Here is a 144,179-nt window from a genome sequence, read left to right as displayed (position 1 = left end):
CACGCGTTTGCAGAATGATTGAGTCTCACTTGCTTTTTAACATTACAGAATTCCAAAAAAAAAAAGAGTATTTATATTAATATTTCAAAGTACATATCACTATCATGTCAAACTTTTTTTTTATCAGTCCTTTGATTCTGCAGACCCTGCAAGCTATTTTGGGTCAAGAGAAGTCAATTAAAAAAAAAGTAAGCTCATAATCTAAAAAGCCCTGAGGAATCCTGTTGTTTAAAGCATTAGGATGATTTGTTTTAACCATACAGGTATGCCAAGCCATGAATGTAGATATATTACATCCTAATTAATTAAAGAGCTGGCTCCAAAATTGCATATCCGCAGTGCTGACCCTGCTCCATCTGATACAGCTGCATACAGATTCTTTTCACAGACTAAACACTTATTGAAGACTTTTTGCCCAGCCTTACAGAATAAGTCTGATATGTTTTTAAGTCGTTCATTTGACCCTTTCCTTCTTAGTATCATATTAAAGTCAGGCTCCCTATGGTTTCGTCTGATATATGTCACTTCTGTATAACTACATTTGGGGAAAATTCCATAAGGAGACACATTTCATTGTTATGCACATCTGGTTCCTGTTTCCTCCTATGGGGTAAGGCTGGTAACTCTGACCCAATGTAATGGAGGACTTGTGTACCTTAAATGGAAACACTAGTATACCTTCCCAACTGTCTACTTCAAACTCTTCGCACCAATGCGGCCACCAGAATTTGTCAGAGTCCAAACAAACCACTCATACAATTTTTGACCATTTCTAGCAGAGATGACAAAAAGCATCTAGATGACATACAGACAGATCAATTAAAAGGCTTGTTCATGCCACTGTTGTTTTAGAATTCTTTAATAACAGGAGAAGTGTTATCTTCTACACATGTGATTGACAACAGCAAAAGTCATGACAACTAACATTCCAAATGAAATTCATGACACTTTCCAACAAGATTAGAAGTTAACCAATTATTCTTTTATTTACTCATTTACTAAACCAGATAGATAGATAAATAGATAGATCGATAGATATGAAAGGCACTATATGATAGATAGATAGATAGATAGATAGATAGATAGATAGATAGATAGATAGATAGATAGATAGATAGATAGATAGGAAAGGCACTATATGATAGATAGATAGATAGATAGATACATTTTTGCTCAGCTCCACAGTTTAAAATTATAAATCAAACAATTCAGATGTGATTAAACTGCACATTGCAGACTTAAATTAAAGGGTACCTGTGTACATTTTGGTCTCACGATGTAAAAATGACAAGATAATATATATATATATACACACACACATACACACACATATATACATATACACATATATATATAATCCTAAGCCTAAAAGTGCTACAATTTCATGTGATGTTTTTATGTCATGCTTTAAATCGGGCTAATTTTGAAACCTACATATATATGTTTGGCAACACTCTTTCCAGAATTTATTGAACTTTAACGTGATGTTGTTAGATTTTCAGATTCTTATTCCGTTTTTAAATTATAAACTAAAAAATATCAAGAACACGCATCCCACAAGACGAGACTCTGTGCCAAATGATTTGACCATGCCCGGGGCTTGAATTAAAAGACAAAGTGTAGGACAGCTGCTGTACAGGCTTTTAAATGTTCAAAGCACTGGGCGAGATGCAGATCACGTGGCATGGCAGCTGATTGAGCCATTTTAAGAGGGGGTTTCAGAGGAGCGACCGTGTCTCCTTGGTGTGCGTTCAGGCCCCTCTTCACAACGCGAGCGGCAGAGAAGTGAAGTGGCTGGCGTGTAGTGCAGGCCTGGGGGGGGTTGCAAGCAGGGGGCAAACCCCCTATAAATAATACATTTTCTTTTGTACATTTACAGATTTTATATTCTGGCCCAATATATATATATTGTCGCAGATGCCTGGGGGGACGACCCGGCCGGGATGCCTTGGAGAGCCCTGGACCTCAGAACTTCTGCCACACCAGGAAGTGTTGGGGGGATGAGGAGCAGGGACACCTGGAGTGCTTCTGGGGATACAGCCGACACTTCCGCCACACAGGGGCGTGTCGGTGGGAGATTGCCGGGAAACACCTGGAGCACATCCGGGTGTGGATAAAGGGGGCCAACTCCCTTCATTCGAGGCTGGAGTCGGGAGGAGAAGAAGACAAGGTCTGGAAGGAGACGTGGAGGCAGCCTGAAGAGTCAAGGCATTGTGTGGTGTTGGCCAGGACTTTGGGGACTCTAGGGGTTTGTGAGCACTGAACTGTGTAAATATTAGGGAAAATAAACATGTGTTGGGTGACAACATGAGGTCTGCCTGTCTGTGTCCGGGCCATAGTCCACAATATATATATATATATATATATATATATATATATATATATATATATATATATATAACAAACCCCCAAACACACATAAAAAAAAGACTTAAGGTTCATGATGTGAACATGGTGTTTGTATGTTTTAGTGCACCACTCCTGCTACTAGTGGCCCATGCTTTCATTTATTATTGGTGTCACGCATGCAGGTCAGAGGCTAAGAGGCACTAGGTCCAAAGGTAGACCCTTTAATAAAGCCACACATGCACTCTCAGTTGGTTCACTTTAGACATTTTGGCAGTCAGAGGCTTCTAAAAGCCATTACATCACCTTCTATAACCTTGTAGGCTTTTTAAACAGATATTCAGTTTGGAATATGTAAACTTTTGACCTTCTGAAAATCTGACATAGTAAAAAAAATAGTGTCTAATTTTGACGTTACATCCTATAGAAATATAGTACATACCCAAAGTGACTTGACACAGGGAATATACCTGTATTGCAAAATGACATGCTTGGAGCTGTGATGTAAACATTTGGCATCAACTGTAATGATGTTATTATATTGAATGTACATGAATCATTTTTACAACAATTTGTATACAGTGCCCCCTTCATGCTAGTACAACAAACTATTCATTTTAACTCAGGCTTTAACTCGATGAAATAGTCATTTCTACCCTAGATTGTATAGAAGCAGATTACCTCTTTAACAATGTAGACTCCAAAAATGCATTTAACTTGTTTCATAAACTGCTGTCCATTGGATTGAATACTCAGCACTTTTGGTTAATATATTAAGCTTCCCTCAGTAACTGAACATTGCTCCATCTGTTTTATATTTCCCTTTTAGTCCAATCTGAAGAAAGTTGTGGTAAAAACAAGTGTAAACCTTTGCAGCATTACAAGTATGGTCATTTGAAGGTGTACCTATACTGTCACCTACCTGGGTCAAGTCACATCAGAAACTGAGTTGAGTCAGGCAATGCTATTGTGGACCTAACATGCAAATCTTTGCGTCTCAGTGGTTAGCACTGCTGTCTAATAACTTCACAGTCCAGGATTCAAATGTTGGCTTGAGTACTGAATGCCCCTTAAAACATTTTCTTATAAATTCAGCCTGAAAAATACACCAAATAGAACAAAATTGAAGAAAGTAAACCACAAATGAAAACAATCATTAAATTCAAAGAATAAATTGAGTTAAAATACTTCTGCTAATTACTTTGACAATAGTCTCTTACCCACTCAAATTTTCATTTTTTCCCTACATGTCCACTACGCATTAGCAGCGTTCTGAATTTCTACGCATTTTCTTTAGCTGTATTTTGGATTTTACACTATATATAAACGTCATTCTGCTGCTTATTTTGAAAGCCTTTTTTTATTTAATCTTCAATAGCTATGGGCACGGTCAGTTCATGATAGGCATGGCCTCAACTGACAGAAGTGGGACTCAAAGGACACAAGTCCATTGAAGGGCACTTCCACACTCACACTAACTCACAATATCACAATGTACCAGTCTGGAGGTGGCTAATAGCTCAACTAGTGTGTGTTTAGCATTTAAGAAATAATTGTGATGCCTGAAGAAAACCCCCCTGGGCACATTGCAGGACATGCAGACAGTGACTGAGCTGCGCAATGAACCCTTGTATCTGGAGAACTGCCAAACAACAGGTCTTCATTAAATTTATTATTTTTCATTCTTAAAATAAACAACTCCTGTTCCTGAAGCTAGTGATGATACACAGACAGATTAAGAAACAAACTGAAAATTGACTTTGCGTGAACCTTTTAATTTATTATTTATGCAAAACTAGTGGACCAATATAAATGTGAATTAACATATGAATCTACAGATAAACCCCTTGATGGCTTCTTTTAACGGTCTCATGTAATCAAAACAGCTCAAAGCAGCTTGTGTGTCTGACAAATGCCAACCGAACCAAACCCTCCTACTGTCATTACCCTCCACAAAGTGATCCTTATCGATCTTGTAAAGCTTTTACAGCAAGTGGGCCTTCAATCCCCTCCAAATGTTTAGTTTATTTATAACAGCTGATATGTTCTGGTCTATTGATGGAAATAAGGATAAAAGATCCTCAGAATCCAGCACTAGGACATTATGGCAGAAATCCCATTCTTTACAGATTAAAATATATGGCCCGCCTGTTGAGATGAAGGGTAATCTGTTGCAATACATTAATAATTAATACATATCACTTTCCCAGAGAGAATAAAAATTATCATTAAGGGAGACATAAAAAATGTAAAACTCATGTGCATGACTGAAAAATGTTTTAAACGCAGTGCATCATCCATGCATTTTATAAAACAGTAACCCAGTTAATGGGTTACAGAAGGCTGGCATACAGAGCACAATGTGGAAACAACCCTGGATAAGCTGCTAGTCATTTACAGGGCACAGTCACGCTGGGCAGATTTTGAGTTTTTAATCTCCAGTGCATACCCTTTGAATATGGGAGTGTGGCCAGACTACACAGACACGAGGAGAACACAGATAGAGAATAAGTGCGTCTCCTGGAGCGCGGAGACAGCAGGATAAATTGTTGCACCACTGTGCCTTTTCTTTCCCTAGTCCTTCTACTAAAAACCCTCTCTTATAAATCGTTATATAATGGCTGAGTTTTTTAATATAAAAAAAGCAAAGGCTGTTTTAGTGGATACTCAATTCTGAAAGAAGGCAAAGCAATAATTCAATAGGCTTTGATTTAAGTTTGTCTGAATACAGCAGAAATGTGTGCGTTACTTTAGTGTTCAACTTTCAGTTCTAATATTTGCACACTTTCTAAAGAATGATTTCTCCAGTTTAAAAATATAGGAATATTTTGATGGTTTCTCAAGATCATAAAAAGCTAGTTTGCTCGCTTTGTTTCACGCAGCATTGTCTCTTGTATTGCTTTAAGGTCTCTCTATTAAACCCTTTCACAAACTACTTTACAGTTTATTCAGCAACAAGGATCGCAACAACAGCTGAGACCACTGGACACATAACTCCAGTTCTAAAATTACTCCTTAGATTCCAGTTAAGTTTAGATCCCACTTCAAAGTCCTCCTTAACACATACAGTACAAAGTGTTAAATAGCCTAGAGTGCTTATTTTTATACAACTACACTGCCATGGTACACTGTGATCTCAAGATGCAGGTCAGCTGAAAAACCCATGGATATTGTCACAAAAGCCACAAAGAGCCATAGCAAGGTTTGGGGCAGCCACCCGTATATTTGGTTTCCTGGCTGCAAATTGTAGTTTAAATGATAGCACTGCTGTGCACAAAACTGAGTCCAAAACAGAAGTGAGGGAAGAGGAAAAAGGTGGAGGCTTTTAAAGGGGAAGAAATGAAGTGAGATCAAAGGGGTCGGGCTCATGAAGGTCTTCAGCCATAGGTTCGAGCCCGCATGTAACATCACAGTGGCCAGAGCCGGCAAGGTCTTCTTCCATAGGCTCGGTCCCGGAAGTGATGTCAAGAGGGCCAGGTGGAATCTCCCATGAATGGTCTGCAGGAAAGGGAGAAAAAGAGTCAGCGCACACTGCCACATCCTGGTATGACTCGGAACTGCCCTTACTCAAGCCCTTTAGCTGCCTCCCATACACACGTGTGTGACAATATATAAAACAACAGTAGGTGGCACAGCTCCTAGCAATGGGGTAGCAAAAGTGTGGAACGATCTCTCTGCAAACATAAGAAAAAGCTCCTTTAGTCACCGTTTAAGCTGAGGTTGAAGATTCCTAATGTTGTCATAGCGGCTGTCTGTTAGAGCTGCTGTTGAGGCTGTTCCTTTTGCTCTGTAATAATTGTTCTATTTTGACAATCAGCGTTTTCCATTTTGTCTCTCACATTGCTATTCTGCAGTGGCATACCTAGAAGTGCATCACGGACCCTTGTCAGACCCCTTATGGTAATCTGCATTACTCATTGTCACTGTTGTCTACGCTGTCATCCACTGCAGAGTGCAGCTGACCTTTAACCTTGTATGTACAATATTTACAGTATGCATGTAATTGTGTTTTTTCCTGGTAACGTCTCAGCATTATGTGCTTTTTTATTTTAGGTGTTTGCTATTATTTTTGTAATTAGTGCTTGACATGCTCTGCTCTTTACTGATGGCATACTCAGTATGTGCGTCTCGGGAACTGCAGGTCTGACATTGTGGTCAGCAACACAGGAGCGCCGCAGGGGACTGTACTTTCTCCGGTCCTGTTCAGCCTATATACATCAGACTTCCAATACAACTCGGAGTCCTGCCACGTGCAAAAATTCGCTGATGACGCTGCTATTGTGGGCTGCATCAGGAATGGGCAGGTGGAGGAGTATAGGAAACTCATCAAGGACTTTGTTAAATGGTGTGACTCAAACCACTAATCCTGAACACCAGCAAAACCAAGGAGCTGGTGGTGGATTTTAGGAGGCCCAGGCCCCTCATGGACCCCGTGATCATCAAAAGGTGACTGTGTGCAGAGGGTGCTGACCTATAAATACCTGGGAGTGCAGCTGGATGATAAGTTGGACTGGACTGCCAATACTGATGCTCTGTGTAAGAAAGGTCAGAGCCGACTATACTTTCTTAGAAGGTTGGCGTCCTTCAACATCTGCAATTAGATGCTGCAGATGTTCTATCAGACGGTTGTGGCGAGCGCCTCTTCTATGCGGTGGTGTGCTGGGGAGGCAGCATAATGAAGAGGGACGCCTCACACCTGGACAAACTGGCGAGGAAGGCAGGCTCTATTGTAGGCATGGAGCTGGACAGTTTGACATCTGTGGCGGAGCGAAGGGTGCTGAGCAGGCTCCTGTCAATCATGGAGAATCCACTGCATCCACTGAACAGTATCATCGCCAGACAGAGGAACAGCTTCAGCGTCAGACTGCTGTCACCATCCTGCTCCACTGACAGACAGAGTAGATCGTTCCTCCCCCACACTATGCAACTCTTCAATTCCACCCAGGGGGTAAACGTTAACATTATACAAAGTTATTGTCTGTTTTACCTGCATTTTTATCACTCTTTAATTTAATATTGCTCTTTATCAGTATGCTGCTGCTGGAGTATGTGAATTTCCCCTTGGGATTAATAAAGTATCTATCTATCTGGTCTGCTTTCCAACAACAAAATGAAGCTGATCTGAAATGAATTGACATGAACATTTTTCTTATTTAAAATTAACCGTCTCACCAAATTATCTATATATATAATTCACTAAGGCAAGACACCCATGGAAAGCATGCCGGAAGGGGCGTGGATTCACTAAGCCGCCAACAAGTAAGACGCACGCAGGGAGGAGCCACACCCATCAACTCCAAGACCATTGGATACGACAACTCGCAGAGCCATGGCCACCAACTCGGACGCGACAACACAGAAAGAACATCATCATTCATATTCGTCTGTTGTAGAGGCCTCATATACCTCCGAGCCACCTTGACTGTTCATAGAGGCATGTTTCTCGCGGAGGTGAGTCACCATATGCAGCGTGTAAAACGGTTTGCGAGGGGTATCCCATGGGATCCTTAAAACAATCCTTTACAACTGAGGTTAAAACACAATGAAGTAAGCAGTCTTTAAAAACCAAGTTTTCGGTTACGACGCATGACCGCGTGCACCATAGCAAACTGTTTTACACCCTACATACAGCAATTCGCATTCGTGACAAACATGCGTCTTCTTCACTCACGAACAATTATATGTTGCTCTCTCCAGAGTTCCATCTTTTCATTCACTTACTGTTGTATTCTCACACCAACCCGTTTTAGACATCCGTGTCTTTCCAGAAGTGTTTAGCATTCAATAAGTAATTATGCATGAGATTGAGCGTGTGTCTACCTGGCGCAGAGAGGCGTGGGTAAGCCGTTGAACCCCATTCGGGCTCCAGACCGTGAAATTCCCACTAAGTGCGACTCATACGCTCCCACTGGTTGCATCCCTTCCCTTTGTGCACACCCCCCTCCCACCTTGCTACTACCGTGGTCGGGTGCCTTGGTGGATTATATATAGAAAAGCAGCCAAAACCGCACAGAGCAATGAGACGTCTACATGAGTCACAGGTGCATCTGGACTGTGTAAAGACGACAACGACTCAAGTGACGAGTTGAAGGTGGGCACATGAGCGGGCAGTGCATACTGAACGAGAAATCAGCAGACTAGCATGACAGAGGGAGCTGAATGGACGTCCTTCTCCTCTCCTCCCTTTCCACACTGAGCGCCGTACACCCCCATCCCTCCGTCTGGCAGGAGAAGGCGTGATGACGGTCCGCCAGTTTTCAATCACGGACGATTGTGTGTTGGTTCGTTCCGTGCATTGTTACAATGTTGCTTTTCTTGCTGATTTATTACATTACCGATTTTTCAAATGTTAATTTTCTCCCTGTGCTTAAAAATCATTAAAAAACCGGCCTGATTATGCAGCGTATGGTACGCCGTGGGTTGGCTAGTTTTATATGAATTGAAGCCTGTGCTCTATATTTATAAAGATTTAGATTACATAGCATATTAATATTTCCCATCTGTTTTAGTTTGTATTTACACTTATGACTTGGGTGGGACAAATGTGCTCCAATTCCCTTCCCAATTGTGCCTTCACTTCAGTCTACAAAGTCGCACAGCAAAAATCACACAAGTTTTCAGTTGTCTTTTCAAGGCTAAAGTAAAAACTGTTTACATATCCACTCTAAATATCTAAATGTTGACAGTTTAAGCTCCTCACCTTCTGACTGACCTCTAAGGATCATTTTAGTGTCAACTTTTTTTTAATCTTCCTCTTGCACCTCAATATTTTATATTTTACACATATGTTTTGGAATTTTTCATTGCCTTCTCATTGGTTTTATCCTTCTACTATCTATGCCATTTTTACAAACATTTTACAAATAATCTGAAAAACACTGAAAACAACTTAAAAAATGTTTTTGATAATAAACTGTAATAAACCTGAAAATGATGTTGGAATAAATGTTTCCAAATTAATTTGAGAAAATATAGAGAAATGAAGACATAGACCTAAAATTTAAAGGCAAAGGATTTAGTGAAGAGTGAAAACGAGCTGCGATGTGGTGATGTGAAGAACGAAAGCCAGATGTGTTCTCATCAAAGTAGCTGAAGGTGCTGGGTCTACGTTATAGTTTTGTAGCAGTTGTGCACACACATTCAATGACGTAACATCACCAAGTCAGCAGTCATGTGACCCAATAGTGGAAGGATGGTGGAAGAATAAAATGATCTGACTGACCTACAGCCAAATTATAGTGAAATGAACATATCCAATTGTTAGTATGGTATTAGTACTAGGATGTTGTACCGTGTTTGCCATTATGAATGTAGAGAAAAGCCAAGCAAAATGACACCATTTATTGGCTAACTAAAAAGATTACAATATGCAAGCTTTTGAGGCAATTCAGTCCCCTTTTTCAGGCAAGATGTAATTAGTATGGTATTATAATTTTATGTTTTTTTTTTACTTCCTCCTTAACATGTTAAAACTCCGAATTAGTATGGTATTGTAATTTTATATTTTCATTTTTTACTTCCTCCTTAACATGTTAAAACTCTGAACCCTTTTTTGTGCCACCTCTGACTCTAAAGAACACTGTGATTGCATGACAGTATATAAGGTGAGCTGTTAGTTATCAAAGAGCTTTGCAAAGAGGATGTGATATGTTATGAGCCACTTACTGACTGGCTTATTTAATTGCGTAGGCTTTCTTTTCATTTCCCAGTTTGTCAAAATATACTTAATAGGCCCATTTTTTTCAGTTGTACCTGAATTAATCAATGGTCTCACACAGGCATAATTTGTTTAAAGTACAAAAAAGATTTTGATAAAAAAATACAAATAACAAATTACATAAATTGCTGTGGCCATGCCTTGCCTTTAATATCTTTTAGTGGATTAGAATAATATAGAAAATAATTCAACATGTTATTAGTTTAATTATGTAAATTATGACAAAAGGCTTATTCATCACACATGAATCATTTCCAAGCATAGGTAAAAAAAGGTAACATAAAATAAATCTGCTAAATCCTATTCAAAATCAGGAGGCCAGATGCATATGACTGCAGCATCCCAGAAGCCAGTATCTAAATCAGTAGAATAAGACAGAAGTCAGGAACCAGCCCTCAATGGTGCAATATTCACACACACACATCCATACACTGCTAAGTTAGAAAAACCCACAGAGACCTGCACAACTGACATAGACAGGAGCAGGTGTGGGGGAAACTAGGGATACCAGATCCTTGTGATAGCAGTGATAACCACTGCACTCCCATGAAGGAATTACAATGGATTACTTAAAATAAAATGAAACAGCAAATATTTTGTAGCTGCAATCAAAACACGTGCTTCTCTTTAGGTGGATCTATAAAAAAAATTAAAATCATAAGTTAATTAATTCATGTAGATATTAAGGTCTACATGAAATATTTCTTCTTTGTATCGTAGAGCTTTAATTAAATCACAAGAGCCACTACACCTCTCTGCCTCGCTCCTTCTTATTTCCTGTCAGCTCTCTAAAGTGCAGCTCAGGATAAATCTTTCTGGGACATAAAGCCCCCTTGTTACTATGGTAACATACTGGACTGCATAAATGTGTTCTCCACTGTGACATATTTCCCAAACTGATGCAAGCGAGAAGCATTTTGGCTTAGTGACCTTCTTTTGAAAGTACTCCCTATCGATTAGCCACTGGCAACCCTGAACAGGAAAGAATAGGTCATAAAAGGAATGGACAGATGGAATGAATTTAGCAAGAACCTCTTGAAACTCAGACTGGCCAGTATATATCACTTGTCATAAACAATCTTATTGTCATCTTTATCTCCACTGCCTGAGGCTCCAACAAAAGGAAACACTCACTTCTTGTGTGGGAATTGTTGGACTGAACTACAGGCCGAAACAATCCTGACATGGCAGTTATTTGTATTCTAAACCTTGGCTCAGTCCTGTAAACATGATGGATTATGAAAAGTCTGCTGCACAAATGGTCACTCTCTGGTCCCAAGATAGCTTTTCTGAGACCTTCCAGACAACACCTTTGGTGGTTATCCCAACTTCAAGACAAGGAAGCCAACTAAAGCCATTTAAGGTGAACCATAAATGTACAATAAAAAGCGAGTCATACTTCTAAAAATGTGGCCCAAAGTATTAGACACCTGGGGCCTCATTTATAAATGGTGCATACGCCAGTTTCCATGCTCACTTCGAGTTGTGTAAAAACTAAGAGAGTGGAGAGAGGTTAGGAGCATGCATGGATACAACATATTGCCGCACCCACCACATGACAAACCACCTCAGAATCTCAGATTAGGACCCAAGTGCAGCCATGCGACAGGTGACACCTCAGCACCACACTGGTTCAGATGAAATGGAACAGTGTCAGATTTTTTATGGTGGCTGGAGTGCCAATTCTGCCACAACCTCCAGGATTTTCTCTGTTGGAGCTGGAGGACTTGCATGCAGGGCTGGATGCAGATTAATGTCATACCCAAGACAGAGCAATTGCAGGTTAAGGGCCTTGCTCAAGGGCCCAACGAAACAGTCACTTTTGGCATTTACAGGATTTGAACCGGCAACCTTCCAATTGCCAGTGCAAATCCCTAGCCTCAGAGCCACCACTCCACCCTTTAGTAAGAACTAAACTTGCCATAAAGTCACGCCCATTCTCATGCCAGCCTTACCCTGTACGTACGCCCAGTGTCAAAACAATGCTACCGTTCCTGTGTGCTTTCTCATTCTTTTTTAGATGCACATCCCTGATGCGGCTTTATCAAATATTAGCAAAATACCCGCGCTTCGCAGCGGCGAAGTACTGCCTTAAAAGTTTTATTAAGAAGAAAATTAAACCTTTTTAAACTGAGGGAAAATATACCAAAAATTATTTGTTAAGGATCTCTTTGTATACCACATTGTCAGTTTGGCCTTCCGGTTGTAATAGGACCAAGCTGTGCGCTGAGCTTACTCTTGAGCATGCAACATACAGTTGGCCATGTGAAAAGTAATCTTGTCTCAAATCTCACAGCTTGGATTGCCGCTGTCATAATTTGTTTGAGTTTCATGGTTTGTTTCAATTACGACAGTATTTGCAGGACTTGTGTTGAAGTGACATTCAGAATCTGTTAAGCGTTGTAAGCATAAAACCGGTTTCATCAATAACTTCACATTCAGCTTTTGAGAGTTTAAACATTCATAAACATCAAAGTGTCCACTACTGAAATCGTCACCTGTGAATCTAAGATGTTTAAGAGGCATTGGCGGTTGTCAAAAGGTGTAAAATATTTGGCCATTTCGGTACACTTGAAAGCGACAACTCACATGCACAACCATAGGTGAAGGGCTTAAGCATTTCACTCTTACAGTGCTCCTGTGTAGTATAATTATCTCCTGTACTGTCATAAGTCCACACCTTGAACCTGTTCCAGTCATTCAATACATAAAATACAATCTTCCTCCGGATATCAAGAGTGAGCCTGATATGGCCGTGCAATATGTAACAAAGAGAATGGAAAAGGCAGGTGCCATCTCCGAGCATGGAAACCACTCGGTAAGTGACAGTTCTTTGATTGATGGTGATCACCTCGATAGACATGTTAATGGGGGTACGGTTGGAACGATAAAGGAAATGGGTACCTGAACAATGTAAAGTAAGTCTAAAATACCTACACAATAACTTGAATCGTAATAAACGAACAATAAAACAGCGGAGAAGCCGTGGATTAAATAAAAAGGCTGTAGTTATCAGCAGGGAGACATGAATCCCGTGGCGAAGCAAGGAAGGGAATGTAGAGACCGGAGCGACGGCCGGCCTTATATAGGCAGGCAGCCAACAACGTGGGAGGTGTTGGGATGGGGGACCCAACGCCGCCTCACATGGTGACCGAGCTGCAGGCTATGGACATACATATGTACGTAAGTAGGATTTAGTTAGCGTTGGGAACCCACGTACCAAATTTCTTAAAGATGGGCCCATAAGTAACAAATACCGTTGGAAATTTCAATATGGCGGCCAACAGTGGTGTCATACCACCGAAATAAGTACGTACATCGGTTTCGGTTAACGCAGGGAAGCCGCCTACCAAATTTTGTGAAGATGGGGCCATAAATAAGAAAGTTCAACATGGCGGATGTTGTCGACCGTTATGACCGTTACGTGTAGAATTTCGAAATGAAACCTGCTTAACTTTTGTAAGTAAGGTGTAAGGAATAAGCCTGCCAAATTTCAGCCTTCTGCCTACACGGGAATTTGGAGAATTACTGATGAGTGAGTGAGTGAGTGAGTGAGTGAGTGAGGGCTTTGCCTTTTATTAGTATAGATACTGAAATTAACTGCATATCGTTTATAAATTTAAGGCACCAGATTGTAATAAACCTGTAACAATATAATGGTGCATGGAATGTCCAAACTATTCAAAATACCATAGCTGCTTTAGCGTTGTTACTCTCAGTGCATCACTCAGAATATTTTAACCCTCCGTATCCGAGTGTGGAATCACAGCTGTACAGCAGCTGATCAGAATGCTCTACAACATGCTGTGTTGAGAGCATAGAAGATTATCGGGATACAGCATCTAGCACACACTGCCTCAGCCATGCGCACAGTCTGTTTGAACTTCTCCCATTCATCAAAAGCTTCAGAGACTTTCTTGCATGAACCTCAAAGTTCAGAAACAGCTTCATCCCAAGAGCGATAAACACTCTCAATCAGTCCATCAAGTGCTCCTGCTAGAACTGTTTGTACATAGAATTACAATTACCTACTCTAAACTTGCACTAAAGTTGTAATATTCAGAACCTAAGCCACTTTATGAACCATTTGCACTAACAGCACTATATGCTTTATGTACTTATGCATTCATATTGTATATTTTTCATTGCTTTTATATTGTATTATTATTGTTATTGTTATTTTAAGTTTATGGAGGATTTGCATATTGAATCTCATTGTGCCATATAATAATAATAAAGGAATTCAATTCAATTCAATAGAAGAGAGTGTGCATTTACAGATGATGATGACTGACTTCCAAGTCAATTTAGATTTCCAAGAGCTACTGCATGCTTGCTGACACTGGCACGACCCTGGATGAATAGATGGATGGAATAATTAAACATGTATTATGAAGATTTTTCAATGTTCTTTAAATGTTTTGAAGAATCAGCATTCTGAGCTTACAGCTGGTTGACAGTTTAGAGCTTAATATGGTGATTAGTTATGTAGAGAAAGAAAAGGAAGGACAGGAATTGGGGTTGGTATGTTTGACAGAGGCAGTACTGCTGCAATAAAGTACAGTATTTCATTGCGCAGCAAACATCTTGAGGAAGGCAAGAACAATCTCTGGATGGGGCACCAGCTCATCGCTACCACTGTGTCACCATGTCCACATGTTTAATACATGCTATTCATGTATACATTTCACCATGAAAATGATATCAAGTATACATCTTATTTTTCTAAAATGTTCAGAGAGCTGTAATATCATGAATGTAATGTATTATAAGTGGAGATCAGCGTTGTACGAGAAAACAAATTCAAAAAGCAGATAGTGATTCACACACATAGAACACAAAGCATTTTAATGTGCTACTTTAGTTACGATGGAATCTGAGAAACTCTATTAAAGTAAACATTAATTTTAAGATGAAGCTTACAACATTCTACTTTAATGACAAAATAAAGTACAAGATTAAAGTGGACATTTATAAATTAAAGTCTACATTTTGGCCTTTTTTTCTTCACTGTGTCCCTATTGTTTTTTCTTTTCTCTGTACCCTAATACATTTCTGCATGACACTAAGACGGTGGGCTACAAACAAAAAGGCCCTTCAATAGAAAGGGAAAACTGACACCTGTGGCATACAAAGATGAGGCTAATGAGGAATATTTATAAAATAAAGAATTTATTTTTATATGATAATGCATTTTATTTCATATTCATCAAAAAGAAAAAAACTAATTAAAAATGATGAAATAATGGCAAAAAATATTTGACTAAAAAGGGAATCCAAAGCAAACAATTCCAAATCCAAATTAGAAGAACAGTAGCAAAAATTCAAAAAAGAAGAAACTCCAATATAGCACTTCAAAATGAGAACTTCACCTTACCAACTTTAATGAACTTCTGAGAGACCGAGTTCCTAGTGGTCCCACACTAGTGACATAATGGTGGCTCCGAATCTTGGCAGTTCCACCCACAGAAAATAAGGAATGTATCCTTTAAACACTATGTCATAGAGGATGTATGGGCATCTCCACCAGGAAAGGGGATGGTACCTTACCTGGAAGGGAGGCTGCTGGAAAAACAGACAGAGTCGTCCCGGCCAAGGGAGAGAAAGACACAACACCCAAAAAGGACTTCTTGGGAGGAGGGACGGACATCCCGACCAGGAATACCATACCCAGGCTGTAATTGGAAAGGTGTCCCAACTGGACATATTTCCAGGACCTTCCCTGAGTGAGTCTCTTTATTTCTCCTAAAGGGTGATCAGAATGCGCAAGACGAATGTTCAAATCTCTGCAACAAATTGATGTCACCAAGGCAGACCAATCCTGTCCACAATCCTCTGGAGCCAACTCCCCTAGAGATCCCACCAAAAGCATTGATGGAGCCTCAGCCAGAAGCTGCCTTCACATCTGACTCACGGATTGTTGACGATGATGCATTAAGTCTTCACCGACAACCTTCAGAAAAGCCAGAGGAGCCAATTGATATGGGGAGGCTCGAGAGATTATTGGAGCCACTGTTAACACTGTGATCTGTGCTGGGCAACACAGAGGCTGCAGTCAGGGAGGTCGAGAGCCTGGCAAGAAATACCATAGAAGCCATGCACTAGTATCTTCAGCAGATAGGTATAAAAACAATAGATAGAGTTAATCTGGCTACACAGGTAAGTGACTCTTGTATAGTAGAGAGTAAGGAGGTGCAGTGTAAAATAATCCCTGATCCATGTCAAGGGAATTAAGTAACACTCACTCAAACAGCTATATCATGTGTTTTTGAAAAATTTACCCTGCCTGAACCACAAGTCTCAGAGGTGTTATTCAGACTATAAAGGTCAGGAAGCGGAAAGAGAAAGGGAATGCAGCACAATAGGGACCCCAATAAAACTGAGAAGAACCTCTATGCAGTTGTCCCAACAGTTGAATTTGAACAGTTAAAAACATTTCTCAGCATCAATAAAGGAAGGAAGACAGCCGAGCCTACAGTCTCAGAAGCATCTCCCTTGACAAATGATGTCCAACTGGGAAGAGAAAAACGGAGGCCATCTGAAGGGACCCGGGATAACGTGAGTGGGTGTCAATTAGGGAGTGCTTCTACAAAATACAAAAAAAGAAAAGAAAAATATGAATTTAGTATGGTCTAACTCAATTTTTCTTTTTGTAAAAATGTGATTGCTTTGTATGGATTGTAATAAAATTAATAAAAAAATAAATAAAAAAAAAAGAATTTAGTATGGTCAAGGTCATTCAAAATGTGAAGGGTACCTTTCTAATCGACAGAAGGTTCCAAACTGTCTGAAGGCCACGTAGGAAGATGGGCAGTTAGTTAATGGAAAATGATGCATCCAACAAATTGGAGAATTAGTTCATACCATGTGAGATTGTGTCCCTATCCATACTGCATACATCTGCAGACAAGCTGTCCAAGGGGACTCACGGGGGGGTTGAATGAGCTAGAAAATGTAGGGTTAAACTAGTTTCCAGGCTGTTTATGTAACTGCAAAGGATGGTGCTTGTTATGCTCTGGGAAGGGTCACCGATGGAGACATTGCCCCTCACGTTCCTCTTGGGCATTGGAGATGCTTCTCGGGTGACTGCAGACATCGAGTGCTCCCAATGGTTCTCTTTGTTCCTTTTGCAGAGGAAGCACTGTGTACATTGATTCTGAATGCCCACCTCTGTGCTGCACTTGCCCCCTTGTGGGACTGGACTGGTGGCAAGTGGAATGGACAGGCATCTTGATCAGGAGAGGAGTTGGTACCTTACCAGTATGGGTGGCTCCTGGAGGAGAGACAGACATACCGGCCAAGGGAGAAAAAGGCACCAGACCCAAAAGGACTTTTCGGGAAGAGAGACAGATACCCCAACCAGGATTTCCAGACCTTCCCTGGCCAAGATAAAAGTAGAATACAGGAAAGGACTGTCTCTGAGAGGAGTTTATTCCCCCTAGATGCTAGATGGCAGCAGCCCCCCCCCATATCGGTGCCCATTTGGGAACCAGCAAGTAATGCTGGGAGTTGTAGTCCAGCATCACAGCCCTGTTGGGGTCCATGGGTGCTGCAAGAAGGCACTGCAGGAAAATATACTCCCTATTATATGGAACTTCCATGTGAACCAGAAGTACTAGCAATGGACAGTAACTCTGGCACTGGAAATACTTCTGGGTCCTCAATTAATTGTACCGCACTCCCTTGTCCAGAAGAGTGGGAGCTGGGAAAAAGGAAGGTAACACTCGACTGGAGGACGGCAATGCAATGGAATGCTGTGGAGAGAGGAGAGGTGAATTGAAGGAGACATGACTTGTACTTTTGTTACATGTGGAGAGGTTTTGTGCAATAAATCAGTCTTTATTGGGACATGGGACTGTGATAGTGTATCCATGTTTAGGGTTCACTGGTGCCCCGGTTCTATGCACAATACATATGTTTTAAATGTTAAACAAACATATAGCAATATTAACAACATGAAAAATAATACTTCAAAATTAACAGAAAAACAGTAAAAAATGGAAAATAAACATAAGCCAGGGAACATAACCTAACAGTAATGAACTTTAGGATATCTTTCAGACCATCAATGGTGTTCCAGGGTGTCAGATCTCATTTACTTCACATGTTGCTTGCCTTCTGGAGCTTAACTCTTTCAAGGCTGATGTTGACTTTTGTCAAAAGGAGGAGTTGACGATGGTAATCAACTGTAAATTGTGACAACACCAACCGCTATGTTTTGGTTGGACTCTCGTTGGTAGAAGGAAAGTTAGCTTAATTGGTCTGATCGAGATTTCCTGCGCTCGTGTGAGTAGTAAGGCACAAACAAGAGCAAAAATGGCACTGACATAATGGCGCAAGATCAAAACAAATGCGTAAAGCAAACTACTCCGTTAAAGAAGTTTTGCCTGTTATCTCTGAACTGGACTATGACTTGCCGGACTCCGAATTTGATACAAGTGATCGAAAACAAATGTGAGGTTCCAGCTTCAGCTGACTGGTCCCCAGCTAATCATGGCGCCGACGGCAATGTTTGCCAGGAGGACTGCCACTTAACAATGATAAGAAGTAGAAACCAGATTGCAATGCACTGTAACTGTGACTGCTGCTGCCCCAGCCACGTGAAGACAGCCTGGCAGCAGGCCTGCCACCCATTCTTGGCGAACTGGCAGCTGCTGCATGCAGCAACAGATGTTTTATGTTGATTTCTGTGTGAAACCATTACTTTTCAGAAACTTTATTTTTAAAAAAAAAGAGTTAAAATAGAAGAGGGCGTCTTGTATGGTTTACGAAGATCTACATTTCCAGATTTTCTTTAATAACTCTTATCAATACACTATGATGCCTGCCACTGTGTGTAAAGGACAAATTTTTTGTACTTGTGAGGTTAAAATATCAGTGGTAATAATTTCTCATATTTTGAAAAAACATTAACTGTTTATGCCAAAGGCGGCACTGTGGTGTAGTGGGTAGCACTGCTGCCTCGCAGTGAGGAGACCCGTGCTCACTTCCCGGGCCCTCCTTGCGTGGAGTTTGCATGTTCTTCCCGTGTCTGCATGGGTTTTCTCCGACATTCCAAAGACATGCAGGTTTGGTGCATTGGCGATCCTAAATTGACCCTAGTGTGTGCTTGATGTGTGTGTGTGTGTGTGTGCGCACCCTGCTCCGGGTTTGTTTCCTGCCTTGCACCCTGTGTTGGCTGGGATTGGCTCCAGCAGAACCCCGTGACACTATAGTTAGGATATAGCAGGTTGGATAATAGATTGATGGATGTTTATGCTAAACATCTAAAACAGTGCAGTTTATTTATGAACTGAGTTTGAATCTTACTGCTTTGTTTTCCTCAGTTATTTTGTATACTTAGTAACAGTTTTCTGTGGTTGCTCTAGGAATAAACATCACTTTTGCGATTTATGGAAACTATGTAATCTTATTTTATTCCAATTTTGACAGCAGCATCTCACAACAATATCCAGCTTGGTCATCAATTCTTATCAGTTTTGCTCAAAGTACAAAATATAAACATATGAACGCGTTATTAGCTCCACAGAATGCTAGGACACTCAGAACAGAAAAAATGCAAACATGTGAAAGCAGTAAAGGACATCGCAGCTTCTCTCGTCTTCCCCCTCATCATGGGGCCCAGCTAGGACAGGTGCACATTTATAGATGGATGGATGGATGGTATGAGATATTCTAGGCTGCAGCAACGGCTCTCATAAGCGTAAGCTCGCCTGTCACTTGTCTTTCTACACCTTCATTAATTTTCACAGAAGGTAATGTGTTCACCACAAAGTACAACAGAAATAAATTAATGCAACCTAACACATGGAGGCCACTGTAGCTTTTAAAAAGGGGACAGATGGAAAGACTGCACAAAGGGTCAAAAGGTATTATCTTATCACCAGTTAATCCTACTTATATTGAGTAATAGAATCCAATGACCTTGTTAGAAGGTTTTGATATTTTATGAATGCTTTAATTTCTTCTGTTTATAATTAATTACAATGTGACACAGCCTTTACTGACCAGGCAAACTTGGGTCCTAAGATGTACGTTAGGCTGTAGTACCCAGTTTTCTTTTTAATTGTTCACAGATAAGCTTTTCAAAATTGTTTAATCAGTTTAATGGACGCTCTTAAGGAAAATGTATTTGGCCAAACTAAGATAAACATTAGGTCAGGGTGCATTGTGAAGAAGAGAAGGTTGGCTGTCTGCACTTTAATTTGTAGAGCTTTGCCGTGCTGTCATTTTAATTAGCAGGCTGCACAGGCAGGCAGTTAGCCCCACTGGTTAAGACAGTGGACAACAAAAAAAAATTGCAATTCTGCTGGCTTAAATTTCACAAATGATCCTATGCTTCAATAGTGAAAACATGAACACAACAGGGATTATACAATGGGTCTGCAAATATTACAACTCTGACCAACGTTGACTCAGTAGTTAAAACAAGATGCCTCCAAGGTGCTAAAGCCCTAACGTTAAGGCTAAGCTTTACAACCTTGTTGACAATATACAACTAAATAAAATGGTCCATCAGAAAACTTCAGAATGTAGTTGTAATTTTAGAAAGTTCATAAAATGTGTTTTTCTTATATAGGTAAGGATTTTGTATGGCAGTTCATGTTGCCCATTTTTTAAAAATTAAAAAGTCTTCAAAAACAGTGCACAAAGAATATTTCTGTTTCATCTACACCATTAACCTGGAAGTATTTGGAACAGGCCAGAGCTTAATACATTACTGTAAATATGAGTAAAGTTCATGTTTTACATGACCCTTTGAGACTTGGAGGTTCTACAACAGAAAATAAAGTTTTCAAATAATTGGCATCATTTACCCAATGAAAAATCTACAGTAGGTTTAGGGTTTTGCAATAAGGTTTCAAGGAATGGAAGCTTGGAAATAGGATTACGCTGATAAGTGTTTTCTTTTACATAGCTTCATCTTATGGCAATGTGTTGCATGCTAATTGGATGCGACTTTCACTGTACTTTGTACCATTATGACAATACTACTGCTGCTCTACCACCTAGTATCTTGTTTGAGTTGGACTAAGATTTCACTGTTACTTCTGTCTAACTGTTACATAGTGCTAATGATTTGACTTCTATATGTTTTCTATTATGTCAGATAACAGTTTGGTTCCTATTCATTGACCCTGTAAATAAATTCCTCATAAATGTGTATTGTCTACAAATACAAGTAATATAATACTCAGTTATTAACTTAGTACATTCATATAGTACCAGCAATATAAAAGCTTTGGCATAACTCAAGAAAGAAAGAATGAAAGAAAGAGCTGTGTCTGTCTGTCTTTTGTTATGCCAAAGACGAAAATAAGGAACTACTTTAATATAAAATAAATTTGTACAAAAATGATCATAACTGAAATTAATGACACCCATGACCATATCCTGAGTATATTGCTGTGATGATCCATCTGTTGTTAAGCTTACATTTATTTCTATTGGTGTTATGAATGCGTTTTGGAAACCTACCCCTTTTAACTTCCAGATATATGTTAGAGGAGAAATCAGGGTGAAATGACCCCTTTTATTGGCTAACTAAATAGATTACAAATGCAAGCTTTCGAGGCAGCTAAGGCCCCTTCATCAGGCAAGGTGTAACAAAGAAACTGAAAAATACTCTAGCTTATACTGGGAAGCAAAGTGATTTTTTTCTTTCATGTTAACAACCTTTTTGTTCAAATGTTAGCGAAATGAATACACCTGAGGTGAATTAACCCTGAAAGAAGAGAACAATGAACTAATAAAATGTATATATAAGATAACCATCACTAGAGAAAGTCCTGTAAGGTGTCATTTCACCCTACTTTCTCCTGTATCAATCTATGGCTAACACGGTACAACACTCTATTGCTCTATATAAATGTTTGCTCAGTGATTGAGTTAAGTTCAGATTCTACCATGTTCAAAATCTGTGGGAAATTGAAATTGATTTTTATATCTTAAAAATACAAACTTTCTTGAATTTTTTTTTGCATTGTGTAGAGCTCATAGATGACTACTGCCTGGCAAAGATGGAAAATTTCAGAACAAGTGGTTTTCACGATATCCACCCTGAACACCAAGATCTATGTGTAAATGATAACTTCTGGGGAAAAAAAAAATACGTCCTCCAAACAAGTCACATTATGCGTGTCTTGTTACAGGATCCAGACCTATTCTTTTCGTACTTATTCTCATATTCTTCAAAAACTGTTCTGGCTAATGTCCAACGACAACTGCTGTAGAAATTGCTTAATTTAAATAGGACTTTTGTAGTCTGCTCTCTTTAATCATGGAAAGAGGTGTATTCATTTGCAAAATGTTTGCACAAGTAGCTGTTCTGTTACATAATTTATTAAAATATACATGTACACACACACACACAAGCTATTTCTACCAGGCCAAAATAGTTGGAAATTCAGGCCTGGAATTTGTGCCCTAAAATGTGTTGGTTCATCTTTCACATGACATTTCCAGTAGTCCTGTATGATTTTTCATTTATGTTATAAACCTCTTTAGTTCAAGAATGCACTAAGCATCACCAGGTGCAGACATCCCAACTTGGGAAAAAATAGTCCAGCATGCACATCAGATACATGAAAAGTTACTTTATTGAACTGACAATAAGGTAACTCCTTCTTGTGGTGGTTCCTGTACAGCTCTAAAAGCTTGAATCTCCTCTCAATGAATACAGTCAAACAAGTTCATCAACCTCTACGACTAGACTTGATGTTGAACTGGACACAAAATGGAATTAGTACCAGTACCAGTAATGAAGAATGCATTCCATCACCCTCACCAGTTGCTAAATTCCTTTTTCCACCAAAGCACATAAGAAATTTGACAAAGAAGACACTACTCAGTCCATTAAGCTCAATTGTTTAGCTAAAAGCTAAGCTGTCCCAATATCTCATCCAGATACTTCCTAAAAGTTCTCAAAGTTTCTGCTTCGACTACACATCTTGGTAGTTTGTTCCAGAGTCCAACAACTTTTTACATAAAGAAGTGCTTCCTACGTTCAGTTCTAAATGCAATTCCCCTTCATCCCAGCTCCTGCTTTTATCTATTTAATAGCCTTCTATCATGGGAGAATCAATAGATTACAAGATGCTGCTTACTTCAACCAAATGCAGCAATGAGATTATTTCTCAGCTGTTTAATTCACACTGGCTTCTTCTCAGATGCATCCCTGCATTTTTGTACAAAGATCTTAACGCTAACATCCTACAGCAGAAGAGCCTTATGTATTAACCCATGAGGCTAATGAGCCCCGCCAAATAGCTGAATATGAACATTCATTTGAGTTTCGGTCTCCTCTGCTGTGGTGTTCTCTAGTTACGTTACATAAGGGGATGCACCATCAACTGCAACATTTAAATCAAAGCATAAGAGCAAATTCTTCTCGGTTGTGGTGTGGCAGTATCTCTCTGTAAACAGTGGATTCCAGTGGACATTACGGTGCTAGAGCTTCTAACAAAAGATGTTCAATTCAATTTATGTCGTTTTCCACAATGTATTATTGTCTGCTGTTCACCTCAGATATTGTAATCGCATGCTGCTGTCTTTTACTGTTGTTTTTACTTTAGTACTTCTCTTTTGCCAGCAGACCCCCATGACCCTGTGTTAGGATATAGCAGGTTGGAGAATGACTGACTGACTTCTCTTTTGTTTTCACTTTTGTAGTTCTATGCTAAATTTTATTCTACTAATACATTGGTCATCTGAATAATGCAATTCATTTTTTTCTGATTTAATGCAGCCTCCCTCCATGTCTAAATGCATTTTGTGTAGTCTTGGGTCTATTGTTTAATATGCACTGTCTTGTTTTGCACCATGTGTATACAGTCAGGGCCGAAATTATTAGCACCCCTGGAATTTTCCCAGAAAATGCACCATTTCTCCCAGAACATTGTTGCAATTACAGATGTTTTGGTATACACATGTTTATTTCCTTTATGTGCATTGGAACAACACAGAGAAAAAAGCCAAATCTGACATCATGTCACACAGAACTCCAAAAATGGGCCGGACAAAATTATTGGCACCCTCAACTTAATATTTGGTTACACACCCTTCAGAATAAATAACTGAAATCAAGAGCTTCCTATAACCATCAACAAGCTTGTTAGACAAGTGAGACAAAGAACCTGTTCAGCACGGACATCAGGATATCTTTACACTATATTATATAAAAATACATATAAAACATTCAGCTTTCAGATGCCCAAACAGGACTTTCTGTGATTGCTTTCTGACATTAAACCTGTTACACAAACAGCACACCAAGCTCAGGTTAGTGAGGTGCTTTGACTGGGATTTTAACTGACTAGAAGGGAGAAGTAGAGTGTGATCAGACAAAGACTGTCGTGGATCAAAATTGCTCAAGACAATAAAATTGTTAAAACAAAATAGAAAAACCAAACCAAAGAATATCAACCCCAAAAATACTCTTAAGACTGGCTTAATTTCAAAGACCCATACCCCAAACTACGCTAAAGATTAGTTTGTTTTTTTAAGTGTTTTTGATGCAGTGATAGGATAATAAAGCATGGGAGCCAACATCATAAAGAAAGTTGGATCTCTCTCTGTTAAATGCCATCAGTCACATAGTAATAATGAGTGTATTGCTGTCCAAATAAAATGTTGATAACCAATGAAAAAGTGCCAAAAAAGACACCAAAAAATGTTAATGAAAAAAAAAAAAGAATACCAACAGGGGGCGTCACTAAAAATAATTCAGTCTAGTCAGAAACCTAACACATGTCCCTTTCCAACAAGCATGGAAAATTTATTCATACTTGGTATAATCAATATACCTTTAATGAATGCAATTGTCTTTGATTGCTGGCCATGGTTACAACTTGAATAAACAAATCTAATTTAAATAGACAGATTGTCAAGGATTTTGGAATAATTTCAAATTTTCTGCATCTTTTGAATGTTTTAAAAGAATTATTATCTTACAGCTTAAATCTGTTAGTTGTTGGACTGCTAAGCTTTAATGACATCTCTCATGGGATAATTACTTTTGAATGTTCTTTAAGTTGATATGGCATATCGCCCATGGTATATATTTACCCACTCTGGCACTTGAAAGGGGCTCTCCAATTACCATTGTGGCCTCCTTATTTAAAGTATGGATCACACCAGGCCTGTACGTTGTTGTGTCTAAACCTTTATGAGAAATGTCACTATAGCTTTTGCTTCAGCCAAAGCACAATAACAGGAATAACTGAAGATATAAAGGATATTACAGCGCAAGAATGATGATATAGGAAATGCCACCATCATTATACTTTCAGTACTGTTGATTATGGCATTAAGCTATATGGGCTTAAGAAGTGCAGAAATCTAAATACTGTACTCCATCATTCTGGTTTTAAATCAGATTTGGTTTGCTTTAAGCAACCACTACTGGAAACAATTACATAATTCCTTTATTCATTAAAAGATGTAACTAAGAAATCTACTATTAAATTTAATTTCAAATGCAGACAACATTCTGCTATATGTTTAACTAAAACCCAATTAAACTTCTTCACGTACCTCAATTAACTACTTAAGTCAGGTGGCAATTATTTGACCTAAACTTTATTTTAAAAAAATTATTTAAATGGATTTGTATTTTACAAAAGGCTTAAATTTTGGATAAATACAAACAACGTAAGCATTGTCAGACACATACTCATTGGGGGCAGCTTAAATGCTCAGATAATGGTAATTTCCCACCAGAACACAACAGGGCGCTGTTAACGAATACCTTACCTCCTTCTCCCTCTGCATACCTGAAGATCGACAGCTTCACCACCTTTGACACCACTTCTGGTGTCCACCTGCCTGGACCTGCCACTTCCTTCCAGAAATCCTTATCAGCGGAAGCTCTGCCATCTTGAAGGCAATCTATTTGGAGACTTGCATCTGCAATGATGTTTTTCTTTTCTTTCAATGCGTTTATAACCCATTATTTCTATTATGCAGGGTTTGCCTACGAGTGCCCCAAGACTTCACAGTTGACAGTGTTCTTTCTTACAGCATATATACGTAATAGGTTTGAGACAGATTAATTATTTCATCATCTCACTCCATATGAGCAAACACCAATATTTTCCATTTTATAAATATTCCAAAACTAAGTGGGTGTATTAATATGCACAGTATTTAAAGGCCAGTTCATTTGTATCAAACTGAATTGTCCCTTCCATTTCTTTGCCTGGCTGTCTAACTACAGTAAAGTCAACTGAAAACATGGCAGCAAGAACTGTAACCATATCTAAGAAATAAGCATGTAAACATTCTATCCTTAAATCATTAGATTAATTTTAAAATTATAGCCAATTTTAAAATCCAGATTAGCATATAAAGCTGTAAAGAGGTTATTCTACCAACACTTACCTAACAGAAATTGCTAATACCTACAGTCCAAAGCAGACAATGTGACCACAAGAGGCAATTTGATTAAAATCTGCAGGAAAAAATAAAAGTAGCGCAGGAGACTTCTTTATCTATTGGGTTCTCTGTAACTCTGAGGTAATCTGCCTACTGATATGACGGGCCAGATCTCTCCGAACATTTAAATTAGGCCATAAACCACATTATTGTAGCGTACTATATTCTTCTTTTTCAATGCAGGTTAAGCTGTCCATACTGCTTTGAAAATACAGTCTAGTGACCGAGCCTTTGCAGTTGCTCCTCCACAGCTCTGGAATACCATACCAGAGAATCTCTGAGAACACAGCAGATTGTAAGCTGTTTTAAAAAACTGTTATAGATTTTTCTATTTAGGAAAGCATATTAACAAAACTGCCTCCAATTATTGTTTTATCTTAGTTTTTAGCTTGTTGTGTCTTTATTTTTTTTATACAAAAAATGTAAAGTGCCTTATAAATAAAATGAATTATTATTATTAAGTGCCAACTGACGGCTCCATTTGGCCATATGTCAAATTGGCTGTATGTTGGTCACAAAGTGTACACATCACTGCAACTGAGGCTCTGTGAGTCAGGTGTGGGTCACTGGTATGAAGACTTTAATTGCTAGTACAATGTTGCACAAACTGATCTTCAAGTCTCTGGCCTCCACATACAGGGTCCAGGCAAAAGCAGCTTTTCTGAACCACTGGTCATGCCGCTGATAGGTCACAGGTTTCTGTCTCAGATTGGCAAGTGGGTCGCCTAACCCATTGTTTCTCAATGAGTCACAACCTGAATTGCCACCGGTGGGTGGTGGGTTGCTGTGGTTGGTTCACAAGTGGGTCGCCAAAATAATAGAAAGCTCTGCGCAATACGTTTCCCTATTTCTAAGATTGCTTGTTTCACCAAGGAAGTGTTTTGCATTTGCAGCTAGTGCTTCATCAATGAATGTAAAAAAGCAACACTGGATTGCCGGACCATCAAGGTTAGAAACACTGGTGTGAGGAAGTAAGTGGAGGCCAAATGCATTAAGAATTAGGCACTTGGAGAGCTGCCAATCACAACAGAGTTTAAATGGCAGTCCAAGTATCAGAAACTTATTATTATTATTATATTCCTGGATCTCATAATAATAACAAAAGATGTATTACCGCACCTGGCTTTTGCAATTTCTAGAATATTACTATTACACTGTTGTTTTCCTATGGCACTTGTCAGTAAGTACAAATCGCTTCAACTCAGTTGGCCATAAACTGGTGCGTGACTAGAATTGTGTCAAACTTTGTCATTGGCAGTAATTAAGACTTTTCCATTACCTTTCCCTTATTGGTATTTGACCATTATGATATGGTAATCCTCCTGGGACCCATTTCATAATAGCTGTTCTATTATCACTATTGTCAGACAGAACATCATACCTTCACTGTATTCTAAAAATCAATATTTGTCAACCTGAATGTTTTATTCCCCCTCATTCTTTATTTTCATTCGAGTGATTGATCCTTGAATGTGCCCTAAGCCATGACCCTCTGGTCATGGGTGACTTCAATGCAACCACTGGCACTGACAGAGCTGGCTATGAGGATTGTCTCTGTCCCCATGGGTCTGGTGACCGTGGTGAAAGAGGCTCCATGTTCCTTGACTTTGCAAAAGGTCAGGGGCTGCGAATCACTGGACCCTGGTTCCAGCGCCCTGAAACGCATTGTTGGACTTGGTACTCCAATACTGGTGGTGCGGTGAATGAGATCGATCACATCCTTGTGGGCAGACGTTGGAGGCTCTTTCAAAACTGCAGGGTCTGCAGAAGTGCCCAGTTTGTGAATTCTGACCATAGACACATTGTTGCTACTCTTATGATCCAGCTTAGGTGCACTAGGTTACCACCTACTAGGAAAATGAGCGTGGACTTGGCCAGACTCCAAGACCAGGCTGTTTCTAATGAGTTTGCACGCAGTTTGTGTGAGGAACTTTCCGATTTGGGTACGACAGCTGATCCTAATGTGATGTGGGAGACCTTCTGTGACAAGACCATGAAGGTTGCTGAGGGTTGTGTTGGTGTTACCTGTGTTCCCAGAAGGAGGTGTTTCATCTCGCAGGGCACCCTGGATATCATTGCGAGGAGTTGCAGCGCATGGCTCAATGGCAACTCTGGTCTGTATTGGGAACTGAGAAGGACGGCTGTGAGGGCTCTGAGAGCAGATAAAGAGGCGTTTGTTACTTTTGCCACTCACAAATATGTAATATTCGATCATTTTCCTTAATCAATAAATGACCAAGTATAATATTTTTGTCACATTTGTTTAACTGGTTTCTCTTTATCCACTTTTAGGACTTGAGTGAAAATCTCATGATGTTTTAGGTCATATTTATGCAGAAATATAGAAAATTCTAAAGGGTTCACAAACTTTCAAGCACAATTGTATATGGTTGCGAGACATGGATGCTATCCAGTGACCTAAGACGAAGACTGGACTCCTTTGGTATTGTGTCTCTCCGGAAAATCCTTGGGTACCATTGGTTTGACTTTGTGCAAAATGAGTGTTTGCTTATGGAGCCCCGAATGAGGCACATTACCTGCATTGTGAGGGAATGTCAGTTACGGCACTACAGCCATGTGGCGCGTTTCCCCGAGGGTGATCCGGCTCGTAAGATCCTCATTATTGGGGACCCTAGTGGCTGGACCAGGCCAAGGGGTTCGCCCACGTAACACCTGGATGCGGCAGATAGAGGGTCATTTCCTGAGGGGGGACTAGACCGCATGTCAGCCTGGGGGGTTGCAAACCGGGAACCCGAATTGTTTTGCCGTGTAGTGGGTGCGGCAACACACTGCACCAGTGCATGCTCCCCAACTTGACTTGATTCTTTATTTTCATTTGAGTGGTTGATCCTTGAGTGTGCCCTAAGATGGACCGACATACCATCCGAGATTGGATCTAGCACCCAGTGCTTCTGGGAGAGGCTCCTCTGCTCAATGATCCTGTAATAGAAAAATTGGATTAAGAAAATGGATGGGTAAGAACATCAAGGTTCAGATGTAGTAAAAGACTCAGGAGCCTAGCATGATTCAAAGCTTAAGTAATTTCAGATATATACTAAACCTGGCTGTAGTTTGCAATAATAAAATTGCTTAATAAAACTTTTGCCCCCCCCCTTCTATTTACAGAGTTTGTGGCAAAAGAATGAGCAAAAGGAGCAAGAAACACATTAAGTCAGATAATGGTACTGGGTAGAAGTTGTATTAGATCCAAAGAGCAGTTGGTGTGACTTAGTATTATTTCCCAAAATGAAAATAAGTTTTGTGTTAACTATACATTAAAGGGAAATTGCAGATTATAGCTATTTGGTTACCTTAATCATGTGTAAGTTAAAATACAACTGATACTATATTTTGTTTTAAATATAGAAATTACATAACACTGCATCTACATAAGAACATTAAACTAATGCACACAAATTAAAACTTGCCATGTTCTTTAAAAAGTAAAAATATTCAAAATTAGAAAATGCAGGTTTGATTCAAATACATACTTAATGTACAGTTTATCTAACCCACAATCTACAAATCCATACTATTTATATGTCAGGCAGAAAAAAGCCACACATCAGTAAGGGCTTACTGCCCACTTGCCACTGCCTGTCTTAGAGTGCGGTGATGCATTAACTCTCCTTAGAATAATGGCCAATTAACGGGCACTAGGAATGAACAATGAAATCTGACCGGAGTCCTCTGAGCCAGCATCTGTTAGTTGTTGTCTATGCAGATGAAGGCTATGCAACTATAAAGTTTTCCTGGGCCAAAGTATATCTAGTGCTGAGATTATGTACCAATTCTTATTCGTTTACAAGTGCTATAAATCTGTGATACATTAGCCTTGAGTATTTTAAGGTGTTGGCTACACAAAGCACACTAATATATAGACAAAAGGTCAGTAGTGATGGGCAAGGACAATTACTCTCTAAACTCTTTGAGGCCCAAGGGGAATATTTGTTCCAAAACATATAGTTGAAAGGTTTTTTTTTCCTTCTAAATGTAATATTCAAATTATAATCCAGATGCATGGAAAATATTTTAACAATGGTAACTGTGTTTCATAGTTTCAAGAAATTTAAAAACTGTAGGATGCTTAACAAAAAAAATACTAAAAAATAAATTTTAAATAAGTGTGCATTTACATCACACAATACAAAACAGATTTTTAATATGTATTTTTAGGAATGAGAAATATTTGTCCACACTTTGGGTCAGTATGCAAAAATTAGCAGTAATTAATGATTTTTTCCAGATCTATGAAAGTTTAAAACATATTACTTAATTCTAATGATTAATATATGCAATTTTCCGGGGTCAGTTGTGCATCCTTGTTCAGATTAAAGAAGCACAGTTTGCTTAACATTTTGGTTTTGTACTGCTCTCTTTCTTTGAGGACATGCCCGTCATGCCGTGTGTGTACCTCCTAACCTGGTATCAGTGTGCCAAAACAATCAGCTGAGAACGCAGACGAGAAAGACGACCATCTGAGGTTTTGCAAACAGGCTGCTTTTACTACTACCTTTTTATTTAATTATGCTTTTGTTGTAGTTTTACTGTTTGTTTTAAATTTTCTGTTTTACTTATGTTTTGATCATGTATCGGGGCAAACATCTGTGGGACCAGAAGCTTTTAGGCTTATACCATAGTTTAATATTTTTTCATGCCTCTTCTACATAACAACAACATGTGTGACAATCATAACTTTCATGTTTGCTATTTACAAAAAAAAAAAAAATTAATATTAATCACTGGGAAATTGCTGCAACATTTGATCTTGCAGTAGAGGGAATATATTCAGAAACAGATATTCAATATGGGATTAACCACTTGGTTGCAAAGACTTTCTGTAATACTGATACATCTTTGTATGCATGCATGTTATCTTGTTTTATTGATTATCAACCTATATTTTTCTGACTCATAAACCAGATTATTAAATTATGCATATCAAATACCTTAATGAATAAAATACTTTTTCCAGCTAGAAGTACAAAAATCACATATTCTTCATTTAAAGTTACTAACTCCTGTTAATTCAAAATATCAGCAAGTCTAGAAACCAAGTATTTCAGTTTGTTGAGAATCTACCCTGCTCATTGGTTCTCTTTTTTCAGGCAGATTCATATTAATCTTAAAACAGTATGGCTGTGCTTTTAAGGGTAAGTGTGTCCATTTACCTCAATTTGTGCTTCAGTTTCTGCCAAAGTAATCTGCACAATGATTTCAGATCTTAGTTTCATGGTTATCCCCTGCACTTACTTTCACATGCACCCGTTAAACCCATTCTCTACCTGGACACTTCAGACTATAAATATGGATGTGAGAAGAAGCTGTACCCATATCAGGATTTCAAATAGCAGGAGTTCAATTATCTGGCAAATTTTACACAAAAGTGCATATAGAATATTTATAGAAGCTAATTTTATCAGTTCTATACAAATTATATACAGTGCAACATTTCAAAGTTATCATTAAAACTACATAACTACTAATGGCAAACAATCAAATGTAAAAATTGTGCATTGTTTTTGCTCAGGATAAAATTTCTGCTTGTGATGCTAATCATACACTTTCAAATTTGCCCACTGACTACATCCATCTTAAGATGATGTCACATTTACACAAGTTGTACCTGGAGAATGTGTCAGGTTTGACGACTGCAGTTAATCTTTAATCTTTGCCTGAGCCTGTCAGATTACAGGAGTAGAAATTGACAAGAATGTCAAATTACACAATAATGTACTGCCTAATGGAGCTGGAGCCCGTGTGATGGCATCTACAGAGTGTTTAGTAGCAGTCTTGGCCCTTCTTGCTATGTGCCCTCTCCCACCAAAAACTATCGTCTATGTGGGAGGAAAGAAAGCTTTAGATTTGTCAAAAAGTTTATCTCCGGTTTTTGAAAAAGCTCTACGTTTTATGGTCCCTTGATACTGAAAACATTGATATCTTGATGAGGGGTGTGTGTTTGTGTGTCTCTCTCTGTGTTTATGTCTGTGTGTTAGTTTTTTGAGGACGGTATAGAGCTAAAATGGCTGGACAGAAAAATATCAAACTCGAAACTTAAGCCTTTTATGAGATGACGATGTGATGCTTAGTTTTTGAGCCAAATCGTGCAAGAGAAAAGAGGCACTCTAGAATATCCCTCAAATGAATTTTGATTATATCTCAAGAATTATGGCACTGTAATTCTGCAATTAATTATGAAATCTTCAGAAAGATCAGCATCAGAGCGGTAAATAATTGCTGTAATGTTATAGAACAGTTTGGTTAACTTGACTCCTAGGGTGCAAAGCCTACTGAAGCTCACATTTGAATTTTTTCCTTCTTTTTTTCATTCTGTCATGCTATGTAAAACACACACACCAAAAAATCAGACTGATGAGCCTTCTTTTGATTGGGAAGTCAAATACACCTGTCCTCCCTATTCCTCGTTGCTGCATTCTATACGTTGTACTTCAGGTTGAGTGCTCATCAGTTGTCAGCTCTCACATACACAGAAGCCCACCCCTATGAATTAAGATATAATCAAATTTTTTACAGGTGAGCCACAGACTGGTTGGACTAAATTCTTGGTTATTTCAAACCAAACAACTGAGGGAAATGGTAGCATACTGTGACTGCCTTGCTAAAATAATGTAATGTAATAAGGCCTTTAGGATATTTTTAAGCTTGAAGCATGTACTATATAGTCAACTAGTCTCGCTGGTGTTTGCCAAATGAGCCAAACCTTATATACTACAAAATATGATATTTAAAATTCTCTTGCACTTAATTAAATTAAGAACATATAATGAAGGGCTGATTGCTTAAACACAATTTACTATTATGGAACTGATCACTGTCATGCCTTAATTTGGTTAATTGACTTTGTACTGGCTACATTGGGTAGCAGCAGTTCTGAAAGAGAAATGGAATCAGGAGATGGTCGTGTTTATATAATACTAGTCAAGCTTAAAACCGGGAGAGCAAGAATCAAGTAAACAGAGCCCATAATGTGAAATAATAATCATAGTATTCAAGTTTTCATTTCAAATTCAAATTGCTTCAATATACAGCAAAAATGACTTTATTGCAAATATGTAAGGAGGGTATCCCATTTACTATGAGGCAACACAAAGGAAAATAGAAAGCAATGTAAACAATTAATTACAGTTATATATGTAATTTTTTTATATATATTTGTAATTAAAAAAATCATAAAAAATTCAAATTGCAGGTTCAGTGCTTTACAAAGAATGGCACGTCCTTAAATTCATAGATTTGAACGGGTCAACCAGTGAAAGTCCTGGAAACAAAACAAGAAAAAAAAATGAATACATGAATAGAAAAATGTCAGAAAGACTATTACATTTTTTTGTACTTGTTTTTTCTGTGTCCTTTTAAACATTTAAATAGTTTTACATAATTGTGAGAACTGTAAGAAATCAACACTTAAATTTTGACTGAAAACATTATAAATTTTATTTTTTAAAACTGCTATACAATTATTCTCATAATGTATAAAATGTTCCTGTGAAAAGGAAAACGCCATTTTTATTACTGTAACTGTGTCCACTACTCAAAATAGCTAATACATTATGGCTGGACATTGAGAGTGTGGTTGATAACTTTAGAATACTTATAAAATGTAACATGGCCACAGATGGGGGTGGGGAAGAGTCATATTACCAAGTTCACTATGTAGGTAAAAGAATCCCCTTAACATTCTTACAACAGTGCATTAAACTCTAAAATTAACTTTTTAGAGTAGTTTCTGGTAAAATCATGAACTGTTAATTCGTCTTACTAAAGTTCAGCTATACAGTAAATGTGAATCACAATGCCAGAGTGTAACTAAATAGTGTTGCATAGTGATAACAAAAACAAATACTAAACCCAATTTAACACTACTGCACACCGAGATGGAAAAGCCAGACTCATGTCATGTGGAAAAATGTCACTCAGAACACTTCAGCTGACAGCTGGCATGGCAGTTAAATATATTACCACCAATTTCTTTTCAGACAGGAGACTGTGCTTTGTGCTCAACAAATGCAGTCCTTTGGTTTACTGTAGCCTGCTGGCTTTTTGATGTAAGCCATTAGAACTGTCCTAAAGAATACTGTTATTTGTTTTATGACTGAAACTAAACATTGAAGTTTAGAAACAAATGATATTTTAAACACCATGAATACCTTTTGAATATTTTAAATGAAATCTAGCTTGCCTGACAGATTAACCTTTTTCCATACAAAAATAATATGAACATATTTTCTATACAATATATTTTCTGTAATGTAAATATGTTTTACAGTATCTTCTATTGAAGTTGTGCATAAATGTAAATATATTTATTAAAGAACAGGCAGTTAATTACAAACTTTACTTAAATTATTTATTTATTTTAATTCCAAGGAGGCCATTTTCATGGTTGGTTCAGGTCTCCAGCCTAATGCTGCTGTCACGCACAATAACTCTGAGCTACATCAAACTAAAAAAAATTTTTTTTTCTATTCATACGAGTAAATTATTCAGTGACTTTGAATGTGTGCACACACACAAACCCACACATCACCCACTAATAGTCAACACTGTCAATGTGGAGTAAAAAACAGGCATGAAAAAAAGGAATGATGCAAACTCTACACATCTAGTGCCATAATTTGAAAAATTCAAATTAACACTGTCTTTTCACATTCTTTCACAGTGAATATGCTTTTCTGGTGAACGTTTCTGGTGCTGCTTTAAGAGTTCAAGGAATAAGCTTTCACCATGAACAAGTTTATGTATATCGAGTTACCCGTCTTTGAACTGACTTTTCCAGTTCAATTTAAAATTGAAATGCAGATCTAAACTGTAAGGAGGTCTCTTGTTTTCAGGTCAAAAAGCTTTGTCACAGTTTTATTATGCTTTGATTTTTTAGCAGTAAGCACTTTTTTCAAGGTGAAAAATTGGCTTTGGTCATTAATTAGTGTAGTGGACACCTCTAATCATTTATAACACATGTTTTAACTTTCCATCCATCCATCCATCCATCCATCCATCCTCTTCCGCTTATCCGAGGTCGGGTCGCGGGGGCAGCAGCTTAAGCAGAGAGGCCCAGACTTCCCTCTCCCCGCCACTTCTTCCAGCTCTTCCGGAGAATCCCCATGCTCCCAGGCCAGCCGGAGACATAGTCCCTCCAGCGTGTCCTGGGTCTTCCCCGGGCCTCCTCCCGTTGGACGTGCCCGGAACACCACACCAGGGAGGCGCCCAGGAGGCATCCTGATCAGATGCCTGAGCCACCTCATCTGACTCCTCTCGATGCGGAGGAGCAGCGGCTCTACTCTGAGCCCCTCCCGGATGACTGAGCTTCTCACCTTATCTTTAAGGGAAAGCCCAGACACCCTGCGGAGGAAACTCATTTCAGCCGCTTGTATTCGCGATCTCGTTCTTTCGTCACTACTCATAGCTCATGACCATAGGTGAGGGTAGGAGCGTAGATCGACTGGTAAATTGAGAGCTTTGCCTTACGGCTCAGCTCCTCTTTCACCACGACAGACCGATGCAGAGCCCGCATCACTGCGGATGCCGCACCGATCCGCCTGTCGATCTCACGCCCATTCTTCCCTCACTCGTGAACAAGACCCGAGATACTTGAACTCCTCCACTTGGGGCAGGATCTCTCCCCAACCCTGAGAGGGCACTCCACCCTTTTCCGGCTGAGGACCATGCTCTCGGATTTGGAGGTGCTGATTCTCATCCCAGCCGCTTCACACTCAGCTGCGAACCGATCCAGAGAGAGCTGAAGATCACGGCCTGATGAAGCAAACAGGACAACATCATCTGCAAAAGCAGTGACCCAATCCTGAGTCCACCAAACCGACCCCTTCAACACCCTGGTTGCGCCTAGAAATTCTGTCCATAAAAGTTATGAACAGAATCGGTGACAAAGGGCAGCCCTGGCGGAGTCCAACTCTCACTGGAAACGGGCTCGACTTACTGCCGCAATGCGGACCAAGCTCTGACACCGTTGTACAGAGACCAACAGCTCTTATCAGGGGTCCGTACCCCATACTCCCGAGCACCCCCACAGGATTCCCCGAGGGACACGGTCGAATGCCTTTTCCAAGTCCACAAAACACATGTAGACCGGTCGGCAAACTCCCATGCACCCTCCAGGACTCTGCTAAGGGTGAAGAGCTGGTCCACTGTTCCCACCAGGACTAAAACCACACTGTTCCTCCTGAATCCGAGGTTCACTATCCGACGGACCCTCCTCTCCAGAACCCCGAATAGACTTTTCCAGGGAGGCTGAGGAGTGTGATCCCTCTATAGTTGGAACACACCCTCCGTCCCCTTTTAAAGAGGGGACCACCACCCCGGTCTGCCAATCCAGAGGCACTGTCCCGATGTCCATGCGATGTTGCAGAGACGGTCAACCAAGACAGTCCTACAACATCCAGAGCCTTAAGGAACTCCGGCGATCTCATCCACCCCGGGCCCTGCCACCAAGGAGTTTTTGACCACCTCGGTGACTTCAGTCCCAGAGATGGGAGAGCCCACCTCAGAGTCCCCAGGCTCTGCTTCCTCATTGGAAGGCATGTTAGTGGGATTGAGGAGGTCTTCAAGTACTCCTCCCACCACCCTAACGCCCGAAGTCGAGGTCAGCAGCGCACCATCCCCACCATATACGGTGTTGACACTGCACTGCTTCCCTCCTGAGACGCCGGACGGTGGACCAGAATCTCCTCGAAGCCGTCCAAAGTCGCTCTCCATGGCTCTCCAAACTCCTCCCATGCCCGAAGTTTTGCCTCAGCAACAACCAAGCCGCTCCGCTTGGCCTGCCGGTACCTATCAGCTGCCTCCAGAGACCCACAGGACAAAAAGTCCTATAGGACTCCTTCTTCAGCTTGACGGCATCCCTCACGCCGTGTCCACCAACGGGTTCGGGATTGCCGCCACGACAGGCACCACCACCTTGCGCCACAGCTCCGTCAGCCGCCTCAACAATAGAGGCACGGAACATGGCCCATTCGACTCAATGTCCCCACCTCCCTCGGGACGGGTTGAAGTTCTGCCGGAGGTGGGAGTTGAAGCTACTTCTGACAGGGGACTCTGCCAGCCGCTCCCAGCAGACCCTCACAACACGCTTGGGCCTACCAGGTCTGACCGCATCTTCCCCACCATCGGCCAACTCACCACCAGGTGGTGATCAGTTGACAGCTCCGCCCCTCTCTTCACCCGAAAGTGTCCAAGACATATGGCCGCAAGTCCACGACCACACCACAAAGTCGATCATCGACCTGAGGCCTAGGGTGTCCTGGTGCCAAGTGCACATATGAACACCCTTATGCTTGAACATGGTGTTCGTTATGGACAATCCGTGACGAGCACAGAAGTCCAATAACAAAACACCGCCGGGTTCAGATCGGGGCCATTCCTCCCAATCACGCCCTTCCAGGTCTCACTGTCATTGCCCACGTGAGCATTGAAGTCTCCCAGCAAAACGAGGGAATCCCCAGAAGGTATGCCCTCTAGCAACCCCTCCAGAGACTCCAAAAAGGGTGGATACTCCAAACTGCTGTTGGCATACGCACAAACAACAGTCAGGACCCTTCCCCACCCGGCGGAGGGAGGCCACCCTCTCGCCCACCGGGTAAACCCCAATGCACAGGCTCCAGTCGGGGCAATAAGTATGCCCACACCTGCTCGGCGCCTCTCACCGGGGGCAACTCCAGAGTGGTAGAGAGTCCAGCCCCTCTCAAGGAGATTGGTTCCAGAGTCCAAGCTGTGCCGAGGTGAGTCCACTATATCTAGCCGAACCTCTCGACCTCGCACTAGCTCAGGCTCCTTCCCCTTCAGAGAGGTGACATTCCACGTCCCAAGAGCCAGTTTCTGTAGCCGAGGATCAGACCGCCAAGGTCCCCGCCTTCGGCCACCACCCAACTCACACTGCACCCAACCTCCTTGGCCCCTCCCATAGGTGGTGAGCCCATGGGGAGGAGGACCCACGTTACCTCTTCGGGCTGTGCCCGGCCGAGCCCCATGGGTGCAGGCCCGGCCACCAGGCGCTCGCCATCGAGTTTTAACTTTCCACATGTGTAAAAGAGTGCATAAAGTTAAAAGCTGTATTTCATTATATAAAAATGTATACAATTTTTTTATCTCTTCCAGAATCAAACACATACATACACAACAATATAAAATGCATATATTTTAATCTAGGAACTTATTAATTTGGCAATACTTCCAAATAGACTAAAATGCCTGGACAACAGTTAAAAAAACTTCAGAAAGAAAAAAAAAATGAATGGTACTATGATAAACTAAACAACACACTATTTTATTTTATACTGATCAAATATAAAACCAAAATACAAAAAAAGTGTACCAAGTACTACATAATCAAAATTTAAAGCATTTTGGATGCAGTTCTCAAGAAAATTGGAGTTACTCTTCTGTTGCTACGTGGTCTCAAATGTAATGTAACTACAGTAATGTTCATAGAATGCACCATCAAAAGCTGCTTTATTGCACAAAGCAAGTAAGGTTTTGCTTTAAAATAAATAGCAAATACAACAATTTTAAATAACAAAGTTAAAAGTTGTAAAAAGCTAAATATCAAGATACTGTATATAATATAGCTGGTAAGAGTGCATTTTAGTTCATAAGGTCTCAATAATTTTAAATTTAGACCAACCGTTTATGGATTACCTGAAATTTAAAATACATGTAATTTAAGTAACACAAGCAATATTTTATATTTTCAGCAGCTGCACACTGTACAGCCCTCAATTATTCCTCATAAAAAATACAAGAATATACTCCAAGATGTTCTTTTCTGTGGCAAAGATTAATATTTTAATGCCTCCTTACATTAAATTTATGCTGCCTCCCCAAGATGCATGCGGAACAAGAATTACAAGGGCTGGCAAGAGACGGTGCAGTGTCACCTGTTGCATTACCCATAACCAATAACTTACTTATGTCAAGTAATTAAAACAAGTGGATTTGTGCTGCTTATGCAGTTCAGCACTTTTAGAATTTCACCCATGAATGTATTCACAATGACCTCAAGTGGCTTTGCAGAAGCATTACATCTACCAAATGACTATGTACACTAGTGGTGTCTAACTCAAATCCTTTAGGGCCATAGTGGAGAAAGGAAGGCAGGACATTTGGGTGAGCTGCATAGTTGAGAGAGTTCCTAGGTTTAAATTCCTTGGCACACATCTCCCAGGACCTTGCTTGGTCTGTTAACACAACTTCCCTGGTGAAGAAGGCACAGAAGCATCTTAAGGATGCTGAGGAAGGCTATCCTGCCTAAACAGCTATTGGAGTCCTTCTATCGCTGCTCTGTGAAAAGTATACATACCTGTAGCATCCTGGTATGGTATGCTGGCTGCTCCGACTGACAAGAAGGCTCTTCAGAGAGTCATCAAATCAGCACAAAAAATGACCAAACACCCAGTTATCTTCATTAGAGGACATATACAGAACTTGATGTTTATGAATGGCCAAAAAAAATCATTAGGGACCCACCTCACCAAGGCCACCACCTTTTTACTCAGCTCCCTTCTGGAAGGCATTATAGTTCTATTAAAATGCACGCTTTCAGACTACTGAAAAGCTTCTACCTGAGTGTTATTATAGTACTAAATTTTGTTAAATTGTTTACTGCATTTAAGTGTTTTTGATCTTATGTCTTTCACTGTCATCCATGGCATCAATGGGACAAAAGTGCAACCTCTTGGGGACTCACTACAATCACTATAAAATGGAACTAATTCACTATTTATGTATATTTTTCCACCTCCAATGTATTATTGGTTTTATTGTTTTATATTAATTCGTGTGTGTAGAAAAAAATGCAGAGCATATGTTAAATCTGTTGAAGGTTCTGTTGTTATTGTATTATATGCACTATTCAGGGGACAAAAATTTTGTTGTACATCTGTGCAATGACAATAAAACCCATTCTATTCTATTCATTCAGTCTGAAGAAACTATAGTCAATTTCTGCAGCATCTTGAGAAAGGCAGGAACCAACACTAGACAGGGCACAAAATCAAACCAGGCACAGCTACACATATCCACACTCTTTCATACAAAACTCAATTTAAGAGTTACCAATCAACCTACTAAAGAAAAAAAAAAAACCATATAGACATTGAGAAACAGTAGTTTCTCTGCTGATATTTAATGTTATAAGTGTGGATGACTGTTAATCATTGGCAACACACTGTTAAAATAAGAATATCAATTATAGCAACAAAATAATGGGTCCAGTGCAAGGTTATTATAGTTTTGCCTTTTTATTTCTATACTAGACATTAAGCCCGTTACGATAACGGGCGCTAGAACAGTAGTGCATAAACATTAGTAGGAAACGTCTATATTAAATGGCAAGGGACCTTGTATGTGGCTGTAATATGCGTCACTGTATTGTGTGCCTTTAATTTTCTCTCTCAGTAATACTGGTTTGTATATCTGTAAAATGCTTGTAATTTTGTGTGACAGTAATACAGTGGAACATTGGTTCACGACCATAATTCGTTCCAAAATTCTGGTCGTAACCCGATTTGGTTGTGAACCGAAGTAATTTCCCCCATAGGATTGTATGTAAATACAATTAATCCGTTCCAGACCGTATGAACTGTATGTAAATATATATATTTTTTAAGTTTTTAAGCACAAATATAGTTAATTAAACCATTGAATGAACAGCAGAATAGTAAACTAAATGTAAAAACATTGAATAACACTAAGAAAACCTTGAACAACAGAGAAAACTAACACTGCCAGAGTTTGCGCTATAGCCCGATGACCCACTCACTAAAAACACTTTTTTTTTTTTTTTTTTAAACGAGTTTTAAGCACAGAGAAATAATAAACATTTGAAAAATCCATAATTTAATAAACAACCAAGAAAAGTAACATTGCAACAATGCATGCTGTGCCTCTGTATGTGTGTGTGTGTTTCTCTCGTTGGCCTGCGTGCGTGTGTGTCTCTCTTAAGTGCGCGCCTCTGTCTGTCTGTCTGGCACACGCGCCTGTGTGTGTGTGTGTGTCTGTCTGTCACGCCTGTGTGTGTATGTGTCTGTCTGTCTCTCGCACGCACGCAACTGTGTGGTTTTCTCTCTCTCTGCACACACAGGGAATGCACAGGAACAGACGGAACACGTGCCGTGTGGCAAGACACACACACACGGACACCTGGACGCACACAAGGGTTTTATTGAAGAGGATTTTTTCTGACCTTACTGGAAATTCAGTTTAGTTTTAGTTTTCCTTCGTCGTGTATCTTTAGTTTTAATTTAGTTTTTATTTTACAAAGACATTTCTATTTTATTTTTATATATATATTAGTTTTGGTTTTAGTAATTATGGTATGGTTCAAGAGCTACTATGGAGTTTAGTTTTTGTGCCACAGTAAAGACAGAACTGTACACTTAACAGGTTTGGATATAATATGAGTTTAATGTTAGTGGAAGCTAACACTAACCAACACAGTTTACTATTTGGTTTTGTTTTTGACTGATAAAAACAAGCATAATCAAAACCAGGTACTGAATATGAATGGTTTTACACAATTTTATAATTTTTACAATATTTTTTGTCATTTGTGCTGAACAAATCTACGCTGTCTGTTGGCACTTTTTTACTTTTCCTTATACTGCCCAGAATGGTCCAATTTGTAATGAAATTTAGGTGAATTTTAAGGTGTGAGGGTTTTTTAAATGTCTACATACACATATATATATACACACACACACACACACACACACACACACACAAACAGTGGAACCTCGAGATACGAGTTTTAATTTGTTCCAGCACTGAGCTCATATAGCGAATTTCTCATATCTAAAACAAATTTCCCCATTGAAAATAATGGAAATCCAGTTAATCTGTTCCGCACCCTCAAAAATATCAACATAAAAATCAATTTTCCTAACAAATAACACTGATAAATAATATATACAAGTGGAACCTCGGTTTGCAAGTAACTTGGTTTACGAGCGTTTTGCAAGACGAGCTACATTTTTTAATTAATTTTGACTTGATAAAACGAGCGATGTCTTGCAATACAAGTAGTATGGATACACTTTGTCTGCTGAGTGTCATGTGATCATAACTGAGCTGATGGTTCTCTCTTGTGCGCGTGTCTCTCTCCTTATCTCTCTCGCTTGCTTGCCTCTCTTTCTCTCTCTCGCAATTGTCTCCTATTTTTCGTCTGCATGTCCGCGATATTTTTGGATACGCTTATACGGCGAACTGCTACAGCGAAACAATGAAATTACAAGCGCACAAACGTGTAGATCCTCACGCTACGGGAGAACAAGGAACACTGAGTGAGCTGATGGACTGGCAGCATCAGCTTGGGTGAATCCCCAAGTTGAGGCGGATCGGGAAATGAGCCACACATACCCACAGCCTGGCTCGTGGCTCTTTATGCGAGCCAATGCTCTTATTTGGATCCGAAATTTTTCGCTCATACTTTAATCTTGAATTTCTCGTATACAGAGGTGATCGTATCTCAAGGTTCCACTATATATAAGAGATTCTACTGTGTTCTGACAGGTGTGATTATGAAAATCATGGGGGCTTAGGAAGAATAGGGCTCTTAAGCTTGAATTAGTGTGCAGACCCCACCTAGTTGTATTGAGGGGAACAAAGAAAAACAAGCATGTAGTGTGAAGGTTAGGGGCAGTAAGACTTGAATAGCCCACCATAAGAACAGTAAACCCTTAATGAGCAGAATAAGAGCAAGTAAAAAGAGTGTGGAGGGGCAGAAAATGACAAGAGACAGCCTCTGAGATTAGGAACAATATACACATTATCTAAACCTGTTTATCCACAGCAGGATCGCAGGAACCTGGAGCCTACCCAAGCAGGTTTGGATGCAAGGCAAGAGAAATCCATGGTATGCAATATGTATGATATGGCTGATGTTAAGAAGAAAAAAAAAAAAAAAAAAGAATATGATATTTCAATTATCTATTTTGAGAGAGAGAGAGAAATTGAAAAAAATGGGGACAGATATTTTAAAACATAATTTTACTACTGGATTATTTTCACAATATCAGGTATTTTGAGCTGTAAATATGAACTAAAAAAGATAAATGAATATAGCATAAATACAAAAATACATCAGTATGTTTAGTTTTTCATCACTTGGAAGACTCTCTTCGCCTACCTACCGGTAGTTCAGTGAAGACATTGCAAACTCAGGAAAAAAAAAAGGTTTGTATCTCTTCGTTGTTAAACGACATTTTTAAAGCAAAAGTGATTGGTCAGCAACAATATGCTGACCTTGTATGATGACCGTTCGTCTCTTGATCAATGCTGTTTTATTTTCAAAAATTGGGAGTGGTCTCCCATAGACCTTCTCGTGTACTCCGATATGGGGATGGATATTTGAGGAATAGACCGCAAGACAACGATTATATTATGTACATTAAAGAACCATCAACAACAAATCAAATCAATAATATATTGAACAATTATGATAAAAGTATATTTGAATAAATCGAACACTGCAGCTGCATGAATACAAAAAATAATCGAGAATGTGTTCAGGTAATGTACCACTTCCGGCTCAAAAGTTAATACAGATCTACAATTCTGGTGTAACAACCACATGCCAAATTTCATCCATTTATCTAGTTGCGTTTTTGAGTTATCGTGTTTACACAAACACATACGCAAAATGGTATTTTCGGATTCAGGGAAGTCTACAACATCAAAATTCATAAAAATCTTGAGGTCAAACTTTTTTCATGATTACTATACTTTCTCTATACTTTGTATACTTTGAGGGCGAAGTGTCAGGTGAATTACTGACAACAAAATGCAGTTACCTGAGAAATACACTGAAACGCTACTTACTCATGATTTTCTGGCCATACGGTAAAGTTTTTGTTGACCAGCACATTCCTAGCATTTGAATTACATCTTGATATACAACAAGTGCAAAGAAAGGCGGCGCATAAATCTCTTTTTTTTCCCACAGGCTTTATGGGCACATTAAGCTTGCTTGGTCACAGCAAATGCTGTGAGAACACCCGGCCTCCTTCAGTAGCCACCGTTCACTGGATGAATATGTGCGGGTGGCTTGTGTTGGATGACTTTCTGTTTTACAGTTAAAACTTACAAGGGTTAAAAGACTGAACGGTAAGAATATTAATTCAAAAATGAAAACAAATTATTTTAGTAAATTATTATTTTATTTCAGTTAAGCCTTTCCAACTACTTTAATAGTTTCGTTTAGTTCTAGTTTTTCATTTCGGTTTTGTTAATTATTTTATTTCAGCTTGCGAAAATATTTTTTTAATAATAGTTTTAGTTTTGATGATTTTAGTTTTTGTTAACTATAATAACCTTGGTTCAGTGATTTGGTAATTAATAGCTTCAAGTGATTTTAAAATACATTGTGGATTTTGAAAAAATTACTTTTTAAAATTAAACATAGCAATTAATCAAGGACTAGTAAAATTCCATTGTTTGTATATAAAAAAAAGTAATAAAAACAAAATAACTAAGGCCAACATCTTTTTCTACTAGGATGCTTTTCTTAAATGTGATGTCTTTTCAAAAAGGCTCAGGATTAAGGCAAATTTTTAAGGTCTCATTCACACTGGTTTTAACAAAAATGCTCAGCAAAATATTCTGCAAGACTGAAAAATTATTTATGCATCATTTATTATTTCTCTGCTTGATTATAAAACTGACCTAACTCTTATTTCCAGGAGGGACGTGGTGCTTTCTTTTGTCTCTTCAAAAATAATTTTCCACTGAATGATTGTTTACCTTAATTATACAGTCTCCTCCACAAGAACTTGAGATGTTGTTAATTTGTAGATACACGCAACACAAAAATAATGGCTTCTAATACCTAGTATGTAGGGACAAGCATGATTTCTTTGTTGTTCAAATGTAATCTGACTGTCCTAAAGAAATAAGATGTACTTAACAAATATTAAAACAGGATGGAAGACAAGTTAATAGATGATCATTTTTGGTTTGAGAGACGTTAATAATAATAATAATAATAATACATTTTATTTGAAAGCGCCTTTCAGAACACTCAAGGACACTGTACACAGTAAAAATAATAATAAAAGTAAGAAAATAAAAAGCAGGCAAAAGAGCAAGTAATTTACAAGATCATAAAACATAAAACATAAAACAGTTCCAAGATAGGAAAATGGAGAAAGTTATGTGGGATAAGCTATTTTGCATAGGTGAGTTTTTAGACTAGACTTAAAAAGAGAGAAAGAGGTGATGTTTCTTATTTCAGGAGGTAGGGAATTCCAAAGTCGAGGAGCAGAGCAACTGAAAGCCCTGCTCTCCATAGTGGCAAGACGGGGGACAGGGACAGAGAGAGAAAGAGAAGAAGAGGATCTGAGACACCGAGATGGGATGATGATCTGAACCAAATCAGAGAGATATGGAGGAGAGAGATGATGAATAGCCTTAAATGTATACAGAAGTATTTTAAAATTAATGCGATATTTGATCGGAAGCCAATGGAGCTGCTGGAGAACAGGGGTGATGTGGTGAATAGAAGGGGTTATCCACGTTATCTGTTTATATGTATTTTCTAAATAGGTTTACCAAGTTACATTGTATTATAATTTACCAGGTTACATTATATATTATTTGTTATATCAAGTGTAACTAGAACCTGCCCTAGTCAAATGTGATACAAGGCAGAGGCCAGCTTGGTGTAGGACACCAGCCGATTACAGACAAACTAAGTATCTCTGTAGTAAAATGAAATTGACCATTTAATTGGAAAATATATTGCTTTGCAAGAAAAGATCAAAGTTTCAAATCAGTTCAGAAGCATGATTCAAGCAAGGCAAATCTGGATGCGTGTTTAAAAGTAGCAGTAAGAAATATAATTATTACCTGTGGTTTTCTATCTGATGACGGATTAATCATGATATTTATAAGAGAAGGCGTTTCACAATTCAGACTTTCTTCAAGAGCCCTGTGCAGCTCATCTGGTGTTCGAACAAAATACCCTTTTCCACCAAATGCAGACATCACTTGTTCATAATGAGCATTAGGTAGTAGGGAAACTGGTGGAGCTCTGAGGACCAGAGAAATATACTATTAATAAGCAGATTAGGGTAAAATGAACCAAAGGGTTAATGCAACAGGACCTGCAATACTTCTAAACATACAGCACCATGCTCTCTTGCTTTAAAGTCCTTTATTATTTCAAGTGTCCACTTAATACGGAAGTAAATGTATTTTGCAAATATATTTCAGATATTTCTGTGCATGTTAAACATCATGAAACAATAACACCACATTCCTTTCCCCTGGTGAACTGGTAAAACTATAGTTATAATTGGATACACCTAATTGGACAATGCTTGACTATTAAACACTGTAATTTTTTAATCTTCTCGTTGTGACTTAAACTACTTTATAAAAATAAAAAAACTCAATTTGCATACATGGTTTCAAGGTCTCCTATTTTTTCCATCTCTTTCCAACTGTCTTCATCTAATCCACTGTAGATTCCATTATTATTCACAATAATGATGATTATTGGTAGTTTATACCTATTAAAAAAAGTATAAAAATAATTAAGCCAAACTATGAATAATTTACATGCATTTTAGTCACAGCTTGAGAATAGTGGGTATCAACCCAATTGTCTTCTACTCATTTTAGCATGGTACTTAAGAACTAATTGAGTGATGTTCTCCTCTCTTTTTAGAAATATTGATTCTTCTCTGGTAGTCTTTATCCTGATCGATCTGTTTCACCTTTAAAGTATGCTCAATATTACCCCATCTCCGTTTTTCTTCTAGCTATCAGCTTTTTAGACCCAGCTAGTCGACTCTATACACTTTCTTCCATGTATGTTTTTTCCTTTATACAGTATATATAGTGGATACAGAAAGTATTCAGACCCTTTCACTTTTAACATTTTGCTGTGTTGCAGCCTTGTGCTAAAATGATTCAAAATTCATTATCTTCCCACATCAAGCAACTCTCAATGCCCCTAAATGAGAAAGAGAGAACAGAATTTATGAAATTTTTGCAAATGTACTAAAAATAGAAAACTGAAATCTCACATTTACACAAGTATTCAGGCACTTAACTCCACAGTATTTTCAAAATGCAATAATGGGTTAGATTAACTGCATTTAATGTAAAAAGCAATGTTATACAGTAATGCCATATCTTCTTTGTTTCATATTTGTATCACATACTGTTTGTAATTTTCTTTTTCAATTTCTCTTTCCTTTAACAGTTTTTCTTGTTCCTCCTTTTCCCTACAATTGTTTAGCACTTCCTTCATCTTTGTCATGGTTTTTTTTTCTATTTATTCTTTTGTCTTTAAGCTATTATTTTTTCTTTTATTTTGTTATAAAAAAACATGTTCAGCTTTTTTTTTTTTTTTTTTTTTAAGTAATTCTCTCACTTCTTTTCTTATAATTATAGAACCATGGTCTCCTCTCATTTCTGCTTTCCCACCCAACTATCCATCCTTCTTCTAAGCCAGCTTATCCAGATCAGGGTCCCAGGAAAGCTGAAGAGTATCCCAACAAGCATCAAGTGAAAACGAAAGAACAATCCCTCAAATAGGGCATCAGCCCATGGTAGGGTAAACACACACACACACACACACACAAACATATCAGGGGCTAATTTAGCACCATAAATCCACATGACCTGCACCTTTGGACTGTGGAATAAGACTGGACCACCTAGAGAAAAAGGGAACATTGGAAAAAATGCACACTCCAAGCAGGGAGCACTCAAAACCTGAACTTCAGTCATTTTTTAAGTGCTAGGACTGTTCAGCCATACCATCCCTCTCCCTCCTCAATTTTACCTATTGCTAAAGCTCATAAATTGTATCATGTTCAAAACATTGCAAATTTGTTTATCAAAGTTTATGCTGTCAGCAGCTGGTATGAATTCCTAAAACACCTGCACAATATGCACATCACTATATTTAGGTTTTTAAAACACAAGCCCATATACTGTAAATCCACATAAAAAGGCAATATTTATAAGAACAATCATTTTTTACAACTGACTGATTATAACAATTGATAAACTATTGACTAACATGAATGAGTGATCAACAAAACTATTGGATGGTTTCAGTCAATCTCTCGCTCTCTGACATTTGCAAGATGTAGTAAGGCAGCCATGTCAGACCTCACAAAAACTCTTTGCTCTCAATGTAAAACTTATGAATGTCTCTACATACACTATAGGTCTTTCAAGATGGCCAACATGAGAGCAAGAAAGATACCAAATTAATCAATAAATTAAGGCTAGATTCTAATCTGTGCAGATGTACATATTTCATTAATGTAATTAATTGAATGCAATTACAGGCTTTTCTAACTCACATGCAAGTTCTTTTGCCTACTCCACTGAAATGGTGATATTCCATTCTCCTACAGTCCATTCCCACCCCCAACATGTAATTCACTAAAATATAAGGTGATCGCCTGGCGCTAAACTTTACCTTGCAACAATTCACCTTGGTAACATTAAAACATAAACCCACACTGCAATTCTAGAGTAAATCAGTCAGTGAAACATGGACTGCATAGACAATTAACCAAAAATTACCAGATCATATAAACTTCTACCAAAAAGAGGACCACAACTTGGATCACAACTTTCTTATGATACAGCTACATTATGTGACTGGAAATTCTTCACGATTATTAAATAAAATAAACAAAGGTAAATGTCAAATCAGAAGTTTACCTGCATATTGTTTCTACTTCCATGCCAGAAAATCCAAAGGCACTGTCACCCTGGATACAAACTACACGCTCAGGTGTGTTTTGTTGTTTTGCAACGACTGCTGAAGCAATAGCAAATCCAAGACCCACACCCATTGTGCCAAAGGTACCAGCATCCAGCCTTCGGGGAAAAATAAATGAGTGTTTACTTAATAAACATTTGTAATTAAATAACCAAGTTATTTTCTCTGTTATAACTACATAAGGAAAAGAAATATCATGTACATGATTAAGCTTAATTAAAGAAATGTCATTGAAAATAAATTTTAAAATCCAGTATCTCCATCACACTAAATAAAAAAAATATGACGTTAGACAAATTTCTGTTGAACTGTTCTATAAACAAACATTTACTAGCCTTTTTAGCTACTTGTATTGTGTTCTCTCTAACTAATTCTTGAAATTAATTATACTTGTTAATCAATTTAAGTTATTTAAAAAAACAGGTGATAAAACAGAAATGTTTAAAATTAACACTAGAATTACCAGAGCCTACGAAAAAACTCGTAATTCCGTCCCACCTTAAATCGCTTCTTAAAATCGTTCACAGCTCTCCACCAGCGTCTTTTGTCATCTAAATGTGCTGATAAAAATCAGGCTGCAAGCAGCCGGCTATTCCATCCCCCCACCGACTTAGAACGTGCACAAACTTCTCCCAGCTCATGCCTTGATTGATTATCTAGGAGTGAAGTGAAGTTTTAGAGTGGAAAGAATAGATCATTATTTGGAATACACGCATTTCACGTGTGTTCCGTTTCTACAGTAATCCGTGTAAACACATTTTTAAAACAGAAACGTTTTTCATATTGTAGTAGTAAATGACAAAATGTAAGCATAAACTATATAATGTATGAGGCCTAAAGTCCAAATATCAAACACTTTCACAAAAGGTACACATATAACAGAACAAGTATGCTTTTATTCAAAAATATAACTGCAGAAGAAAGCCACCTTAGCATGCCATATTGACACGCACGTACTGCAGCTGCCACAGTAGCATAATGGTATCAGCCGCTTACTGGTATCCAAAAGCTTATGAGTTCGATCCCACATGGCTCAGTTTTGAGAAGTAAACTGCTCTTATTCTTACTATTTTAGAATAAAAACATGCATTTGATTTCAGTGTGTAACAGCCAGTAATTTATGATACTTGTAAAGGTTAGTTTTTTTTTTTTATTCACTTTTCATTCTCAGTCTCACAGTCGTGTTCAGGATCCTTCCCTACCCCCCATCTGAGAATGCTGTTTTCACATAAAGATGTGCTGTAGCTCTGCAGCGTACTTGTGACTGCATTCTCGCCAATGCTTGCGAACTGAAGTGCCTGCGTGCACTTTTCGTGGCATTACACGCCTATTTTTTAGCATGCCCGTGTCGCTCAAACACAGGAACATATGTTGGTGTACAAGAATAAAAAACAAGTGCACTTTTATTCTAGACTATAAGTGAAGAAAAATAAAGCAAGTTACAGTAGGCGGTTGATACGACAGCTTGCGTGGTGCAATGCTAAGAACTGCTGATTTCCGATCCGTGCTATATAAAATCATCACATTCAAATATTAACAATTTCCACACACCCTTCCTACATTCACGACATGTGTACTTGTTGCAGTGTACACATCTCTCTGGGCTATGGTTCCTATTACACTGAATGAGCACCTGACATTGTACTTTCTTCCCTATATAAATAACATTCGAGTATAGCGCCTCCAAATAAATCACATTTGAATTATAGCGCGTCTTTATGTGAAAACAGCATTGTCAGATTGGGGGTGGGATCGTGAACGCGACTGAGAGAATGGAACTGAATAAAAAAAAAGACTGAAATCAAATGTATGTTTTATTCTAAAATAGTTAAGTACATGCAATATTATTTGAAACGAACAGCGCCAGATCGGGCATATTCAAACCCGATCCGACGCTGTTCGCTTTCAAATAATATTGCATTAGTCGATGATGTTTTTACATATATTGTCTCTTTCATTCATCTTGCGGTTTGTAATCAGTGACCGCTGTTTTTCCCGATCTTGCCAGTTCGCACATGTTGCTGTATGGTGCTGTTTCTTTTGTACTCCAGGACATGCAGAGGACAGAATAGTACAGAGCAGTGAGTTCAGCGCTATATGCAATCAGACAGACAAACAGGCAGATAAGGCACTAGATATATAAATAAACAGGGAAGGCACTGTATAATAGATATATAAAAAACAGCTAAGGGGATAGATATATAGATAGGTAGAAAGGAAAGGCACTATATGATAGGCAGACAGGAAGCTCCTATATAATAATAAAATTACTGTTATTACTATGTAGATAGACAGGAGTTCAGCGTCGAGCGTGTATTCAAACCCGATCTGACACTGTTCGCTTTCAAATAATATTGCATGTACTTAACTATTTTAGAATAAAAACATACATTTGATTTCAGTCTTTTTTTTTTTATTCAGTTCCATTCTCTCAGTCGCGTTCACGATTCCCCCCGCCAACCCCAAACTGACAATGCTGTTTTCACATAAAGACACGCTATAACTCAAATGTGATTTATTTGGAGACGCGCTATACTCGAATGTGATTTATATTGGGAAGAAAGTACAATGTCAGGTGCTCATTCAGTGTAATAGGAACCATAGCCCAGAGAGATGTGTACACTGCAACAAGTACACATGTCGTGAATGTAGGAAGGGTGTGTGGAAATTGTTAATATTTGAATGTGATGATTTTATATAGCACGGATCGAAATCAGCAGTTCTTAGCATTGCACCACGCAAGCTGTCGATCAACCGCCTACTGTAACTTGCTTTATTTTTTCTTCACTTATAGTCTAGAATAAAAGTGCACTTGTTTTTTATTCTTGTACACCAACATATGTTCCTGTGTTTGAGCGACACGGGCATGCTAAAAAAAATAGACGTGTAATGCCACGAAAAGTGCACGCAGGCACTTCAGTTCGCAAGCATTGGAACGAGAATGCAGTCATAAGTACGCTGCAGAGCTACAGCGCATCTTTATGTGAAAACAGCATTCTCAGATGGGGGGTAGGGAAGGATCCTGAACACGACTGAGACTGAGAATGAAAAGTGAATAAAAAAAAACTAACCTTTACAAGTATCATAAATTACTGGCTGTTACACACTGAAATCAAATGCATGTTTTTATTCTAAAATAGTAAGAATAAGAGCAGTTTACTTCTCAAAACTGAGCCATGTGGGATCGAACTCATGAGCTTTTGGATACCAGTAAGCGGCTGATACCATTATGCTACTGTGGCAGCTGCAGTACGTACGTGTCAATATGGCATGCTAAGGTGGCTTTTTTCTGCAGTTATATTTTTGAATAACAGCATACTTGTTCTGTTATATGTGTACCTTTTGTGAAAGTGTTTGATATTTGGACTTCAGGCTTCATACATTATATAGTTTATGCTTACATTTTGTCATTTACTACTACAATATGAAAAACGTTTCTGTTTTAAAAATGTGTTTACACGGATTACTGTAGAAACGGAACACACGTGAAATGCGTGTATTCCAAATAATGATCTATTCTTTCCACTCTAAAACTCCACTTCACTCCTAGATAATCAATCAAGGCATGAGCTGGGAGAAGTTTGTGCACGTTCTAAGTTGGTGGGGGGATGGAATAGCCGGCTGCTTGCAGCCTGATTTTTATCAGCACATTTAGATGACAAAAGAGGCTGGTGGAGAGCTGTGAACGATTTTAAGAAGCGATTTAAGGTGGGACGGAATTACGAGTTTTTTCGTAGGCTCTGGTAATTCTAGTGTTAAGAAAACAATAAGTAAGGTGTATGCCAAATATGATTTTAAAATCTGTTATTCAACTAAGACAAGAGCACAAATGGAGATGGTTACGGGTGAATTTTGCACATGTGCTTGAAAATATGAGGGGTGTTCATAAGGTTTTCGCAATATTATATTTTCGTTGGAAATGGTGAAGCCGGGAGGAGTAGTAATTGGGCATTAAAAAATTGGCACAACGCTGGGTGACTATGTAGAAAAGTGATGTAATTTGTTTTTGAAATTCTCAATAAACAAACATTTTGAATATCCCTTGTATTTCTCCCACAAACAATGTAGACAACAACCTACATAATAGTTTAGTTTGAACTTAAATTAGAGTAAATGGCTTACTCTCATCACACTTTTTTATATTTTTAAATTATTTGGGACCAAGTTGAAGAGGAAGACAGGTATTAATTTAAATAAATGTTGGTTCCAAAATCATTATTGCCATTTTGTAATTTTACATGTCAACATAACATTCTTACACCTCCTTAATTCAGTTCAAAAGTTGTAGAGGAGGTGCACATCTTGTATGACAAGCAGCACTGGACAGGTGTCAACTATGGATAAGGACATGGACACATCCACATTAGCACAGGTTTTGAGGCACCAATTAACCTAATCAATAACATGTTTCTGGGTAGTAGGAGGAAACTCTAGTATGCAAAGAAGAGTTTTGACCAACATGGGGAAAGGGTGCATTCAGCTGCAAGGTTTGACCCCAAGACATTGGATCCATGAGGCAGCAATAGTAAACACTGCATCAGTGTGCTGTCTTTTTTTTAATCTTCATTTTCTATATTCACTTAGAAAAAAGCAAGAGTTTTAAACATTGTTTAAAATTAATCCATCAACGTTTAGGTTCATTACACAGTGCCATTTTGACCAAAGGATTACATTGATGTGCTCCACAAAATCAAGTGATTCTGCTTATGGTTGAAACATATTGTGCATGATGGAACTGATAATTACAAAACAGATGACTTTTGTAATCACAATTTCATTGTATAGGTAGATTTTGCTATATAATAGGAGATGTAAAACTTGCCTCAGACATAAGCATTCCAAAAGAAGGAAGCTTGAATGTCCTGCATACAGTTTTGAGTTACTGTTTTCCCCTTAACCACGTACAATAAAAGTAATACAAAATGTTTTGGTGAAAAGGGCACCTCACAACTTCAGAATATGCAAATACTACAGTTCAACAAATCAGGTCAGGTCAGGATGGGGAGCGTGCATTGGTACAGCGCGTTGCTGCACCCACCACACGACAAAACAGCTCGGGATCCTGGTTTTCAACCCACCAAGCAGACACGTGTTCTAATCCCACCCTCTGGAAATTACCATCTATGGGAGCCCCCTTGGCCTGTTAAAGCTGCTCAGGCCCTCAACAATGAGGATCCTGTGAGCCAGATCACCGTCAGGGAATCGAGCCACATGGTCACAGTGCCGTAACTGACACTGCCTCACAATGCTGATAACGTGACTCACATTCGGGACTCAAAGTCAAAGCAGCAGTACTTCAACAAATAAAAAAATAAAAATAAAATGAAATAAGCTAAAGAAATCTTAATTAATGCAAATTTACCCAATTTGGTACATGCTGGGTTTAAATTAAATACAAAGGAGTCCATCTCTAAACTACGTATCAGTAAAAGAAATAACAAAAGCTAACATTAAACCAAAAATTAATTGACCACCAAGAATCAGTGCAACAGTTTCTGTCACAAAAGAGAGTTTTTAATACAGCTAGTAATACATTAACCCTACTTTATCTTGCTTTAAACCACATAAAATCATTATTGTATTAATGTACCCTGCCTGGAATCTTTTCTTTCTAAAAGTAAGTTATTGTTGTAAAAGACAAGGAAGTCAGTTTCCTCACCTGATACTTTGTGATTAGCACAGTTTATTTATAGATGTACAACCCCAATTGCAAAAACTTTGGGATGTTGTTTAAAATGTAAATATTAAAAGAATGTAACAATTTGCAAATCTCACAAACCTATATTTTATTCATAACAGAACAAAGAAAACATATAAATGTTCAAACTGAGAAAATGTTCCATTTTAAGAAAAGAATAAGGTCATCTTGAATTAGATGGCAGCAAGACATCTCAAAAAAGCTTTACCACTGTGTAGCTTCCCCTCTTCTTTTAACAACAGCCTGTAAACATCTAGGAACTGAGACCAGTTGCTGGACTTTTGGGAGAGGAATGTTATCCTATTCTTGTCTGATATAGGATTCTGGTTGCTCAACAGTCCTGGGTCTTTGTTATATTTTTTATTTCATGATGTGCCACATGTTTTCAATCGGTGATAGGACTGGACTGCAGGCAAGCTAGTTCACACCCGGACTCTTCCACTATGAAGCCAGGCTGTTTTAACAGATGTAGAATGCAGTTTAACATTGTCTTGCTGAAATATGCAATGCATTCCCCGAAAAAGACATTGTCTGGATGGGAGCATGTATTGCTCTGAAACTTTCAACATTGATGGCGTCTTTCCAGACATGCAAGATGCCAAACCCATAGGCACTAATACACCCCCATACCATCAGAGATACAGGCTTTTGAACGGAGTGCTGATAAGCCAGATGGCCTCCTCTTTAGTTCGGAGGACGTGGTGTCCATTTTTTCCATAAAGAATTTCAAATTTCAATTTGTATAACCACTTTGTCTCAATCCATTTTAAATGAGCTTTGGCCCAAAGAAGACAGCGGGACTTTTGAATCATGTTCACATATGGCTTCTTCTTTGCATGATAGAGCTTTAACCTACATTTGTGGATTCACAGACAATGATTTTCCAGAGCTCATGCAGTAATTTCCATGACTGAGTCATGTTTGTTTCTAATGTAGTGCCACCTGAGGGCCCAAAGATCATGGGTATCCAATATTGATTTTTGGCTTTGTCCTTTACACATAAGAGATTTTTCCAGATTCTCTGAATCTTTTGATGATCTTATGTATGGTAGAGGATGAGATATTTCAAGTCTTCGCAATTTTACATTGAGGAACATTATACTAAAATTGTTCCACATTTTGTAGATATAATGTTTTGCAGATTGGTGAACCTTTGCCGTCTTTACTTCTGAGAGACTCTGCCTCTCTAAAATGCTCTTTTTATACCAAATCATGTTACTAACCTGTTGCCAAATAACCTAATTAGTTGCAAAATGTTGCTCCAGCGGTTTCTTTTTAGTACCACTTACTTTTCCAGCCTTTTGTTGCCCCGACCCAACTTTTTTGAGACACATTGCCATCAAAATGAGCTAATATTTTTCATGAAATAGTAAAATGCTTCACTTTCAACATTTCATATGTTTTCGATGTTCTACTGTGAATAAAATATGGGTTAATGAGATTTACAAATTATTGCATTCTGTTTTGATTTACATTTTACATAGCGTCCCAACTCTTTTGGAACTGGGGTTGTACTATTATGACTGACATACAGATGCTTTACATTTGTTTAAGCATTATCCTTAACAGTAAACTTTTACATCAATGTGCAGTTACTATGTTAGACAGAGAGTTATTAATGTACTAATTAGGTCTTCACTGTGATAATAAAGACACGTTAATAATAATCTGAGGATTAATTACTTATGAACCAACAACTCAGTATTACTTATAGATCCTGCTAACATTATAAATAAACTATACTCTGTTTTCTTCTCACTGAAACTAACTTACAGTTATTACAATACTGCAGAACACAATGACTATTGCAAACAATTCAATTCCAAGCCATTATAACACTTCTGAACAATGCAAGTATTTTTGGACATTTTTACATTTTACTCCAAATTCATGTTGGAGTAAGAATTATTAATCTTTAAAAGGGCATTTATGTAACCATATTCATCAACCAATTTTTTTAGACCTCCACTTCTAAATGTTTAATACCAATAGGTTACATAAAATTGACCAATACAAAAATTCTCTTGCCTGTGGCGTGGAAAGCTGTTGTTGAGAATGGTACGTCCAATGTCCATGGTATTAGCTCCCTCACTGACTATTATACAGTTCTTTGGCAACAACTCTCGGACACAGTAAAACACAGTGTAATAGTTCATTGGCACAGACTTTTCTAGAGCAAGTACCTACAACGAAAAATGTTTAAAAAACATCTTTAAACCAATATGTTAATAAATGAAATTGGCAATATACTATAGATTCACTATATAGCTGGTATGCAAATAATTTATATCCTAATAAATTTATTTTTCCAGGGAGTATAAAAACTGATTAATAAAAAGGATCATGACAACCAATAAAGTAATTTTGCAAAACAAACCTGTGCTTGTCGCACCAAATATCATGTACATTGCAAACCATAAAAAAATAGCAAGACTAAAAACGGTTTATAAGACAGTGAAAGAGCATATTGGAATTGGGGAAAGTCTGGTCTGACCAGCTTAGTCAGTCACAGTCCTCATCAGGATGAGTACATTTAGAAGTAACTCAATATAAGGAAACGTGATGCAGCACTGCCTTTAATATTGTCATTTAAAAAACAACACTCTCCCTTAGTTTTATGTCTGGCACAAGTCTGCTCTTATTCTCCCACTGGTAACTAGACTGTTAGAGCAGTGACCTTATTTTATCAGTGAATACTTTTCAGCATAAAACTTCTCCTACTTAGGCAGTTCTATAATTGTAAAGCCTTGCGACCAGTTTACACTTGTTTGCTACTATATTATATTCAGTTAATATAGAATTCAGTTACTGTCCTTAGAATTGGAAAATGTATCAATGTACTCCTGAAATGTTCTGTTGCGTACGGAAAACAAATCATTTTTGTTATAAAATAAATACATATTTTCACATCAATACATAGCATATCTAAATAAGATCTATTTACTAACTCTTCTTAGGTGTGGGGATACTAAGCCTGTTTTGGGAACTTAAGGTACAAAGCAAGAACTAAATCTGGAACAACTAACATGTATTTACTAAAGAGCAGATTACCTTAGAGGTGTTTTCGTTGCTTTTAATTTTCTCTTTTAACATTTTCCACCACTGTGTATTTAATGGATATGTCCACGTGTCATGTTTGAGATAACCTAAAAGCTTAAAAACACACATCAATTATTACAAAGATATTTGACATAAAACTAGGAATTTTAGAAAGACTTAACCAAATGGTAGTTATTGAACAGATCTGCATTTTATGGATTTATTGAGCAAGACATAGTATAAATGACCAAGATAATTATTTTGTAGTAGACACATTAGCAAGCGGACATTTACTAACAAGGTGCAAAACACAAACTTCAAAAGATAATACTACAAAAAAATATGGATTTTTTAAAAGGACAAATGCTGTTAGAGAAAGGAGTATTAAAATTCTCGAGAGGACAAAAGTAACTGACATACCTATGGGGGGGGAGGGAAAAAAAAAACCAAAATCAGATAAGCACTATTTGACAATATTGTACATAATAATTTTTAATAAAGCACTAAAAATAAGATACTTATTTCAGATTAAATATGTCTAATTATATACTCAGATATACAATTATTCTACAAATCTTTACTGCAGTTTAAAATAATGTTACTATATAATGGTTTAGAAGAACAGTATAAAAAATTTGAGTTACCAAAGTAATAAGTTTATGAAAAATTTATTCAAATGATAATACAAAAACCAAGTGTTGACTAATAATATTGATTTAAAGACTGAAACAATAGCATAGCTGATAAACTAATTACTTTCATTGCACAGAATTTGTACTGTATGATTTTCAAATTATTGAGAAACTAAATTATGATTCAGAAATATCATACCTGATCGACCACTGCATTTATATCACCAAGTAATGCAACAGCAGGCTTAACATTGTTTCCAAGCTCCTCAGCATAAATATCCACCTAGAAGCAAAATAATGATATGCAGAATTTTACCACTAGTATCAATTAGGATCAAGACTTGAAATAGCTTGTCATACATGTGTCTGGTGACTGCCTTATGGGGACTGACTTCATGCGACACATATAATTTCACTTTTTCCCTAGAATGAACCCTCCCAAACTGCAGTGATTCAACATTGGCTTTGCACTTGACTTCTCCCCATTTGGCAAGTGAATATAAATGCAGAACGAAATGTTCCTGAATTGCTCTTTTCCCACATGTTTGCTTTTTTTTTTCCTAGTAGGGACCACCAATTTTTTTTTTTTTTTATATTTTTGCCTTCATTTTTTCACAGTGGCAATACATTAAATGACAACATTGTCAGGCAATCAACAATATAATAGGATTATTGCCATGGGCTATAAAAAGTATGTTTGATACTTAAAATTAGGCAGATTTTTTTGTTATTAATTGTTTATACAAAAGAATAAATAAAAAAATAGGACATATGCAATAAGAAGATAAAAAAAACACCAAAAAGACAAAAGATATTACTTTAAGGCATCTGTATGGTAAACCAACAAGGGTACCAGTCCAGGAAAAGGAAATTAGGTGGTTGAGCTCCATAAATTACCAGCTACCAGACATTCAGCCACCAAAAAATCATTACTTCATATTGGAGTCAGTTTACAGGAAGAAGATTTGCAAGAGTCAGAGAGAATAAAAATGGAGATGGTCCATCAATCTGCCTTTACAGGATTGGCAACAACAGGCATTTATACTCAATATTTTTTATAAAGCCCTGTTATTGTCAAAATATGCCTTCAATTTTCTCCTTAAATCAGTAAGCCCATCAACTAAAAAAAAAAACAAAAAAAAAAACACAAGCATTCTAACAGATGCATTTGAAATGTATTAGTTAACCTGACTTAACATCTTTGTTTGCGAGAGGAATCTAATGAAAACATTGGCTACCAAAATAAAAAGTAAAGATGAAATTTTATTTGAAATGAAATGTGATGTTACCTGACCTGTATGATCTTCACATCTGGACTAAATCTTGGTGGAAGGCCAAAATGAAGAATCCAGTTTAACCTGGCACCAAGCAGAAGGACTACATCTGCATTCTGTAGGGCCCTAGTAAAAAGGGAGGTTATGAAAACTTTAAAATATGTGAGGAAACCTTAATGGAATCCTTCACAAAATTAATACTACAAAGATAATGAAACAATTTGTGTTATATTGTATACTGTATTTCATTTGTAAACAGAACAAAATATAATACTGTATAATAAAGGTTAGCTACCTTACACAAAAAGAGTTAAGCATCAATCTCACTTGAATTTTTCTTTATTTACAAATACAGTATATTAATATTTAAATGTTTTTTTATGGGATAATACAATTTCAAGAAAAAATAACAGCTCAGAACAGATCTCAAAGTCAGCATTTGTATTTGAGCTTACAGGTTTTGTTTGGATTTTTGTTTGTGTAACCTTATGTTTTTTAAAATTGTTTTAAATATATAGATAAAATCAAACAAATACAACCCATGTTGATATCTGGTGTTACCTTTAATTTATATAAAGCTAACATTGAAGGCAATTAAATTATACTAAAAAAATTAAAGCTGTCAATAAAGCTTAATTCATGCCGAGATGGCCATACCGTATTATTTATACTGAATATGTATTTGTTTTAAAACAGCAAGATTCTCTAAACAATCTCATTTTATAATGCCCTCAGAACAATTTCATTAATTTTTGTCCACTGTTCTAGGCACACTTAATTCCACTCAAAGGAGGTGTAAAGTAACTTTAATAAGTAGACGTTCACTATAACATAGTAAACAATATGTAAATCTTTAGGTAAAAGTGCAGTGAAACTTGTACTTTAGAGAATGTGAAATGCACCTCAGTTGTAGTCGACAAACTCTACTTCATATTTGACTGAAATTTACTGCAATGCTAAAATAGTCAGAAAGCTTAAATCAGTATACAGTAACTGGAATGTTAATCAAAACTTTTGCACTGGGATTCATTTTTAAGCATACTGAAATAATGAGGTTTTTCTAGGACTATGCTTTCATTTTAGCATCATGCTTCTTTTTGGTCCTCCCCCACACTATGCGACTCTTCAGTTCCACCCGGGGGAGTACTGTAAATGCTAACATAACTCAAAGTTATTGTCTGCTTTTTCATTTTTATTACTATTTAATTTAATATTGTTTCCTTGTATCAGAATACTGATGCTGGATTATGTGAATTTCCCCTTGGGATTAATAAAGTATCTATCTATCTATCTCTATCTCAGTGTGGCAGAAGCAGGTCCCGGTATGACTTGTGATGTGGGCGTTTCTTGCCTAAGTCCACAGGTGAGAAATTGTCCACATCCGTGATTGTGCTCGGTGCTGCTGATTTGCCACAGCTATCTCGCCCTCTTGATAAATTGAAGCGCGAGTTGGCTGGGGGGAAGGAAAAAAAAAGAGAGAAACAGAAATGGAGGTTGCAGGAGAAAGCAGGAAGCAGCATGGAGAGAGCCGGTGTGAGGGAGAAGGAGAGCGAGCACGCAAGAGCCTCGGTGGGGCTGAAGGAAGCGGTCGCTCCAGCTAAGCGATTAAGGAGCTGGAGTGACCAGTAATTGAAGGACAACAGGCCGCGTAAGGCTGCGAAGGCAGCGGGAGTTGGGAGGCTTGGTTGGTGAAGTCCTTGACGTGAGTGTCCTGGTTGTCAAGGGAATCAAACCTCAGTCTGGGTTGAGTGTGCGACCGAAGCCAGGGATCAGGAGGCCTCCAGACCAGTGGAGCAGAGAAAAGTTCAGCTGCTGAGAGGGCGACTCCCCTATTGAGGAGCTGCCAGGTAGAGACGTCACCGGGCTTGTTTTTAAAAGACTGTTTTTCCTGCATTGTGTTTTAACCTCGTTTTTAAAGGATTGCTTTTCTATTTATTGGTTTTTACCTCCATTTCACAACTGATTTTATGGATTATTTATTTAATGACTTTGAATCACTGCACTTTATTTAATTTGAACATTTTTTGTTGATAGTTTTAATAAAAGCACTTTAAACTTTTGCACCATCCCCTTGCTTTGTTGTGCCTCACTGCTAAGCTCAACGGTAACATTACCGACGGTGTAGGGTTCAAGGGCTCTTGGACAGATGATGGGAGCATGCAACCAACTCACATCGTCACAGGGGTGAACTGTATTACAAAAACAAAATGTCATTTGTAAATAATATTGCATCAATATGATCGTTTCCTGTTGTATAGTATTGCATACAGGGTTTTTTTTTAAATAAAATTTAAAAAATAACTTACAATAAGGCTTAAGGGTAAATGAGTTCACAGGTTATCGAGTATTGAGGTTATTGAAAAAATCCTTAAAACTTCCCAAATGTCAAGATTTCAACCCAAAAATGTTATTGAGTATTGATCTGCCACAGATATTACAAAAAGGTAAAAAAACAAAAAGCTAACCACTGCTGTGAGATTCTGCCATTTTAACAGGAGACTGGCTGTGCATTTTATGTTGCCAACTATCCTGTTGGTCTTACTCAGTGTAGATTTGCTTTGGATAGTCATTATTGAATGTTAATGTGTAAAGTTGTGCCTATAAAGCTGTCACAAAGATTGCCTACTGTTGCTAGATTGATAATCCACACCTATGCTTCAGTAAGAAGAAATATTGAGCAGACACTTAGTATGTAAATCAGGCATTAAGAACTGAAAAGGTGAGAATCCATTCATCAATCCATCCAGCTTCCTATCCTACGTATTGACAGCAGGAATATGGGAAAGCTGAAGCCTATACCAGCTGCCTATCTCAACTGACTTGAAAAATACTGAACTTACCCTTGAAAATGATATTTGTAAATGTTGCTGCCATTCTTTTAAAACATAATACAAATAATACCTGGACCGTGCTGCAGAGACACAATTTGGATGATCATCTGGCACAACTCCTTTGCCCATGGGAGTGGGCAAGAATGGAAATCCACATACATTAACCAACTCTCTGATATTCGCATCAGCTTTGGAATAAGCGGCTCCTACAAAAAAGGTTGATGTTTTCAGTCTTGTCCATGTTATAACAACATTAATGACTTGCAGAAAATAGGAATCTGAATGCAGATTTTTTTATATGAGAGAAGTAACAAGTGAATGAAAGACAGCGTTATTAGAGAGTTTAAAAATCATATGTCACTCTATTATAATAAAAACATACTGGGACAGGATGAGACTTTTTAACCTGGGACGAGACGTGACTTTTTCAGAGAGATACTTTCACGTCCCGCAAGGCGAGACTTTGTGCCAAGAGATTTAACCACGCCCGGGGCCGGAAATAAAAGACAAAGAGTAGGTGACAAAGTAGAACGTCGTAAAGAATTCAAAAATGTTGCAGAGCAGGTTAGAGATAATGCAAGTATTAAAATCTGAAAGTCACAAAAAATGATAGTAAAGATCTCATTAGCACAAACACGACCAACAGAAATTGTTACTCGGTGAAGTAACGGAACAGTGAAAAGAGATTGATTATATTGTTTGTATTTTAACTAAATCTGAGACTCGTAGATCGTCTAATTCGTTTTGCCATCAGGGAAAAGTGTTTCTTCCCAATGAAGAGGCGTATCTGCGAGAATTAAAAAAGATTTGTTGTTTGGTGAAAGTGAAATCCGCATACATGAGCGGCAGAGATGCAAAGTGGCTGGTGCTAAGCGCAAGCTGCGGGGGATGGCAAGCGAAGCAAGCAGGGGGCAAAGCCCCCTAGTTGACTTTAAAAAAAAAAATGAGCACAAGTTACATGATTTTACTTGTGCATGTTCATATTGTCAATTCCAATCTTTAAAAACTGGAAATTGAATTTCAGAATTAAATCTTAATGAAACAAACACAGATTAAAAACTTTGCTATAAACACTTCATTAAATAATGGAAGTGAAAAAGCTATATACTAAAAGACAAACTATGCAGTAAAATGGTAGCAGTAATTTTAATTTGAATAATTTGTATATTTACATTATATTGAATACAAGCCCCATGTTAATTGCCAAACCAGAGTACTGTTATGTTCTAATTAAATAAGTAAAATTAAATATTCAAAAATGCTTTTATAATATTTTTGGGAGTATTCTTATTTTGATATGCTGGTAGGTGCACAAAGATGTTTCACTCCTCTTGGACATTTTCACATTTTATTGTAACGCAACATGGAATCACAGTGGATTTCCTTTGGCTTTTTTGACACCAATCATGAACAAAATTATGACACTGATAATTTTATTGTTTTAGTTAAGTTATATGGGGAACATCTAGTGGTGCCACAAACCTTTATGCGTTCTTTGTGTCTTTTGTTACTACACACACACACATATATATAGGAAAAGACCTTATATGTGTTTCTGCAGTATATGTAGGGGTAGTAATAGTCGAACATTGCTATTGCAACATACCTAATTTGATTTTTGCCTTTCAGACCTGAAAATGCGACTATAAGAAAGTAATCCCTCCATACACGACGACACCAGTACTACGGAAAATAATACGTACAAAAATTAGAACTAAAGAATAAGTGGATTGATACTATTATTATTACCTGACAATTTACAAAATTGGGATGCAAATAGGAATGACATTTTAGGAATCCATAATGTAAGTCACATTAAACTTTAAACTATGGGGTGTTTTATTGCTAAAGCAAAATTCACAAATAAATACACACACAAAAACACACACGCACATCAGCTGGCTTCAGTTAGGCATCAGCTGGCTGGCAAAAAAATGTGACTTTTAAACAATGTTAATGAGTGAGAAAATCATGTTGTTATTTGGTCACATTATATTTGACTTTTTAAGGGTAAATACGCTACAACAGTTACTGTGTAACATATCTATGCCATCCATCCATCCTCTTCCGCTTATCTGAGGTCAGGTTGCGGGGGCAGCAGCTTGAGCAGAGATGCCCAGACTTCCCTCTCCCCGGCCACTTCTTCTAGTTCTTCTGGGGGAATCCCGAGGTGTTCCCAGGCCAGCCGGGAGACATATTTCCTCCAGCGTGTCCTGGGTCTTCCCAGGAACACCTCGACAGGGAGGCATCCAGGAGGCATCCTGATCAGATGCCTGAGCCACTTCATCCGACTCCTCTCGATGCGGAGGAGCAGCGGCTCTACTCTGAGCCCCTCCCGGATGACTGAGCTTCTCACCTTATCTTTAAGGGAAAGCCCAGACACCCTGCGGAGGAAACTCATTTCAGCCGCTTGTATTCGCGATCTCGTTCTTTCGGTCACTACCCATAGCTCATTACCATAGGGTGAAGGTAGGAACATAGATCGACTGGTAAATTGAGAGCTTTGCCTTACGGTTCAGCTCCTTTTTCACCACGACAGACCGATGCAGAGCCTGCATCACTACGGACGCTGCACCAATCTACCTGTCGATCTCACGCTCCATTCTTCCCTTACTCGTGAACAAGACCCCAAGATACTTGAACTCCTCCACTTGGGGCAGGATCTCGCTCCCAACCCTGAGAGGGCACTCAGATTTGGAGGTGCTGATTCCCATCCCAGCCACGTCATACTCAGCTGCAAACCGATTCAGAGAGAGCTGAAGATCATGGCCTGATGAAGCAAACAGGACAACATCATCTGCAAAAAGCAGTGACCCAATCCTGAGTCCACCAAACCGGACCCCCTCAACACCCTGGCTGCGCCTAGAAATTCTGTCCATAAAAGTTATGAACAGAATCGGTGACAAACGGCAGCCCTGGCGGAGTCCAATTCTCACTGGAAACGGGTTCGACTTACTGCTGGCAATGTAGACCAAGCTCTGACACCGGTTGTACAGGGACCAAACAGCCCTTATCAGGAGGTCCAGTACCCCATACTCCTGGAGCACCCCCCCCACAGGATTCCCAGAGGAACATGGTTCAACACCTTTTCCAAGTCCACAAAACACATGTAGACTGGTTGGGCAAACTCCCATGCACCCTCCAGGATTCTGCTAAGGGTGTAGAGCTGGTCCACTGTTCCGCGACCAGGACGAAAACCACACTGTTCCTCCTGAATCCGAGGTTCGACTATCCGACGGACCCTCCTCTCCAGAACCCCCAAATAGACTTTTCCAGGGAGGCTGAGAAGTGTGATCCCTCTGTAGTTGGAACACACCCTCCAGTCTCGCTTCTTAAAGACGGGGACCACCACCCCGCTCTTCCAATCCAGAGGCACTGTCCTCGATGTCCATGCGATGTTGCAGAGACGTGTCAACCAATACAGTCCTACAATATCCAGAGCTTTGAGGAACTCCGGGTGTATCTTATCCACCCCCGGGCCCCTGCCACCAAGGAGTTTTTTGACCGCCTCGGTGACCTCAGTCCCAGACATAGGGGAGCCCACCTCTGAGTCCCCAGGTAGTACAGTAGTCTCACTTCCTAATTGGTTTAGAGTCTAATAAATGTGTGGATGGGAATTCCATATAATCTGTGTTTTCCTGCCCACCTAAATAAACAGTTCTTGTACAATAATAATTCCTTACATTACAAAAGCTTTACTGAAATATTTCATTTTACAATATTACTGAAATTGTTTGATAATATTTGAGACAGTGGCAGTGGTTTCTTTCATTTGTATGACTAACAAATGTCTACCATTAAATTGGTCATTTCAACACTGCAAAGCTGTCATAGCCTCAGTATATGCAAGCAGCTCTACATCACAGTTTTAGAGTATGCAGTACATACCAGGAGAATATCTGCCTTAGTCACAAATAGGTTCTTTAGCCTGACCTTAATGTTCAGTAAAGTAATAACACCTTTATACATCATGATCTACATGCAGAGTAAGAATTTCCAGGCCCTGAACAGTTGCATCCTTAGTGGAACTATTTTTTTAAATCATCAACATGCCGAAGACTGTGGTACATCTGAATTCACATTATATTATGTAGCAGTATACAGAATAGGTGTAAATGAATGCCTACGTAGATTTATGCCATATGCAAAATTCTGAAAACTATAAATTCATGCTGGCCTGCGTCATGATTTTGTAAACCTGATTTATTATTTAATTTTTACCTAATCAAAAAAACCTATTAAATTATCTAAAGACATTCACTTTGTAACCTGGATAAGTGCTTATAGTAGCAGGCATTACATCTGCCAGCTTCAATGAAATTAACACTCCTTAAAAAAGCACAATGTGAAAATATTCCAAGTGCATTCAAATGGCAGCATGGAATCAAAACTAAAAGCAGACTTATTACTTAATGGTACACAAGAAACTTGGTGCTTGTTAACACTTAGGGTTTTTCATGTTGTGTTCCTTAAACTGCTAATGCAAGGTGAAGACACGATGGTGGAAGAATTTGTATATTTTATATAAATATTTTCCCTCTTAAGCAAAACGCTCTGCCACCTTGTCAGAATCGTTTCCTTTTCTGCAATGTGTAAATGTGATCTTTCACCTGAAACAGTCCTTAATAAACAAATAATAGTTTGATTTATGCGTGATGATTGTTTAAACATATTTGCTTTTGAAGATTAATGCAGAAATATTAGAAATTCATAACAAGAACATTAAGCAAAAACCATGGATTTAACAACATCATTGTTTGCCGTCTGCTGTTTTTTAAACTACAGCCCTACTAATGAAATGTATAAAACAGAAACAACAGAAAAAGTACCACTTATGTACAGTATCTAGGAATGTAGTCACAACAGCAAACCATTAAGACATCTAATCTTTTCAGAAATGTTTTTACTAATGTATTGCCATCATCATTAACTGTGTGGTGAGTCACATTAGACGTCAATAGAAAGGGGTTCATAAACAAACATATACAGTAGTACTACCTTTGCCAATGATGAGAAGAGGTCTTCTAGATTGTTTGAGAATTGATACTGCATTACACACAGCATGAGATTCAGCCAAACTTACAGGTGGTGGAAGGCAGCAAGATATTTTCCTTTAAAGAAAAAAAAAAAAACAATAATTTTAATGCTTATTTTCCATTTCTGAAAAGATTATTATAAAATAGCTGATCAAACTTACCGCACTTTTATTTTGTTTACTTTAGCATTTACCATGTTTCCGGGAATGTCAATGTAACATGCACCAGGCCTTCCATAAATGCTGGCTCTAACTGCCTGAAAATGAAGATGTATGTTAAGGTGAATACACATAATGGAGAGTGTGGAGATAAAAGGACTTCAGTAAAAGGAATAATCATAAATTATGGTCACCAGTCAGGTACACTAAAATTAATATATTGGGAAGTTAAAAACAGAAATTAAAATTAAATAATCCAATTAGGAGTGCAATACAGGGGGTCCTCGGGTTACTATACAGTTCCATTCCTACAAAAGTGATGTAACCCGAATTTTGGTGTAAGTCGAAACACACTCTAGCCTAAGTAACATACCTATCTTAACACATTTGCAAAATCATAATCTAGAACATAAAAACACAAAATCTAAGCTTCAGAAAAAGGACATAAGTATACTGTACTGTACACTGTGCTGTAGTAACAGAAAAAATGAGTGTAAAAAAAATCCTTACCCTTATTCCTTCTCATGTCTCAAGTTTTTATGGGAGTGAGCATTGTAAACTCGAAACGTTGTATGTCGAAACGTTGTAACCCGTGGACCCCCTGTATACAATACATTATTTATCTTTTTAAAAGAGATAATTTAATCATTGCCTTATAATTATCACTGGGTTCTTTATCAGACCATCACTGCATATGATGCTTCTTCATTAAAGGAAAGTTACTCAAACAACCCCAGTTGCAGCATGCAAACTTTGAATATGTCTCCTAGTGTCCTGCATTCAATATGGCCATAGCTCGCTTAGTCAACCTGAAGAGCACTACTATGCACCTTGCACCGTAAGCCCATCTTCAAGCCCATGTTACATAGTTGTGATGGTACAGATTTGAAATTTTCAAAGCATAAAAGAAACAAACATATTCTATAACCAAAGAAATGAAAGTAGTGAGTTCAGAATAAACCCACACAAACAAACAAACAGCAGATAATACTCATGAGGACTGTTTTACACAACTGGTGTTCTCAACACTCCCACTTTACACCATGGTGCATTCCTGCTCACTTTATGCGCAGACAGCAAAAAATAACCAACTATCTTACACTCCAGTTTCTGCGAAAATACATTGCAGAATTGGAAATGTCTTTTTCACCAATTAACGTTCTTCTTTGATTTTATTGTTTGTGCCTACCCCTTCTATTGTCACTGGTTTCTTTACCAGCTGTTTCTTAGAACTGTGTCTTGCAACATTACAATTACTAAACCTTTCTTAAATTTTCTATCCTGAGATCTAGGGTATGAGAACTCAGATCTATTTATGTGTCTTTCTTCAAGCACAAGATGAGACCAACATACTAAAGGAGTAATATCACCAGTGCATGTGGTGTGGGTGCACGTATGGGTGAGTATATTAGTGTGTTCACCCTGTGATGGACTTACTTCCTGATAGATAGATAGATAGATAGATAGATAGATAGATAGATAGATAGATAGATAGATAGATAGATAGATAGATAGATAGATAGATAGATTTAACGTATTTACGTGTGTACCACACGCACATTTTTTCCCGAAAATTAGCATTTGAAAATCAAGTGCGCGTCAATCACGAGGAAATGTAATTCTGTAATGTTTACTTCTTCTGCTTGGGCTCACGCGCTCTCTCTCTCTCTCTAAACGCTTCATATACAATCACAACGAGCGTCGTATACAGGGCAAAACTTTTTCGCGATTTTCTTTGTAAAAATTAGGCTGCGCGATAGATTTATATAACAACAAACTCCGAGGGACCTAAAAAATATTTCATTGTAACAAAAATTTTGTTGTAATAAGATTCTGTATTTATTACTATAGTGCTTTCTTTAACTTGCGCCCAGGCATTTGCAATAATTTCAATAGCTGCTTTGCGTTAATTTTAATCTCTTGCCTACAAGTTATGCTGATGGGAATTTTTCTCAGTATTTCCTTGCAATAATACACTTTCAGGGTGCAAATGATGCCCAAATCCAATGGCTGAAGCACTGCTGGGCAATTGGGTAGTAGAAGCACCCTTTTGAGCCAATACAGCCACGAGTCTTCTTGGGAAAGATGCAACAAGTTTTTCACACCTGGATTTGGGGATCCTCTGCCATTCCTCCATGCAGATCCTCTCCAGTTCTATCAGGTTGGATGGTAAACGTTGGTGGACAGCCATTATTAGGTCTCTCCAGAGATGCTCAATTGGGTTTAAGTCAGGGCTCTGGCTGGGCCATTCAAGAACAGTCACAGAGTTGTTGTGAAGCCACTCCTTCGTTATTTTAGCTGTGTGCTTAGGGTCATTGTCTTGTTGGAAGGTAAACCTTCGGCCCAGTCTGAGGTCCTTAGCACTCTGGAGAAGGTTTTTGTCCAGGATATCCCTGTACTTGGCCACATTCATCTTTCCCTTGATTGCAACCAGTTGTCTTGTCCCTGCAGCTGAAAAACACCCCCACAACATGATGCTGCCACCGCCATGCTTCACTGTGGAGACTGTATTGGACAAGTGTTGAGCAGTGCCTGGTTGTCTCCACACATACCGCTTAGAATTAAGGCCAAAAAGTTCTATCTTGGAGTTTGCTAAAAGACACCTGAAGGACTCTGAGATGGTGAGAAATAAGATCCTCTGGTCTGATGAGACCAAGAGAAAAGTAAAAAGTTAACCTCATAGAAGAACAAAAAGCATGCAGATGAAAGGGAGAATATTACAGGAGCTTAAGGGGCCAGAAAGGGCTGTAGCAGTTCTATAGTCTAATTTCTTTGGCTTAAATTTTTTAGTTTTACCATTTCAGATTAAATCATTTAATTTTAATTAAAAAAAAAAAAAAAGAAAGAAAAACTTAAGGTAGTTTTAGTAATCCTAAATCAAATTTCAATAATGAGGCCAGTGCAATGCAAGTCCTGTTGGATGTTGGATTTTTTTAGATGATAGCTTACAGGAGCCAGCTGTCTATGAGGGCTACAGGTGGGTCACGATCACAAGGCGTAAGGTAAAGGGTGCACATTGTCTGGGGGCATCAACCCCAGAAATATAAGTTTCCATACTGTTTTCAGGTCCTTGCGGAGCTGGACAGTGTCTCTGATGATTCTGAGGTTGTAGGCAGGGATGAGGAGCCCCAATGGGCCAGTTCGCTGAAAAAGAGCGGTAGTGATAGTTGAGGACTCGATCATTAGGGTGACTAAAGTGCAGGTTTGCTCCAGAGACAGAGAGTCTTGCATGGTTTCTTGCCTTCCGGGTGCATATGTGGGAGACCACCCTGGAAGGGTAGATAGCCTCTTGGCCAGGGCAGGGATGGATCCAGTTGACATTATCCATGTTGGAGCAAATGACATACATAAGGGTAGTCTGTCAGTTCTACAACCCAAATTCAAAGAGTTAGCTGCCAGGCTGATAAGCAGAACTAGGTAGGCTTCTCTAAAGTTCTGCCCTGTGCCAGGGACTAGTAGGTAAGATCGAGGAGATTAGAAGGCTTAACATGTGGCTCAAATCTTCATGCAGGGTAGGAGGATATAGGTTTATGGGGCATTGGGACTCCTTTTGGAACAATGGGTTACATCTGAACCCGGAGGGCCACCAATGTATTGGGGAAGTGTATGAGTAAATTAGTCGAGGATTGTTTAAACTAGGGAATGGGTAAGCTTAGAACTATAAATGGAGGAACAAACAACAATGTAGAAATAAAAATACATAGTAATGTAAATTATATCTTTGCTTTCAGTGAGGGAAGGAGGACCTTTGACATATAATGTGCATGTATGTATATAACGTAGAAAACAGTGTGCACAATTTACTTTCAATATAATATGAACAATGAAAATTTCACATTTTAATAATTGCAAGTTTCTAAGACAAACATATAGCACCCAGAGTATGTTTGGGATTTTTTTTTTAATAGTATTTGTTATAGTAACATTTGCTATTATATTGTATTGTGTACATTTTCTTGAAGTTGAACCAAAATAAAAATGTGCTACTTCTCTTTTTAATGTCTGAACATCTAATACTTAAAACACTTGATTACAGAATAAGTAAAAGGCATATAATATTTTTATACAGCACCAAAATGTAATTTGAACCTTCTTCCTACATCTGCAAGGATTTGCCTACAGGTACTCTAGTTTTGTTTCCACAGGTCCAAAGACATACAGGTAAAGTTAACTGGCAGTCCTGCTTTGGTCTCTGTATGAGTGTGAGTGTTGGGAACTACAACAGTTAGCCATGTGATGACAGTAACTAAAATCTTGCTAGGGTTGTTTACTTCCTTGTACCCAGTGCTACAGGGAAAGGATTTGCCCCCCAGTGTGACCCTAAATTAGATGAAGTGGGTTTAAAAATGAAAAGAGCAACCAAATAATATACATTACAAAGTTAATAAAAAGTGCTTAAAACAGGTGTTATATGTGGGGGTTCCCAAGGTTTATGTGCTACAGGTGCTATGCTATAAATTTTAATATAAAATGTAATTTCAGTACCTTTTCCACAACTATAGGAATAGCTTCCAAACAGCTTGGTCTTGCAGAGAATTTACTGTACATCCTACAGGCTTCAACCTAAGAAGTGCAAATAAAAAAAAAAAAACCTAATGTAAACATACCAATAACATTTTACTTTTACCCAAATTATCTTTTATGCTTGAAAAAATATTTATCACTTAAAAGAGAAAAACACACTTCTATATTTATCTGTTTTACGGCTGTTACCTGTGGGAACTCCTGAAAAGCTCCCATTGTCTCTTGATTTTGATCGGAGGAGCCACCAACAACTACTACAGGCCTAAAAATAAATTTAAAAACTTGATTATATAGGTGTTAAGAAAATTTTAATGGTGAATTAACTAAATGCATTTTGTAATAATTTCAGTTTCCTCTACGCATATTCATCTTTGAAACACTGAGCAAATTACCGTAGATACTCGCGTATTAGTCAATTTGTTATGACCCACATATAAGTCGAGGGTAAAACTTAATTAAGTATGGTCTTCTCACCAATACCTGCTACAGTTTGATTCCCCGGCATATCAAATGTCATTTCATCCATGTTACCAATGTTACTGAGATCAAAGTCATGCCTTTGTCTTTGCTTGATAAATAAATTTATGAAAGGAACTGACCTTTTCTTCTAGATCTTTCAGCAGCTTCTGCTCTATTTTTGTTCGCTGACGAAGGCACAGCCCATATCTATTCACAAACTGAGTACACCAGCCAGCCGATGCTTGAAATTCCAACAAAGGCTTACATGGTGTTATGGGTCCACAGCTCTCTTAGCAAAGGCCGTTTTAGTTTTTAAATAAATAATCACCACTCTCGCGACTTAGCAATCCGCAGGGCGATCTGCGGTTAGAGCGTTTCTCATCTAGTGCACAGGTGAGGGACTGCCCACATCTGTGATTGTTCCTGTGGCTAATGTGCTGCAGCTGCTATGTCCTCTCTGCATATAAAGAGAAGCACGAGTCAGTTAGAGAGGAAAGATAAATGGAGTTAAAAAAAAAACAAACAAACAAACAAACAAGGAAGAGAAAGAAAGACGGAGGTGGCTGGAGAAAGCAGGAGAGATAGAGAGAGAGAGAGAGAGACAGTGCGAGTGTGTGGAAGCCTGGGTGTTAGGCCGGGTTTTTAAAGGAATTTTTTTCTATTTTATTATTTTTAAACATCCACGTTTGCTTTATGGATGATTTATTTAATAAAGAGTTTTTTTGAATCACCGCACTGTTTTCTTTGAACACTGATTTTGACTGTTTTAAATAAAAGCACTGTGCCATTACCCAAATTCTATGGAAAATTGTGTTGCCCCGTGGATAAGTCGACCCTGTTTTTTTGAATGAATTTTAAGGTATAAATTTTTCGACTTGTACGCGAGTATCTATGGCACATTAGCAGCATGTATATTTGCTAGCCATTAGCAACATTAACCTTTTCAAATAAAGCATGTCTTTGATCCAACAGAGCAAACAAACAAGTAATCATTTTTAAATTTAGATACACCAAAGATAGATGTAAGTACTACATAATTAAAATATTTTTTGTTTTACTCTATCAGGTTTCTTTATGCAGTTTGTTTTTTGTGCTATGTTATTTTACTAGTACTTGTGCAGCAAAATGCATTTCTTGTACATTCCTACAGACAAAACAGATAGTGTAGTATTAAAGTCATCACCTGTGCTGTAGCAGAGATAAATATTCTATTCTCAAACATGCAGAATCCAATCAAAAGTTGTGGAGAGCCAGGGCCCATCGAAATAGCATCAGAAGCAAGTAAGAATGGAACTAGCCATTGGAAAGGAGACGGTTCACTGCTGGACCCACTTGCACACACACAGAGAACAATTTGAAATCGCCAATTGGCCTAACCTTACCTCTTTTGGAATTTATAAGGAAAACCAGAGTACTCAAAGGCAAAATCTATACAGATAGAGGGAGAATGTACAAAACAAAAGATCAGGTGCAGAAATCATTGTGCAGAAGTAATGACCACTGTGTCACTGCAGCCACCTGCAGAAAAGATCTGAAAACACAAAACTCTATGTTTAAGTGGAGCACTGGTAATGTAGGAAATAACTGAGGGATCTCTGTTGTATGGCCCACCTAGCGATACCAAATATATGTAGGAAGTTGCGTAGTGGTGTGAGAAGAACTGATCGATTGATGTTAATCAGTTAATTTATCATCAGTTTTGCCTTTGGCAGTGGCAGTAGTAAATTTAATAATTTGGTAAGGCTCTCACTTTTTTCCTTACCTTTATCTGTAGGAGGGGTTTAGGTTTCCGGCCATTAAACTTAGTGATTCAAGTAAACTGAAGCACACTCGATTTAAGAAACAGAATAATGCAATTTATTGATAAAACACGATTACAGAAATATTATAACAGCATATACTGTATATTACCACAGAAGACTGGATGCAAGACAAAAAAGAGAGATAAACAACACGGAAAGGGGCTGGCTGTTTAGTGGCTTTTTAGAGTTCTAATTTATCATTGCAAAAATAAACAGTTTTACAATACAAAGGCTTTAAGGGTTATGTATGGTTTTGTGTGAAGGTTAGTGGCCGTGCTCCAGATTCAAGTGTTGGACTCTTCTTGCATTGGAGTGCTCTCCTTACATTTCCTTACATGGTCCTTCGACCATAGTTTGGTGAAATGATGATTTCCTCAGCTTGCTGTTGGCCTCTTTGCTGTATTCTCTGGCACTTCAAGGGAAAAAATGTTACTCTTTCTTGCACAACAGGACAAGCGCTGAAGTTCCCTTACTGAAGTAATAGCTACTCCTCAGTCTTCTCAGACTTGGCTCAGTCAATGGCACAATGCCAGGATTGACAGAATGGATCTTATGGCGCTTTTCCATGGCATAGTACGGCACAGCATGGTTCAGTACAGCTCACCTTGGTTCGGCTCAGTTCGGCTCGGTTTGCGTTTCGACTGCAGTTTAGTACCGCTTTAGAGTGGGCGGGATTATTCACGTGTCGTTATAGTTGCGCCGCCTCTACTGCCGTGACATCATTGTAAAAGCGCCACAAACTGGCCGAGTCCAGGACACCCTCCCTTCCATTGTTCGCTGGTCTAGCTCCGTAGATTGCGTCCATTTGGTCGAACCACTTCCACGAGCGCCTGTTTGAACCACTCCGGCTGTTGTGGTCCTTTATACTCCTGTAGTCGCTCTTCATTTTTTTTAACTTGTCCCTACACTGTTTGTAAGTCCGATGGTAGCTGTGTGCGCCCAAGAGCTTAGCGACCTCCTGAAAAACGTTTTCATTCCACGTCGCCCCATCCAGCTCTCGCTGGATCCGCTCCTCGGCTACCAACAAGAGGAACGTCTGTACTTCCTCAATAGACCACGAAACAGCCATTTTTGGTTAAAACAAAATGGTGCGTCCGAACCTTCGCTGGCTGTGCTAAAAATCTAGCAGGTCTGTTGTGTCTCGTGTCACAAGTTCAGTGACGTAGTAATGACGATTTTCTCCGGCCAATCAGTGACCAGCAGAGTTTACACGTCATGTTTTGGTAACGGTTCGGCGCGCTTGGAACCTCGGCTGAGGTGGTACTAAAAAAAGGACCAGGTACCAGGTACTGTTCCCAGTGGAAAACCCCCCAAAGGTGAGCTGAACTGAACCGTGTCGTGCCGTACTATGCAGTGGAAAAGCGCCATTCAGAGTTCAGGGTGTCCAGCTCCAAGGCACTATGGCGCTTCCAAGACAAAAAAATAAATAAAATCAGTGAGCGTTTTGCTACACATATAGTGGGAAGCTACCTAATAGAAAGAAAGCAGCTTGTTAGCTTTTAGCTCATAAGAATAGTTTGTTAGCTTTCAGCGCCCCCAAAAAGAGAACAGGGCAATTGGCTTTCTGCACCCCTGTGAAATCTACTGTCTTAATAGGCCTTGTGTGCCACTAAAAGTCTGGCAAAATGGGTAATGCCCACCTTGTCCTATAGTGAACATACAATTTATTAGCACTCTTATATTAAATCAAACAACTCTGGTAATGTTAAAAAATACAACTGCCTTTCCTCTTTGTCAGCAAGGAGTGTTTTGAAGACAAATTATACTGAATTTGATAGTGGGGAAGTGGCTAGCACTACTGCTACTGTGATTCAGCATTTTGGGTTCACACCTCATGCCAAACTGCGATCCATTTGAGGCTTGCACATTCTATTTGTGTTTCCCAGGGTTTATCTCCAAGCAGTTTATATTTTCTTGTATATCCCATGTTAGATGAACTGGCAATTGTAACCTGTCCATTTGCAAGTGTAAGTACGAATGTATGCGCAAGTGGCCAGGAATAATACATTGTCTTGTGCTCAATATTGCCCGAAATAAACTCTTGCTTCATATGACCCCAAATTGAACTACAGTTGTTTAAAATGGTTGTGCTACAGCATATAAAATTTTCCAAGACAACAATATAAGCATAATCAAAGCATACTTATGTCCTATGTGTCTCTTTTTTCTTGCTACTCTGAAAGAATTTCAAAAATTTGCCTAGAAGAAACTTTTGTTGAAATCACACATCTTGTTTACCCTCCCCTGGCTGGTCAAAGATCAATGCAGTTTAAATGTGGCATATTTTTGAAAAATAAACAAAAAATAAATATATGCTCTTCGGGGCATAAAAATGTACACTTTTTTTTATGAAAATAGCACATGAAATTGTGAAGTAGCCTATAAGACATATATATAAGACATGGAAACATACACTTACCTGTATGTACACTTCAAGAATGTGAAATGCACAATTATATGTACTCAAATAATATATTATAAAGGAAAGGTATTCTTATCCCAAACCATTGGCTGACGACCCTGTTACAAGTATAAGAGCTCACTTCAGAAGAGAACACCTAGAGGTAAAGTAGGACAATGCAAGCATACTAGGGTACCATAAGTAATTACTTCCAGTCTAAGCAGTAGATATTGGTGTACTAAATGAAATAAAATAAAAGATTTACAGTAAGTGGAATGTGTTTTCTTCGTCTTCTTTTAAGGTGAAATAGACATACAGTACATATTTTTCCTTAAAAAATATTATTTCAAATTTAACAGTCTAAAAATGTAAATAATACACTGCAGAATGGTGTAGTATTGAAAATTTTTGCAAAAAGGGAGTTATTATAGCATGATATTAAGATCATACGAATATCATATTGTATAGAACCTGGCAATTTTAGCCACTAAAATAAACACCGAAAGACAAGCAAACGCAACAAATATTTTTAATCAGTGAAATCAAATCAAAACAGTGTTGATCATTAAGGCAGACTGACATTTATGCACATAACCCAACATAGCCTAGGACATCTGGAGAAACATCTAGTGTGCAGTGAAAAAACTAAACTTTCTATAATAAGGTGGTATGCGACAAATTATTACAAAAAGGTAAAAATACTATAATAGTATAATAAGCTATCAAAAAATATACAAATGCAGTTGAATGAAAATATTAAATATGGCATTTTTACCACAACTTTTACATTTACTCTACAGTATATCTGCAAATGCATCCACTTGTTAAATTACTAGGGAAACAAACAATACATTTTGTAATTTTAATACAGCTCTTTAAAACAGACATGTTGTGTGCCAATCATAATTTATCAAAAAATATAAACCTTATTACAATTGACTAATTTTGATAATATTCTTTGAAATTGCAATTCAATTAATTCATGGCATATGTCATTGGTTAAAAATTCTACATGTGTATTTAACTAGCAATGCTTTGAGGTACGTGAGGTGGATAAATATATTTTTAAGTTTTAATTTCTTACAGTTTATACAAATTCTACTACAGTGGCTATATATAAATTCACTAAGGGCACACAAGACAGTGAGTGCAAGCAAGACAGAGCCCCGCCCGCCAACTGTAACCCTCCTACCGCATTATGGGATATGCACGACAGAGCCACGCACGCCAACTGTAACCGTCCTCCCGCGTCCACCGTCCCTCTCGAGGCATACAACAACTCACCAAACACAGCCTCAGTCGCTTTTGTCTGTGCTACAGTCCACATGAGACACACACACAGGCGTGAGAGAGAGAGAGAGACACACACACACACACAAACAGGTGCACGAGAGAGACACACACACACACAGGCGTGTGAGACAGACACACAGGCGCGCGAGAGAGACACACAGGCGCGCGAGAGAGACACACACACAGGCTGAGAGAGACACACACACACAGGCGCGCGAGAGAGACACACACACACAGGCGCGCGAGAGACACACACACACACAGGCGAGAGAGAGACACACACACACAGGCGCACAAGAGAGACACACACACAGGCACGCGAGAGAGAGACACACACAGGTGCGCGCATGCATTGTTGCAATGTTACTTGGTCTTAGAGTTGGTGGGCAGGGCTCCGTCTTGCTTGCGCTCACTGTCTTGCGTGCCCTTAGTATCTTGCTTGCGCTCACTGTCTTGCGTGCCCTTAGTGAATTATGCGGCGTATGCTACGTCGCGGGTTGGGTAGTTTAATATAATTAGATAAATAAATCTTACCAGCAATTCATATTAGCATTTGCCATTCCTCCTAAGGCATGAATAAGACCTGGACCTGAGACAACAAGGCAGACTCCTGGTCTGAGGAGAAGGAGGGAAGGAAAAAAAAAAAAAAAAGCATAAACAGTCTTTAGTTTTTTCCAGAATCAAAAAGTCTGAAGCTGGGGACTTCGTATCTATTAATTGTACTTTAATGATATAAGAAAAAAAAAATATTAACACAACTAACACATTCATAACCATGTAAACAGTGTTTTTTCAATATTTCATATCTGTTTACTTAATTAATCTGTGACTTAATTCTTTTAAGGTGTGCAGATTTAAATTATTTATGAAGTAAACATATTTCAATTGTTAAAATCATGGTAAAAATAAAAATATGGATTACTGGAAAAAATATTCATGCAACAAATAGTGCCTTTTCTGCTTTATCAAGTTTGAGGAAAGCCAAACTTTATATAGGTTGTGCATTCCAAATCTGAAATTCCAAATTCTGACAACTTTTTGAGTGCCAGCTTGACGCTGCAAGTTCATTTCACCACATTAGGGTTCTCTTTTGTAAAACTTTGCTTGGGAAATGACACAGGTTGACGATGGGGGGCTTGTGTACCCTGTAAAGCATGGAGTGCCAATAAGTAATGAAAGACAGTCGACTAGCTTTATCCCCGGTGAAGTGACATAACACTTGTGCAGCATTTCAAAAGTGTTGTGCGGCACTAGTAAGACTGATGACTTATGTTTTAATAGAGTTTCACTGCTGACTGTTACAGTTAACAAAAGCAACTATATTCTTATTAGGTGCCCTTATTGTAATAGGAGTACAGTAAATTGCTCATATTATGTTAGGAAAGCGAACACTGTTGCAAATTGCCTTACTATGTTGGTTGGCAAAAATATGTTTTATGTATGTACACTCACACCATATGAAAGCTGAATCTAATGCCTCATCAATGACTTCTACCACTATGTGGACGTGAAGATTGGCAGAGATATTCCTGACCTGTTGGCCAGTTCACTGAATAGTGGCAGAAGGTATCCTACTGTATATAAACTGATAAAAAAAACAAAAATATTCTTAAAGTGCAAATATGCAGCATTGGTCCTATTAAAATGGAACTATGGGAATATATACATCATATTCATCACTTTTTAGGTTTAATATGTTTGTTATTTCAACAACTATTATAACAAATGGCTCAGTGATATAAATTATTATATGCATGAGTCATCATTAAGCCTGTTGGGCTGAATTTCACTACTTGATCTCATTATGTATAAGCAAATACTCAAAAATCTGAAAATATCTGCAATATGCAGTCCCATGCAGTTAGAATTAGTGATATTGAACCTTTAGTAGACAAAAGGCAAACATACACTAAAACGTTATTGTAAACAAACACATTTGCATTATGGAACACAGACTTATATTTTAAAATACAAAAAGTATTTAAAATGGTAAGGATGTCTTGTGTATAATTACTTGACAAACCAAGGCATAAGCCTGAGATGCAGAATATTTGTGAATATGTACTGCAAACTGAATAAAATTCACTGATCTTAAATTAAATAGACTATAGAATCAACAAAGCCAAAATTCCAGCAACTTATTGTAAGAAGCTTATCGAAGGTGACCCAAAACATTTGGCTCAAGTTAAACAATTTAAAGGGAATGCTACCAAATATTAACTAAGTGTATGTAAACTTGTGAACCACTGGAATTGTGATATAGACAATAAAAAGTTAAAAAATTATGTCAGTGAACATTGTTGGAAAAACTACTTTTGCCCTGCACAAATTAGATGTCTTAAATGATGCGCTAAATTTATAGTTTACTAGCAAAATACCCGAGCTTCGCAGCAGAGAAGAAGTGTGTTAAAGAAGTTATGAAAAAGAAAAGGAAACATTTTAAAAATAACGTAACATTTGCTTTCTATTCGTTTGCATAAGCACAGTCCTTCATCAGCAATTTTAACTTAGTTACAAAGTGATCAAAAGTCTCGTTTTTACCCCGCGTCCTCTCATTAAACTTGTATCTTGCGAATATCGTATTCGTCTTAGGCATGACAAACGCCAGCGTGTCTATGAACTTAATTTAAAGTTAAGCTTTACACCTTGCTTTCCTATTCGTTTGCATAAGCACAGTCCTTCACCAGCAATTTTAACTCAGTTACAAAGTGATCAAAAGTCTCGTTTATACCCTGGGTCCTCTCAGTAAACTCTCTCTCTCTTGTGATCTCTCGTGTGATCTTGCGATGTCCACGGCTTTATTTAATGTTAGCTAAGACCCAGCACTTAAAAGTTTCTCTCGCACTTTCGCCGAGTTTGTGCCAAACACTAAACCATCTCATCTTCGTTTGCATAAGCACAGTCCTTCATCTGCAAATATTTACTTTATATGGACAGGCACTCAATTACGAGAGAGGCGTGATGATGCAGGACACAACTCCACCTCACATGGCGACCGAGCTGCAGGCTATGGCCGTATATATGGTTGAAAGTAGGTTCCAGTTATGACCGTTACGCCTCGAATTTCGAAATGAAAACTGCCTAACTTTTGTAAGTAAGCTGTAAGGAATGAGCCTGCCAAATTTCAGCCTTCCACCTACACAGGAAGTTGGAGAATTAGTGATGAGTCAGTGAGTGAGTGAGTGAGTGAGTCAGTCAGTCAGAGCTTTGCCTTTTATTAATATAGACTTGCAAAATACCCGCGCTTCGCAGCGGCGAAGTACTGCCTTAATTTTTATTAAGAAGAAAATTAAACCTTTTTAAACTGAGGGAAAGTATACCAATAATTATTTGTTAAGGATCTTTTTGTATACCACATTGTGAGTTCGGCCCTCCGGTTGTAATATGACCAAGCTGTGCGCTGAGCTTACTCTTGAGCATGCAACGTACAGTTGGCCATGTGAACAGTAATCTTGTTTCAAATCTCACAGCTTAGATTGCTGCTGTCATAATCGGTTTGAGTTTCATGGTTTGTTTCAATTACGACAGTATTTGTATGACTTGTGTTGAAGAGACATTCAGCATCTGTCAAGCGTTGTAAGTATACAACCAGTTTCATCGATAACTTCACATCCAGCTTTTGAGACTTTAAACATTCATAAACATCAAAGTGTCCACTACTGAAATCGTCACCTGTGAATCAAGATGTTTAAGAGGCATTGGCGGTTGTCCAAAGGTGTAAAATATTTGGCCATTTCGGTACACTTGAAAGCGACAACCGAAAAATTCAGCGGCAGCCTTCAACTCACATGCAGAACCATAGGTGAAGGGCTTAAGCATTTCACTCTTATAGTGCTCCTGTGTAGTATAATTATCTCCTGTACCGTCATCAGTCCACACCTTGAACCTGTCCCAGTCATTCAATACATAAGACACAATGTTCCTCCGGATATCAAGAGTGAGCCTGATATGGCCGTGCAATATGTAACAAAGATAATGGAAAATGTAGGTGCTATCTCCGGGCATGGAAACCACTCGGTAAGTGACAGTTCTTTGATCGATGGTGATCACCTCGATAGACATGTTAATGGGGGTGCGGTTGGAATGATAAAGGAAATGGGTACCTGAACAATGTAAAGTAAGTCTAAAATACATACACAGTAACTATAATCGTAACAAATGAACAATAAAACAGCGGAGAAGCCGTGGATTAAATTAAAAGGCTGTAGTTATTAGTAGGGAGACGTGAATCCCGTGGCGAAGCAAGGAAGGGAATGAGACTGGAGCGACGGACGGCCTTATATAGGCAGGCAGCTAACAACACCTCACACGGTGACCGAGCTGCAGGCTACAAACATATATATGTACGTAAGGAGGATTCAGTTAGCGTTGGGAACCCGCGTACCAAATTTCTTGAAGATGGACCCATAAGTAAAGACCGTTGAAAAGTTCAATATGGCGGCCGACAGTGATATCATACCACCGAAATAAGGACGTACATTGGTTTCGGTTAGCACAGGGAAGCCATCTACCAAATTTCGTGAAGATGGGGCCATAAATAAGAAAGTTCAACATGGTGGACGTTGTCGACCGTTATCGACCGTTATGACCGTTAAGAGTCAGTCAGTGAGTGAGTGAGTCAGTGAGGGCTTTGCCTTTTATTAGTGTTGATTAATATAAAATCTGTTGAGGGGTTATAGAGTGAGTTTTAAGGAATTCACCCAAAGTGTATGTAAACTTCTGACTTCAACTATAAGTGAATTAATTAATTTCAGTTAATCAGATAACATCTGATTAGCTTGAAGTTTTCAACTTACTAGAAAAAATGGCCCAGCATGATAATAAGCAGCATTTCCAGCCTTATTTACCATTAACTCCTTCAAAGGTGGGTGTTTACAAGAGTTTATGTAAACATGTCAGTTAATATCAAGGAGCAGAAAGCTAAATGTCAAGAAAAGGTGTCTTTGACTATATTACCTCTTTATAATGCCTCACTGTTTTTGCAATTTTTATGTGCATGTGAGAAGGGTACTTGTTTGTTCTAATATTTCTTGAGGTTCTGTAAAAAAGAGAAATTTTCCCATTGGAACAAATAAAGTACTAGTAAAGTAACCCTATTACTTAAATTTATCCAATAGATGGCAGCAAAGACCATAAAATGAACACATTTAATTACCTTTGGCCATTAATCTCCTTCATAGCACAACACCAAATACCAGCTGGCGCTCTCATTTAATAAAAAAATACCCTGCAAAAGATGATGTTCTGTGTACTGTTAGATATGGATTTTGACCTGTCAGAACAGACTGCTTGACTATATGGCCCATAACTGTAAACACACACAAAAAAATCCCTCTCCTCATAAAGGTATCCATACCTTCCAGTTAGAAAGCCAACTGCTGATGCAGCATAACATGCCTATGTTGGGAAAGAATAAAAACAAAAAGAGTAGTAAGGAATTACAAGAATGGTAAAAATAAAATGTTTACTACAAAAAAGCACTTATTTTCAAGTCCATCTAAAAACGTAGAAAGAAGAGTACATTACATGGATTACAATGGCAGTAAAACTAAATTAAACATATTTTGGCAGCACAAAAAAAAAAAGGCAAACGGAGGAGCAAATATGAGGTGGAGTCAAGCTAATGGTAGAAAACGGAACAAACCTTAACAAAGCAGGTAATGTCATTTCTCAATGTAGTCTCCACCCTGTTCAATGCACTTGTGCCACATTCCAGGAAGTGCCTGGATTCCAGCAGAATAAAAGGTTTTATCTTGTCCTTGCAACCACTCATGCACCACTTTCTTCACATCATCATCATCATCTGTCTTGAATCAATGACCACCCGGATGTTTTTTTAGCGGTCCAAAAAAATCTGGTGGATAAGGAGGATGTGGTAATACCTCAAACTTCAGTTTCTCCAGGCAAGCCTTGGTGTTCTTAGCAGTATGTGGGTGGGCATTGTCTTGCAGCAAAAGGACTCCTTGAGACAACAGTTCCCACCGCTTGCATCAAATAGCAGGCTTCACATTGGTCTCCAGCAAGTCACAGTAACTTGCACTAGCGACTGTAGTACTACTCGGTATGTAGTGTTTGACAATAACTCAGGTGCACAAGTGGTTGTGAGGACAAGACAAAACCTTTTAATTTGCTGGAATCCAGGTACTTCCAGGCAGGTGGCGCCAGTGCATTGAGAAGGGTGGAGACTACATTGAGAAATGACATTATCAGTTTTGTTAAGGTTCGTTCCATTTTCTAATAAATCCCATTTTCTAACTTTAGCTCGATTCCCCCTCATATAAAGCGAACATGCAATCACCACAATAGTCCCTCCTCTCACTGTCAGGGCAAACAGCTGTAAGCTGCTGTAGGTATACCAAAAAAGATCACTTACCGCTTGTTCATTTCTCATTCCAATATATTTAATTCCAGCTGCTTGTGCAGCCATTGCAATTTCCATTACAGGAACTCCAACGATGCCAAATATGTATTTAACATTCTAACAAGACATAAGAGCATGCCAAAAAGTTAGTAACTGTTAAAGATGTTATTCTTTCAAATGCCTACAACATCGCATAGAACATCAAAAACTGCTTTTAAGCAGGCTCATTAACCACTAAAGCGCAGAAATGTTCTCTTAAAGAACACACGTACTGCATGTCAATGATCTATTAGCCTTTAAAAAATAAAAAACATCCAAAAGATAAATCAGTCTGAAAATGTAAATGTTTTACATTTATTTCAACAGATTTACTTGTTTCTTGTCAATTTCAACATAAAAAATATCCCTTTGTTTCTAAATAAGGTGTATCTTAGATTTACTAAATGTTTTATTTACAGCTGATCTTCATTTCAAACAAACAGTTTGCACCTGCATAGGGCCGCCACGCCAATATATATTGAATATAAAACAGAAAGAGAAAATAGCGACACAGCTAAAAATGCAGAGGCAAATTTCGACAAAAGTTAAATGCTTGTGTCATGAGCACGAGGCGGCTATGCAGTATCCACAACGGACGTGGCCATTTGCCGTACATAAGATACCATATTGACATTGGCGGGAAGGGCCACCGATTCTTTCTCTGCCCAGGGCCGCCACGAGCCTAGAGCCGCCCCCGAGTACTGCTGCCGTAAATTATTTTATTGAAGGTCGCACACAATCACTGGGCCACCGTGTTTCCATGTTTAATAACATGCTTTAACTCATATCATCATTAAAATTATATCGCGTATACATCTCAGTGTTTTAGTTATTCAGAGAGCTGTAATATCATGAATGTAATGGATTCTGTGTCCTGTTGGAGGTAGAGAAAGCCAGTTTAAGAAGCAAGTAGTGATTCACATACAGAGCACATACAACATTTAATGTGTTACTTTAATTAAGATGGGATTTGAGAAACTAGTAGATTAAACGATTTTAAGGTGAAGTTTATGATGTTCTACTTTAATGACAAAATAAACTATGTGATTAAAGTGGAAATTTCGAGATTGAAGTTGACATTTCGTGCTTTTTTCCCCCCACTGTGTGCCTTTTTTTTTTTCTCTGTACCCTAATAAGCTTTCATATAACACTCAGATGGTGGGCTACGACTCGCCTTTTCATGGCGACTTTGATATGTGACAACTTCTTTTTTATTTCGGGCACTGTGCGACTTTGTGAACTTGAGCTTTCGAGTTTCTCTGAAACGCTATGTCACTCGATCAGCTTCCTTTTGTTGTTTATACCACTGTTTAAACCAACAAACAGTAAGTTTTTCCTTCCCTCCACTTGGTACTCGCTGAAATTCTTCCATTTTCCCTCTTGCTTTTTCCATTGTCTTTTCACAGAACGCTGAGCTTAAGGGCTATTTATATTGATTTGCATATTCAAAGAGGCATAATTCTGGGAGGAGTTGGGGTGGGACAGCAGGCGCGAGCGTTACTTTTCACGCTGACCGGGACTTATGTAGCGGAAGAACGCGGAAGTTGGCGAACAGACAGATTCCTGCATCTGTATTTTTCTGTGCGTAAGCACATTTCGGCTTTTGTGCTTACATCATGTTATAGTGCGAATTCTACACACAGCGTTATGCATGAGGCCCCTAATGCACTGGCTCACACAAATGTCTCACTCTATGACAACAGTAGCTCCTTAGTCCTCATTTCTATGCAATGTGCCATATTGCAAAATGTTGGTTAATAAAAATGCCAATTGCATAAACTGGAATATCACTGCTTTCGATGTATTTAACTGGTTTTGATGTAATGGTATACTCTGGATGGATGGACAGTATTTGGCTATATAATATAAACTTTATTAATCCCAGGTGCAAATTTAGATAAATATGCTACAGGCCAACCTAGATTTTAAAATTTTATTTTGCCTGTGACATATAAAACAACAGAAACATAAAACAAAGATACAGATTTACAGAACAAATAAAACAATTGATCAATAAATGTATGTAATTGCAAAATTACCTTAAGTATCATCTTTTTGTGTGGAATGTCAGAAGCAATGAATTATCTAATAGCAGCAAGCAGAAAAGACCCCTTCTTAGTTCACCATGGTGGAATGGGCATGTTGCAATAAGTGTTCCAAAAGTGCCCTCCCTGCAGAGGATGGAGGAGATTTTTCTAAAATTGCCACAATCCCTTTTTCTACAACAACTTCCAGTGTGTCTAGGGTTAATTCTATGATGGAGCATGCTTTCTTGATAAGTTTTTCAGGACTGATGTAACATTTCTAGCAGTTTGCTGCTCACATCAAAAGATCTGATGGCACATTAGCATTCCTCAAATATGGTTGATGTATTTGATTAGGGATGGTCCTTTAAGAAAAATATCATCATGCAGGCCTGCCACAACAGCATCTCCTGGACATATCACAAGATGATCGATCTGCCGATATCAAACAGCAGATTAGATATCAATAATGATGGAGCCCTACTCCAAAAAACAAACCTGAGAATATACCTGTGTGTGTGTGTGTGTGTGTGTGTGTGGTCACCTTGTGCAATTCAAATAGTGCCACATATTCTCAATTACACTGAAATCAGGGCTCTGACTACACCTCTGTAAAAAACATTCACCATTTTGTACTTGAGCCGCCCCAAGTTTACTTTGGCCTTAGGTAGTTTCAGTTTTTTAGTACACTGAAACACATTATGTTGAAGTGTTGGTTTGTGCTTTTCATCATCCATTTTTCCTTCTATTTTCAGCAAATGACCTCAAATGATGAAAACCAACCCAGCAGCATAAAGTTGTCGTCACTGTACTTTACTGAAAGTATTTTTTAGAAGCAAGCAGTTTAACATTTTCACCAAACGTTATCTATTTGAACTTTGCCCAGAAATTTGAATCTTGGCCTCAGCTGACCACAAAATGTTTTCCCTACATCGCAATTTGGACAACCCCCTGCTTTCTGGCAAACTTCAAACCAACAATGATATGGATCTTTTTAAGTAATGTCTTTTTTTGTGGGGATTTTATTCAAAAAAGTTATTAATTTACTGGTGGAGGCAAATGTTTATGATGACTGTACCCTTTAGGTAGTAATTATCCTTATTTATTTTTCTAACACAGAACAATACCATATTAAAAATCTAATTATGTATGTTTTAAAATAAAAATGCAACCAAAAGATTTATTATTCAGGGAGTCACAGTGGGACAATGGTAGTGCTGCTACCCCGCAACAAGGAGACCCGGGTTTACATCCCAGTTGCTCCTTGAGTTGAATTTGCATGTTCTCTTACGGTCCGTGGGGTTTTCCTCTAGGAGCTCTGGTTTCTTCCCACCGTCTAAAGACATGCAGGTTAGTTGTCCTGGCTTTCCTGCATTGGCCCAAATATGTGCGTGTGTTTGTTGATCCTCAAATGGTCTGTCGCCCTGCCCAGGTGTTGTTGCTGCTTTGCGCCCATTACTTGCTGGGATAGGCTCCGGCTTCCTTATGACCCTGCTTATGAAAAGCATGTTTGAAAATGAACAGATAGATTTGTTATTAAGTAAAATTAGAGGATTGATCAAGGGTCCGAATACTATAACAGTATTGACAAGGTGAATCAACAAGGGATGATCATCCATATTATGAGCTGCCATTCCATCATGAAAATGAGAATCTTCAGACCAAGCAGCTGAGGGTCCTTTAAAAACAGTAAGCCAACAATGTAGCATACAGTATTCCATCTAATTAGGCAATGGTGAGCAATTCTTTTAAGGATCGCAATCAACCTAAAAGAGCCACGTATAGAGCAAAGGATCCATTTTGGCACTCCAACATTGGTGTCAGCTGTGGGATGAAAAGCAGACAGACATAATATCCAATTTTAGCAAACAGAGTGCCACAGAGACAGCGATAGACATACTTAGCTCTTCTTCAAATAAGTTGGAAGTGGCTAATAGGGACACCAAATTCAAAAGGAGGGCTACATAACAGTACTAGCAAAATACCCGCGCTTCGCAGCCGAGAAGTAGTGTGTTAAAGAAGCAATGAAAAAGAAAAGGAAACATTTTGAAAATAACGTAAGATGATTGTCAATGTAATTGTTTTGTCACTGTTGTGAGTGATGAGTATTGCTGTCATATATATTTACACACACACACAAACATATATATATACATATCTATACATATACACATATATATATACACACACACACACACACACACACACATATATACATACATATATATCTACATATATACATACACACATACACACACATATATACACACACAGCTATTTCATATCAGTGCAATACGCTGCTTGTTAAAACGGATAACTCCCGCTCTTACGTGCAAGTCTGCGTGGATATTATGAACTATCGTATTTGTTCAAGTTCTATTTAAATTTTAAATAGAAGGAATTTTTATTTAGTCGACAGAAATATCTTTGGTAGGAATGGTAAAAACAGACAGGAATATTATTCGTGAATAAATCAACTCAAACCTTAAACAACTTATAATATTTTGCTCTCCATAAAAATATATCCTGTCTAAATTATACAAGTTAGAAATAAAGTAAGCGTTAAAAGAACAAACATTCAAATTTCTTTACTCGTATGTAATTTTATATAAAAAATAAACTTAGATTTTAAATATCCCAAAAGATTTTGCTCTCCATAAAAATATATCCTGTCAAAATTATACAAATTCAAATATGAACATGCTGCATAACAAAACCTGGAAATATAAATAAAATGTGTTCCTTTCAGCAATAACAAATCAAATCATTCAGTTGTCTTTGCTCATATGTCATTTTAGAGCAGGACGCCTGGCATCTTTTTTTGGCAACAAGTTCGTTTCTGTTTGGTGTGAGGTTCTGTGTTGTGGAGATTCTCAGGATGGATTGCAGGTGCTCATCAGTGAGGCGACTCCTGTGTGCTGTTTTGTTAGTCTTTATCACTGAGAAGAGCTTCTCACACAGATATGTGCTACCAAACATGCACAAGGTTCGAGCCGCATGTAGACGGACTTTTTTTGTTCTTCAAAGTCACCAAAGCGCCGTGCAAACTCAGTGCGCTCAGTTTATCAGCAAAGTGCGTATTTGGGAACACCGTAGTGACGACTTGGTTTAACATTACTTGGCAACAGGGAAAGTGGGGCAAGTTGCACTGGTGCATTTGTGTCTCCCATAAAAGCAGCTTCACTTGAAATCACTTTGTGATTGTGCACGGGTAAAACGTCCGCTGAAGTGTCAGATTCTTATTTAATTCTTCTGCTTTCTGTATCTTCTGCATTGCATTCAGGTCTTTCAGGTTACCCTGATGTTTTGTCTCATAGTGCCGTCTTAGATTAAATTCTGTAATTACAGCCACATTAGCTCCACAAATGAGACACACGGGTTCAGTAAACATATACTCAGCCTCCCATCGGTTTTAAAGGCTCTATTTTCAGAATCAACTTTTCTCTTCAGCATCGTGTGAGCTAGCTTCGCAATAACTTGCAGCATCATAAGCTAGACTTGATTAACGCGGTAAGTGCAAGGCAGCTGAAGCGCTGCATTATGGGATCTGTAGTTTATTGTGTTACCAGCGCTTCATATACCGGGCCATTAATAACAATAATACAGTATATAAAATGATCTCGCGGGCGGATATAATTACGCGGGCGGATGTGGCCCGCCCTTGAGTTTGACACATATGGACTAAATAGAACTTGAAAATATATATTTTTTAAATGTGATCGCGCAATTCAGATAGAGTTGACGCACTACAGCCTGCATGCCTCAATAAGTCATCCTCCCTCGCTCTTACTTTTTACCGTTCATCTAATGAATACACTGAGTATGGCTTTACCAAAACAATCATTGATGGCGAATAAAGTATCCATTATTCGAGTATGTAGATCGGATATATATATATATATACCCGTGTCGCAGCGGAGAAGTAGTGTGTTAAAAAGCTAGAAAAGAAAAGGGAACATTTTAAAAATAACGTAACATGACTGTCAATATACAGTATTTGTTTTGTGAGTGTTACTGAGTGTTGCTGTCATCAAGGATTTGATTATCATTATTTCTTTCAATCAGGTTCGTATTTGTAGGATGTGTTGTGTTCAAGTTACATTCCGTGTTTGTCAATCGTTGTAAAGATGACAGGTTTCATTCATCGATTCGTTTCTTACTGCATCAATAAACAGCTCGTCTTCTTCTTTATCTGAGACCTGACACACTGCATGCACGGGTTTTTTTACACTGTCTTCCTTTAGCGGGACATTGACTTTTTCCACGTGTGCTTTGTTTCCGCAGTAGCTGGATTTATGAATATGCTTGTATGTATCAGGCGCTTCATATTTTTGCTGCCTTTTCAATTGTGTAATTGGTTTTGTTCAGCTCTTTGGAACTGTTGCTTTTATCTGTGCACTGCGTCAGTTCACGTGAGCCGCTCGGTGTACATGCATCGAAGGTTCCCAGCTGTGCTGGTGCCATCTCGTGCTATGTCCATGGCTGTATTTAATGTTACCTTAGTCCTGGCACTTAAAACTTTCTCTCGCAGTTTCGCTGAGTTTGTGTCAAACACCACCCTGACCATCTCATCTTCCTCTCCATAAGCACAGTCCTTCACCCGTGAATATTTAGTGGCAGTTTGCTATTGGATTGCCGCTGACGGACGGCCTTATATGGGCAGGCACTAAATTACAAACGCCAGCGGCAGCCTGTCCATGAACTTAATTTAAAATGTAGGTTTACATCGTGCTTTGTTTCAAGTAGCAGAACTCATGAATATGGTTGTATATGTCACTTTCGCTTCGCTTCTTATTGTTTAGCTGCCTTCTAAATTATATAATGCATGTTTTCTTCAGCGCTTTTTGAAGGTCTTCCTGGTTTTCTATGTACTGCGTGATTACGTGAAGGCGTGATGATGTCACACGAAACTCCGCCCCACGGCGTTCAAGCTCATCTCCATTACAGTAAATGGAAAAACAGCTTCCAGTTATGACCATTACGCGTAGAATTTCGATATAAAACCTGCCCAACTTTTGTAAGGAAGCTGTAAGGAATGAACCTGCCAAATTTCAGCCTTCCACCCACACGGGAAGTTGGAGAATTAGTGATGAGTCAGTGAGTGAGTGAGTGAGTGAGGGCTTTTCCGTTTATTAGTATAGATTGACAAGTTGCATCAAATTGGTGATCAGTCATCAATAGCATAAGCCGGCATTCGATCACTGAAATAAGCAGCTCCAGAGACCGTTTCAGAGGTACCTATGTAAACAGCCAGCCTTACAAACAGAATTCCATCTAGTGCGACCTATAGTGAGCAGTTCTTTTAAGGATACAGAGCCACGTAAAACAGCCCTGTAATGAGTAAAGGATCCATTAATGCACTTGACGCTGGTGTTACATATTTTCAGAAGTCACATACTTTTTTTTAAGTATGTAACTAATACATACTAATAAAGGGGACAGAGATAAGAAAGTTAAAATCTTGAATTGCCAAAAATTGACACCTATTAGGGGCCCAGTCTATGTGCTTTCACTTCCATTCCTTCTCTTATCAACAAATGAAAGATTAAATTCATTCAGACTTTTTATGCAGCTCTTAAATGCGTATGTAATATATAATATTGAGCAGTGCCATTTCTGGGCATATGCGGTTTAGGCAAGCACTTGGGGCATCCTCTAGTGGTCAGGGTGCATTACTGCAGCCCCATGCTGGGATTCCTATCTTTATTTTGTTTAGAAAACAAATTGTCTGGACCAGACTGGAACACAAAGAAATGTTTGTGTTGTGTGCCTCAGCAGCACCTGCACTGTCTGCACTATACCCAGCATAATCTGTTGCCCAGAAATGGCCCTGGGTGACACAACATTTTTTTAAACAATTAAGATCTATGAACACTCTGACTTAAAGTGAATGTCTGATTATATTGTTTTATATTTTCACATGCTAGCGATGTTTGGTCTTAACATCTGATGACCTACACAGTCCAACAATAACACAAACAACAACAATGATGATGGCAATAATTATAATCCTCCAACTGTAGCATAGAAGAGACAGATGTGGCGAAATAAAATTAAACGACCAAAACTGCAACATGACTGTAGTTCTTGATTGAATTGCTAAAAGCACTTGTAACCCAAACTATAACTGTCTCCCAAATTGAAATATATTAAAACTTGTAAAAAACTTTGCAAACATTGTCCTCTGCTGCCTACCACCATTTGTGAGATTTGCTCTGGGCACGGTCAAGCAGATGACTGTTTTTTTTGGATAGGCAGATTGCATTATTTGTGGTAAATAGGAATTGTGGGTAATGATTCCTATTTAAAGAAAATCATTAAATTCTTAGTTTCACTGAATATTGTAATTATGCTAAGTTTTCAAATTATTTTATTAATTTAAATGACATGTATATGCTATGGTAATTTCTTAGCTAAAAAAAAGTTTATATGCAGAATGTCACCATCATCAAAAAGCACAAGTTTAGATGGTAGTTTAAATAGATAACTATAGAAATCAAACTGTAGTTGCAGCAAAAATGTAAGTGCTTGTAATTTTTTTAGAGAAATGTTAAAAGCAATATAGACTACTCATACTGCCCTGTTCCCACTTATTTTCTGAAACTGTACCCCTCAAGAGTGTGTTTTTCTGAGATGGTCTTGTGAGCAGACATTCCTATAACTCATCATTTTCAAATTTTGAACTTTAGGTCCTAAATACTGTCCTCTCCTGTTCTCAATTTACAGGTCTGGCAGTGATGATTCCTCAAAGCAAAGAGGGTGGTGTGGGGCGCCATTTACAATTTCGCTTAGGGCATCAAAAATCCTAGAACCGGTTCTGATATGGAGCATATTTCAGGAATGCACTAAGGGAGATGAAATGGTGCTCTTTATAGTTGTCAGTCATTTACTATATCTTACCCCTTAACCTTCCAACTTTACTGAAAATGTCAGGCTGATTATTTATGAACTGAACGTTCGCCCACACAAATGAACTACTCCATGTGCACGTCGTGTACAAATAGTAAAGAATTACCCCGTGACTGCCTAAGGATTTAAAATATATGCATACGGTAAGAGCAAACAAACTGAATTGCATTTGAGGAGGAACTAGCGGAATATTTTAAAAGTTACTAATAATGATAAGTTGCAAATATTAATGATAAAGCCTGTAATATTTTTTTCATTTGACATATCGCTTTAAACTTTCGCCCCGATTTTATTTGGAGCAACAATATACTTCTTCCCTACTGGAAATAATGAATTGACAAGATTGGTTCCACCACAGCACCACGAATTGAAAAGCAAAACTTCTGGAACAAGTGGCTTTTTTTAAGGTTAAAGGGATATATGTTGAGAAAACATACAATGAATTGTGAAACACAGAGAAGTGTACATTGCTGTGAATTATGAAAAAGTGCATACACACCTGTGTGCGCAGAGCTTCTGCCAAAAGCTGAGCCCCCGAAAGTTCTTCGTCGTCCATTTATGCCGAATTAATTTTAAGGGAGTAAAACTAAGAGCGAAATACAAAACTCAAGGCTGACGCGTTTTATGCCACGGTTAGACAGCAGATAACCGCCTTGTGACTTGTAATGATTGAAAGCTGACTGAGCCACTCAGGATGGAATATTAAAGAGAAGGGGCGGGCTCTCATGAAGAGAGCGTCGGACTTTGAAACTCTGAATATAAAATACCACAGTTAAGAGTGGCAGTTTCATTTTCCTAGAAATAAGGGTAATGTATCAATCTTCTTCTAGTTTCATAAAATAACACTTAAAATTATTTAGATTTTATTCTTCGCAGACACGACGTAGATTGGGCCGCTTTTTCACAGTCTGTAGCACCTGTGTTGTATTCCTGGAATGTTCTTGTCTTGCGTGAGTTCCAACATTTTCAAAAGGACGCTTGGGTTTCCGTGTGTAGAGTTATGGAGTCTTGTTAAGACCGCAGTTGGTTATGGTGGCGGGATAGCTTTCGGTTCTCTGGCCGGTGTAATGCCAAATACAGAACCGGTGCACAAAAAGCATGGGAATTTGTTTCCTTAATTAGATTTTATTCATATGGTTGTTTATTGTTATACCTTTGCATTCTGTATTAGTATGAAAATCCCAAGTTCATCTGATCCATGCTCTGTGCCTAGAATGACTACGACTATAATAAATTACAATACAGTATCACATTTAATGGCCAGTTACCAGGTAAGGAATGACTGACAGGGAGCGGACGTATAGGTAGACTGTCCATGAGGGGACAGGAGTTTCCAGATTCATAAAACATTCACATACGTAAGACATTCTGGAACTTTAGGCTTTTTCACCCAGACCTTTTTTAAGCTTTTAATGGAATTCTTCATCCAATATAAATATATATATATATATATATATATATATATATATATATATATATATATCTCCTACAATTGTGCTTGAAGGTTTGTGAAGCCTTTAGAATTTTCTATATTTCTGCATAAATATAACCTAAACATCATCAGATTTTCACTCAAGTCCTGAAAGTAGATAAAGAGAAACCAGTTAAGCAAATGAGACAAAAATATTATACTCTGTCATTTTATTTATTAAGGAAAATGATCGAATATTACATATTTGTGAGTGGCAAAACTATGTGAACCTTTGCTTTCAGTATCTGGTGTGACCCCACCTTCAGCAATAAATGCAACTAAACGTTTCCGGTAACTTTTGATCATTCCTGCACACCAGCTTGGAGGAATTTTAGCCCATTCCTCCGTACAGAACAGCTTCAACTCTGGGATGTTGGTGAGTTTCCTCACATTAACTGCTCACTTCAGGTCCTTCCACAACATTTCGATTGGAATAAGGTTGGGACTTTGACTTGGCCATTCCAAAACATTAACTTAATTCTTCTTTAACCATTCTTTGGTAGAATGACTTGTGTGCTTAGGGTCATTGTCTTGCTGCATGACCCACCTTCTCTTGAGATTCAGTTCATGGACAGATGTCCTGACATTTTCCTTTAGAATTCTCTGATATAATTCAGAATTCATTGTTCCATCAATGAAGGCAAGCCGTCCTGGCCCAGATGCAGCAAAACAGGCCCAAACCATGATACTACCACCACCTTGTTTCACAGATGGGATAAGGTTCTTATGCTGGAATGCAGTGTTTTCCTTTCTCTAAACATAACGCTTTTCATTTAAACCGAAAAGTTCTATTTTGGTCTCATCTGTCCACAAAACATTTTTCCAATAGCCTTCTGGTTTGTCCATGTGATCTTTAGCAAACTGCAGACGAGCAGCAATTTTTTTTTTGGAGAGCAGTGACTTTCTCCTTGCAACCCTGCCATGCACAGAATTGTTGTTCAGTGTTCTCCTGATGGTGGACTCATGAACCTTAGCCAATGTAAGAGAGGTCGTCAGCTGCTTAGAAGTTACCTTGGGGTCCTTTGTGACCTCGCCAACTATTACACGCCTTGCTCTTGGAGTGATCTTTTGTTAGTCGACCACTCCTGGGGAGGGTAACAATGGTCTTGAATTTCCTCCATTTGTACACAATCTGTCTGACTGTGGATTGGTGGAGTCCAAACTCTTTAGAGATGATTTTGTAACCTTTTCCAGCCTGATGAGCATCAACAACTCTTTTTCTGAGGTCCTCAGAAATCTCCTTTGTTCATGCCATGATACACTTCCACAAACATGTTGTGAAGAGCAGACTTTGATAGATCCCTGTTCTTTAAATAACACAGGGTGCCCACTCACACCTGATTGTCATCCCATTGATTGAAAACACCTGACTCGAATTTCACCTTCAAACTAACTGCTAATCCGTGAGGTTCACATACTTTTGCCACTCACAAATATGTAATATTGATCATTTTCCTCAATAAATAAATGACCAAGTATAATATTTTTGTCTCATTTGTTTAACTGGTTTCTTTTTATCTACTTTTAGGACTTGAGTGAAAATCTGATGATGTTTTAGGTCATATTTATGCAGAAATATAGAAAATTCTAAAGGGTTCACAAACTTTCAAGCACAACTGTACATACGAATGTGCTTTCTGGAAAAAATGAAATCTCCTGTTTTCAAGGAGAACAGAGAACACAAGCTTCTGAGAAATTGGGCGTCTATGAGGGCCAACACTGGGTAACAACAAACGGTATCAAAACATCCAATAAAAAAAACTCCCGTTTCTTGTGTCACATATTCCACGCGTCAAGTCATCCAGGCGTATGCTTACAATATGTGCATACAAATACTTATGGAAAATCAGCAGTGCACGAACAGGAAACGCCTTTTTCTTACTCCTCCGGTTGTATTACAGGCTGCCATCTGCTGAATAAACAACCATATTCTTTCCTGGATTCCTTGCTATATTCTTATGGACTTTTCTTCACAAAAGCTATTTTTCCCAGTGTCATTAAAATACGTTTTAAATCATCTTAATAGACGTCCATTCTCTATAATCATCTTTATAATATCACTAAAATTACTGAATGATTTTCATTATCTGTTTAATTTAAATTAATTTCTGATGTTCATTCCTAAACATTTTGCAAGGCATTATAATGTTTTTTTTTTTTCCCATGTATTATATGCAATTCCTGTGTCAATGTTTTTCAAAATAACATAAATAATGATTAAATCCACAATGTCCTAACTGAAGTCTGTTATCATCTCCCCTTGATTGGCTATTAAATTTAATTGTATTATTAACTGTTGGTTTTAACTGATATAAGCTCCTTCCCTTATTGCCATACTACTTGCCACTCATTTATAATTCATTTTATAATCACATTTTTAATGTCATTTTTTTCCCCAAAGGTAATTCAGAATCTATTAGTTCTTTATTCAGTGACTTTCATTTCAATTTATCAGCAATCTTATTACGACTTTGTGTTGAACGAGTGGTTGCTCATGGAGTCCCGAATGAAGCACATTACCTGGATTGTGAGGGAGCATCACTTATGGCACTATGGCCATGTGGCGTGTTTCCCCGAGGGTTAATCCGGCTCATAAGATCCTCATCGTTGGGGACCCAAGTGGCTGGACCAGGCCAAGGGGTCACCCACGTAACACCTGGCTACGGCAGATAGAGGGTCATTTCCAGAGGGTAGGACTGGACATACACATTTTATATATATATATATATATATATATATATATATATATATATATATATATATATATATATATATATATATATATATATATATATATATATATATATATATATATATATATATATATATATATATATATATATATATATATATATATATATATATATATATATATATATATATATATATATATATATATATATATATATATATATATATATATATATATATATATATATATATATTGTGGTCCCCGGCGGGACGCCAGGAGGACAGAGGAGGGCTTGTGCCTCATACACACCGCGGGCGTCCGTCCTGGTTTTGTTGGGAGCCACGGGTCGAGGGCATGGAAGCCCTACCCTGTAGGGGCCCCGTGGTTACCGCCAGGCGGCGCCCGATGCGGTTGATCCCATGCAGTCGCCGGCCGGAGCTGGAGCCCGGCCGGACGCCTTGGAGGACGAGAGGAGGCTTGTGCCTCCTCCACACCGCGAGGGGGCGTCCGTCCTGGTTCTGTTGGGGACCACGGGTACAGGGCATGGAAGACCAGCCCTGTAGGGGCCCGTGGTCACCGCCAGGCGGCGCTCCGATGCCGGTTTATCCCGTACGGGCTGGGGCTGGAGCCCGGCCGGGACACCTTGGAGGACGTGAGGAGGGCGAGTGCCTCCTCCAGACGGAGTGGGGGCGTCCGTCCTGGTTAGGCAGGGGGCCTCGGGTACAGGGCTTTGAAGCCCAGCCCTGTAGGGACCTGTGGCCACCGCCAGGCGGCGCCCCGGTGCCTAATTATCCGGGAGCCGGCACTTCCGCCACACCAGGAAGTGCCGGGGAAGACTTGTGTGGCACCGGAGAGCTGCCAGGAAGAGAGCGATACTTCCGCCACGCTGGGCGTGGCTAAGGACGGAACACCTGGGGCTCATCCGGGAGCCTTATTTAGGGCCTCCCTCCAGTCATTGGTGGAAGTCGGGAGGAAGCAGACTGAGCTGGAGAGCGAGGACAGGAGGCGGCCAGGAAGGCACTAAGGACTGTGGGCCTGGACTTTTGGGGAATTCGGTGCGAGAAGGCACTGGGGGTGCACGTGAGCAAAGACCTTGTATATAGTGTATATAAATAAATAGTGTGTGGGAAAAATATGATGTCCGTCTGTCTGTGCCGGGGCCAGTTGTCACAATATATATATATATATATATATATATAATATATATATAATATAATATAATATAATATATATATATATATATATATATATATATATATATATATATATATTATAATATATATTATAATATATATATATATATATATATATATATATATATATATATATATATATATATATATATATATATATATATATATATATATATATAGGCTCATATAGTCACAGGCTATATATATATATATATACTATATATATATACTATATAGCCTGTGACTAATTCTTTTTAGCTGGTTTAAAAAGTGGATACATGCATGGCTGGACATAAAGTATAAATGGAAAATATAAAACATTAAGAATAATTACACACAGTTAAAAATTAGGGCAATATTAAAAGCCAATGTACTTACCACCTCCTTAGAATCTTGCATATTTTTTGGAATATACTGGATTATTTTCTGGTGCATTTATTATTTTTTTGCCTGTTGCTGTTACAAGCAGTACTTTGTTTTAAATAAGAACATTTTTATATTTTGTGTATCTTGAATATGTTCAATTCTGGAAGGTCTTAGGCCTCCGAAACATTTTTATTACACAAACATTTTAATTAAAAGAAGAGTATTAAATTATGTAACTCTCTAAAAGAGTAATAATTATTTAATGTGTCTTGGCATTTGGGAACCTCATGATTAGCTGCAAGAGTATATGTGCTTGAGGGTGCAGAGTACAAGTGATAAGCAATAAAGCAACAATTAAAGTGGCCACATCTAAAGGTAGGTAAATCGATCAAATGTAGTAAGTGTAAGACTGAACATTAAACTGAGCCCTTGAAGTGGCAGGGTCATTGAAATTCCTGTTTCTGAATATAGATGAGAGGAGAGGATATGTCAATGTTTTTTTCCTTTATTATTATTTAAACCGTATTAACCATAAAAGGTTTGTCACCTTTTTTGTTTTAATGATCTTATATAGCTTTTAGGTGAAATACTACTATGAGACTATGGTGTTGCCATTTGTCAGTTTGTTGATTCTGATATTGTTCATCTTTGCTGAACGCTCCACTAAATAATCCCACAATAGGACCGCTATCTCACTTTCCATTGTAATATTTATCCTCTTATGCTAGAAATTGTAAATCCTTTATGACCCTTTAGGTGCAGATTTTAACACTTGCCACACCTGCCCAGCACAGCAGCATGTTCTTTTTTTTTTTTTCTAGTGCCACCTCTGCAGCAGCCTCATTGTAAACGTTGATTTCTATCTTCAATCAGAAATGAATGACAGGCAAGCTCCTCGAGTGCCTGAAAACATTTTTACTTTTACTTTGTTCTGTTGTTTATACATTTTTTTAATATAAATTTACCAGATCCAAAGACATCTTTCAGGTTCAAGGTGATTACAAATTATACAGTTAGCTTTATTGTTTCCCATTAATATTCAAAATAGATAAGCTCAGTAACACTTACGGAAAGATATTTATTTATTTTTTTTTTAGAAAGTGTATGTTTCAGGTCATCATAGTATTGCAAGGTTTGTATGATGCAAGAATGAAATAGAATCCTACATTGTGCTATAGTTGAAATATATTAGTATTTTTTAAATGCGTCTGCATCAGCTTCGTTTACAAAACCAGAATGGAATGATCTGAATATTGCTTTAAGAAAACACATTTTAAATAGTTTACAGGGTTGACAGGGAACTGCAAAAATGTTCATTGTACAGGAAGAAGTAAAGAATAAAAATGTTCTTTAAACTGGTACGAAGATGCTTCAAACATCAAAAGCATTGTTGCTTTCCAGGTCTTGTTGATAAATGTCAAAGTTGGATTTGGTTTTGCTTCCCAGGTTACCTGTAAGTTTTCCCTTTTTGCCCAAGTTGACCAGATTCATACCTCTTCCATTTAAGTAGGATTGGAGAATTTTGATAAACTAGAAAAAGACAAAAAAAAAAAAAATGTATTTATACAGTAAGTACAGTAGCAGATTACAATCACAATGTGCAGACCCAAGTCCTACAGTTGGACATATTCCAAAGCCACTGTCACATCACGGAGGGCTAAAAGCTGACCCCATAGCAGTGTCTAGAGGGAACACCACATGGCTGCAGCACATCTGTGACTGAGATTTTCTGTTTGTTTTAGGATAGCAATTTTATTTTTATGTACTCTTTGCAGACTTTCTTTAATTTAATATTACTTAATGCAGTTGTTCATTTCTATAATTAAAGCACTATCAGATTTTGTATTGCATATTGCAATCAATCCCCTTCAGGTCACAATGCCCATAGAATATCCATCCATCCATCCATTATCCAACCTGCTATATCCTAACTACAGGGTCACGGGGGTCTGCTGGAGCCAATCCCAGCCAACACAGGGCGCAAGGCAGGAAACAAACCCCGGGCAGGGTGCCAGCCCACCACAGGACACACCCACACACTATGGACAATTTAGAATCGCCAATGTACCTAACCTGCATGTCTTTGGACTGTGGGAGGAAATCCGGAGGACCCCCACGCAGACACGGGGAGAACATGCAAACTCCACACAGGGAGGACCCAGGAAGCGAACCCAGGTCTCCTAACTGCGAGGCAGCAGCGCTACCATTGCGCCACCGTGCTGCCCTGCCCATAGAATACTCTGGGTGAAAACTTTTGTGTATTGAAACTGTTTTTTAAGGATGTTACTGCACACTGGTACAGGACTTAAAATATAATCACATTCTGAATAAACCTGGAATTTGCATTTACTTCCCATGTCTGAATGATGTGCATACTTAGTTAATTAGCATCTATAAATTGGCCCTGCATGAGTGCCATTTACTCTAACATATACCTCCTGAGCTAATTTTAAAGTGATAGGGAGCCTGAAACTGCCCCGACAACGTCAAGTATGTCAGGTGCCAACACTGCTGGGGGTACTAGTCTGTTTTTTAACAGACTTGATTATTAACCTACTCTGCACACATTTGGAATCTGAGAAGAAAACTGGAGTCCCCAGGGAAAGCCCAATGGAGAAACCTACATGCTGTGAAAATTATACATAGAACTGGGATTTTAACTCTCTTCTTTAGAGCTATAAAGCAGCTTCTCTTACCATTGTGCTGCTGTACCATGGCGAAATAAATATGTAAAATATAGTCTGTCAGTCTGACTAAATTCTAAGTGCTATTTTGCTTACCAGGCTCAAATACACTACCTTGATGAAACTGTTCAAACTGTGCCTTCTCATTGTCATTTTGATTAGTTTTCATTAAAGCAATTTATAAAACAAAGGTTAAAAGGTTTAGTTTTACCAGTAGTAGAAGTACTGTACTTTGTTCACCCTATTATAGCTGTAGCTACTTCTTTAAATGAACGTTTTGCTGCTTGCAGTAGTTAAGAAAATTGCCTTTTGTAATTAAGGGTAAAATTTAATGAATGAAAAAGTTGACATCTTTCTGTAGTGGCTTACGCTACTGTACAAGTAATCTTTTTACTTTGCTTGTTTGTGATGCTTCATAAATGCTCAAAATCAATTAACTCATACAAATTCACTTTTCCTGTTTTGCATTTTACTCAACTATACCTGAACCTGTTCCCCAAATTCTGAGTCCTTTATACCAACAGTACACATTCTGATTCTTATGTATTGTTGTTTTAAGCTGTCTGTCAACTTCCATGAACTATTAGGTCACCCTTACCCATGTTGAATCTTCTAAATTTGTGTCATGTATTGTATAATCTTGTATTTTGTCTGTTATGTTCAATTGTACATTTGTTTGCTTTGTAAAGTTCCTTCAGTTGGCATACCCTTTGAATTATGAAATATAACTTCTTGAATGATTTGATTATGTAAACATAATTTAAATTAAGATTACATATACAGTGTCTTCAAAAACAGTGATGACAGAGCAAGGTTAATGTGATTTCCAATTTACTTACAAGCAAATGAGCAGCTCCTGTTTCAGTGTGCACAGCTAAGCATGTTAAAGACAATACGTTAGACTCACAGGGCTGATTTGTAATCCCTCTGTGAACGTTAAGCCAGTGAAGATCATAGTAATGCTCAAAGGTGAGCTTGTATTGTAGACACCGAGAGATTCATTTGATTTGCATACAACTGAGTGCTGACTCACAAACACTCTAAGATGTTTTTACATTGTGCTTTTTCTTTTCATATAAGCTCCTGTTTAAAAAATGTTTATTTTGTGAGTGTCATACAATTACATTTTAAATAGAAAATATTGATGGAAAATAATGGAAGGTAAGTTTTAGCACTTTTTATAATATTATACTTGCAAAACAGATTTCAGGTGCTATATGAGATGCTGTGGATCAAGTGCAAGATCAAGTATTTAAAATATTTTTTCCAGAGATGTCTCATTTAGTAATGTCAGAACACGCCTGTAAATATTAGATGTTAAAACATTTTTATTCTGGTTCTTTTTTTTTGGTATTAATGCCTCAAAAATCACCACAGGCCACAGTACTTTACAGTTATTTACTAAATGGTGTGATTGGTAAAAAGTATTTATTACAGAGTAGCAGATGATAAATCAGAGAGTTTGATTAGTGCTGTTTATAAAATGTATTTAGTGATGCTGATTCATTGTAAGGACTAGGACATTCTTCATTATGTTCTGTAATATTAATATTGCAGAAACACATTAAATGTTCATGTACCTCCAAGGTAATTTTACTTCAAATAAACTAAAGTTTCACTTTTAATTTTCCCCTTTCCTCCAGAACATTTCATCTCTGGTAATCTGCCAGCTAAGACACATTCTTTAACATTTCCCCTTGTGTTTAAAGTCATAACAAAAGTTACATACCAGATTTCGATTTTCAGGATTTCTCAGAGATTTCCATTCTTCCTCACTGGAATCAAGCTCAGAAGTCACACAAGAACAAATCAGCATGGTCACTATAAGTGTCACAAAGTAAACATTGTTCATCCTGTTTATAAAAGAACAATATCAATTTAATGTATATAATACACAGATTTTATTGTAAGAAAGTTTGCAATACTGTATGTTTAAAATTATATTGTATTAGCCTTATAATAAAGAAGAAATTAGATTTATTGTACTTTTTAATAAAAGAGAAGTTTGACAATATTGCAAAGGTAATAAAAAAAAATCCCTACAACATTGAATATGAATACAATATGAATATTAGTTATATACAAATGTATTACCTGGCGTTAATTCTGGATATTTCTTAGAAGAAATCAAAATGTGAAAACAGTCAGCATAAAATAATATTCTGTCTTCTTTTGTGAGTGCGTTTTTCTACTCTCATTTATACCTTGGGATTATAATAGCCATCCCACTCTTCATGCATACGTGAATTGCAATGAGATGAGCACAGAAAATTAACCCTGGTTCTGACTAGTAACTGCAGTCAGAAGAAAAAAAAATAACAGGGCTGCTATGTCCCTCTTTTTAAGTATGATTTTTCTCTGTGCAGCAAATTACAGGTAACTTTGCTTTTCTATTGATAACAGTGAAGTGATTAACATCTTATTAATGTCACTGACGCTTGCACATGAATTTGTGTTGTAAAAGTGGAGGTGGAGTTGGCCATGTAGCGTATGATATTGCAATACAGAAACACAAACCGAAGGAGCCGAAGGTGTTGCACCTTCACTTTCCTTGCTGTATACACAGTACAGTACTGTTACAGCTGCATAAGGATGTAAAGTGATGGAATCTTGTTTGCACTTTGTATTGTGGGCATCACCAAATTGATATGGTGTTTCTGTTTCATGTTTTGTGGATTAAATTGTGTGTAACAGTATGTCATTATTATACCATTTACTATAATATAGTATAGACTTGATGATTTGTTCCACTGGAGATCGTGGGACCACAGAAGCAGTGAAAGTTTGCTTTCCACTGTAGCAAGTACTATATAAATAATATTGTGCCTGTATCTTATTTGCAATATTTCAGATTTTCCACTAAGAATGCCTTTAAACAAAAAGGTCTTAGCTGGACCCCTTCTGCATTCCAGGATATGAAAGATAGTCCCGCTCAAGAATAAACTGGGATTATTATTCTGTACAGATGTTTCATTATTAATGTGCACACAACTAAGAAGAAATCTTAATATTTAGAAAATCAGTTGATTATGTACATAATAATCCTTAAAAGGACGCAGACCTCAAGGTTTGGAAGTATTTTTCTTTGTCAGGGGGTTTTATTCTATATGTTCAATCAAGCCATTCTTGATTACTTTCCTGTTGTAGATTATATGTGTCAGCAGTACAGCAAACCACATCTTTATTTGCCCTTTTCATGCATAGTATTCCCAATATTTATTTTCTCTGCATTTTGTATTTTATACATTATTGCTCCATTCTTAAGCATAAAATACATTTGGGTGGTGTGGCAGAGCATTGGTTAAACCTAAGGCCTTGCAGCCAGCACAAGAAGACTGGGTTCAGATCTCAGCTTTGTCACTTTCATAGTTTTCTTTATAAGCTCTGCGTTTGGATAAGTGGGTTCAGTAAACAGATAGACATCCAACCATCCATTCATTATGCAACCTGCCATATCCTAACTACAGGGTTACGGGGTCTTCTGGAGCCAGTCCCAGCTAACAGGGAAGGCACACACACACATACATACACAAATACACACACCAAGCACACACTAGGGACAATTTAGAATTGCCAGTGCACCTAACCTGCATGTCTTTGGACTGTGAGAGGAACAGACATGGGGAGAACATGCAAACTCCATGCAGGGAGGACCCGAGAAGCGAACCCAGTTCTCCTAACTGCGAGGCAGCAGCGCTACCCACTGCGCCACCGTGCCGCCCCAACAGATAGACATGAATAGCTAAAATGAAGGTGAGATATTGTATTATTTTTTTCATTTAAATGAAATAAGCAATCCCTTGATTTCACCATCTTCGCATACGTCACTAAAAATATGCTATTGTACAGTGAATATTGAACTGGTCTGAAGGTTAGATTATAAATTGTACTCATGAAAATGGAGTAGCAGATTGTAATATGTGAGCAGTTTGAGGAGAAAAAGTTAAATATTGCACATAGCTGGTCTGATAACCTAAAACTAAATCAAACACCATTGTCCCGTGGACTTAATACTCAGTGCCATATGAACTTCCATTTACTGCTGAACAAGGTCCCCTTCCTTGACTTGTCCTGAAAACATCAAATTATAGCAGCCAATAACAGAAATATAGTCTATGAAGATTTGTTGTTCTTATTTATTAATTCTCAATTAATTCTCAAAAAAAATCCTCATTAAAATTTTTTGTGCACTTTAATGACTGAAATGTTAATAAAAAGTCTTAATTACAGTTATTTTGCCATACATAAGATTATTGATCTGAACTAGGCACAATTTTCCTGGAAAATAGCAGCAAGTGAATTGCGTCATACTTTAATATTTCTACATCTAAAAGGCAGCTGCCCTTATTAATCTTCTCAAAAATCATCAATGGTTGAATGATCTTTATACATTTCTTGTGTGGGTGGGCATAATTATCCAGTACTTATTCAGATTTTATTCAGTGTGAGTCATAATATTTTACCTTGCTTCCTACATCTCCTGGGTTATCATCAGTTTTAATGAACATTATGTTTCTGTTTGGCATCCCTGTGTCATTTCTTTATAGAAAATTTGCAAAGTTATGCAAGCAGATTTGAATGACGTTATCTTGCCATCTAATGACCTACCATATGTGTATAAATAAGTTATTCATTTTAATAAAGCAAACAAAATGTATAGCTCAGGGGAATTAAATTGAGTTTTAAGAATGCAAAGAAAGAAGTAAATATACATTGCATAGCATAAGGGCCAATGAAATATAATGATGAATAATGTTGATGATAAATTAGAAGACTATACAGTAAAAGTAAGATTGAGAAGAATGCAGTATAGAAGTTTTTGGACCTCCGATTACATTTCAGCGTTTGGAGTAATGAGAAGTGCCTGAAGAAGGTTTCCTGAGTTGCCTCGAAAGCTTGCATATCTTTTTAGTTAGCCAATAAAAGGGGTCATTTTGCTTGTCTTCACATTGCATCCATAATAGCTAACATGGCACAACACCCTACCACTGCAGCATTTGAGGTGAAGGAATTCTATAAACATACTAAATGGGAGTTTTATAGAGAGGAGCGCCACCAAGTAGAAAGAGCATTAACCTGAAACAGTGAAATTCGGTTCATTCTTGTACAAAGTCCTCCAAATGAAAAGTCTAGTGTTTGGCACACATTTAGAGATGCATAGTAGTTACAATAAAAAACAGAATGATATTCCACAGACCACTTGCAGCGTCATCACTGGTACAGAATTTACAAATAGGCATAGATTTTTTTTTTTTTAAATAACTGAGCCTTAATTGTTACAGTAAAAAAGATTACTGTGTTACACTGAGGTCAACTAACAGTGTGGAAGAGGAAAACAAAATTCTAGTCTACACATACTGCTTCTCCCATACAGTGAAAGTGGTCTCAGGTTCGGCTTATCGCTAGTTTTGACACATCCGGTTTAATGTCCTCTTTAGCATCTGATCAGTTAGAATACTGGCTTTGGGGAATCTGTGAGTTTACTTGTATTAATGAATATATTTTAGTTTGAAAACAATTATTCTTGAAATAATATTCTGGCTAGCTACAGAACATAAAGTGGAATGCATTTGATTGGACTTTATGATTCAGTTGACAGCTTTATGCATTACGCAGATTTTTCTTTAATTTCTTTTCTAACAGACACTAATTATTGGGGGCTAGGTCCACAAGCACATGAAATATACTTTTTCCTGCCACATTTAATTTCCATTTTTGGCTAGCACTCTTTAAGAATTTGATCTTAATAGTTAATTCTACTGATAAAAGGATCAGACTGCCCCGGATTTCAAATCACTTGGTCGGTTGCTTTTCCATTATCCTTTAAAATAGGAAACAAATGGCTGAGATCATGGACAGTGCATTGTGATTACATTCTTGTTACACAGTGCAGTCTCATTTCACACTGGCTTTCTTCAGCCAAGTCCTGTGAACTTCACCTCTTCAGGGAGGAAGACTGCAGGTGGTGCCCTCCAGGGCTCCCTGTGTCACAACTCCTGCTGAAGGCAATGGCAGGAGCAAATGCAGTTGGAGAAAGTCCCAAGTAGGTAAGTAAAAGACGGGGGAAACGCACTTGTTCATGCAGAGGTGAAGCTAAGAGAGACCTTTGAGAAAACTTCAGCCTGCACCCTCACAGCTACTAACACTCTAGCAATGGGCAAAAGGGACACCATCTTCACCAGCTGTTCATAAGTTAATACATGTTCATAAATTATGAGTACAGCTCTGTTCCTTTAAGGGCCGATAGCTCCCTAGTTGGAATAAGTTATTTTGTAATTGCGGCATTTTAAGTAACCGAAAACTATATAGATATGATATTAAAAGTTGATACCTCTCCCATAGTGATAAAAAAAAAAGCGGTAAAAATCACATAAGAGAAAATAACTTTGCTTTCTTTACTGATGATGTACGCGGCATTACAGACGAAGGAAGCCATAGCAAGACAATTACCCAGGTGGGAACTCAGTGTATACAGTCTGCCATTTTTCATCACTGCACTGGAAGGCTTTTCAGGACAGATGACAATATCACCCCTCCGTCTGTCGGCTTCAAAGTATTTGGCTGATGTCCAAGTCTTTTATACTGGTTCCTCCACGTGCAGGCGCCCACGTCGGCAAATACTGTAGTCCATTTCCAAACAAGGAAAGAGGATTTTGTGCCGACAAAATACTATACACCTGTCTTTAGGCTGACTATACATTCCTCCTGCTGTCTTTGTCTACCTTGTCCTATGCTTGGCCCAGCAATTCTAAATGCTGAGAGCCCCTGTGTGCTAACTTTGACTTGGCCTGTACATGTGAGTGGATTTATAAAATACTTTTTGTACAGAGCACAATGACATTAAACTTTTGTATTCTGATTACAAGCTCTTCATCCTGCTCGGGTAAATGGGACCTCTCCGAGACAATCCTTGGTGATCTCCTGATTAGCGGCTCCACTCTCAGGGAACCAGTCTGAAAGCACTTCCTTGCATGGCATAGCAGGACAGGGGACTGGGGTTAAAACACTTACTTTTATTACACGCAAACAATAAGTCTGAAATGTTTAAAGCCTTAAATAAGATGTATTACACAGAGGTGCTGTCTTTTTCAAATATTCAGCATAGTTTACTAAAAGATTAGCATAAATGACTCTTCATCCCTAATTTTAGTAGGTGTCAAGCTTCTTGAGTGATGAGGTCTCTAATTCTTTAAAGTCCTCTTTTATCTCTCTGCAAACACTTAACAGAAAAATATATATTGCTCTTCTCAGTAACATAAGCCTTGTTCTTCTCCAAGGCTCTGTCCTCTGCTTTCTGACTACTGTGCCATAAAGACAGTCTTTTTTATATAATTTAATATTAGTCATGTAAGAGAGTTTAAATTAATTGACTTGTATATGTGATATTCAATTGGTATGGTAATAAAATGTTGTTTTGACATGTAAAGTGACGGCCAATATGAGTTCTCCGTCACATGCATATGCATTTTAGCCTAGTTTTCAGGACATGTTCCTCTTAATAATAATAATTTTATTTTTACTGCTCCTTTACTGTGCCCATGCTCCTCTTGTTTTAACTAGCAACCTGTAAGCAATCAGTGTCTTAAGGGTAGGACCATGTGGCCCAATCGATTTTTGGATTTCCACTGACAGTGACACTGCTTATTCCTGCTGTTTATAGTTACTCTGCTAGAGATTTTTCTGCTTGAGTTCCTCATAAACTGCAAGGTGTTAACGTTATTTACCTCAACTTAAAGGGATTTTTTTTCTCAAATATCCCTTTAAAGCCCAACACTTAAGCTGTCAAATTGAACTGTTTTGTTTGCTTCAATAAGAATATACAGCATCAGAAACTAGACAGGGCAGCGCCTTCATTTTATTTTTTTACCGTTGTTTTCATCACGAACATTAATTTCCAGAAACAACATTCACTCATTTCCCAGGTTGTTTGTACATTGAAGCATCTTAAAGTACTTAACCAGCCTATTTTAAAAGCAATTGCATAATCTTATTAAAGAAAATAGAACAAAAAAAGTGAATTACGTTTTTAATTCTGTAAAAATGTAAAGAATGGTAGGTACTTGTTTTTGCTGTTGAGTTCAGAAAGAGGAACACCCAAAATGTTGTATTTCAAACCTTCCTTTCATTTTAAGGTGTGGAAATAATCTTTACCTATTTGCGTTTTTGTAGATGCATGTGGGCTCCAAACGTTTCCAAACTCCCACCTACTCTGCCAGTTTGTTTTATATTCATTCACCATTCAAAGAAAACTTGTAAAATTTGACAAAATAAAGTCAACAGACATCCAGTATCGCCATGCTGTTGGAATTCGTAAAGTCTGCATGTTATCCTAGTTATCATCTCCCACCATTACCATTGCCTTTCTACAGTATGGGCTTATTGCATGCTTTCCATGTTGTGTTTTTAATTTTGTTATAGGATGTTGATTTTCATTGATACTTTCTGTGAATTGTACTGTAATCTGAGCCTAGGTATGTGTCTGCTGTAAAATGTATGCGATTCCTATGAATACTCTGTTTATGAAGCCACTGGCTAAGTCAAAACTCTTTCAACTGTTTAAGGGAAGTATTCATGAAATGATTATGAACTAAAACGTGTAGGCCAATTTTGAAAAGTGCAATTTATTTTGTTGCTGCCAATTTACCAGAATATTAAAGTTTTACATAAAAAAGGTCCAATATATTTAAGGTGAGCTTAAATAAAATGAAAGGGAAATCAAATTGAAATATCTTAGGAACATTGTGTCTGTTGTCAAGGATGCCAGGGGCAATGACACAGTCGGGACTCCTTGAGGATCCGGAAGTGGGCGTGCGCCCATCTGGGATCACGTGGGGGCCGCCACCCTGGTTGCTTTGGGGGCCACGGGTTGGGGGCTTGGAAGCCCAACCCTGTAGGGGCCCGTGGTCACTGCCAGGGGGCGCCCCGGTGCCTTGGGAGCCCTGGACCTCAGCACTTCCGCCACACCAGGAAGTGCTGGGGGGAAGAGGAGCAAGAACACCCGGAGGACTTCCGGCTACACAGTTGGTGCTTCCGCCACACAGGGGTGTGTCGGCGGAAGCTCCTCGGGAAGCACCTGGAGTCCATCCGGGCGTGCATAAAAGGAGCCGCCTCCCTCCAGTCGATAGCAAGAGTCGGGTGGAAGTGGACGGAGCTCAGAGGAGAGGAGTGGAGGCGGTCTGGGGACTGATTGGGGTGATTGGTGCTGCGGCACTGGGTAGTGCACTTTACTAATATTGTAAATATTGTAAATAAACACTTGTGTGGTGAAACAACATGTCTGCCTGTCTGTGTCCGGGCTGTACCCCACACTGTTCAAGGTTGGTTCCTGTCTTGTTCCCAGTGTTGCTTGCCGTGCACCCTTAAAGTTGGTGACATATGGATGAGTATCTTTATAATACATTCAGGTAAAAAGTTAAGTAAGGTTATATTTTTATAACCAATTATCTGTAATATATGGAGACTAAATGCAACAACGGTAAATTAAATCAAACCTTGGTGAAAGTTGTTTGTAACCCTCTACTTATAATGCTATGTTTTTTTTTTCCCCCCCAGTTACTTTTTTGGAATGGATTGGAAAATCTTGGCCTACTCTGTAGGCTTTTATGTTTGTCATGTTGTAGTTTCATCTTTGCACCGTAGAGGGTACTATACAGCTGCAGTTTATGAACATCAGGTAATACTGAATCCCGATCCCAGTGTTCCTTTAAGCCGCCAGTCTGCACTGCAGCATATGAAGAAAAATCTTGACATATATGAAGAGCAGGTAGCCTTAGCAGCTAAGAAGGTAAGCTTAAGCATTTTAAACATATATATTTATTGAGAATAAAAAAGTATTTGATTTTCCTCTGACTTCACGATAAATTATTAAAAAGAAATTTTTGTTACTGTTAAGATGCAGTTATTCTCATTTAAAAAAATATAACAGTTATAACTACTGAAAGAAGTAGTTGGTATGTGCACAGCAAAATGGTGCTAGCCAGAAGTAGTAGTCCATTACCAATGAAAAAGAGCTCTGGATACGTGTATGGCCTAATATACAGACGTTTATGTTTGTATGTCTGATGCTCTCATGTTTGGCGTGTAACTTGATCTGCAAAGCAGGACTTGCACACCAAAAAGACAGCCCAAGGACTCCATGATTTGTACAAACAGTCAGGTGGGCTTGACAGGCACAGAATTTTTGGCTGTCAGTGTGATGGATGGTCACATATGGCACATTTGTAGCAGTGACACTGCACTGCTGTTGATGACTGCAAGATTGATCTTATACCTCGTGTGCCAGGAAAAGCACAGTGCCCATGGTACTGTTTTCACCGTCTACAGAGGGGGTATTGCTCCCTTCCTCAATGGCTGAGAGCAGCTTGGACTATGATAGGCTGATACCATGCTGTGAGTGGGACCTTGCTGATAACATCAGTATTTTGCTATTTTCTGTTATTGTGCATTCATTCAGTCTGGAGTCGGGCTTGAGATGTTGACTCTGGCCAACTTTGTCTAATAGCATACCACCAAAAACACTGTGTTGTCATGATGTGGCACACCATCATCTATAATAGCCCTGTTTGTTACAGTTCAGTTGACCCCACAGTGCTTCATCTCTCATTGTAGGCAAAATACCATTGTGTGACTTTTTGTGTTATTTTTTCCCTGAGTTCTGTGCTACTCTTTCTCACTGACATCACTACCTTTCTGGGTCTCCAATAGAGCATATCTACAAAACTCTGAAATACTGTATAAACTAAAGTCTGCTCTACACACTCATAGCCTCCTTGGAGGAGCAGTTGTGTAATTTTGATAGTATAAACCACAGGATGTGTGACTCCATGTCATGAGGCAGAGCTTCTTATACAGTTGTGCTTGAAAGTTTGTGAACCCTTTAGAATCTATATATATAATTCACTAAGGCAAGACAACCATGGAAAGCACGGAAGGGCGTGGATTCACTAAGCGCCGACAAGTGAGACACCTATGGCGCATGCAGGAAGGAGCCACGCCCACCAACTCCAAGACCATTGGATACGACGACAACTCGCAGAGCCACGCCCACCAACTCGGACGTGACGACACAGAAAAACCGGCGTCATTTATATTCGTCTGTCGTAGAGGTCACATGCAGCTCCGACCCACGTTGACTATTAATAGAGGCATGTTTCGCGGAGGTGAATCGCCATATGCGGCGTGTAAAACTGTTTGCGAGGGGTATCCCATGGGATCCTTAAAACGTTCCTTTACAACTGAGGTTAAAACACAATGAAGTGAGCAGTCTTTAAAAAACGAGTTTTCGGTTACGACGCATGACCGCGTGCACTATAGCAAACTGTTTTGCACGCTACATACAGCAATTCGCATCCGCGACAAAACATGCGTCTTCTTAGATACTCCTGCACTTTGTACACACCCCCTTCCCACCGTGGTCGGGTGTCTTGGTGGATTATATATAGAAAGGCAGCCAAAACCACACAGAGCAATGAAAAGTCTACGTGAGTCACAGGTGCATCTGGACTGTACAAAGACTCGAGTGACGAGTTGGAGGTGGGCACATGAGCAGGCAGTGTATACTGAACGAGAAACCAGCAGACTAGCATGACGGAGGGAGCAGAGTGGATGTTCTTCTCCTCTCCTCCCCTTCCACCCTGAGCGCCGCACGGACGATTGTGTGTTGGTTCATTCCGTGCATTGGTTAAAACCCAATGAAGGAAGCAGTCTTTAAAAACCAATAAGCCCTGTGCCTCTGTTTCATTACCGTCTCACCTGCTTCACCAATGCAGGCCCCGCAACAGGCAGCCAACCAGGTAACCAAAGTCTTTGGGTTCAGGGGGGAGTATGGTTACAAAGCTGAAACTTAAAGGAATTGACGGAAGGGCACCACCAGGTGTGTAGCCTTTCACTTCATTTGACTCAACGCATGAAACCTCAACAGGCCCGGACACGGACAGGATTGACAGATTGATAACTCTTTCTCGATTCTGTGGGTGGTGGTGCATGGCAGTTCTTAGTTGGTGGAGCGATTTGGCTGGTTATTTCCGAAAACGAACGAGACTCCCGCCTGCTAAATAGTTATACGACCCAACAGCGGTCGACGTCCAAATTCTTAGAGGGACAAGTGGCTCTCAGCCACATGAGATTGAGCATTAACAGGTCTGTGATGCACTTGTATGTCCGGTACTGCACGCGCGCTACACTGAATGGATCAACGTGTGTCTACCCGGCGCGGGGAGGCCGTTGAACCCCATTCGTGATGGAAACCGTGGCTTCCAATTGTTCCCCACGAACGAGAAATTCCCAGTACGTGCGAGTCATACGCTCGCACTGATTACGTCCCTGCCCTTTGTAAAGCCCCCCATGGTCGGGCGACTTGGTGGATTATATATAAAAAAGCAGCCGAAACCGCAAAGAACAATGAAAAATCAACGTGGAAACTGACTGAGGCGGTGTTTGGAAAATTAACAGTCAACGTGACTCACAGGTGCGTGTGGACTGTACACAGACGAAAGCGACTCAGGTAGGGAGTTGGGGGCGGGCACATAAGCGGGCAGTGCGTACTAAACGAGCGCCGCTCAACCCCGTCCTTCGCTTTGGAAGGAGAAAGCGCAACGGCGCTCCACCGGTTTTCAGTCACGGACAATTGTATGTTGGTTCGTATTGTGCATTGTTGCAATGTTACATTTCTTGGTGGTTTATTAAATTACGGATTTTTCAAATTTTTATTTTTTCCTCTGTGCTTAAAAATCATTTAAAAAGCGGCCTGATTATGCGGCGTATGCTACGCCGCGGGTTGGCTAGTTTTCTATATTTCTGCATAAATATGACCTAAAAAAAATCATCAGATTTTCACTCAAGTCCTAAAAGTAAAGAGAAACCAGTTAAACAAATTAGACAAAAATATTATACTTGGTCATTTATTTATTAAGGAAAATGATTGAATATTACGTATTTGTGAGTGGCAAAACTATGTGAACCTTTGCTTTCAGTATCTTGTGAGACCCCCCTTTGCAGCAATAACTGCAACTAAACGTTTCTGGTAACTTTTGATCATTCCTACACACTGGCTTGGAGGAATTTCAGCCCATTCCTCCGTACAGAACAGCTTCAACTCTGGGATGTTGGTGGGTTTCCTCACATTAACTGCTTGCTTCAGGTCCTTCCATAACATTTCGATTGGATTAAGGTCAGGACTTTGACTTGGCCATTCCAAACATTAACTATTCTTTTTAACCATTGTTTGGTAGAACGACTTGTGTGCTTAGGGTCGTTGTCTTGCTGCATGACCCACCTTCTCTTGAGATTCAGTTCATGGACAGATGTCCTGACATTTTCTTTTAGAATTCTCTGATATAATTCAGAATTCATTGTTCCATCAATGAAGGCAAGCCGTCCTGGCCCAGATGCAGCAAAACAGGCCCAAACCATGATACTACCACCACCATGTTTCACAGATGGGATAAGGTTCTTATGCTGGAATGCAGTGTTTTCCTTTCTTCAAACATAACACTTTTCATTTAAACCAAAACGTTCTATTTTTGTCTCATCCGGCCACAAAACATTCTTCCAATAGCCTTCTGGTTTGTCCACATGATCTTTAGCAAACTTCAGATGAGCAGCAATTTTTTTTTGGAGAGCAGTGGCTTTCTCCTTGCAATCCATTTGTACACAATCTGTCTGACTGTGGATTGGTGGAGTTCAAACTCTTTAGAGATGGTTTTGTAACCTTTTCCAGCCTGAGGAGCATCAACAACTCTTTTTCTGAGGTCCTCAGAAATCTCCTTTGTTCGTGCCATGATACACATCCATAAACATGTGTTGTGAAGAGCAGACTTTAATAGATCCCTGATAACACAGGGTGCCCACTCACACCTGATTGTCATCCCATTGATTGAAAACACCTGACTTGAATTTCAAACTATCTGCTAATCCTAGAGGTTCACATACTTTTCCCACTCACAAATATGTAATATTCAATCATTTTCCTCATTAAATAAATGACCAAGTATAATATTTTTCTCTCATTTGTTTAACTGATTTCTCTTTATCTACTTTTAGGACTTGAGTGAAAATCTGATGATGTTTTAGGTCATATTTATGCAGAAATATAGAAAATTCTAAAGGGTTCATAAGCACAACTGTATAGCCAATGAGGAACATTTACTTTGTAGATGTACTCTGACTTTGGAATTTTTTTTTACTCGTGTTCATTGGCCTGCTTGCCAGTTTTCATGTATACTGGACTACTGCTTCTGATGCATATCTTTTTCCTGACTTTATTTATTTACTTTGAATGTGAAATTACAATATTCATCTGTGGTATAGTTTTCTGAATTCTTTCAAAAATTCTTTAATTTTTTTCATTTTGTCATTATGGACTATTAAGTGTAGATTGATAGGCACCAATTGCAAATGTATCCATTTAAAATTAAATCTACAACACAATAAAGTGTGAAGAAAGGAGGGTGAATAATTTCCGAATCCACTGTGTACATAATACAATGAAAATCGTAGCTGAATGTCTCTGACAGGCTGTAACAGACAAAGAGCACAAACACAGACAGCAATTACAACATAACAAGAAATGTTCATGCACATAATCGGGTCATATGAATAAAAACAGTGAGTGAATTTAGTAGTACGTGTACTAATGGCCCAGTAGGTATGCTCTGTGTTATATACTCTGTGCAACTTAGAGGAAAAAGCCATCCTAGAGTGCTTAAGGAAGTTAGTAAGTTCATATTGTAGGAAAGTTTTGTGCTGTTTTATTTAAAAAAAAAAAAAAAAAACGTGATTTTCACTGATTCATATAAATATCGGTCAGTAAGATTAACTCGTCCAAATCAAGTGCGTTAGTGAACAGTCATTACAGGTTTAGAGAGTGGAGATCTGAATAGAATTCAGACTTGGTCAGACTAGTGGCAAGTGAAATTTAATGTTAATGAGTATTACATGTTAGAAGGAAACATGTTAGATTTGAATACACGTTGGAAGGTCTGACACTTGAAACAATGAGAACCTGTAGATTTGTAATGTGTACTTTAATTTTGGGTACTTATGCACGCATCTCCAAAAGTAGTCCTAGGTGTCTTCATTTCTAAAGGGTGGCTGTAAAATGAGACCATCGACCAGTTGTTTTGACACAAGGGTGTGATATTCTGTATGTATTTTACATTGAAAATAAAATTTAAGGGGTGACAGCTGAGGGAGAAATCTGCATACTGCAGCACACACTTGACACTTGGTTGAACAGATGCTCCTTCATGTTTAGGGAATGAAACCTTTATGTGTTTAACAAAATGCAACACATAATGTGGGCTGTCAGTGACTGTTGCAATACTGTTTGTCCACTTTAATGTAAATATGCAGTAAGTGTCAAATCTCTTTATGATTCCTGGCATGTAAGAGGTTAATGAAATTCTACAGTGTGAATTGTTTGATGATCTCAGCATTTTCTGTGCGTAATGCTAAGAGAATGTATATAATTAAGAGTATTAAAGTGCATATTGCAAACCATCAGTCTTGACATTTTGTCAAAATATTCATGTCTAAAAGCATTTTTACCACACATCATTGTTCTAAAGTTAAATTATACACTTGTCTTCTTTCAGTTACTCTGCTTCATACATTCATGCTTAGCCAGTAACTGCCTGTTTGTTTCCACAAGGGAGCTCAGTTGATTGTGTTTCCAGAGGATGGTATCCATGGCTTCAACTTCACAAGGCAGTCTATTGAGCCGTATCTGGAGTGGATACCAGACCCTAAATCTATCAAGTGGAGTCCATGTGCGAACCCTGGCAGGTTTCCCAACACAGAGGTAAAAGAAAATGGTGTCATTTACAGCTCATTTTTTCTCTTTTCTCTTTTGTCTTTTTCAAAACAAAGGTAGATGAGAGATTTTAATCTGCCCATTATTTAACTGGAAGGGATATATATATATATATATATATATATATATATATATATATATACAGTGTGTATGTATATATATATATATATGTGTGTGTATATATATGTATATATATATATGTATATATATATATATATATGTGTGTATACAGAGGTGTGAAAACTATTTGCCCCTTCCTGATTTCTTATTCTTTTGCATGTTTGTCACACAAAATGTTTCTGATCATCAAACACATTTAACCATTAGTCAAATATAACACAAGTAAACACAAAATGCAGTTTTTAAATGATGGTTTTATTATTTAGGGAGAAAAAATCCAAACCTACATGGCCCTTTGTGAAAAGTAATTGCCCCTTGTTAAAAATAACCTAACTGTGGTGTATCACACCTGAGTTCAATTTCGTAGCCACCCCAGGCCTGATTACTGCCACACCTGTTTCAATCAAGAAATCACTTAAATAGGAGCTGCCTGACACAGAGAAGTAGACCAAAAGCACCTCAAAAGCTAGACATCATGCCAAGATCCAAAGAAATTCAGGAACAAATGAGAACAGAAGTAATTGAGATCTATCAGTCTGGTAAAGGTTATAAAGCCATTTCTAAAGCTTTGGGACTCCAGCGAACCACAGTGAGCGCCATTATCCACAAATGGCAAAAACATGGAATAGCGGTGAACCTTCCCAGGAGTGGCCGGCCGACGAAAATTATCCCAAGAGTGCAGAGACGACTCATCCGAGAGGTCACAAAAGACCCCAGGACAACGTCTAAAGAACTGCAGGCCTCACTTGCCTCAATTAAGGTCAGTGTTCACGACTCCACCATAAGAAAGAGACTGGGCAAAACGGCCTGCATGGCAGATTTCCAAGACGCAAACCACTGTTAAGCAAAAGAACATTAGGGCTCGTCTCAATTTTGCTAAGAAACATCTCAATGATTGCCAAGACTTTTGGGAAAATACCTTGTGGACTGATGAGACAAAAGTTTAACTTTTTGGAAGGCAAATGTCCCGTTACATCTGGCGTAAAAGGAACACAGCATTTCAGAAAAAGAACATCATACCAACAGTAAAATATGGTGGTGGTAGTGTGATGGTCTGGGGTTGTTTTGCTGCTTCAGGACCTGGAAGGCTTGCTGTGATAGATGGAACCATGAATTCTACTGTCTACCAAAAATCCTGAAGGAGAATGTCCGCCATCTGTTCGTCAACTCAAGCTGAAGCGATCTTGGGTGCTGCAACAGGACAATGACACAAAACACACCAGCAAATCCACCTCTGAATGGCTGAAGAAAAACAAAATGAAGACTTTGGAGTGGCCTAGTCAAAGTCCTGACCTGAATCCGATTTGAGATGCTATGGCATGACCTTAAAAAGGCGGTTCATGCTAGAAAACCCTCAAATAAAGCTGAATTACAACAATTCTGCAAAGATGAGTGGGCCAAAATTCCTCCAGAGTGCTGTAAAAGACTCATTGCAAGTTATCGCAAATGCTTGATTGCAGTTATTGCTGCTAAGGGTGGCCCAACCAGTTATTAGGTTCAGGGGCAATTACTTTTTCACACAGGGCCATGTAGGTTTGGATTTTTTTTCTCCCTAAATAATAAAAACCATAATTTAAAAACTGCATTTTGTGTTTACTTCTGTTATATTTGACTAATGGTTAAATGTGTTTGATGATCAGAAACATTTTGTGTGACAAACATGCAAAAGAATAAGAAATCAGGAAGGGGGCAAAAAGTTTTTCACACTGTGTATATATATAGTTAATTTAAAATCACATGTACCTTCAGTCAATCATAATGTATTGTAACCTAACCTAACATTCTAAAACCCATCAAATCCTGGCATTACTGGGTACAAGGCAGTAAATAGCCCTGGCCAGTATGCCAGTCCATTGCAGGGTCCAGTTTTGCATAGTCCCACACTCGCACAGTAAGACCTGACTTGTTTTTGAGAGCTCTACTTTTGAAACGTGGTAGAAAGCGGTCACCCAGTAAATCATTCGCTGTATCTGAATGGAAAAGAAGTGGCAGTACCTGGACCAGCAAAACACTTGCCTTTGCACAATTCTGTGGCTAATGAAGATTATTCCCAGTGGATAACATTACGAATTGTTTTCATTGAGTTAAACTGCATGAACAAAAACACTAGAAGAGATGACAAAAATGAACTCATATCCTCCTTGATTATACATTGCATGGTATTTCCACCAAAGTAAAATCCGAAGTACAAATGGTTAAAAGCACATGAAAACAGTACACAAGGAGAAAGTGAACATTTTCATTCATTTTTCATATCCCCAGTATGGACATTCTCAGCAGCACTGGGCACAAGACATCAGTCAACATGTGAGGTTGCAGGTTTGTTGCGTTACATACACGTACTTCGATCCTCACTCGTGCGTTGCTTTAGGATGAAATCAGAATAATTTGTGAAACGCACACACACACAAACAAGGGCAGACTGTTTAAACACTACCCTAACAGCAAGTATACTGGGACTGAACTCGGACCACTGGAGTGGTCAGGTAGTTTAGTTACCTACTGCACCATCTTGTCTCCTGTTAGTGACATTAGTTCAGCTTAAACTGCTTTTTTCCCAACTGGACATGAACAATGAGCTGTGGTCCAGTGCCCTGGCCGTGCAGGTCACCCTTGGTTATAGAGTTATTGTTACCAGCATGTTTACAGTAATTATCTAAAGCTCTTAAATCACCAAAGGTAATGTACACTTTTACATGTATTTGATAGATTTAGACATCATTTGAGTAAATATACCTTAATATTTTAAGATGATATAATTTCCATTTCTTTAAAAACATGCCGGGATATGAACTTTGAAAGTAAAATATGCATTGATTTCATTTCTTGCGATAATTTGAAATGGAGCAGACTTGGTGTTACCTTGTTGTTCATATTCATATGCTTAAACAGAAGAACACATATCCGTTGTCCAGAAAGGCTTTATGTCACATTGTTTAACAGAGAAAGACGTTTTAAACCATTACATTTTTCGGTATGATAAATGGAGAGGAGTTTACATTTTTAAAGTAAGTAAAGCATCGTATTCAGTTGTGCCATACTGCACTGTGCGCCCACTCTAGTAGTTATGCCTGCCTGCCTGTTAATGCAAATACAGTATATTGCTACTCCAAAAGGCCAATCATGAGGCCGTAGCTGTCTCTGTAAATATGGTCAAGAGGTTGTTGTTTGACCAAACATGAGAGTGTATTAAAGACACTTGCTCCAAGTGACCGTTGCTGGTGTCACACACGGTGGTTACAACATCTCATTTTATCCCAGGATTTTCTTACACTTCAGCCTGTAGAATTTACATAGCATGGCGTAATAAACACAACGCCTCCAATAAGCAGCAGTTGTGGGGGCGAGAACACCGTGTTGTTGAGCGAGATCAGAGGAGACTCGTTCAACCTAACAACAAGGCCTGAAATACTAAAAAGAACAGGTCTGTGCAGCAGTGGTGCACAAAAGGACATCTGTAAATGTACAGTGCATCACACCTTGAAGTAGGTGGGCCACAGCACCAGAGGAACACATCGAGTTCCACATCTTTCAGCTAAGAACAGGATGATGAGAATACAGTAGGTACATATTCATAAAAAACACGTTGAAGATTAGAAAAATGCCATCTCAACTGACATGTCTTCATTTCCGCTACACAACCTGATTTTAGGACAGACTTTGGTGTAAACCGCAGGGACTCCGCTGGACTAATGGCTAATTGTGCTATTGCCATACTGCTGGAACTCTTTCTTGGTGTACATTATGCTTCGTAATAACTTTTGAGCCTCACTGGAATGTTACAGCATAGCTAAGCATTGTTTGCGGACCACCTTCTTCAATTTGTAGCCACAGTCCCACTTTCTAAATGGCTGCTTCCCGCAGAACAATGCGCCGCGTCACAAAGCTGACAACTTCTCAAGCTGATTCCATAAATACGACACTAACTTGACTTTACTTGATTGAGATCAGGAGACGGGTGTGGGTCATTTGAGTAGAGTGTCTCTGGGATGAGTTGAAACAGCAGGGTGAATGTGTGGCCGAAAAAGCATGGACCGAGATTCCAAAGAAATGTTTGTGGCACTCTGTTGAAGCATTTAAGGTGTTCTAGAGCAGGGCTGGGCAATGTCGGTCCTGGAGGGACGCAGTGGCTGCAGGTTTTCATTCCGAACCAACTGCTTAATTAGAAACCAATCCTTGCCAGTCTCACACCTTATTTAATTTTATTGCTTGTTAGTCTGTAAGGTTCTTCTCTCGTAGATTTTTTTGTTCTCCAAGGATATCATCCAAATGATTTGAAGCCTAAAACAGATCATTTTCAGTCTGTCACATTTTCTATTAGGGCGGCATGGTGGCGCAGTGGGTAGCGCTGCTGCCTCGCAGTATGGAGACATGGGTTTGCTTCCCAGGTCCTCCCTGCGTGGAGTTTGCATGTTCTCCTCGTGTCTGCGTGGGTTTCTTCCCACAGTCCAAAGACATGCAGATTAGGTGCATTGGTGTGACAATATGGGTTCAGCTCCATGCTCTCATCTTGCTTCCGGGAGTCCTTGAACCCGTCACTGTCGGTAATGTTACCGATAAGCTCGGCAGTGAGGCACAACTTAGCACGGGGATGGTTCAAAAGTGCAAAGTGCTTTTATTTAAAAACAACAAACAAAAACAAAGTGTTCAAACAAAGTGCAGTGCATCAAATCTTTAAATAAATAATCCATTAAAACAGACATTAAGTGGAGGTTAAAATCCAGTACAAAAAATTATTTTAAAAACAACAATGAGGTTAAAACAATGCTGGAAACAGTCTCTTTATAAACAAAGCCTGGTTGTCTTCTTTTTACCTGGTGGCTCCCCTCCTTCTCCCATCAGGCTTTGCAACAGGAGATTCGCCCTACCTGCAGCTGACCTTCTTTCCACTCAACTGGTCTGGAGGCTTCCCGATCCCTGGCTTTGGTTCCGATCCCTCCAGACTGAGACTTAGGTTCCCCAACGGCCACTCATTTCTCATGCTGGGGAATCCATCTCCCAAGCCTTCCAACTCCCGCTGCCTTCTCAGCCTTACGCAGCCAGCCATCCTCCTTCCGGTCACTTCCGCTCCTCCATAAAATGCTCAGCGGGAGTGACCACTACCTATGGCACTCAGATGTCGGCCAAACACCTCGCTAGGGCTCACTTTCCAGCTGCCTGCACTCGCTCACTCTTTCTAACACACACCGGCTTTCTCCTCACTGCTTCCTGCTTTCTTTCAGACTCCTGCAACCTCTGTTTCTCTCTTTCTCTTCTTTCTTCACCCTTCATTTCTATTTTTTTCTCTAGCCGCCTCGTGCTTCTATTTATAACAGGGACGTGGCAGCTGTGGCAATTGCAGCTCTCGGGAACAATTACGGATGCGGACGGTTTCTCACCTGTGCACTTAGGTGAGAAATGCCCACATCACGAATTCCCATGGAACCGCTTCGGCCGCACACCACCACGGCCCCTCACTAAGCCACGAGTGCACCAATTATTTATTTTAAAAATGGCCTGTTGACGTGAGCTGTGGACCCGCTATACTACAATTGGTGATCCTAAATCGTCCGTATTGTGTGCTTGGTGTGTGTGTGTGTGTGTGCCCTGCGGTGTGCTGGCGCCCTGCCCGGGGATTTGTTCCTGCCTTGCGCCCTATTCATGCAGGGATTGGCTCCAGCAGACCCCTGTGACCCTGTGCTAGGATATAGCGGGTTGGATGATGACTGACTGACATTTTCTATTACATGTTTTATTAAACCAAATAGTGCATGATGAATCCACACAGGTGAATATGGAAACAAGTTAGATGGAGAACTGCTGGCTGCTTTGTCATTTACATCTTATTGCTAATAAGGAGCCATTAAAACACTGAAGGCAGCTGTTTACGATTGAAATAAGCAATCGAGGGTGGAGAACCTTAACAAGAGAGACCACTAAAATAAAGCATCAAAATGGCACTTAAGCAGTAAGTGCGTCATCAGCAATAATTGACTTCTCATTAAGAAACTGGGCAGGAACAAAAACCTGCAGCCACTGCGGCCCTCCTGGACAGACATTGCCCACCGCTGTTCTAGTGAAGTGGCCACTGAGGAGCGTATGATTCGTAATGTGACATCTACTCAGATGTTCAGCTATACACCTCTAATCAGTTGTGAGCGAGCAGATCAATCCTCCCGTTAGGACGGGTACCTTTGCTCTGTTAATGTGACTTTTTTTTTTTTGCCTGTTTCACACCATTATCTTGTCATTTGTTTCACTGATAGGTTTTGCAACAATTGAGCTGTATGGCAAAAACTAACAGAATTTATCTGGTAGCCAACATGCCGGATTGGCAAGAATGTCTGCCTAGAGACCCCTACTGTCCACCTGATGGAAGGTACCAGTTCAATACGGATGTGGTCTTCAGCGATGACGGCACCATTGTTGCTAGGTACCATAAGCAAAACTTGTACTTTGAAGCAGCCTTCGATACCCCTGTGGATCCTGAGTATGTTTTCTTTGATACGCCTTTTGCTGGCCTCTTTGGCGTATTTACATGTTTTGACATACTTTTCTATGAACCAGCCGTGACCCTAATAGAAAAATTTAAATTGAAACAAATTGTTTATCCGACTGCATGGATGAATCAGCTTCCTCTCTTATCTGCGATTCAAATGCAACGGTCTTTTGCCTCCGCATTTGGACTGAACCTTCTGGCTGCTAATATCCACCAAACTGATTTGGATATGACAGGAAGTGGCATTTACACCCCTTCACTCTCCGTGTATCACCACGACATGGATAGTCATAATGGCAAGCTGCTTGTAGCCACGATTCCTATCATTCCTGACAGTTCAAATGATGCACTCGTAGACAATTGGCATTTGATTTCCTCCAGAACCTTAAATATGGCCAAGACAAACAACTTGCAGTTCTGTAGCAGTGAATCTGAAGCGTGTTCAGGACATTCTCCCAATCAAGTTCCTTTTGTGAAACCTTTCCACGCACTAATGATGTATGATAACTACACCTTCACTCCGCTGCTGGCAGAAGAGGGCAATGTTGCCGTTTGCGACGGCTCATTTTGCTGCCACTTGTCTTACGAGCGGTCCCCTCCATCTCATGAGCTGTATGCACTGGGTGCCTTTAACGGTCTACACGTGGTTCATGGTACTTACTATCTTGAAGTGTGTGCACTTGTCAAATGCCCGGGCTCAGACTGGCATAGCTGTGGTGGAGGGACAGTACATGCGAGCAGCGCTCTAAGTTTTCACTTGTGGGGTAATTTCACCACTCGCTTCATTTTCCCCCAGATATTAGCAAGTGAGATGCAACTCGATATTCCTGATAAAATGGGCTGGGAAAAAGAGAACTTCTTTATGACGAAGAACAACATGTCTGCTGGCCTCATAACAGCTGCACTGTATGGAAGAGTTTATGAAAAGTCCTGAGGTGCACAAAAAAGGTCAAAGGGCTTGACGATAAACCGTAGCTGACAATGTTAGGCACGGCGTCTGAAAAATATTGAGGCTGCATATAGAAATGTATTGTGGTTCTGATTTGTGAGCCGATTAAAAATGATAATGAAATTTATGTGAAAACTGACAAAAGCATTGGCCTCGGTGTCAAATCCTGAAAATTCACAGTTTTAATGTTTGCCTTTGTTAATGTGGGCCAAGTTAGGTGAAATTCTGACTTTTCATATTTTATATCCTTGCAAACAAACCTCAGTCCTGCTAAGTTTTTGAGATGTGACTAAACAAATGAAAATCTGGCTGTATCGACTTTGACCCATGAATCAAAATGGAAAACGGCTCCTTAACCAGTGCAGATGCTGAGTGGTCCCTTAAAACGCATCCCAGCTACTTCTCGATAACACCAACGGGCTTCGGCATGGCAGCTCTTTTAGAATCGCCTTCTTCACAAACTGCTCTACACGGCTCTCTCATGATTGCTTGATGTCTTCACTTGCCCACTGTGGACAATTTTACTTTATTTTCAAGTTGCTCTTCTTTCGTTTTTTTTCTTTCACATAGTGAGTAGCTTGGGATGTGTGTTTTTACAGTCGTATATTAAAAAATTGTTGCTGTGATTACTATACAAAAATCTTAATAAATGGAATTCTTCACTCAAAAATGATATTTTGTTATCCCTTGTAGTTTGTGATGACAGGGGAGAAACATTTCTAATGTCACGTTTTCATAAAGAATGGAGATCTCAAATTTTATGATGCAGTGGGCTTCAACGGGGTCGCCAGTAGTGAAGGATGGCAGACCATATTGGAACATCTAAGAAAAAACTCGAGCGGCATAATCCACTTATCAGTTTTGCAGTCATTTTGCGCTACATTGCTGTGAATTAATTACGTATGAAAAGTCCGAGTAGTGCAGTGGTCACCAAGTGTGTTCAGAAGGGTTGGAGCTTTTGAATCGAACAGAGGACTCGTGACCAGTGAAGGAGGGGAAAGGGCAGCTCATCCATGCGGGAGGGTCATGTCCTTTGAAGTGGAACTCCCTCTAGTGGCGCAGGCTGTCCCTGCATCCCTGATCCTTTGTTCACCTACTCACTCTCTTAAAGAGGAAGCCTGGATGGGCTCTGGTTTCCCACGAGACCCTCCTAGGAACCTTGGTTGCTCCATTCACAATGAGATTGAAGGAGAATGATGAAGAGGAGGAGGAACCCACTGCTGGCACCTAGCTATACATGACCTCTTGGTTTAAGTGTTGGCTCATGTGACTCGGGCACCTACTTTCAAAAGTTCAGTTCTGTTCTGCTATTAATTGTTTCACTTCTAGGCATAACCCAGTCTGCTACACCAACAGCCACCCATGGTAGGGTTTACCAAGGAAGGTGTGCCCACCCTTGTGATCATGGTATGCACAGGATCTCTCATTTTACCAATATGGTTGTGGACCTACCTCTGCCCTATGCCACCTTGATGGTGCAGTTACCCCAGTAGCCTTTGACCAGGCAGGCTGGTGCCCCCTCTTAACACACTCTTGTGCTACCCAGCATTTCTGAGGAAATTCTGATCCTTCCAGTCTGAATCACAACTCATGGAGACCACCAGGCATTAACTTGTGTCTCCTGCCAAATGGCGAAAGTTTAACACGGCAAATGTTTTAGAATGAGAACAACTTTGTTAAGGCAGCTTTGAAGCCTGACAACAGCAGTTTTAGTGCCATCTTACAGAGCTGGCATGTTCCCTCTCTCCATCTCAGCTTCCTATCCTGGGACAAACAATCATGCCATTGTGAATGTGTGTGTGTGTGTGTCCCGCTCACAGCCTGCCTGCGAATGGCGCTCTGTCGTCGACCTCCTGCTTCGAAAAAGGCTTCAGCTCAAAATACTAGAAAAGAACTGTGTTTGGCAATGGCCGGGTGGCCGAACGAATAGACGAACAACTGACAGTAGTGGCAAAGGTGAGGGTCAAGATTGCAGTAATACAAGTGTGTTTGTGACAAGCGATTGTCTTTCCCCATTTTTATTTTACTTTCTAAATATTTAGCTGTTTCAAAATACTGTTTCTGTCAGTCTTTTAGAACAAAAATAAAGCAGGATTTGATTAAACGGTTTTTCAGCACTTCGGCATGAAAGCTCTGCTCATTATTCACTGTCACTTCAGTCCTCACTCATTTACCGGCTCCCATCAACTGCTATTCAGACATTTTCTCGGAAGAGTTGAGCTCAATTATGGGGGCTGTAACAGTAATGACGTGCTGCTTGGATACTGCACTATGGTGGAGCAGACAAAGCTAATTGGTATACGGAAGCATACAGCATACTTGATATACGGAAGTATACAGCACCCAAATCTAGCAGTTCAAGTGCAGATCTTTCTCCATCTTGAATAGCAAAGTGCAGTAAAGTGCTACGCCACCCTACCATTAACAGCGTCGCATATCCAGAAGGTCAGATCTCCATCTATTGGTAACGCTGACTTTGTAAGTCAAGCTGAAGATGTGCAGCGTGTCAGAAACGAGCAGAGCCGGCTGACTGTGATGGACGTGGCTGCCAGATGAGCTTCCAATCCGCTTGAGCTGCCTTTACACGCAGTAACAGACAAATGGCTGGGCTAACAAACACCCACTAAAAAAGTAAGTAAAAGAAAATTTTAAAGTATTTGCAAACTGATGGGAGCGTTTCCCCTTAACTGAAGTTTGACAGCTTTGTCTGGTAAGTTTTTTCGTTGGCCTACTCAAGTCTGGGATAACCGTTCTGTTCACTGAGCGGTGTACGTGGCGAGTGACACAGCAGATGTTTCACGTTGTCCACTATGATGAGGCTTCTCTCATATTTATATATTTTTTTTTGGGTGAGCTGCAAGGGAAATTTTCTGTGTAACCAACACTTCATTTCTTAGAGCGCTCACCCTGGAGCCGCTGGGATCATATGCAATGTAACTTTGGTGGCACCAGTTGAGCACGTGCAGGCCATCTGCAGACATCATGAAGTGCGTGTTATTCTTGGGAAAAGGACGAGTCCAACGCAACTGGAAAAATTCAAAAGCTTAGAGGGGTGAACCAAAAAAATGGAGTAAACCTGTCCATATCTATCTTATGAAGTGTACAGAAATTGTATTACTGTATATACTCACGTATAAGTCCTGAAAAATCGATCATAAAATCAGACCCCGACTTACATGTCCATTCAAAAATGCGACGCTCAATTTTTTTTTTTTTTACATCTTCTTGTCTCCTCTAGTCTCACATCAGTTTCTCAGACGCATCGCATTTTGTTGCAGCAGCTCAATTATCAATTTCTTTCGCTACTTCAATGACTTAATTTAAAACCAGCTTCATATTTTCTTCTCATCGAACGTTCCAATTGTAGATAAGGGATGCTCTTATGATAAAGGTGTATGAGGGTGTGAGATACAAAAAACAGAAATCAGTGTAAACATTGCTTCGGAATAATTTGGGTATCACCGTGTGGTCACGTAGGCACAATACATAGGGAAAAAAAAGGCTGTGTGCTCCGTGGTTACTCTCTCAGGTTGGCGTTAGCATATTGTAATCTCTTGGACCAATCGCATGAGTTTTCTGTATTCGAATTATACGAGCGACATTATAAAATACTGGAAATTACTCAGTAAAATCAAGCCTGACTTATCAGGCGAGTTATTCAGTAAGTGAGACTAATGTCAAAGTCAAGAAGACAACAGCTAGGTATCAGCACCATCACTAAATTTATGATCAAAAATAATTTATCACAAAACTGTTGGTGCATATTAACCCAAAAGCTGGAGGGTGCCATCATCTCAGTACCATCTTGTATCCAATTATTGTAACTACAAACATGACAGCTGCCACAACTGTGAGAAAACTGCACAAAACTGTAGCCTTAGCAACAAAGGCATTAAACAAAATGGTGTTGCAATAAAATAAATAAAACAAGAATTAAAAATGATGATTGGTGAGCCATTACAGAGTAGAAAAAATGATTCCCAAACTCTAAACGTAGCCCCTTGTGATAGACTTCTCCCACTGCGACCAGCCCCACTCTCGTCTTACCATCGTTCAGTGCTCATTGGTTTGTTTTTTTTTTTTCCTCACATCAGAGTTGTGACTTAAAAATCAGCACAAGGGTTCAAACTGTAATGCAATTGTTGGGCTCACAATTCTGAAATGGAGCCAAGAGTCGAGGAGATACACTGCGTAGTTCAAAGTCAATCAAAGTGATTTCCCCAGACGTCCTTTTCGGAGCGATGTGGCAAACAGCCGGATGGCATGCCATTCACTAATTCAGTCCGGGACAATTTAGTGTCACCAGTTAACCAACTGGTTGTACCCGAGGATGCATGCAGAAAGAACACTTTGATTACTCGACCCTCTGTGTGTGTATATATATATGTATATATATAATTTAGTCTGAGAAATGGTACTGAAAATTTACAGCAGTAACAAAAGAGGATGTTGTCCTGGTTGGCTTTTAAGATTCAACAATTGGCTTCCGTGGTTTCTGTAGGATGGAGAGAGCACACTTCTGCCAGTCCTGTGACACCTCATGGACCAGTGGGTATGGGGTGGCGCAGTTAGCAGTCTCGTGTAGCCATAGTGAAGTCTTCCTGTCTAGAATACTTTTGCTCCTGTCAGCATCTTCTCCATTTTCAGAGGATGCGCAGAGCAAAAACATGCACTAGAGGCAGATTGTAGGTAATTTCTCATACAGTCCACTATCTAAATCAAGTGGACTGGATGGTAAACTGGCGCAATAAAAACTCTCTCACTCTGAATGTAAAAAAGACCAAAGAAATGATATTTAAGAGACAGAACCCTGTATGTTCAGCTATTTGTAGTTCTGGGAAAGGAGATAGAAATAGTGACTGAATATAAATACTTAGGAACTTACCTAGATAACAATCTTAACTGGAATACAAAAAAATATTTTCTAAATGCAACCAGCGCTTATTTCTCCTCCATAAACTCAAACTATTTAAAGTAGATAAGGACCTCATGTTGTCCTTTTACCGCAGTCTGATCCAGTCTGTGATCACTTTCAGTTTCATTGCCTGGTTTAATAGTCTGACAGACCAAAACTCAAAGAAGCTCCAGCAGATTATGACGTATGCAGCTAAAGTTATTGGGGCTGATGGAGATGATCTGACAAGTGTGTGTCAGAGGACAATGTTAAAGAAACTGGAAATCGTGTCAACTGATGACAAACATCCATTACATGTAGAACTAAAGTTCAGTAAATCAGGAAGGATAGTCACTTTGAAAACCCACACAAATCACTCCAGGAACTCCTTTCTTCCTAGTGCCATACGACTTTTCAATAAGAAATATCGAAGATAATGATTAAGGTTTTGATATATATCCTGTAACCTTTTTTTTTGTTTTTTGATGTAAATATGTATTATCTAACTGCTTTACCCTAACCTTTCTTGTTTTTATTTGTCTGTTTTATTTCATTCTGTCTGTTATTAGATGCAACTGAGAAGGCAAATAACGTTTTCTTGTGTAAACATGACTAAATAAAGAAACCTTAAACCTTAGTGTCAATAGTTCCAAAATTATGATTTTATCCCTCCAGGTGATGCATTGCCATCAAAGCGGGGACTCCGAATAAACACACATCATGGAAGAGGCTGTTCTTGGTTCATTTGAGCAGGGGGTCTCCCACGCTGGTCCTGGAGCACTGCTGTGGCAGCAGGTTTCCATTCTAACCCTTTTCATAATTAGAAACCAGTTTCTGATGCTAACTTTTTACTTTTAATTGCCTTGCTATGTAAGACTTGGACCCCTTATTTATTTATTTTTGCCTGAACTATCAGCCAAATAATAATGAGATACAAAACAAGCCAACAGCACGACCAAGAGCACGTATCCAGCATTCAATATTTGACAATATTGAAAGGTGAAGGTCTCAGTAATGTTGATCTGCTCAAGCCCACAAAACATTTTCACATTGTTCTTAGAGAAACAAAAATTTGCTGTTTTTGAAATCTCTGCTGTGGCAGAACCAGAGCATCAGTAAGCCATGGCACTAAATAACGTGTTTAATTAACAACAAGAATCGGCTTCTAATTAAGAAACCGGGTGGAGTTTGAGGCCCCAACTTAGCTGGTCATCTCTTCGCTCTCTTCACATCTGGTTTCTGTTTGGGGGTTGTGCAATTCAGAAGCCAATTAAAATGAAGGGAGAAGAAGTCCGTTAGCAGCAAAAACAGGTCACTGATTAAGAAAAAGCTTCGAATGAAAACAGCAGCGCTTCAGGGGCAGAGTTGGAGACCCCTGGTTCACGGGCTCTTCAGGCCTTTTGTGTTGAGCGTTTTATTTTTGGAACCTTTGATAGCACAGACACCGCCCTCGAATGCACAGCAGTAGGTGAGAAGCCATTAGGGTGGGACTCAATGCTCCTTTTCTCTAAATCGGTTACAAATGCGTCAAGGACAGAAGCTGACCTGACAGTAAATCAGGAGCTTGTTACTCAGTAACAACACAAAGAGTGAGATCTCCAGTGGTCTGATAACTCACTAGTTACACTTCTAACTTAGCTTGGCTCAGATGAACAGTTTTCTAAGGAGGATGTCCGATGAGATGTGCACTTGCCCATTTTTGATCCAGGTGCTGCTCCTTCATCCAAGTTCTCTGCAACTTTGAAGGGGATAGCATGACCTGAGTTCAGCAGTCAGGACTCCCTTTCTTGAAGTTTGAAAGCATTGCCTGCCAGATTGGGTTTAGTCACTGGCACAGAGCTCAAGTATGGAGGACTGGAGTTTACAGCTGGTTTTGCAGATTGTTAAATCTTTTGAGGATCTTCAAAAGACAAACAACATATAGCTGCTTGCCACCTAGCCCAAAGTTGGAAGGAGTACGAACTGAGGTACACATTGTCCAAACCCTAATTGTTACTGGTCCCTCTGATTCACGCAGGAAAGACAACATGTTGTACACTTGGTCAATGTGTTGCCTCTTATGTCTTGTTGGGGTCTTTTCTGAGACTCAGAATGACAGCCATGAGGTGTTTTACATGAACATATGCACACACACCGCAGCTTCTTGGAAAAGGTCTGAATGTAGCAAGCAAATGACATGAGCTAAGCAGCCGAAGATTCAGTGAATGTCTAACATATAAAGTGGATAAATGCAGTTAAGCAAGCTGACTGAAAGGTTTGGTGATGTTCATAAAATGGACCGTCAGTACAATGCTGTGGGCACATCACACAATGACCATCACTTCGGATGTCCTGCTTCTGCTGCAGGTCTAATATTACAAGATTAAAACGACAGGCCACCCACCTGTGCTAACTCAATGGTGGACCAATTCTGACTTTGCTTGAGTGCTCACTAATGCTCTTATTAGACCAACTGATGGCTACTCATACAAGGAGATTATGGTTCATGGTTTTATATGCTTGAAGCATGTTGTTAACCAACTGGACATGGTTAGGTGCTTTATAGTTACCAAGAACATTCTTGAATTTCCTCAAAAAGGGATTTCCTCTGTCTTCATTAGCAAATCTTCAAACCTTCATCACTAATGAGGTGTCTCATTTGTAGATCAACCTACTGTAAACACCTTTCTTAAGGTTGGCATCAGTTACCTGTGGAAATAATAGTCAGAAATATTTCACATCCTTCATCTTCCTTATTGATTGCTTTCACAAAATGTTTTACCAGTCCAAGTTTTATATGAAGAGAAGGAAACAATACCTTTGTTGGGTAGTTTATGTGCCACACCTTTCTGCCCTCTTGTTAATGTAATGAGACTCTTTAGCATGGCTGGCCCATTTGCAAATCAAACAACAGCACTTGGTATATCCGAAGCACAGTGCCACGACTGTCAGATCACCACAGATGTCACAGTTTTAGTTATTGTACTGTGTACGTAAACTTAGGAGAGGAAATCACAAAAACATAGGTGATTGCACTAAAACGGTATGTGATAGGAAAAGTTAAATCCGTAAGATACACCCAGCAGCATCCACAAATGCAAAATATTCATCGTCCACTGAAACTGGTTTCTGATTAGAGAAACTGGGCTGGAATGAAAATCTGCAGCACTCCAAGACCACAATCGAGGACCACTGAATTAAATACAAATTTGCTCAGGAAGACCCATATTTTGCAACTGATAAATGGTCAGAATTTTTTTAAATAATATACATAAATAGTAATACTGCAAAAGAGAAAAAAGCAAATATTGATAACTGCCAAATAATCTATGCAAGAAAGCCAGATGATCCGATACAACGCTGTATCTGCTTATTTATCAAACACGTAAAGCTGATGTCACACTTCACACAGACTTGTGGACTGCAGCTGCTGATCTCACTGCCAAACCACGTCAATTTAAAAGGCTGAAAATCACTGGACACGTCACATTTAACAAACGGGCGGAAACTCTCCAGCACAGTCGTCCTCGCTGCTTTCTGTAACCGCCAATGTGCTGCTGCCTGACTGAGCAGTTAAAATAATAATATTGTTCAAATTCCGTTATAACAAACTCCCAGGAACCTAAAAAATATGTCATAATAACAAAAATTTCGTTGTAATGCGATTCTGTATTTGTTACTATAGTGCTTTCTTTAACTTGCACCCAGGCATTTGCAATCATTTCAATAGCTGCTTTGCGTTAATTTTAATCTCCTCCTGCCTACAAGTTATGCTGACAAGAATTTTTCTCAGCATTTCCTTGCGATAATACACTTTCTTGAAGTGCGATTGCAGCATCTGTGGAAGACTGTTTGTTGCCGGGGCAGGCCAAAAACAGGCTTATAGCGCTGCAGTGAAGTGACACAGAAGCAAATCATAAAAGATCGGGGTTGCGCTATAAGTCCCTGTCTTGCACCCCAAAACACGAGGCTGAGTCTCAGTACTTTTGGAAAACTAACTTTATTCATCTTGAAACAGGAGCGCCACACTTATTTATTTTAGCGTGATCTGCCACTCTGCTATACACAGGCACAGCAGTCAGGCTGCATCACCCATCGATATCTTTTCTGTTTGCTTTGGCGGAGAGATGCAGAATATCTTTGAGCCAGCTGTTGCCCCGGCAACAGATAAACAGTCTTCCATAGACGTGGAGATCGGACTTCGCGACGCTCTTCGGTGTGTCGTCCAGTTAGAGGAGGTCCCAAGAGAGTTTACAAACCTCACATTTTTGGAATGAGTGCTGCATTAATAGGAATGTTTCTTGAACGAGCATCTCTGAACCACAAAAAAACTGCTTTTTCAATGTTTTCAAATGCAGCAGTTCACATATGTTTGCAACACAAGATTTTTTTTTCTTTTTTTGCTTGGTCTTTTTAAGAAAGTTGACAGCGTCGATGGAGAAATTTCTAATTCACTGGCAACGTCTTTTTTTTTTTGCCGCAATCGAGAGCTGCAAAAATGTAAAGTTTTTTTCTAATATGAACTGTTATCGTTTTCTCTCATCTGCCATTTCTATGGGACGGTGACAATGAGTTAAATTCCAATGGATGTTTTTCAAATGTTGACAAGCAGTAAGAAAAAAGGTATTACTGAAAGCCGCAGGAAAAAAAAAGGGAAAAAAAAACAGTACGAGGAAAGTTCGAAGAAAGAAAAAAAAATTACAATGTTTCTGTTTGGGGATCGTTGTGCACAACTGAGCTGCGGCCACACAACTAACTGCTCTGTGGATAATTCATTCAGGCATTTCAAGGTCTTTTGGACAATTCGTTATAATGAAAGTATCTGCTGAATGTACTTCATAGTAATGAGATTTCTATAGACTTGCGTCATATGGGGAAACTGCTGGGACCATAAAAATTACTTTGTTGTTGTGAAAATGTCGTTATAAAGATATTCGTTAACGGAATTTGACCTGTATAGCGAGTTCAACCTCAGTCTCTCCCTTTTTTTCCCATTCTGTTGTGTCACGTACTGTAAAACACGAGACGCCAGGCAGATAAACTTCTCTTCTGTTTGCGAGGTCCAAAACACCCAAGTTTCTGCTTAAACTGGCATGTCACATTACACGACTGTGTTCGACTTGCTAGGCCTGCATCAGTGACGACTACAAACTGAAAAATCTCGAAGTCGTGTGATGACCTTAACAGGGCCAGCATTCGCAGGAAAGCAAAACTTAATGGTGCCATTTAAAACTTACAGAAAATACCAGCTGACAACAATTACAAAAGAAATATCGTAAAATTTTATTTTGTTTGGAAAAAAAAAAAAAAAAAGATTAACTTATTTTTACTGACCTTCAAAAGGACCACAAACTCCAAGTGAAATTTACATATATCCCACATTTGGATTTTTATTATAATCCATAAAATATACAGGAATCTCAGTGATGTATTTAAAGAGTGCAGGAAGGCAGGATACCCAAGCAGTCTCTTTCTCCTATATACATGCTATAATTTAATCTTTTCCCCAAAAATATCACAAAATGTATTAAGACAAAATTGTCCTGTTCCACATTTTTTTTCAGAAAACCAGCTGATATACTGTACAGAACTTCAGTTTAAATGCACTGAAAATAAAAAAATCTGCTTTCTCCTAAACATTTACAAGCAAGATTGTAAATATCTTGCATGCAAAACCAGGTTCTTTTAAACAGAATATTAAAACAATTGCAATCATTTCTCGTAGATAAAAGATAATCCAATGCAATCCTGTCATTGGTATATACAGTATACTTCATTTCAAAGCAAACGGTGATTGCAGAGGCCTGCAATAATACAGTATCTTGCTTTGTAGAAAATTAGTGTCATTATTTTATACTGAATAACATTGCTTTTCAAACACTAGCTGAGGTTGCCTCCAAAAAAAAAAAAAATCTAAACATATGAAGGCACAAAAAAAGGAACTTGTGGTTGTAGAGAATACATACATTAAAAAATATTCAAATTAATTTTGCATTAATGATACATGGCCTGGGTCATCACACTGGAGTTTATTTGGATTGTATCAGACACCTACTCCTACTTGTCAATTTCTTTCAAAATGCTCTTCATCAGATAAAACGTAATAATTTCCCCTTGGAAGTTCTTGAGTGAATTTGTCTCTTTCTAGTGTACAATTTATAACCCTGTCTGCACCATTAACGCCTGTCTGAACATTTAAAATATCAGAAATGTACGAGGCAATCCTCTTAAAACAGGTTTTCACTTCCATGGAGTAAGGGGCACGACGACGCTGTTGACTTTTCACCATCGTGAAGCTGTTCCATGCTGAAATGGGATTAAAAAAAAAATAATTTTTTTTTTTACTGTTTGGTCCCTTTGGCAAATCATAGTTCAAGTGTGAATTTCATACTGGATTATTGCCTTCAATTATTTTTGACACTTTTAATTTTGTGTCTTCCTTGGATTTTAAAATTTTGCATCAATCTAAATACACATTTTATATTACTGTACACTGTTGAAAATTCTGGCACTGAAAATTATATGGTACAATTGATGGGGGGGGGTGAACACAAATTGGCTTTTCCAGCAGTTTTGAGAAATTCTAAGAAGCATGGCATCCTTTGCTAAATAAACTCTTAAGGCTCCTCTGAACAAAGTCACCGAACAAAGGAAGTCAGTTGCCTCTTAGCTCCATAAACAGAAAGTTAAAGCTTTCTTTCAGTTCCTTTCATGGTCATTTGCCACAGGATGTAAAGACGTTATTCTCTTTAGTAAGTCTCCGAATCAGAGTCATTGAGTTCATCATCTTCATTGAACGGGTAGCCATCTTCCCTACCAATGTTATTGAAGCCACGATAAGAGCTGTGCTCACTTCTCATAATGGCTAGTGAATCAAAACTGACAGTCTTTGAAGGGCTGGTGTAGTGATTAATGGCATTAAAATGAAGGGTGGGCAAAGTAGTGGTGGGAGATACAGGCATCATGGTGGCCAAAATAAGGGCGAGGCAGTCAGCAACATCTTTGTTGGGGGCACAAGCCAAGGCAGGTGTGTAACCTACAAACAACGAGAAGACAGTTTAAAATAGTAAAGAAGAATATAGCACAAAGACATCAATATTAGCCATGAGACAAAACACATCGCCCATAATACCTTTCGAGATTCAAGCTTCGTGATACAATACTTTCACTATTTCATAGTTTCAGAAAAGAAATGTACAACACGTTTGTAGTGTTAGTTATTCTTAGACATTCATAAACTGAAACACTGTGCAAATACACAAGTTTTAACATTGTTGTGATGTAAGATTTTGCATATAACTTGATAAATGTTTTATATGTCTTTATAATTTAGGCAAAACAATGTCATTTAGTGTTACTTTGGTGAGAGGCATTCGTGTTTGTCCCCCCCTTTACGACTAAGTCTCTTTGTAATTTTACGACAGGATTTGGGAGATGTGTCTTAAACCAGTTTGGCGAGTGTTTCTCTGCTAAAGTCTTTCAACCCCCTGCAAGGAAGCCAGGATGTTTAACATATCGTTTGGGGGCAGGTGTTAAGGTCTTCTATTCCCCCATTGGTCTGAGGTATGGAAGTTTGGAATTGGCTTGTCTCAGAGGCCTTTAAGTACAATGATGTCCTATTGGCTGTAGGGGTTGGACAGAAAACCTATAAATTTGCTTGCTTTATCTCACTCTTTCTCTATTACTAACATCTGAAAGAAGCATCTCTCTTGCTAACAATGAAGACCATTACACCATGAACTGACAAGAACAGCACAGCTTCAGCCATATTGACCAGGCTTAAGGCCTGTTCTAATTAAAGCTGAGCACCAATGATGCCTTAACTAGAGACATTAGGTAACTAACAAGTCTGTGTGCCACCTGAAACTACATATCACCATTTGATCAGGTTGTATGGTTGCCAATATTCAAATGTACTTTGCATTTTGTTATTATTTATGAATATTATCAGTAATACATTATTTTATGTATAACTTAATTCCTGCTTGTCTTCTTACTACATCCAATTGCCTGAGGTTATACAGTAGGTATGGAAAGTATTCAGACCCCCTTCAATTTTTCACTCTTTGTTATGTTGCAGCCATTTGCTAAAATCATTTAAATTATTTTTTTTCCTCATTAATGTACACACAGCACCCCATATTGACAGACAAAAAAAAAGAATTTTTGAAATTGAACTTTTTGGCCTTAATTCTAAGCGGTATGTGTGGAGACAACCAGGCACTGCTCATCACTTGTCCAATACAGTCCCCACAGTGAAGCATGGCGGTGGCAGCATCATGCTGTGGGGGTGTTTTTCAGCTGCAGGGACAGGACGACTGGTTGCAATCGAGGGAAAGATGAATGCAGCCAAGTACAGGGATATCCTGGACAAAAACCTTCTCCAGAGTGCTAAGGACCTCAGACTGGGCCGAAGGTTTATCTTCCAACAAGACAATGGCCCTAAGCACACAGCTAAAATAATGAAGAAGTGGCTTCACAACAACACTGTGACTGTCCTTGAATGGCCCAGCCAGAACCCTGACTTAAACCCAATTGAGCATCTCTGGAGAGACCTAAAAATGGCTGTCCACCAACGTTTACCATCCAACCTGACAGAACTGGAGAGGATCTGCAAGGAGGAATGGCAGAGGATCCCCAAATCCAGGTGTGAAAAACTTGTTGCATCTTTCCCAAGAAGACTCATGGCTGTATTAGCTCAAAAGGGTGCTTCTACTAAATACTGAGCAAAGGGTCTGAATACTTAGGACCATGTGATATTTCAGTTTTTCTTTTTTAATAAATCTGCAACAATTTCAAAAATTCTTTTGTTTTTGTCTGTCAATATGGGGTGCTGTGTGTACATTAATGAGGGAAAAAATTAATTTAAATGATTTTAGCAAATGGCTGCAATATAACAAAGAGTGAAAAATTGAAGGGGGTCTGAATACTTTCCTTACCCACTGTAGATATAGAAGGGAAGGTGGGGATAAGTTATATACAATACCACCTTATAAACAGTGGTTAAGTCTGTGAGATTTGGCATTCTAAGGCTACATATCAATAATACAATAGGGGAAAGTAGAGCAATATACTGTAGGTATTACTCTACCAAGATAAAACATAGTTTTTGTAAGCTAATTCTTTTTTATGAAAATAATCTTAGATATCAACATAGAAAATTTGCGCTGTAGTAAGATCAGACATGTTATATGTTGATTAGCACGTTCAACAAAGAATTTCACTGTGCTCTGTGCATATGACAATAATCATCCAATAGATAATAATAAAGTTACACCACCACTAAATTATCCACATTTTATCGTATCTTTTTGATTCCTGAGTTTGCTCCAATATGGTTGTCTTTTTATTTCCTGATTGAACGCCCCGTTTCCCTGCACTCACGGGTGTTAATAAGATGACAATTTCAGCAGCAGCGGCGGGGCCTTCACCAACACACTTAACTGACAAAGAGGGCAGTCGGGTGGCTCTGGGAATACTCTGGCTTCGTGGAAAATGGGGACAGAAAATCACAAAATGCATGCAAACCTGTTAGCAAGATTTGCAGTCATGTCAATTCAAACACTTTTGAGAGGTATCTTATTTGTAAATAACAGAAACAGGCCTATAAACCTGGAAACTGTGGCATCTGAAGCAGTGATGTGATGTGTTTATTTTTTTCCACAGTTTAAAACATTTTTTGCAGCCAGTCAAGCATTTAACGTATCAAGACGGGGCCTTAAATTATTTTCTCTTCAGGTCCAGTTTTATTCTGTGCTGTTCATTTAGGCACAACACGTTTCAGCACTAGAACTTTGTCACCCTTCTCACTGAATGATGCTGTAGCCCATTACTTTCTTTTATTACACAATTTTTAAATTATATTTCATCAGAATTACTATACAATACAATGCGCTCTAACTTTTCAGTTGCAGAAACTGTGGCACTACTCCTCTGTGTGCTCCTGCATTTCCAGCCTTGCTTCAGAGCGTCTATTGAGCATGTTACGGTAACACAGCATGCAGCAGCCTCACTGAAGAGCACGCTGACATGCTAGCCTTACTTGTGCAAGTTGTTTAAGTTACAAAAACATCGTAGTTTAATTATACAGAAATGCCAAGTGCACAGTGTGTGTTACTTTTCTAAATAATGGTTTACAAAAGGCCACATTAATGTTCTTTTTTCTTGAATATTTGTTTTACAAAAGATTGCAATACTTATTCAATTAAAGCTTAGTAGCTTTACTTTATAACATTCCATCGTAATACCTCAGTAATAGTGTTTGCTTTCATCAATAAAAATAAAAATATTGACATTTATACTTTACTTTTTATTGCCCGCAAAATGTAACTCTTACCTTTAACAAAAGCCTTTGAAGTATTTGCATTTAATGACTAAAATTACCAATAGTTGTTTTCATCAATGTTAAGATTTTAATGCATACAGAATTGCAATAACATTTTTAAGATAATTATATATTGTATTGGCTATTGAATTTCAGTACTTTTATTAGTATTGTATCAGTTTGAAATTTTGATATCATGACAATCCTTGTCCTGACTGGATCTAAGAAGTATTTAGAAATGTAACAATGAAAATGTCAGCACATTAAGTTAAGCCCCTTCCGCTGTGACTTTATCCTCGCTCGCTCACTGGGTACTGACATTGCATCGGGAATTTGGCCGCTTCTCTTTCTGCCATGCTAGAAGGCAGTTGCTGAGAGCAAAACTACATTCATTGCTGTAACTTTTCTCCTTGCTGTAATCTACCTCTGTTTAAGAATGAGAACCAATAAAAAGGTGTGTCAATGTCGGACCACTCACTCACATCTGTGCCTCATGAGAGCTACAGCAATTGCAGGTCAGTGCTCCCAGTAGCATGCGAGTATGAGAACTGATCGGTTCCAATATGACGGTAAGTTTGTGTTTTGCTGATATCAACAGAACACAATGTGAAAACAAGCCCGTGGTGCGTTTCTAAAACAATGTTGCAGTTTGTTGTACTTGTGCGAGGATGCAACTCACTAAATTAAGTAAGCCCGCTTTTACATAGTGTGATGTTTACACGGTGCACCCACGGTGAATAACAATTCTGCTGAAGTCCAGTCAGTCTGCTGTTATACCTCAGCTTTCAATCAGATTTTTCAACTACTGATTTGGAGGAAAAATGTTTTCATTTGCTTATGTGTTTCATTCCAGTCATTTGGTAATGGCACACAATTTACAAGGCCACATTTCATATTTGCAGTATTTTGTATAAAACAATATTTGATACAACACCTTTAAAGATCAGTCATCAAGAAATATAGCATATACTGTCCGATGACCTCTAATGATTCAAACTGTATGTAAAAAATATAGGCGTAAGCAACACAACAATTATTATTCAGAGTCCTAATGAACTCTTCTTACCATTTTCATCTACAGCAAGTACACTGGCTCCTTTGACTAAAAGTTCTTGCACCACTACAGTAAGACCATTGCGGGCAGCAACGTGTAGAGGCCTACAGAACAGACAGAACATTTAGTGGAATGGAAAAAATATGCTTGTGTTCAAAACAAACATTTTTCCCCTTAATAGGACAAGGTTATATTTGAGCTTTATTATGATTAAATATAAAAATAGATCCAATAACCATTCTTCTTCAATTTGGACTTAATCAAATATATTTATATTTCCTTTTAATTTTGAAAATACCTGTAGTTAGCCAAAAACCATTGTTATTAGAACAGTGGCATCTAATAATTGAATAAAGTCAACAATGACATGCACATTGTTACAAAAATAAAGAGCTGAAAACGGCATACGTTTGCAAAGCTGCATTAGTTGCATTGATGAGATTCCTGTCAGTTATCTTCTCCAAAATTAACAAGGCACTGGTTTCGTGGCCCTAATATTTGCAATAAAAGAAAAATATTGATTATGACAAAAAAATAAAAGCAGTAACAAATTTTGTAAGTATTAACAGTGACTGGTCATGCACCTGGTGGCCTGTCGCAGCCAAAAGCAAAGACTACGCTTAGTGCAGCAACTCAGCCCCTCAGGCCTGTCCACGGCAAAAAACCTGAGCCGAAGAACCACAGCACAGTGCACTGCCCATTAAAGCAAGGCTGGCAGCACAAACTTGGCTTGGGGGTGTAGACTAAAGTTCACAATTCAAAACACAAATCAAATAAAAAAAGGAACATCAAAACACCAAAAGGCGCACAAATTAGGCAAAGTGGTACAGTTATAAGGATAAATTGTAATTAAGATCAAAACTGACTCCTGAAAATACACAGGAGTTCAGTTTTTGATTTTTTTAATAAATTTGCAGACCTTTCTGAAAACACGTTTTCACATTTTCATTGTTTTTGATAGTAGATTACTGGCCCAATAAGGCAAATTTATCAATTTAAAATGAAACCTACTGCACAATAAAGTGTACAGAAAGTGGCGGGCTCTAAATACTTTATGAACCCACTGTGCTTGATAGGATACTGACGAGGCAGGTGGTACAATGCTACATAAAGGCCGTGCCAAATGCCAGCCTCTTTGTTACCTTGCCACTCCCATCCCGTGACTTTTGCATGCTTTATACTGTAATAGGCAAAGGAAGGGGGGCAGCTGCAAAATGCAGGCTAAAGGAAAAATCTCTCAAACACATCCAGTTTATTCATTGAGGTAAAAAAAAAAATGAATATATACAAAAAGATGGGTGGAAAGCCTTAAAAATACAGAAAAGTGTGTCACAAATTTAAAATGAACACTTGAACATAAAAACGGAGCTCTAGCTACAGAAAAAAATCCATTTAAAAAAATACAACAGTAGTTAACTAAATACACTGCAATTAAAAGGCATCTTTCCAGTAAAACCACAAGAACGGCCTTCAATGTGTTAAGAGAACAATTTGTAAAATGACTAAAATTCAGTTTAAACAAAAAGCATGCCAGGAGAGATGAGTTTACTTAAGCAAAATGTTACGTATTGTGCATGCAGTAGGAGAGAGCCGCTGTTAGCTGCCAGATCTGCAGCTCGTGAAATGGAGATCACTTTTGGTTGAGTAGTAGAACTGGCAGCTGTGATTCCAGAAACCTGCTGAAAACGTGGTTGTCATGGAGGATGTGTAGCGGCCGAGAAGATAGCATCTCCATGACCGATTTCCTTGTCAGTGAGAGCTTTCAAATTTAGGTTTAGTGACTGAGTTTCACAATGTACAGTTTACCAATTCTAAACTAAAGCACATTAAAGACCGCTTGCTACATACCTTGCCACAAGCCAAATGAAGTGCTGTGTTTTTGTTAGCATCTTGCAAGGTTAGATCTGCTTTTGCACTACTCACTAATACCTCTGTAATTAAAAAGAATAAAAAAAAAACACAAATTAGTCTGCAGAAAGCATCTCTGGAATGTATTTTTTAGCAATTGTCATCCATGACAGATCATACTTACATACATAACATACTAGAAAACTTAAATAATTGCTAGAAAAATTAGCGCATGAGCTTAATGTAGACAGTTTAACAAAAGAAGTTACTTAAATTTTAAAACGTACCACAATTATAAAAATTCACTCCCTGTAGAATGCATACAAGCTTGCTTATATACAGTAAAAGCTACTGCTGACAGGAAGACCACTTGGTAAGAAATTGGCCTTCTCAGAATTCATGAATGCTTCTCATTTAAGCTCAAACACTAACTGCAATGACAGATGATACTACCCTAGCCAGCTCAAGTTCTTGCTTATCCTTCATTAAAACGCACAGTTTGAGAGGTGGCTAAAATTTGAACCTTTGCCTTTTGCTCTATCAAACTGTGTAAGCCAAGTGT

The 144,179-nt window shown here is 38.7% G+C and overlaps 4 protein-coding genes across 5 annotated transcripts in view; 1 reads left to right on the top strand and 3 right to left on the bottom strand.

Annotated features, from left to right (window-relative positions):
• Window positions 1–33,486: 33,486 nt before the first annotated feature.
• On the bottom strand, window positions 33,487–94,414 carry hacl1 (2-hydroxyacyl-CoA lyase 1). The gene is made up of 17 exons (XM_039736362.1): window positions 94,254–94,414; window positions 84,795–84,899; window positions 83,778–83,818; window positions 78,956–79,036; window positions 72,656–72,728; window positions 72,428–72,505; window positions 67,946–68,040; window positions 67,747–67,859; window positions 62,819–62,954; window positions 59,938–60,043; window positions 58,843–58,926; window positions 58,024–58,125; window positions 57,001–57,155; window positions 49,214–49,372; window positions 46,927–47,034; window positions 46,370–46,553; window positions 33,487–33,776 (listed from the first exon to the last, which is right to left on the bottom strand). Exons 1-17 carry the CDS (start codon window positions 94,308–94,310, stop codon window positions 33,744–33,746), a joined length of 1,710 nt encoding a protein of 569 aa, XP_039592296.1. The 5' UTR covers window positions 94,311–94,414; the 3' UTR covers window positions 33,487–33,743.
• Window positions 94,415–94,465: 51 nt separating this feature from the next.
• btd (biotinidase) lies at window positions 94,466–126,191 on the top strand. The gene is made up of 4 exons (XM_039736363.1): window positions 94,466–94,561; window positions 111,713–111,944; window positions 117,810–117,959; window positions 124,337–126,191. The coding sequence occupies exons 2-4, from the start codon at window positions 111,726–111,728 to the stop codon at window positions 125,501–125,503; spliced, it is 1,536 nt and encodes a 511-aa protein (XP_039592297.1). The 5' UTR covers window positions 94,466–94,561; window positions 111,713–111,725; the 3' UTR covers window positions 125,504–126,191.
• Window positions 100,516–104,310, bottom strand: LOC120515402 (uncharacterized protein C2orf66 homolog). The gene is made up of 3 exons (XM_039736364.1): window positions 104,255–104,310; window positions 103,890–103,981; window positions 100,516–101,006 (listed from the first exon to the last, which is right to left on the bottom strand). Exons 2-3 carry the CDS (start codon window positions 103,974–103,976, stop codon window positions 100,848–100,850), a joined length of 246 nt encoding a protein of 81 aa, XP_039592298.1. The 5' UTR covers window positions 103,977–103,981; window positions 104,255–104,310; the 3' UTR covers window positions 100,516–100,847.
• A 9,559-nt stretch (window positions 126,192–135,750) lies between the features above and the next one.
• ankrd28b (ankyrin repeat domain 28b) overlaps window positions 135,751–144,179 on the bottom strand; it is a 146,095-nt gene continuing 137,666 nt past the window's right edge. For both annotated transcript variants that reach the window (XM_039736424.1, XM_039736423.1), the window contains exons 25-28: window positions 143,618–143,700; window positions 142,178–142,260; window positions 141,782–141,873; window positions 135,751–137,427 (exon numbers count right to left, since the gene is read on the bottom strand). In XM_039736424.1, the coding sequence (XP_039592358.1) occupies window positions 137,141–137,427; window positions 141,782–141,873; window positions 142,178–142,260; window positions 143,618–143,700 (545 nt within the window). In that variant the 3' untranslated portion in view covers window positions 135,751–137,140. The remainder of the gene's footprint in view (window positions 137,428–141,781; window positions 141,874–142,177; window positions 142,261–143,617; window positions 143,701–144,179) is intronic.

This window comes from Polypterus senegalus, chromosome 15, assembly GCF_016835505.1.
Source record: "Polypterus senegalus isolate Bchr_013 chromosome 15, ASM1683550v1, whole genome shotgun sequence".
Lineage (NCBI taxonomy): Eukaryota > Metazoa > Chordata > Cladistia > Polypteriformes > Polypteridae > Polypterus > Polypterus senegalus.
Note: the sequence above shows the minus strand (reverse complement) of the source record. Positions and strands in the feature narration are given on the sequence as shown.

Coding starts and splice junctions, on each gene's coding strand:
- hacl1 (XM_039736362.1), bottom strand. CDS start 94,310: ATGGACGACGAAGAACTTTCGGGGGCTCAGCTTTTGGCAGAAGCTCTG. Junction 83,819..84,794: donor GAATGAGAAATGAACAAGCG/GTAAGTGATCTT, acceptor TTCCCAACATAG/GCATGTTATGCTGCATCAGC. Junction 47,035..49,213: donor GAAGTAGAAACAATATGCAG/GTAAACTTCTGA, acceptor TTTTTTTAATAG/GTATAAACTACCAATAATCA.
- LOC120515402 (XM_039736364.1), bottom strand. CDS start 103,976: ATGCTGATTTGTTCTTGTGTGACTTCTGAGCTTGATTCCAGTGAGGAA. Junction 101,007..103,889: donor ATCCTGAAAATCGAAATCTG/GTATGTAACTTT, acceptor GTCTTTTTCTAG/TTTATCAAAATTCTCCAATC.
- btd (XM_039736363.1), top strand. CDS start 111,726: ATGGATTGGAAAATCTTGGCCTACTCTGTAGGCTTTTATGTTTGTCAT. Junction 111,945..117,809: donor TAGCCTTAGCAGCTAAGAAG/GTAAGCTTAAGC, acceptor TGTTTCCACAAG/GGAGCTCAGTTGATTGTGTT. Junction 117,960..124,336: donor GCAGGTTTCCCAACACAGAG/GTAAAAGAAAAT, acceptor TTTCACTGATAG/GTTTTGCAACAATTGAGCTG.